This window comes from Asterias rubens, chromosome 12 (assembly GCF_902459465.1).
Source record: "Asterias rubens chromosome 12, eAstRub1.3, whole genome shotgun sequence".
NCBI lineage: Eukaryota > Metazoa > Echinodermata > Asteroidea > Forcipulatida > Asteriidae > Asterias > Asterias rubens.
This window is the reverse complement of record NC_047073.1, coordinates 7166693-7310871: the sequence shown is the minus strand read 5'-3', so window position 1 is coordinate 7310871 and position 144179 is coordinate 7166693. Positions and strand designations below refer to the sequence as shown.

The window sequence follows — 144179 nt, the reverse complement described above, 5'->3', positions numbered from 1 at the left end:
ATAAGCCTCCGAGCAGCTTACTGAATCTTCTTGAGTATCAAAACAAAGTCTGTCAATTTTAGGGATTTATGGCAGCAAGCTTTATTGTCATCGATACTGACCATTTTGGATGTATCTTGGATAAAATAATAACAAACTCACTGCCCATTCTCAAAAATTCATCTCTGCAAAGACATTGTTTTTGTGTGTCAATTTCCCCTGTACTTGACATCTTCCCATTGTATATGAAGTTTCTTTTGGAGCAACCCAGTCTTTAGAATTTCCATAATGGAGACATACTGTTTTCCCTTGTTTGTTTCAAGTTATTGCCTTCGGTCCCCAGAAGGTATTGAATGTGATCACAACAAAACAAGTTTTAGGTTCATTCCGTCTTTAAAGTTGACTAGCGGGATGCCGCGCTTCGCGCGGCAACCCCGCTAGAAAGCTCGACGTAAAAATGCTGCAATTGTAGCGTTGTGTACATATACAGGGGAGGGCTAAAGTGGCTGGGCAGGGTCACAATACAAATCACTGTGGCAAACAACCCATCCTAAGTTAAGACGAACCTTAGTGCTTTGTGAAATCGTACACTTGTCCATATTTTTTCCGTTTCGGCATTGTCGATCCCATCCATATTTTCCAGTTTCCAGCGGATCCCGATAGTGGTTCTTTCCCAGCGTTTATATCCCGTTTCGTTTATTTTGTTCCAGTTCAGTTGATTATTTTTTGTCCTGTATAGTTTTCAAACCCCTTTGATTTTTTCCCCCCGCCAGCCTCGTTCATTTTTCCCCCGTGTGTCCCTTCCCTATCCCTTCCCATCTAACCCACGCCTCCGTGCCTCTCCCGTCCCCACGATATTGCAGTGTTCTTTGCTTGCCAATGTTTGCCCATAACTCATATTTTCCAGTTTCGCGCGGGTCCCGTCTTGTCGACGTGCCTCCCCCCATGCATTGTTCTGTACTGTATGTACGCGCGAAGTTACTGGACGCTCGCGCCGTGACTGTGACATCACAAATGACGCCTGCACTCAATCACAAAGTTACTACACGCTCGCGCTTGACTGTGACGTCACAAACAACACATGTCCCAACACGGGTACCCCGAAATTTACCCCAGGACGCATCATTTTAGCAGGGTGCGGGCACAACTTGCCAAACAACAATGGCGGCGCCCATGCGATTTAAGCGCTTTTATAATATAGATTCTTATCATCAGTTCTTGGATATTTTCCAGAAAGAAACAAGTATTGTATTTCAATTACGCATCAAATAACTTGGACTTGAACCGACCTACTTGACAGACTGTACCAGTTTTGCGTTTTTCATCTTCTGAGGCAAAAAGCCAGTTTAAGATTGCAAAGGGAAATCTTTTTTAAATCTAAAGATACCTACCAAAATTACTTTGTCCTTCGGATGGGACATTATAAAGGAGTAGGCTACGTCCCATACTAGGACTGGTAGTGCTCATAAAATAACCCGTACACTTAAAGACACTGGACATAATACATAAAATAACAAACCTGTGAAAATTTGAGCTTAATCGGTCGTTGAAGTTGCGACATAATAATGAACGAAAAAAACACCCTCGTTACACGAAGTTGTGTGCTGTCAGATGCTTGATTTCGAGACCTCAAAATCTAATTCTCTGGTTTCGAAATCAAATTTGTCGAAAAATACTTCTTTCTCGAAAACTACGTTACTTCAAAGGGAGCGGTTTCTCACAATGTTTTATACTATCAACCTCTCCCCATTATTCGTTACCAAGTAAGGTTTTATGCTAGTAATTATTTTGAGTAATTACCAATAGGGTCACTGCCTTTAACATGGAAGAGTAGGGGTTAACCCCGGTGTTTCTGGTTCACACATCAAGCACCCTAGTTTACAAGTTTCCTCATGCTGACGAGCTGCAGTGATTCCGATCACTTTGTGAGACTTCCTTAGTTTCTATACCAGATACATATATAATCATAAAACGAAATTTGTCACACAACGATATCCTATACTTAGGGTTAAAATATCCTCAAAGAGACATGAGTGTTCCGATAAGTTCCGAGAAGTTATAAAAGTCCGTGTCCCAAATGGATTGATTAGCCTTTAGGTTCCTTGATAACATTGGCATGTGTTAATACGAGGTGCATAATAGTGTACTATTTTGTTCACACTTACTCAATATAATAAAACAAATTCATGTTGATTCGTTTAAAGTGTCAAATTTGATCTTCATTAGAAAGAGTCAGTGGTTCATGGCTTTGATAAAGTATTTGCCAGTGGGATTAACCCGACAATAACTGCATAATTCAACACGCAAGCCTTTGTGTTCTTGTCAAATTGAAAGCCTAGAACAACAAAACAAAAATACAACATGGCGGCCTGCAACACATTTCGGCATATTGACGTACCCTCCCCGACCCTTTACTCATCAGCCAGAGTTAAAGGCACTGAACACTATAGTAATTATTCAAAATAATTGTTAGCATTAGAGAAACGGCTCCCTCTAACGTATTAGAAAGAGGTAATTTCCCACTCAATTAACAAATAAAAAACTGGTGTTTGTTCTTTCATTATTCTCTTGCAACTTCGATTACCAATTGAATACAAATTTTCACAGATTTGTTATTTTTTGCATAATTATAATGTGATACACCAAGTGGGAATACTGATCAACGAAAATAACCAAAGGGGTCGAGTGCCTTCAAAAAGAAGGCTACACCAGGCAACACATTCTGCCTATTGGCCGTTATCATGCTGCCTCCATTTTGGTAATGTTCCTCGTATCAAATATCAATAATGAATTCATCTTGCAAATAGGAACCAGATTGATTTTTTTATAACAATGTGAATAGTTCAAGATGGCTGCACCGTGATAAAGTTCTATTGGCATTCCCATTACACACACCAGCCAGACTTAAAGGTGAACTTTCACATCGTGAATTCTTTCGCGGTGATATCGGTGTTTGGTGAGTCACGTATTACCATGGGGGTACCCCTAGAAGGAAGCCAGTCATGTCAAATGGATATGATTCACACTCTATCCAGGTTCGCGAGAAGCTTTTATGGATACAAAGTTTGGCGTACACCACTCACGGGACTGGGGAATAGTCAGCAAATAGGGGATTTGTTGTCAACCCAAAAAAGTTTAGACAACAACAAACGCTCTTTTATTTCCATCCCTTTTTGTGTTGATTGATGCAGACTCTGTCGCGAGAACATTTTCATGTATACTTCTTCTTGTGCTGCATTTTGATCTCCCGCCACATTTGGTGTCGTTCGTGACTGAGAGGTCAAGCGCACACAGCTCGACCTCTGTTTTTTTCTGATCAGCAACGTGGGTTCGAGTCCCAGTCCACTAGACTCGTGTCCTTAAGCAAGATACTGATTGCTGTGTCCTTCGGATGGGACGTAAACCCAATGGTCCCGTGTACTGTTCAATACACGCAAAAAAAGGTTAAGTTACACTTATCGCCGAGAGAAGGGTTTGCCACGATGTTTCTGAATGCCCCACATTACATTGTAAACCACAATGTGTTGCCAAAACCAAGTTGTCGTATAAATGGTAACGAAATTACACTAGTAATTACTTACTTACAATACAATATTTGTAAGTAACATTACAATAATGCCTGCATGTAAAACGGCACCCAAACAAACACGCTGCAAAACAATACTTGAATGATCCCGTTCCTTCCAAGGTCAAGAACATTGTCAAGGCAATCTAAATGGTACATTCCTTCATATCACACTTAGCCAATATCAAGACCAAATCCGACTTCGGTAACCACGTAATTGCCTTTATGTAAGTAATATTGGTTGATTTGTGTGGAGTAAGCAAGCACTTCAGGATATGAGTGTGCACTTCATGGCTGTCAAACAACCCGGCCGACATAATACCCTGGAGACGGTTCATTTCTGCTGTTTATTAAGCGGCATACAAACTGTTGTACACGAAGTAAATCAGCCTTGTCAACATTTGGAACCCAAACTGTAGGTTAAAGGCACTGATTGACACGTTATTGTCAAAGATCGGCATTCTCACTTGGTGTATCTGTGAACAAAAGCAATAAGATAACAAACCTGTGAACATTTGGGCTCAATTATTGTTCATCGAACTTGCAAGAGAATAATATAAAAAACACTCTTGTTGCATTTCTTTGTTTTGTTTCGATCAGATGCACGATTAAAAGGCTTCAGCTGAAGCATTTTATTATTTGAGTGAAAAATTACCTCTTTCTAAAAAAAACCTAGATTATTTCAGAGGGAGCCGTTTCTCAAAATGGTTTAAACTATCAACAGCTCGCCATTGCTCGTTACCAAATAAGTTTTTATTTTTAAACTAGTGTCTGTGCCTTAAATGGCGCATCCTACAGCCTGCTCGACCGCTGAAAAGCCATTTTCCTTTGCATGCAAACCAAACTTGTCTTGCAATATTGGCGCAGAAAGACCCTACTTCGTTGGGCAACAAACAAGTTTGGGAGGAGGACTGCATGCCTACCAGCGCCGAAACTAGGGTGAAATTGTAGGGGTCACAAGGGGGGGGGGGGGGGTTGCACCTCTTCAACTTAGATGGGGAACTTCTGTCAATATTTGGAACCCAATTTTTATGGGAGTTAACTGCGTCTCTTCCAGTCTTTCTGCATGAAACCGCGCAATCTCGCGATATTGATGAAAGACACCACTTTGTAATGTTAGGCACAAAATAATTCTGGAAGGGACTGTTTACCAGAGCCGAAACTAGGGTGAAAATGTAGGGGTCACAGTGGGGGGGGGGGGGGGGGGGGGAGGGGGTGCACCTCTTCCACATAGAGGGGCACTTCTGTCAATATTTGGAACCCAAACTGGGAGTTAATTGCGTCTCTTTCGGTCTCAGTGCCTGGGCGCTGAAAAGCCACATGTCTCCTTGCATGAACCGCGCAGTCTCGCGATATTGATGAAGAAAGACCCCCGTTTGTTGGGCAACAAAAATGTATGGGAGGAGGACTGTCTACCAGCGCCAAAACTAGAGTGAAATTGTAGGGGTCACAGGGGGTGCACCTCTTCCACATACTTTTTTTTATTTTATCTTTAAACATACACAATAGCTACAAGTTGTACAGGGGCTTTCAAGGTTAAAACAAAAGTATAAAAACTGTCATCAAAAGATGTGTACAACCAGACCCCTTTGGAACCCAAACTGGGAGTTAATTGCGTCTCTTTCAGTCTCAGTGCCAGAGCGCTGAAAAGCCACATGTCTGTTTGCACGAACCGCACAGTCTCGCGATGTTGATGAAGGGCAACAACACTGTATGGGATGAGTACTGTTTACCAGTGCCAAAACTAGGGTGAAATTGTAGGGGTCATAAGGGAAGGGGTGCAATTCTCCACAGAGGGAAGGATTAGAAGAAGAAAAAAATACGTTTGAATATTTAGGATTTATTGTTAAATCTTAAAATGGATTTGCCATGGAAATGCCATTTTTAATTCTAATATAATGATACCTGGCGTGAGAGTAAAAACAAAAGAAACTGTCCCTGTGTGAATGGGCAATCTTTAAAGCATAGAAATTATTACATTCAATGGAATGTGTACGTTTGGTGATCATTCTTAAAGTAATGGAAATATAATCACTTGGTTTGAAGCCTACAGCAGCTTTCGATGGTATAAATAAATTTGAAAAACATTTGACCACGGAGTAAAGTGGTTAGGGAAAGACATCGGTTTTTATGCCCCTAAATTTGAATCTGAGTTGTTTTGCTGCCAGTAAAGTTTCTTAGATTGTGAATTGGGGAATGTTCTTCATGTGTTGTCATCATGTTAGCATTTGAAGCCTTTAAAAAAAATAAATATTTTGCTCTAACAGTTAGCATTTTGACAAGCTTGCCTGTTCAATCTACACTGCTAGAACAGGTCATTGTCAAGCCTCAGAAAGTAAAGATTGAAAAAAAAAAAAAAAAAAAAAAATACATCTAAAACCAGACATTAAGTATTAAGAATTAATTTGACAAGCCTGCCTGTTCAATCAATCTACAGTGACTTGTATATTTTTCTAGACAGGTCATTGTTAAGTCTCAAATGTAAAGGTTATAATTTAAAAAAAAGTACTGAAACCAGACAATCTCATCAATCTCTATTCTCTTTGTCCAATATCCCTTTCCGTTTTTAGAAACCTCAATCCAGGACAGCTATAAGTGGATGATGGTGGATTACGTGAGGATTGTCGACGGGTGTTGAATCCAAGGATTACATGATCGATTGTTGTTATAGGTCAGAGGAGACAGAGTAATTGGGGCAAAGTTTAGAACTTTAACTCCCTGGGTCTCCCGGGGACTAGTCGGGTGCCTGGGGACCAGTTTAATATAACCCTTGAGGGAAATGCAATCGCTCGGCCATGACACGCTACCCTATAGTAGGTCTAACCTGTTTATGTTCGTTTTGTTTTGGTTTTATCTGTGGTAATGACATGGCTGGAAACCGATCGGAACCCATTATGTCGTCGTCTACTACTGCATCGGATTCAAGTTACATGTACGATGGCAAAAAGCATCGGAGTGTGGGTTCGATTCCCGGTCATGACACTAAGTGTCCTTGAGTAAAAACCTTTTGACCATAATTGCTTCTCTTAACCCAGGTGTACCGCACACCAATGAGCAGCTTCCCGATCTGATCTTGTCACAGAAGACGAGTGGTTTTCGTATTTTACATTTCCCGTTTTATAAATATCCTACCTACTCATGAATCATAATCACTTGTACTAAATAAAGATGATGAAAAGGCAACAGTTGGTGATTCACAGATGCAAATAGAGGAAAATAAAGTGTCCGACTCCTACCCCCCCCCATCCCCAAATACTACATAGACAGCACTTTCAGCACTTTCCAAGTCCCCAGTGACCATGGGGTGGCGAGAGGGCAACGAGGAGAGTAAAGAGACCCCGACTAGGGGTATACAGCGGTCAGTCATCGCAAGCTTTTTGTGGAAGCCTTTTCGCACTTTGAGAAAACTCGATCAATTAACGTGTTAAATACTCAGGAAACGGATTCGCCCTTCTTGAGCCTTATTTGGTGCATTTAGTAGGCAACCTCGTGACCCCATGACTCTATACAAGCAAGTGGACCTGTGTTTCTACAGCGATCCCCATGAGACCTTCAGAGCTTAAGCAGAAAATCATGCTACATCAACATTTTGTCTGCTTAGTAAAACTGAGTAGAATACCAGTTGCTTGTTGTACATTTTTAGCTAGTTTAATTTTTTTGTTCCATTTTGGTTAAAATCATTCACATCCTCTGCCGTGGTGTTCAATAAATGAACCATACTATAGAGGTAATGAGTGATACCTCAACATGCAATGCCTCAAATCCTATTCACCTCTCTAAAAACTGTTAAAACTTTAGGTGGGTTCGCTTTCTCGTCATCAAAATCATGTTTTATCTCTGTATCTGTGCATTACTATTATTATTATTATTATTATTATTATTATTATTATTATTATGGTTTATTTATTAACTGCACTGGCGGCCAAGCAGGCCGAAAAAGTACATTTACAAGTAAAAATAGTTAGTTTAAAAAAAGATAAATATATAAATATCAATATGTAAAGCACATTTAAAAGCTTGAATCAACACTGGTGGTCAGGCAGTCCAAAAAGAACGTGTAACAAGTAATTACCAGACGTCAAGAGCCAGAACACTGAAGAGTCCATCGTGGCTCAATAATTTTCACGTTTTATGCTTTCTTGTATATAATTTAAACACATTTATTTCCATTCCAAAAGAGAATTAGCAAAATAACACTACAATGAGCAGTAAAAGGAGAACTAGAAATTGGGGCACAACGCAGAAAAGCCAATTCAGCTTGTGGTATAGGACTATAGGTATTTTGACAAAACAAAAATCGTAAATGGACTAACATAAACATAAACAAGTGTATTCAACAAGTATCAGCAGATATGCGTTCATCATGCTCAGTACCCTGCTTTCCAACGAAGATTTTGTTGCTTTTTTTTTTTTTTTTTTTTTTTTTTCAAGTTGTTTAGTCAATATTGCATTTGGTTAATGTGCATTGCGAGATTTTTTTTTACTTTTACGCATAATTGTTTTTTATTTCATGCTTGTTTTCATTCAATAATGTGGATATAGACTACAAAAGGAAGATCGTATAAAGATATAAAGGTAGAATGCATGCCCTCCAAGCCTTGATTTCGACTTACGCAATTGTGTTTTGGAAATGGCTCTAATAATGCAGATATCCGTTTCGCATCACAACCGCGAACGTGATGTATAAACCTCCACCTATTTTTAATCTGTTTGTTTTTCACTGGTTTTCCTGTAATTGATTGACACAATACTTTCATCCCGTGTCACAAATTTGTGCGTACCCGTTCAAAATGGGGTCATCAGAGCGGATGACGTCACGACAAGTCCAGGTGCATTGCGTGGCTGTGGTTTAACACGCTGTGATTTCATAGGGAGTCACTTCTCTCGGCCGGCTGTGTGAAGAACTCATAAGGAAATTTTCACTTTAAATTAATTGGTCGTGAAAGTGAATGAACTTTGTGCGAGGGTTGCTTGAGACAAAGACCATAGCTCTTCAGTTCAAGGTTGGGGAATCGTTGTTGTGTGATAAATGATGTACAAATAATACTTAACGTGAATAATGTTGATGGGATTTGAGGTTCTTCGTGGTAAGGTATCAATGTATATTATTGGTTTGCGGTAATACCATTTGTATGTCTGTTTGCTGGTTAGATTATTTTCGGAATTTCAGAATTCGAGTGAGCAATGTTTTAGAGTGAAAAGTGGCCTGAAGGATCCACTTATTAGTCGATTTACATTTTGTAATAATGTTTCCTTTTAGATAATAAATGTGATCCCTGGCTACGCGACAGTTATATGGTTGTATGGCTTCTGACAGGCACCCCGAACAAATATATCAATATAGGGAGAGACACCAACATTGGGCTCGATGGCTCAGTTGGTAGAGCGCCGGTATGTTTCCAGAGTTTGTTGGTTCAAATCCCACTCTATTTTTTTCTTTTTTTACAACCCCCAAAGCATTTAGAATTTATAAGCACACAATATTGAATACCTCAAAACTCTATAAGGTAGATAAAGTTGTGAGGATTAGACAGAAGGCAGGGCGGGGGGGGGGGGGGGCTGTGCTTCAGATGTTTCAGGAAGACAGATGACGAACCGGTTAAATGTGGCAACGTCTTAATTGAAAGCAAGCGGATAAACAATAATGTAATACTTCCAAAGACTAATTCTATGTAATGCATAATGAGTGATGCGTTTTAGTCAGAACTGGAGGTGGGAACTAAAACGTTCCGGTCATTTTGAGTTCACCGCAAGGTGTCCCTGTCAGGTCTAAATTTCATAGCATTGCTTAAAAGATTTGGGTACCTTTTCAAGTTGTCCATAGATTTACATTAAACTTACAGGGTTTGAAGATAATGATAGTGGAAAGCTTCCCTCCAAATATTACTTACTGAGGTGCTGCAGTTTTTAAGAAATGAGTAAAACAATGTCATGAAAATACGTTTGTAAATGATTAAAATAGTTGTCGTCTTATGAGACGAAAATTATTTTCATTACATTGTTTTACTCATTTCCCCAAAACTACAGCACCTCAGCACGTAATATTTTCAGGGAAGCATTCTACTATCATTATCTTCAAACTGTGTAAGTTTAGTGTAAATCTGTGGACATTGTGTTTTTGTCCTACAAAAGTAACATAGACCCTTTAAAGGAACATTACAGAATTGTTTTTTTTGCAAAACAAACTGGCAGTCTTAGCACTTTATGTAATCCACCACATACATAAACTGACAAACATTTAGTAGTTTGAGATCGATCGGCCATTTGGGTCACGAGAAATTAGTGAAAACCCGATATCACGTTTTGTATGACATCGTTTTAAAAACATTTTTTTTCTTCTCATCAAATATCATGACGTTTCTGGCAGAATTATTTTGAGGATTGTTTCTACCACCATCATCATTAGACCTTGTAAGGTATACATAAAGCTGTGATTTTTCTTCTTCTTCTTACCAACTCTGTAATATTCCTTTAACGGTAAGCGAATGTTCGTGCTTACTGTAGCTAAGGTGTAAGCGCATTTCACAGGTTAGCAAAACAATTAGGCGACCGTATGGATTTGCATTGTGACGTCATTCATTTTCGTGCAGTGATCCCCGGAAAATGATGATAAGGTGTGCAAGCGTATGGTCACATGTTAGCAAGAAAATTAGGCAGCCATCTTACACGTTCACAATGGATTCACATTGTGACGTCATTCATTTCTATGCAGTAATCACCGGAAGGTTAAGCATGCCTTTTCGCGTGCTTACGGTTATAGCAACGCTATGAAATGGAAATCCTATACAGTAAGCGCAAAATCGGCTGTTAAGTAGTTCTATGAAATTGGGCCATGGTGACTATACACCTGGCATCTGATCAGCCAAATAGAACAATAATTAGTGATTTCTTAATCAGGATCGTAAACAAAGGATAACTTAATTACCTCAAAGGACTTCCTGAAGGAAAGTATTAATTTGAGGGAACCATTTTGTGGTCAGAGGTTCAAGGGGGATATTAGGTTCGTTATTCAATCAGAAAGTGTTCTGTATTTTTAATTGCTTTTCATAGTTTAAGGTGTGTGAGGGCTCCTGTGTTATTTTAATGGTCAGAAAAACAGGTTTCCGGGTTTTTATTTAATTTGTACTTAAAAAAACCCTCAATTAACGGTTTGGTTACTTGAAGTGATAACATTCGGGATTAGGATGTCAATTTTCGAGCCAATAAAAACGGATAGTCCAATTTGCTTTGGATATCCTCAGGATTTGTAGAATATTAATTGTAATTACCTTTCAATAAACCATGAAGCAATGCTGATAATAATTGTTTTAAGACTTGGACTGTATTTTTATTTTATGAAAAATGTTTTAGTTTTAGGAGTATCATTGAAGATGTAGGTTCATTGTGCTTCTTTTAAAAGTTGTCTATGATGTTTCTAATACTATTGACTCTGAAATGGGAGATTTTTAAAAGTTTATCCAAAGGATTGTAGTAAGGGACCCACAAATTGTGTTTTGATTTAAATTAAATCTTTTAGGTTTGAATGTTAAATGTTTAGGATATTAGTTTTTAAATCTTAAAATGGACTGTTCGTTACTACAATCCTTTTAGGTTTACTTTTAAACCCCTCCCATAGTAAAAAATATTGCTTCAGGTTGTGAAAAGGGCGACAAAGAAAGAAAAGATCAATACAGTTTATGAATTACCGTTTTGAATCTCTGCTGATGAGGGCACCGCATATTTATTTTATTGGTAAGTAACGCGATTGTGTGATCAATGTTGTGAAAGAAAATTTAACAAGATGGATGTATAGCCTACTTGAAACTTTACGCCAAACCGAACGCAATACATAAGTTAAAGTTACAGGGTACTAGGGGGTTGCAGCCTCATGTTCAGTACTCAGACTCAGTGCTATTTTGATCAAATTAAAACAGATGTTCAATAACATGAGGTCTTATAATTTAATATCTGCTGCGCCCAAAACACACGACTATTCCCAATCTCAATCTCTAATATGGCATTGAGAGTTGTTCCAGTTGGAGCTTATCAATTCTTTAATCAAGATCAACAGATCTTTAATCAAGATCAAGAGATCCGATGAATTATACACGTTATCAATATCAAGTATCTCGTCACGTGCAGTAAAGGAGGAACTAGAGTAGAATAGGAATGAAAAGACGCCCTCCAGCGATGGTCCTACATAATCGAAGATCCACACTCACGAAGCAAGTGGCCTTCTTCTTGTGCACTTTAGCCTTCAGTCTTCATTTACATCACAAAGGAAAAATCTTAATGCAAATAATTTTGTCAACAAATTTGTCGTCCCCCTCTCCAACCCGTGCATCCACGCCCCTGAGCTTTTAATGCCCCTTGACGCACCCCTTAAATCAGACATTTCCGATTTCCAATCGCCAGAGTTAAATTGATATCTTCCGTAGTGAGGGGGTTTGTGGCGTCATGCTTACCCCCGACCCTACCGAGATATTCATCAGAATCACGGTGCTTGCCAAGCGGCATTTCGGGCCCTCTAGCCTTACGTCAGTCGGTTCAATATGGTAAAAGTGGTGTGACTGTATAGCTATTGTACCTATGTATACCTGTTGTAACTAAATAAGCTAGCTTAGCAAAAATGATTTCAACTCGGCTGAGCATCTCTGATTAAGTGGATTTGTGAAGTGTGGCGCCACCGAAAGATACCCGTTAAGCAATCACGTTCACGGGAGGTATTGGTAGCAGAATAAATGCGCACCAAGCGAATTGGTATTGAATCAAACGTGAAGTTTTCCATCTAAAGTTAATTAACAAAAACATTGTTTGCTTAACCCTGATTTCAAGATTGTGTACACCAATTGGCTGTACACAAACGAGAAGTGTTTCACAATCTGATGAATTGTACAGCTAAGTGTATAGTCCCATTTGCTTTTTACGCTTAGTTTAAAATTGCATATGTTCGTTATCACGACAACTTAATAACTAACAATTTTCTTTAACATAATATTTGTATACGACATTTATGTTAATGGAGACAGCTAGTAAAAAAAGGTATTGACGTCTTCAAAACGGCCACTGTAAACAGAGCGCAAAAATTCCGTAGCTGTCTCAAAAAGGGTTGTTTTACTCATTTTCTGCACGAAACTATAGCAGGGAACCATTCTCCAACAATGACATGTCATCTTGGTTTGTAACCCCATTTTGCTGAGCATATTTTTCCTGTTTTTGTCAAAATAATTATGTTTGTGCCGTATGGTTCTCTGAAAATGAAGTTGAGGAATACTCAAATTAGCAAACGTTTTGAAATGTTCTTCAAGGAAGTTTCAAAATTAGGCTGAAAAACAAATCACAGTTGAAAATAAAGCAACCATACAGACAGGATATTGGGTAAAGTGTGAATTAATTAAACGAAATAAGGTATGAAGAAATAAACTCAAAAGATACCTTGCTATATCCGTAGCTATAATTACCAATTTAATCTGTCAGCGTTGACAAACATAGTCTATTTTGCTTTGTATTGCATGCATGGTGTGCTTTCGGAATAGTACCAGGTGAATTAATGATGATTGAATGTATATACAACCAATGATGTATACTTTGAACGTTTCTATATAATTATTGTAGTTCTTATTTCCAGAAACACTCAATGGCAGTGCATGTAGTGGATATTGTTCACCCACGAATTGCTAAATGAAATATTTCGATAAAGCTTTTCTTTGTGTATAGACAAAGAGGTATAGGCCAAACTATAACTATAGTAAGCTATACTTGCGGGTACAACCAGGGTCCACTTTTATAAAGCTGATTAAAGGCAGTGGACACTATTGGTAATTACTCAAAATCATTATTAGAAAAAAAACCGTTGGTACCAGTGCGACAAGGGTGTTTTTTCTTTCACTATTATCTCGCAACTTTGACGACCGATTGAGCTCAAATTTTCACAGGTTTGTTATTTTATGCATGTTGAGGTACACCAACTGTGAAGACTAGTCTTTGACAATTACCAATAGTGTCCGGTGTCTTTAAGCAAAACAAGTATACTATATTAAACAACATTACGCTTACTAGCGTAAGGTTACCAGTCAAAATACCATGTCACAAGTACAATTTGTGCCTGGTCCTTCTCATTATTTTCTGCTTAGCAGAAAACTGTTAAGCAACATTCTCAGCTAGAGTAATGAAACTTGGCCTATGTTTAAAACTCTTTAAGGAGGAGTGTTGGTTTTGAAAAGAGCCGATGTGTGGTCTCGTGTGTATACTCTGCGCGCGTCTGCTGGAGTACGATTGGTTCCCGCGGAGACCGATCATTTCCAATTTAGAAAAATAGGAAGTTTCTCATTTTCATCTGAATAATTATGGAACAATATGGTTTTTTTTACGGAATGAAGAAATCACAAAGATTCAGTACCGACAGGATGAAATATTCAGCCCCCATGAGGGTTGAAGAGGCATCTTGCATCACCCCAGCCCACTACCCTCCAGAGCATGGGAAATGGAGCATTATAACTTCATGCTTTCACGGCTATCCAGGAACCATCCAAGTTAAATGATGGACTTAACCGGATGATCTATCATTTCCGGCCTGGTACTTGTGAAGATTCTCTCCGGGGCATGTTTAGTCACTCTGGTTTAGGCCGAGATTGAGGAAAACAAAAGAGCACATCCTCGATGATTAATAGATAAGTTGAGCAGTTTTAAAGGGACGGGCAACTAGCATGTGTTTAGACAGACAGAAGAAGACGAAATAGAGGGCAGGCCTACTGCAACACACCCTCCCCGCCCTTGTTGGAGATTTGCCGTGCTCCCTTGTGTAAAACATCTACAAACAGTATATAAATAAACAAAAAAAACAAAAACAAAAAAACAAACAAACATACAAACAAACAAACAAACAAACAAACAAACAAACATACAAACGATGAAATCACCAGACACGCCACTGTAACTGTCGAGTTTTCAAGCTTTGGATAAGAGTTACTTGTTTATTACATAAGGCCAAATGTATAATTCTTTCAAGTTTCTTGCAATAATGGGCATCTCAGGAGGTGCTCCGTATATGCAGGTCATGTGTTTAAACCATTAAACTGATATGGGTTGGCACTTGGCAGGTAAACTCATCCCAAACTTCAAGCAATGACGATAGCTTTTTTTTCACAGGACTCGGGAAAATTACTGATACAGTGCTTACACATATCGGAGTATGGGTAAAAAAAAGAAAAAAAAAACTTTATCCCGATGCAAATTTAACATCTATTATAGACTTTAGCTTTCTTATGGTTAACATTTTCCTGGAAATAATACCGTGATTCAGCTCAGAGTCCCTCTAAACTGACACCAGGTGTCAGCTTTGAGATCCAGAATGGTTTCATGGTGACACTCTCTTTACTTCCACAGACAGTATTTAGTACGTCACTCATATTCAAAATAAACACGTGCTAAGCAGGCTTTAGGACACCTGTTTCGTCACAGGCTGTTTCGTCACACGTGGTTTTTAAAAATAGTGGGGACAACCTTTGAGATTGTTTACGACCCAGTTTCGTGGTCAGCAGGGGACGGAATACGGGTTAGTTGTCTGACCCGGGATTTTCAGAGTGTGGTGTTCAAAAAAAACATCGTGTTTTTTATCCTTTTTTTGTTGTTGTTTGCTTTGAATTTGAGGAGAGGTTCTTGTAAGACCCATCAATGCTTCCCATATTCGTTGATAAACACATGTTAATGTTCTTTCAAATGCTAATGTCATTGCGGCAATAATAATATGCAAACATCCACCCCCACAATTTGTGATACAGTGGCAGGGTAAAGTTCTTTCAACTCCCAAGCTGTCATAATTACCACGTGGATTTTGAAACAACTGTCAAAATGTTCAGATGGTTATAATATTGGCAAAATATTTCAAATATCGCGTGCAAGTTATGACAGTAGTTGATAAACCAATCATGCCAGCTGACGAATAGAACACTTTCAACACAGGTGTTTCGTTTTATTATGAGTGCAATGATCCAGACTACCTTTGAGATGTGTTTACAGAAAGTTTTTTTTGCAGAGGATTGCATTGAGTTACTCAAACGAAGTGCAGCTGTTGGTGTTGACCGGTGTCGATGCAAGAATAATTTCAGCATTATCCTATTTCGCCTTGACTTATGTATGTGGGTCTGCGTTCAAATACTAACAATAAATATTGGCAAAGCTTAACAGCCAATGGGCGAAATGACTTTATATCATAATATATTTTTTTTCAAGCAGTGTTTCTGCTTCGAAGTTTTATGAAATTGGACCCTGGTTCGTCGCGTGTATTAAAGGCAGTGACACTATTGGTAATTATTTAAAATAATTATTAGCATAAAACCTTACTTATCAACGAGTAATGGGGAGAGGTTGATAGTATAAGACCTTGTCAGAAACGGCTCCCTCTAAAGTGACGTAGTTTTCGAAAAAGAAGTAATTTTCCACGAATTTGATTTCGAGACCTCAGATTTAGAATTTGAGGTCTCGAAATAAAGCATCTGGAAGCACACGACTTCGTTTGTTATTTTATGCATATGTTAAGATACACCAAGTGAGAAGACTGGTCTTTGACATTTACCAACAGTGTCTAGTGTCTTTAAGGGGTAAATTTATGTGGTTGTGTATCCCACTAAAAACAAAAAGTAATTGCGACACATGAGTGTGAATAGGTGCGAATGACACTAATGCTAGCTTTCCTCTGAACAATGCTTCACTCCATTAAAAACAAAGCATATACACTCAATTGTCAACGAAACAAATGTGACAAGACAGAGGTCTTAATTAATTGACACGTCAGCCCTGCATGGCGAATGACTATTACGAAACAGGTGCGTGTGCTGCGGCTTGTATGCGTGTCGGTGTTCTTATGGCTAAACATAGTCCGGTATATAAAACAACGAGGAGTGATAGAGTGTCAGTCAGTTATTGCCACGGCATCGAGCAGTGAGCACGGCACGATCGAGGAGGTTGCTTATATGATGGGTCCTTTGCGGTCAAGGTTTTGAGCTTGAGATGAAAAACCACAACTTTCTTTTTCTTATAGATATGGAAGTGCATTGGAAACTCATGTTCTAACTATAACCACAAATTGAAACATTTGTTTTTCATTGTATTAATTTCATCAACAAATAGTTAAAGAATACTATAGAAGAGCGCACGCATCTACAAATATGGTACTCAATGCGCTTAAATAAGTTTAAGTTTTTTAGATTCCTGGAAATAGGTTTACAAGTTTCGCTTCGTAGCATGCACTGCCAAAACCAGAGTGTTGCAATCTGAACACCAATAATTAAAGATACTGGACACTATTGGTACTTGTCAAAGACTAGTCTTCACAGTTAGTGTATCTCAACATATGCATAAAACAACAAACCTGTGAAAATTTGAGCTCAATCGGTCGTCGAAGTTGCCAGATATTATTGAAAGAAAAAACACCCTTGTCGCACCATGGTCACGCAAAGTTGTGCTTTCAGATCCTTTATTTCGAGACCTCAAATTCTAAATCTGAGGTCTCGAAATCAATATTGTGGAAAATTACTTCTTTCTCGAAAACTACGTCACTCCAGAGGGAGCTGTTTCTCACAATGTTTTCCATTATATAACTGACATACAGATCCTTGTCATTTGATTGGTGGAACTTACTTTACGCGACATTCACTATTACTCCCATCCGCCCCGGCGATCAAAAAGACCTATTCGCCCATGCATGGGGAATAGCATTTCCCATTCAACAGTTAGGATCATCCTTGTTCCCAATGTTTTTGAGCAGTACAGCGCCGCCGCTCCTCTGCTAAAACAAAGAAGCACCTGTGCAAAAGGTTGCGATCCGATTTGTGCATTGTTGCCGCGCTCTACGCGGCGCTAAATGATTTTTGGTTGTCAGTTGTTTGTGTGATTTTTCATAATGTTATACTTTTAAAATACATCAAATGACAAGGATTTATATGTCAGTTATATAAAACAAATATTGAGTGGCTTTTATTCGTGGAATGGAAGGAATATTATCGCTCGATAAAGTTTGGACTGTTCCGTTTCACTCGGCTTCGCCTCGTAAAATGGAACAGTCCAAACTTTACCTTGCGATTCCACTCTTTAGCCACTTAATATTTGTATACTATCAACCTCTCCCCATTACTCGTTATTCATAAATACCTCAGACAGTTTCACTATTCCTATTGGTGGATGGAGAGCGCGTCACGTGGGCGTGTATACAACTTTGTTTATGACCAGTAAAAAGTGTTGAAACATGGGCGTGACACGCGAGCTCGCACCTGTGCTTATAAGACAGTTTCTTCATTCCTATTGGTCGAGAGCAACGGCTGAAACAACAGTTGACCCACATCACGCGACGCGCACAGCAATCCCTTATAAGGAGTTCGGGCCGAGGGCCTTACCATTTCATAGCTGGAATGGTGTTGTGTTGAAAGAAATCAGTGAACAATTACAATTTTTTGCATTAATTGAACTTTTTGACCAAAGTGTTGATGTTTTTTGCCCGAACAAGGTATTCATGAATGGGAATCAAGATGTGTTGAATCGGTTTACAACTAGTGGTTTAAACCCGCCGAGGCCTGGTTCTTGATAATTTACCTCGACATCGTCTCTGTAAAATTATCAAGAACCAGGCATCGTTGGGATTAAACCACTAGTCATAAATACCTCAGACAGTTTCGCTATTCCTATTTTGGTGGAGAGCACGTCACGTGGGCGTGTATACACCTTTGTTTATGACCAGTAAAAAGTGTTGAAACATGGGCGTGACACGCGAGTTTGCACCTGTTCTTATATATGACAGTTTCTTCATTCCTTATTGGTCGAGAGCAACGGCTGAAACAGTCGTGCCACATCACACGATACGCGCGACGCGCACAGCATTCCCTTATAAGGAGTTGTTTACCCGAGGGCGGCGGAGGGCTTCACCATTTCATAGCTGGAGGGGTGTTGTGTTGAAAGAAATTATTGAACAATTATAATTTTGCATTTGTTTTACTTTTTGACCAAAAAGTGTTGATGTTTTTGACCGAAAAGGTATTTTTTATGAATGGGAATCAAAGTGTGTTGAATCGGTTTTCAACTAGTGGTTTAACCCATAGATATAGAATATAATACGTAGATCGGCCGCGCGTACATACGCGCCATAAGCCGTACACAAAAATTCCTGGTTCTTCATGGACGCGCCAAAAAGTCACGTGCTGGTTTTAACGCGCTGAATATGAACATTGGAAATAGCCCCTAAACACACGGTGGGCTATATTATTTGACAGGTTTGTCGCACAATTTATAGACCCATATCTATGATAAATGACAACAAGCAAAATTCATAAACTCAGCACATAGGCACAAAAGTGAAAGTATAACACGGGCTACTCATTTATTGTTTCAACGGCACGCAAACCGTGCATAATTTGAATTATTTAAGAAATACAAAGCAATTACGTATTTTATAATCAGTTTGGAGGGTAATTAGGCCTGCACTAAACGCTGCTCTAGAAATGGGTTCATGTAGACGAGTGAAGTAACAAGTCTTGCAGCAGAGTTTTGAATCCATTGAAGAGAGTCGGGTAACATACCATCGCAGTTGTAATGTAAAACCACAGAGAGCTTAAGGTGCTCTACAATTTCCGTTGTTTTGGTTTTTGAAGAACCTTTTAAATAATTAAAACTAACGTAAAGCCTGCCGAAATAAATGCGTCTTGAGCAACGTTTTGAATATAATAGGGTCTACCTGTATCTAACTGGCGATCCTGATGGCGTGGGGGAGAGAAAACCTTTTAGTTCAAAGATTACACAATGAAGGCGCTTGCTCATAATTTTTTGGCCTTTTACACACACAGCAACATTTTATATCTGATTCTAAATCTGACAGGCAGCCAATTCAAATCAAAGCTAGTTTTCAATCCGGCTCATTACAAAGACGTGTATCCATTTTCCGTTATGTTCTGGTTCATAATTGTCTGATCCTTCGTATCTCGTAGAAGCAATAAGAGGAAGCCCGTCAAATAGTATTGATATGTTGTGTCATTGTTAAATGGTCAACTATACCAAGATTTCTAGCACACTGTGATGGCTCATTGAGGTTAACATCACTAAACATAATCGTTTAGAAGTCTCCCCCCAAAAATCCGAAATAATCTTTTACGCGACAGGTTTTGCCCCATCGCACTGAAATACCAGGCATTCTTCAGCAAAAATGACACTGCACAGCCGGTCTTGTGCAGTGGGACGCCATTTTCTACCGTTCAGTAGCATCCTTTTTATCATGAATCCATTCTTGCATCAGTTTTGAGTCTCAGTCACTGGTGGGGAATCTGGAATGATATTTATGTGACGTGTGTACTCAAATATGTTCACCAATGACAAAATTTACTGATGTCCAACCCTTTATTACGATACCATTTGCTTGTAGCAACGTGTGATGATGGTTCGATCTGCAATTAATCAAATGAACCCAATACAATATAAACATTTGATTTACAGCAATTACAATAACGAATTAATCCCAATTTTATGTATTTACAACAATTGATTAAATCCCTATTTACCCACAAAATGTGTGCCAAGTGTGCGTGATTCCCCTTTGCCTCAACTCAAGTGACTTAACTTAATCTCAAAACTTTATCCCAACTTTGACCTTTAACCCGTATCCACACACACTACCGTGTTTTGTATGCCACAATACCCCAACGTACACAATACATGTACATGTACATGCAACCCACGTGAATCTAACCGACGACATGCTTAGAAAATCAACCACTTTTACAATCAAAATTTTTCACTAATTACCCGCTTATTATCAACAATCCCTGAAGCAGAGTATACTCAAACTTATAATCTTAAACTTGATTGAACTAATTTTGTACTCACAACATTGGGCGCATCCAAAATCAACAAAATATTGGCGAAAGTATGACTGACTAGTGACGAATGTTATGATCGATCCTGGCGAAAGATGCAAAACAGCGCCCTCATTTGACCAAGAAAAATCTACGCTTCTGACGTCACACATGCATAAATTACGTTGCCTAGCCCCCAACATCCCGGCCCCTTAAATGGGCATAGTCCTTATGAGCATTTACCTAACACTCAATTTTACAAATCAAATCCCACTTTGGCCAAAACGCAGAAAAATGCAGTACCAGCAAAAAACGCATAACAACAGGTAACAAGAACTGATAATGCAAACTTTAAAAAAAAAACTTGAACTCTAATAAGCTTCAAAACCTTTGGCAAAGCTAGTGTTCTCACAATCCATAAACTGTTCATGAAGATGTGTTCATCTGTGAACTCATATTATCACAAATGCAATGTTTGCCGAGAATGTCCAACGATAAATGTTCACATTCCGCAACGGTCCAAAGAAGTTGCCATGGTAACAAGAGGTCTGGCTAAACTGCTCCATTAAACTGGCACAAGGAGGCGGCGCTTGGCTCACACCTCAAATCATGCCTCGCCCCCAATGCACGATATTGTACCAAATATCAAATAAGCTCAAATAATGAGCACTCCTCAGATTGCAGTCCATAGACTTAACTCCTGTTGTGGTTCACATCCAACTGCTATTTGGTGCTCTCTAGACCTTCCACTGACTCCAGCAGACATAACTTGTGAATTGGTCTAACAAGTGTTGATGATTTAGTCTTCACCTTAGCAGTCCTGACTAAGTTGTCATCACCCGGATAGGTTTCCACGACTCTTCCCATGGTCCACTGGTTCCTGGGGAGGTCTCCAACAATCAACACGATATCTCCTGCTCTGATGTTCCTTGTTGGCTCATTCCACTTTCGACGTTGCTGCAGGGTTGGTAGATATTCCCTGATCCATCTGCGCAAAAATAGGTCAGCCAAATATTGGACTTGTCTCCATCGTTTACGACTATATAGATCACACTTGTCAAACACGTCCGCGGGGAAAGCATTGCTCGTACGCAACAGAAGAAGATGATTTGGAGTCAAGGGTTCTGGATCCCTCACATCATCTGAAACTACAGTAAGTGGACGACCGTTGATCACAGATTCAACCATACACATCATAGTTGAAAGACTTTCATCATAGAGCACTTGTTGTTTCAAAACTGTGTTCAAAATCTTTCTTGTTGTTCTTATCTGTCTCTCCCATGATCCTCCCATGTGTGATGCTGCCGGTGGATTGAATTTCCAGCTAATCCCTTTCTGCAGTAGATATTCCTCAACCTTCTGTTTGTTCCAACAGTTGATTCCTTCCCTCAGCTCGCGCTCAGCACCAACAAAATTTGTGCCGTTGTCACTTCTGATAAGTTCTGGTTGTCCTCGTCTTGCGATAAATCTCTGCAGAGCGTTAATGAAGGAGTCGGTCTCCAGCGAATGGATCACTTCAATGTGAACTGCTCTCAACACTAAGCAGGTGAAGATACACCCGTATCTTTTGACTTGACTTCGGCCTTGCTTGACCAAAAATGGGCCAAAACAATCCACTCCCACGTGACTGAACGGCGGCTTTTCAGGGGTCACCCTGTCCTTTGGTAGATCAGCCATTTTCTGTATGTTAGGAGAAGCAGACAGACGCTTGCAAACGAAACAATTTCGCAACACCTGAGGATGCTTCAGTTGGGCCTGCATTGTAGAATTCCTCAGTCGACTCCCAACACATATTAGTCCATTTTCATTGATTTTGGGGTCTAGTCGATGGAGAGGGCTTGATTTCTTTACTGTGTTGACTGTGACTTGCAGTGCTTTGTACTCATCTGGGTAGGATTGCCCTGGCACATATCTTACTACTGCTTGTTCTGCTTTGTCGAGTTCGTCTACTGTTAGAGGTTTCTTTATGTCGTTTTCCTTATACTGGTCTTTGTTCTGAAGATAGCTCCTCACACGCAAAACCCATGATACAGCTTTCTTTAGCTTATGCCATGATGAATAATGCTTGATCAGCTTCGCTGTGGCACTATTTTCTTCCAACTCTACAGCATATGTCTGTGCAATCTCCTTCGGTTTCTTCAGCTCTGGATCACTTTGTTTCAGGGGCTCCATTACTTTTGGTTCTTTAGGCCAATCTTCTTCAGCCATCAAGATGAACTTTGGCCCTTCCGGCCATCTTGAACTTTTCTTTAGCTCACTGGCTGTCATTCCTCTTGATAGTTCATCGGCTGGGTTTGAACTTGTGTCTACATGGTGCCACTGAGCTGGTTCGGTTACATTGTGGATTTTGGCTACCCTGTTAGCCACAAAGGTATGAAATCTTCCATCTTCATTTCTTATGTACTGAAGCACAATAGTGCTGTCTGTCCAGAACATTGAATCACTTATGGGCAGATCCAACTCACGCCTCAGCATGACATCTAGTTTAGCTGCTAGTGTTGCAGCCCACAGCTCGAGTCGAGGGATTGTCATCATTTTTACTGGTGCAAGATGTGACTTTGCCATTACAATGCTGCTATGTAATTGACCTTCAGTGTTTTTCATGACAAGGTATGACACCGCCCCTTAAGCCAATTCTGAGGCATCTGCGAAGTGGTGCAGCTTTTATTCTGTCACTGTTCCGAAGTCGTGTAGCTTTACACATCTATTTACCTCATATTCCTTCATTCAAGGTAACTCCTCTGTCCAATTTTCCCATTCTTGTTTCTGCACTTCTGGTAACGGCTCGTCCCATCCTAGTTTGAGTCGAGTCAGTTTCTGCAGCAGTAGTCTAGCTCTCAGGATGAATGGATTTGCATATCCCAAGGAGTCGTAGATTGATGACACAATGCTAAGTAGTCCACGCCTTGTTATTGGCTTGTCTTTGATTGCCAATTTGTATCCTAAACTGTCTCTTTCAACATCCCAGCTGACACCCAGTGCTCGGTCAACTGGTAGCTCATCATGGTTTAGGTCAAGATCTTTCAGTTGTTTAGCCCTTTCTTCTATGGGGAAGGACTTCAGAACGCTTGGTCTGTTACTCAACCACTTGGTCAACTTGAACCCTCCTTTTTGCAGTAGAGTTTTGAGCTCGGATGACAATTTCACAGCTTCCTCTTCGGTCTCCACTGAAACTAGGCAATCGTCAACGTAGAAATTGCGCTTCACAATCTCTACAGTTTCAGCGGAGAAGTCATCCTGGTTATCATCGGCTGTCTGGCGCATAGCGAAATTGCAGCAACTTGGACTCCAAGTCCCGCCGAACAGGTGCACACACATCCAATATATCTTGGGCTGTTGTGTCATTTTGCAGTCTGGCCACCATAGAAATCTCATCACATCTCGATCTTCTACAGGCACGCGAACTTGATGGAACATGGCCTCTACATCTGCCATGAAGGCAACTGGTTCCCGTCTAAATCTCAATAAGACTCCTATCAGTCTGTCTGTTAGGTCTGGTCCTTGCAGTACTTCACTATTGAGGGACACGCCGCCACTTATGGCTGCGCAATCGAACACAATGCGCAATTTGTCTGGTTTCATAGGATGAAATACAGGGTGATGAGGCAGATACCACACAGGCTTGTCATCGGGCTTACATTCTTGCCCTTCCACTTCTTCAGCATATCCCTTCTTAAGTAAGTCCTTGATTCCTTCTTGGTACTTACGATGCAGCTTATCATCATTGCCAAGTTTTCTTGCGAGACCTTGCAACCTTTGCTCAGCTAGCCATCGGTTATCTGGCAAACTGGGTGAACATTTCTTAAATGGCACAGGTAACTGGTAATGTCCTCCTTCCATACATACTCCATCTTTCCAAACCTTCAGCGCTCTTTGGTCATTTACTGACAGGCCTCTTTCATCACTTGTGCAATCTGACGCTTCCAGTTTCCAAACTTTATCTAACTGTTCTTCAAAGCAGATGTCTCCTTGGATGAAGCTGGAACTAGCGGTCAAATCTTGTCTTTTTCCGCTCACTTGGTTCACTGAACCATGCAATGACCATCCCAGGGCTGTTCTTAGCGCGTATGGTCCTTCTTTTCCTGCCCTTATTTCGAGCGGCATCAGTGCTTTTGGAACATCTTGTTCTATCAGGAGCTCAACTTCCTTCTCTCCAGCAAATGGCAAATCAATACCTTTCAAGTGAGGCAATCCTGATATTTCGTCCATTTTTGCCATGTGTGTACCATGAACGTTGATCTTTGGTTTCGTGTACACTTTTGTCATCTCTAGTCTTTCTGTAGTCGGACCAGAGTCTACGACTAAGCTCACCAAAGTCGTATCGATTGTACTGTCTATCTTGTCAAGCGTTGTCAGGCTGAGTTTCTGCTTGGTCCCTTTCACTCCAAGACATTGAGCTAACTGCTCGGTGCAGAAAGTGTTTGTAGAGCCTGTGTCCAACAATGCGTAGGTCCGCACAAACGTGTTACCTTGTGCAGCTTGAACCCTCACAGATACGATGGGTAGGACGCTTCTGCTACCGGCCCCTGTGATATTATTACAGCTTGTGTCTTCGGCTGAGTCGATATAGCCATTTCGAACTTGGGCCTCTGGTTGGGTAGTTGACGGAGTTGTTTCTTCTTGCGGCTGCAGGATGTGGAGAAATTTCGTGTGTTTTCTTCCACAGCCAGCGACGGAGCATGTTCTTTTCAGCCTGCATGCCATTGTCATATGGCCCTTGCGGAGACAATTAAAGCATAATCTCTCCTGCTTTGCATAGTTCAGTCTGTCTTGAGGTTTCATTCCTTTAAACTGCTAATAACCAAACAGTGTGTGCTCCTACTTGCACAGAGGACACTTCCTAGTGACGAATTAATTCTTCTTGGTGTCAAATTCTTTGGTTTCCGTGGTAACCGCAAAAGTGCCTTTGGACCTCTGCTTATCACTTTTGTTCTGTGGCACATCTCGGTTGCTCTTCGAGCTGACTGATCCATAAACTGGGTTATTCTCTTCGTCGGCCACATCTTCTATGAAGGAGACTAGGTCTTTCATGTCTGGTATTCTATCGTTCCTCTTCTGAATTTCTCTTACTATCCGGATCCACCTGTAGCGAAGGTAGTTTGGCAGTCGTTCCACGATGCTCTTCAAGAAACTCTGAGGTGCCATCTCACCTTCAAACCCCACAGCGAGTAGGGTTTCATAGCAAACTCTTAATTCGTCTGCCATTTCTCTGAGAGCAGTGCCGTTGTGAGCTGAGATGGTTACACCTTTAGTCACCCTCTGAATCCAGGCATCTGCAACCTTATGCTTGTTTCCAAAACACTCCTTCAGCAGCGTCTTAGCTCTCTTGTAGCCCTGAGTGGAATCCATCACTGAGCATGCTTGAATAACTTTACGTGCATCTCCCTTGCAGTAGTGCAACAGCCTGGTTAACTTTGCAGCATCAGCTATTGACGTGCTGTCCACATTTATCTCAAAGGCTCTCCAAAATTCCCAAAACTTCAGGGGTTCTCCATCGTAGAACATCAACTCTGCCTTTGGTAGTTGCAATGTCTCTATCAGACTTCTCTGCTATCTTTCTGCTTGACGTAACAATTCAATGACGGGCTCAGAGGTGGATTGCTTCTCTTGTGATTCTTGAGAATGTTCGATAGGGCATGTTGTTGATTCTTCATTAGAATGTTCAGCTTGCAGTGGCTGGCTAGCTTGCAGTGAAGGACTATTGCTAATAGCTGACTTCTGATCTTCAAATTGAGCGTATACCTTTTTATCTGCTTCATAACAACAGATTCTGGTGCTGAGTCGGAGCTCCGCCTTCTTCTGCTTGAGCTTTAACTTTTGTAGCTCCAACTCTCGTTGCTCAGTCAGAGCTGCGTACTCTGCAGCAAGTGCAGCCTTTTTTGCCAAGACTTTTATTCTGGCTTTTCTGCTTGCAGACGTGCCGGTGGTACTCACGCTGCACTGACTCACCGAGTCTTCTGGATTGATATCATCTTCTTGATTTTCCATTGCAGATCTCTTCATAGCATTGTTATCAAACTTAATGTGACGTGTGTACTCAAATATTTTCACCAATGACAAAATTTACTGATGTCCAACCCTTTATTACGATACCATTTGCTTGTAGCAACGTGTGATGATGGTTCGATCTGCAATTAATCAAACCCAATACAATATAAACATTTGATTTACAGCAATTACAATAACGAATTAATCCCAATTTTATGTATTTACAACAATTGATTAAATCCCTATTTACCCACAAAATGTGTGCCAAGTGTGCGTGATTCCCCTTTGCCTCAACTCAAGTGACTTAACTTAATCTCAAAACTTTACCCCAACTTTGACCTTTAACCCGTATCCACACACACTACCGTGTTTTGTATGCCACAATACCCCAACGTACACAATACATGTACATGTACATGCAACCCACGTGAATCTAACTGACGACATGCTTAGAAAATCAACCACTTTTACAATCAAAATTTTACACTAATTATCAACAATCCCTGAAGCAGAGTATACTGAAAGTTATAATCTTAAACTTGATTGAACTAATTTTGTACTCACAACATTGGGCGCATCCAAAATCAACATCAACACCAAAACGACTCGCGCAAACGTTTTTTTATCGTTTGAACGATTGGTGCGTATACGCGATGTCAATATGGCGGCGCCCTGAAATGAAGATGGCGCGCACCATACGTAGGTTTTTTTTAAACTTCGTTTTTGCTGCAATAGTCCTCTTTTTGACATCATTACATCAACTAATTAACTTTGTTATTCCAAATCTGCATTATCATCCACCGAAAATACAATGTAATTATGTTTGTAACAAAGAAATAATACCGTATGCTTGTCCGCCATTTTAAAAATCACTCGCCAACACCTCCGAAGTATGTGCCAACGTTCGCCAACGGTGGCGGCGAACAACTCGTTCCACTTGAAATTGTTGGCGAACGTGCGCAACTGTTGGCAACGTTTGCGCGAGTGGAACGCACCCCGTGCAGAAGTGAGAAACAACACCCACTCGGCAAATATTTTATAAATTCCGCCCATTCTTAAAACCAGCGCTGTGGTTGCAGCAAGATTTGTAATAAGGTAGGAGAGGAATAAGAATAAATAAATTGACGAATTAAATTGGCAAAATACATAACTTTGAAGAAATAAACGAAGGAATGGATTTCAATGTTTTCATTCAGCAACTGACTGCTGCGGTATGGCAGTGCATGGATAAGGGTCCTTCAAACAGTATGACAAACAGTTATTGATGAATGATAGGTGCAAGCATGTATTTTTTTTATATATTTTTTTTAAGTGGCCAAATAGTCAATAATGTTAATATTTGTTCTCTTAAAGGCAACGTGGACATATGGTAAAAAACTCAAAATAATTACTAGCATAAAACCTTATACTTGTTAACTAGTAATGGGGAGCTGTTGATAGTATAAAACATTGTGAGAAATGACTCAGCCTGAAGTAACATAGTTTTCGAGAAAGAAGTAATTTTTTTCCACGATTTTGATTTAGAGAACTCAGATTTAGAATTTGAGGTTACAAAATAAAGCATCTGAAAGCACACAACAAAGGTGACAAGGGTCTTTTTTCTTTCCTTATTATCTCACAACTTCGACGACCGATTGAGCTAAAATTTTCACAGGTTTTATGTATATGTAGAGATACACCAAGTCCAGAGTCTTCAATGTTAGATTGATGAAAAACAACCTATCTATAAAATCTTTGGGGTAATATTGACTAGTAAGATTTTTTCTTTGGTATAAAATAGATTACTCAATCCCCATATTATGAATCAAATTTATAGTTACCAAAACTACAAAGGAGAAACTTGACTTTAGATAGCAAAATCATTATATATTGTTAAAGATACTGGCACTATTGGTAATTGTCAAAGACCAGTCTTCTCACGTTTATCTCAATCATGGACGAAACAACAAACCTGTAAAAATGTGAACTCAATTGGTAGTCAAAACGGTGGATCACAACCCAATCAGGGAACCCAGTCAGTGTTTGTTTCTGGAAGTTTTGGGAGTTCATTTGCTGTGTGTAATTCACTTTTGACCATTCAGAATTTTGCTTTTTCATACAGGCTTTTTGAATAATTTGTTTTGATTTGTAAGCATGTCTTTCTGAAAAAAATACAGCTTTGAAAGAAAATTGTTAGAAACTATTTTTTTGTTTACAGGGGTCAAACTTCAAACTAGTATTTTAAATTGTAAATACATTACATTACTAATGTGTCATTTGAGTGCCAGGGTTAACATTCTGATTGATGGGACTTGGTGAAAAGTGTAGGTTTTTTCAAGTGAAATGTTGTCAAATTAGGGGCCTATCTATCATTCAGTAGGAGTTTGCAAGGTTTGCAATTACTGTGTTTAATTTGACATTGGGCAACTAGTTTTTAATTCTTTTTACCAGTTGTCCTTCTTTGTAGGTTGTTGTGGAAACAAGTAGGCCTACACTTGGAATTGATTGTATTGACACTATACACATGTAACTTATATATCCTGTGAGGAGTTTGTCGCAGTATTCAACAGATACAGATACCCTTCGTCTCTTGTATGCCTTTCCTTTGGCCCTGTCACACTCAGTAATATTTCTTCTTTTGTTTGTTATTTCAGTGAGGAGTGAAGACCAGTGATTGGAGTTCTAATGCCTGTTTTGCTGTTTATGTGTCATGCCCACAGCTCAATCTCCTTCTGTTTCCAAGATGAAAGGACCAGAATGAGTCTACTAGTACTGCACAACATGATAAGTCTGCAAGATTAAAATGGAAGCCTGGGCTGATAAAGAGAAAACCCTTTCTCTTTATCAGCCCAGGCTTCCACTAGCCAAAAAAAAAATCAAAAGACAAAGGTGATGTGGATTGCATGATGTTGCAGGGAGAAAGTATTGCCTAATGAACGCCAAAGTCTGCAGCTCCAACAATTGCACTCAATGCTGCATGATGTACACAAAGTGGCTTGGGATACACCTGAGCAGAACTAAAAAGTTTTCTTCATTTCAACATTTTGTCCCTTGATCTCCGCCACATCACAAACTTGAGGAAAACCTGCAAGCAAACACACTCACCAGAGGGCCACAGTACCCTGACTGCTTGGTCCAAGTGTAAGTTTTTATTTTATTTTTGAGAAAGTCTATCATTCACGAGGGGCAAGGTTTGCAATAACTACGCATGTCCATTCTGATATTGGGCAACTGGTTTCGGATTTAATACCAGTTGCCCTTTCTTGTAGAGTTGTTGTGAAACACTTTACAAATGGAATAGATTGCATCGACTGTGTGCCCTTCGTCTTATGTATGTCATTCCTTGTGCGCTGTACCAACAAAACAAATTATCAATTTTTGCTATCAATTTCAGCAAGAACATGATTGATTGCTGAGCTCAACAATTATCTGTTTTGCTGTTTATGTGTCCTGCCCACTTTTCTACTGTTTCTGAAATGTCAGGAACCAAAACCAACAACCCCCTAATTTGAGCAAAATTCTTCATAAATCTAAAACTTTTGCTAATAATTATACCAAGTCAGTCCACCCTGAAAAATCGTCATTTGAAACCATAAAATCTCCTTAAAGCCATTGGAACTTTCGGTAAACAGTATTGTCCAAGGCCCACACTTCGTGTATCACAAAATCTATATAAAATAACAAACCTGTGAAAATTTAGCTCAATCGGTCGTCGGAGTCGGGAGAAAATAACGGCAAAACCCACCCTTGTTTCCGCACGTTTCTTCGTGTCATGACATGTGTTCAAAATAAATTTGTAATTCTCGCTATCGAGAATTGATATTGTTTTAATGTTTTCTCAAAAAGTAGAGCATTTCATGGAATAATATTTCGAGAGAAGTCCTTCTGTACACCCTGTAAGTTATTTGTAAATCTGTGAATTTTTTTTTTTTTATGTACCGAAAATGTATATAATGTATTTAAATATTTTAACCCCAAGTCTGAAAATTTGACCATGTCGTCATTGCAGAATTTTTTTTTTTTTCAACCAGAAACCCAAACTCACAAAACTTTTGCCAATATACCCAGTCTACTCAGATAAAATGTCTTCAGTAGTATGTCTACACCATTTGAAACCTTAAAAGAAATCACCAACATGATTTTGACCCCAAAATCTGAAAATTTGACCACGGCCCATGTTTTTTTTCTTCCAATTTGGACCACAAAGCAAAACTCACAAAATTCACAAAAAATCTCAAACTTTTGCTAATACTCCTAGTCCACACCCTACAAATGTCTTTAGTAGTCTAATCTTTACCATTTCAAACCATAAAAATCACCAACAAATATTTTGACCCCAAATCTAAAAATCTAAACAGATGCTTGGCACATTGCAGATTTCGTTTTGGACTTAAAACCCAAACTCACAAAATTCTTAATACATGTACAACTCAAACTTTTGCTAATAATATATACCCAGTCCGCACTAAAACAAATTCTTCATTCCATGAAGTGTGTTCTACACCATTTGAAACCAGAAAATTACCAATAATATTTTGACCACAAAATAAAAAAAAAAATTTTTACTAGATGATGGCATGGCAGATTTTTGGACCTAAAACCCAAACTCACATTCTCCATAAATCTCAATCTTATGCTAATAAACCCATTCCGCACAGAAAAACTTTCTTCATTAGTTCGTTCTACAGCATTTGAAACCATAAAATCACCAACAATATTTTGACCCCCAATCTGAAAATTTAACAAGTAAATTTGCAGATTTCTTTTGCAAATTTGGACCAAAAAGAATGACTCACAAAATTCTCAATAAATCTCAAACTTTTGCTATTTTATCCATCCACGCTGATACAATGTCGTCATTAATCTTTTCTACACCATTTGAAACCATAAAATCACCAACAATAATTTGACCCCAAATCTGAAAATTTTACCATGACGGATTTTTTTTCTTGAACCAAAATCAAAATTCACAAAATTCTCAATAAATCTCAAAGTTTTGCTAATAATATTATCAGCGTGGACTGGTTATATTATACCCAGTCCACACTGATCAAATGTCTTCAGTAGTCCTTTCTACACCTCTACACCGTTTGAAACCATAAAATCACCAAAAAGATTTTGACCCTAAATCTGAAAATTTGTTAGATTTTGGACCAAAAACCCAAACTCACAAAATTCTCAATAAATCTGAAACTTTTGGTATTTGTGGCAGAAAATGCTTCAGATTTAATTGCTAGTGAGATATTTTTTTTTAGTGTTCTTTGTTGAGGTTGGCAGAGTTTGTCCATGCGGTTGAACATGACTTGTTTTAGTTGCGTTATACTTTCACAGGCATCATCCTCCTGTATGTGTTACTGAACAAAGATTTTATTTACGTGACAGAGAATAAAAATCCACTTCAACGGCCACTGAAAGTCAAATTACCTGCCTCATTTCTGCCACGCCTGAGCCCAACTTTCTAGAGTTGCTTATGCAGACAATTTCGCTTGCACATGTTGTGCTTTAAAAAATTAGCCGGATACCAGTCACAGAGTATATATTTTGTTACGTAGTAGTTGTTGGTAACCTTATTCTGGTTGGTAACCTTATTCTGGTAAGCTTAATTTGTTGTTCTTGGTTACTTTTTGTGCTTAAGCAGCTCTTTGAAACATGGTCCTGGTTGATTTTTCAGTAGTCGTAATTTCCCCACATAATCGTCAGCAATTTCACGAAGGGCCAAAAAGTCCCCTGCAGCCAAATATGTCTGTTTCGAGAAAACCGCGTTTTAAATTTAGCTAATTTTGAAACTACTAGTTGGTAGACTATTCGAAATTTAATCTTGGAATTTTTTACATGTCAGGGAAGAAGAGATCCTAAATCATACAAATCTGTTTCAATTTTGTCCCTAATAGAACTAATGAGTAATTATTTAATTAACAAAATGTTCTCTTCCTGAAAACGTTGCAAAACATGGTCTGCGCGCAGCGCGTCATGTAAAAACTTTTTGGCTGTTCGTGAAAACACAAAAGCCGGAGCACCCACTTTTGGCACCGTGCCAAGGGATAACTCCACGCGGTAGAGCAATACACTTTTATGCACTTCGTGAAAGCGTGATTCCGGGTGGTGCTTAATTTTTGTCCTTTTAAGTTTTTGGCTCTTCGTGAAAACGCAAAAGCCGGCGCGCTCATGTTTGGCACTGTGGCAGCTGTACAATCAACGTGGTATTAAAGGTATAAACAAAAATTACAAAAAGGTTTTTGGCTCTTCGTGAAAACATAATTCCAGGTTCTTGAGGTTTTTGTCATTCATCAAATTAGCGTAATTATGACCTAGACAATTTTGAGACCTATAACTTCCACAAAAAAAATCAAAATCCGTTTTTTATCGATTTTTAAGGTTTTTGGCCCTTCGTGAAATTGCTGACGGTTTGTTTACATTCTTCTGCAGAGTGTTTTCTGAGGGAGCAGCTATATCCATCGCAGATAGGAGCCACCTTACCCCAGCAGCTGCAATGCCAGTTTTGTGAAGGCTGACTAGGAATGCCTGTTCGGGATAGCAGTGCGTCCGTTCTCTCCTTGTTTGAGGTATTTATGTGTACAGTTTTTATCTTGTAAGTGTCAAACCCAGATGTCCTTTTCCACTAAATATGGCATGACAAATACACTGGAGTGGCAATTGTAAGGTTTGGGGACCATCTTGACCTCTAAATCCAATATGGCCGCCGACGCCATCTTGAAAAACATAAATTGTAATAAATGTGTCCGACCAGATGACCTAGACGGACAAAGGAGATGTCATTTTCCACTATATCTAGCATGACAAATACACTGGAGTGGCAATTGTAAGGTTTGGGGACCATCTTGACCTCTAAATCCAATATGGCCACCGACGCCATCTTGAAAAACATAAGTTGTAATAAATGTGTCCGACCAGATGACCTAGACGGACAAAGGAGATGTCATTTTCCACTATATCTAGCATGACAAATACACTGGAGTGGCAATTGTAAGGTTTGAAGACCATTTTGGCCTCTAAATCTAATATGGCCACCGGACGCCAACTTGAAAAGCATAACTTTCATTAGCTCTGGCACCAGATGACCTTGACTGACAAAAGATATATTATTTTTCAATAAGATTGGCGTAAGAGTTATACTGGAATGGTTATTGAAGAGTGTGGGATCATCCTAAATCCCGAATCCAAGATGGCCGCCATCACCATCTTGAAATTTGTGTTGTACATGTATGTAATACCTTGGCCACAAACAGAGGTGTGTAATTTTCCACTATTTCTGGCATTAACTGATAATAACTTATTCGAGCAATCTCGATACAGATGCTCAAAGAAGTCGTGGTTTAATCCACGCATTGGCCAGGGCAAAAGATGACCAAGTGAGACTAAAACCAGAAGAACAGACTGTGCCAGGGTTTTCAGGGTTTTACGCCAACATGTCAAAACCAGACGAGGAGAGTCGAGCAATATATCATATGACATACTCAAACCCACCAAGTAAGACGATTTCTTTGATGTGATGTGTAAACTTGTAAAGTCAATCGAGGAGAAAAAGATGCCTTTCGCAATAATTGTCCATGGCCTGTGTCGACCTCAAGGCTGCTTTAGACTCTGTCGATAGAACCGCACTCTGGAAAGCTCTCCAAGGCATAGGGGTTCCCGACCGTCTCCTCTCCTCATCCTCATTAAGGATCTTCACACCAATACCTCTGCCAAGGTACGCTAAGGAAGGAACACATCTGAATGCTTCCCCACAAGATCAGGTGTAAGACAGGGTTGCATCTTGGCTCCGTCCCTCTTCTGCCGTGCCATTGACTGGATCCTTGACAGAGCATCCACAGACACAGGGATCACCATCGGCCAATCGAGGTTCTCCAGCATGGACCTTTGCAGATGACGTTGCCCTGGTCAGCAATAATGCCGATGATTTGAGCAACGCACTCCAGTCTTTTCAGAGCGAGGCTATAAACCTGGGCCTCAATATTTCCTGGCAGAAAACAAAAGTCCAAGTTCTGAACCACAGTGGCAATGGCACTCCCTCTCACTTCATGGTAAACAGGCAGTCTGTCGACGTTGTGGAGGACTTCACCTCGGAAGTAAACGCTCCAGCTCCGGACGATGCGAACCCGATGTCCTCAGACGGCTTGGACTAGCCTCATCTGCCATAGTCTGCGCAGAATCTGGAAGCTGAAAACTAACTACTAAACTGGCCATATACAGGACTTGTGTCATTACTGTCTTGTTGTATGGCTCAGAAACATGGACCCTCCTCAAATCCAACCTCAATGGACTAGAATCGTTCCACATGAGGTGTCAATGATCAATGCTCGGCATCCAGTGGTTCCACTTCGTCATCAACAACGAGGTCACCTAAAGAACATGCCTGCCCCCATTAACCATTTAATTCAACGTCGCCGCTCTGCCTTCTTTGGTCATGTCGCTCGCCAAGCTGACAACATCCCAGCTAAAAAAAAGCTCTAGGTATCGCCATCAACTCCTGGGGAGGCCTACATGTAGCAGCGGCTCCTGGCTGGAAGAGGCTCAGAGGCCGCCCTCGATCATCCTCGGCCTAAACAACTTGGCCGGCCTAGCGAAATCGATCACATGTGGCGTGAGGCTGTAGGACGTGGACACAGGAGATCGGCACAACAGACCCTTGCTATCTCTGCGGTCGATTGATTGATTGTTGGTGACCAACCTGTGTACGTGCTTTACCTAGAGTTGAAAAGTAGGATTGCAAAACTTTCCACAAAATTGTACCTTTCATTGGACCTTTCCACATCAATATGTCATTCATCTACGCTATATTCTGGAGGTTTAAAGGATCTGGCATCTTAGCTGTTTTGGGTTGCAGCGGGTGTCATTGCAGATGGTTCTGTTGATCAGGCCCTTCGTTGGAAATATGTTAAGCGCGTGGTTTGATGCCTGTGACTCTTCTACGAGACTGGTCCATCATGCCAGGCCAAAAACACACCACTTGAAGCGTATTCGCTATCTGAAGAAGTTGAGAATTTCAGACAGTTCTCAAGAACTTTCAGATTCACATGATGAATGAAGTATGTTGCTGATCTAAATGACCTAGTTGACACTCTCTTCATGACTTTGAGGGTTCCCAACAAGCACAATACTGGATTTCCTTCATGGAAATGGTGGAGGTTTGACTCAAAACACCCATGTCATCAGAGTTCAAGTCTTCAATCAACCTCATGCTTTCGTGGATGCGAATCGACGACAATGACATCTTCCCGATGTTACAGTAGTAGGCTACTTGATACCCTTCTCATGTGTCGCCCCTGCCATTGGGATAGAGCCAACAATGGATAAGGGCTCTGGCAATTCCCAACAATGAAAAGCAACTCCTTTAAAACACTCGGAATTTGAATTGTGTGAGAGCACTTCGATACCTACAGTCAGGATTCCCAGCCTTTGAAGTTCTTGTTGCCGATTTGTTATCGGCAAAGGAGGATGGCAAAAGCGAAGTGAACATGTTCTTGAATGAGAGATTGTATTCACAGAACAAGTCTTTAAGTGACATAATTCCTCATAGCAAGCATAGATAGCATAGAATTATTTGCGTCAATGACAAAGAGTCATAATATGATCAGAACTTATCGATAAAAGACAGCGAGCACAGATTGCGGCAAAAAAAACTGCCAATCAGTAATGTTTTCATGAAATCAGAAGATAAATGTCCTTCATGTAAAGACTTCCGTTCTATCCGCCTCAAGCCTTCCTTCAAGAAGCATTCCTGGGAACAGCAGAGTCAACCAGTATTGAGATCATCTACTGTAGTAGGCAGCACTGCTAAGAATCTCACCACAGGCAGTCTGATGCCAAAGCTTAATTTTGCCCATGAGGCAGACACGGCCATATTCACCATCTACAGTGTGCTTTGTTCTGAAGGCTACTCAGAAGCAGTCATTCTTGATACTGAGGACCCTGGCAACTAAGTACAAGTGGCATATGTTTCTCAGACTATAACGCGGCTGTGTGTGAAATGCAAATACCAGCTAATAAGTGCCCGGTATTAGTGCGATGAGGCAATGGACACTTCCATCATACCAGTACGTGTTCTAACTCTGGGTTCTATGGACCAGTCGTGTGGAAAAGTCCAAAGAGGCACAAGGCCTGCTAGCAGTAGGTGTGGTGAACAGCTCCCAGTGACAAATGGGATAATCAGCAATTTGGAGCAATTAAAAGCAAGACCCTGGGCGAAGTCCGAGCTGGCAAGTGGAGAGCTCAGAAAAATATACCACTTTCGGCTTGTGCCTGACCTGGACAGTCTCCGCCCACACTTGGAACGTGCAAACTATCTTGCATATGTGCAACAACATTACCAGTTAAGAAGTCACCCCTCACCAGTAGGCCATGGATGGCATCTAGAAAATGACCTGTGTCTGACAATCCGTTATACCATCCCAAATCCATATCTCTACCAACAAACCCGCAGACAGATGACAGCAGTGATAGTGGCAGCGAAAGTGTTGAAAGTGAGTCTGAAAGCTACAGGTCATACAGTGAGCAGCCAGAGCCAGAGCTTTCACATTTCATATTTTCAAGATGGCGGCAGCGGCCATCTTGAATTTGGAGGTCAGATGATCCCAACACTCTACAATTGCCATTCCAGTGGAATTGAAATGTCATGAATATAGTGAAAATCTACACCCTACTCTTCCTTATAGCTCTTTTGATGCCTAATAAGCTATACAACTCATCATTTTCAAGATGGCGACGGCGGCCATATTGGATTTAGAGGTCAAGATGGTCCCAAAACTTTACAATTGCCACTCAAGTGTATTTGTCATGCCAGATATAGTGGAAAAGGACATCTCTTTTGTCCGTCTAGGACATCTGGTGCCAGAGCTATTACAATTTATGTTTTTCAAGATGGCGTCGGAGGCCATATTGGATTTAGAGGTCAAGATGGTCCCCAAACCTTACAATTACCACTCAAGTGTATTTGTCATGCCAGATATAGTGGAAAAGGACATCTCTTTTGTCCGTCTAGGTCATCTGGTGCCAGAGCTATTACAATGTATGTTTTTCAAGATGGCGTTGGCGGCCATTTTGAATAATGCGCTATAAAAAAAGTTCCTATCACATTTCAGAGGTTCATAGGAGCTAATTTTCATTTTAAATGGTTCCTGAAGTCAAATCCATCCAGAAAAAAAGGTAGCAAAAAAATGGTCACGGAATCCAAAGATATGACCCTACTAATAGGTGAATAAACTGGCCAAGTCCTGTCACTTGCCCCGCCTTCATCCAACATTACGTTTTCAAGAGAGGGCCTCATACAAAAGGACAAGCCGAAAATTGTCAGCGCGTTCGTGTGCATGGCATATAGCTCTGTGTGCAACGGAGAGCAAAACAACCGTTTTACAAGACTTCAAGGTGATCTTATTAAGTGGTGATTGGTGCAGTTTCATGTCAGAATTCAAAAGCACTTTCATATGAAGAAGGAAATTATATACTTCAAATACTGCCAAGTGCCCCAAGTTCCAAAGTTATTTCGTTTTGCTATAGTGGAAGCACCAAAGGAAAAAAAGAGCGTTTATGCTTTATGCTTTTTGTGTGTTATTATGAAGGCGGGCATCATTGACAAGCAAAAGAGAAGACGTTTCCATAGTGGTGATTTTGTGGTGCATTTTTGAGCAAGAAGATTTGATACAAATGCATGGCTAACCCCTTGATGTTTTGGCTTGCTTTCTAGAGCATAGTCATAATTTCCCCACATTTATTCACATCTTTCGGCAGGGTGTTTTCTGAAGGAGCAGCTGTGTCCAAAGGAGCATTGTGCATTGTGTGCATTTTACAGCAAAATTTGAAAAAAAATGCAAGCGTTCAAGACACTGGACACTATTGGTATTTGTCAAAGACCAGTCTTCTCACTCAGGTTTGTTATTATATGCATATGCATATAATAACAAACCTGTGAAAATTTTAGCTCAATCGGTCGTCGAAGTTGCGAGATAATAATGAAAGAAAATACACCCTTGTCACACGAAGTTGTGTGCGTGTACTTTCAGATGCTTGATTTCGAGACCTCAAATTCTTAATCTGAGGTCCCAAAATCAAATTCGTGGAAAATTACTTCTTTCTTGAAAACTACGTTACTTCAGAGGGAGCCGTTTTTCACAATGATTTATACTATCAACAGCTCCCCATTACTTGTTACCAATTAAGGTTTTATGCTAATAATTATTTTGAGTAATAACCAATATTGTCCAGTGCCTTTAAAACAAATGCAAGGCTAACCCCTTGTGACTTTTGTTGTGCATTTTAGAGCAAAACTTGTTGGAAAAATGCAAATGCAATGTGATTTTTGCTGGCATTTTAGAGCAAAGTTTGGGAAACCAATATGACATGTATGATTTTAGTGTGCATTTTAGAGCAAATTATGATAAAAATGAAAGGCTAACGCATTGTCACTTTGTTGTGCATTCTAGGTTAAAATTAGATAAAAATGCAAGGCTTAGTTCTTATAATCTGTTGCGCATTTTAGAGCAAAATTTGATTAAAAATGCAAGACTTACACCTTTTGATTTGTTGTGCATTTTAGGGCAGGTTTGGAAAGTGCATTTAAGAATGTATAGTCATAATTTTCCCACATTTGTTTTTATTTTTTCTGCAGGGTGTTTTCTGAAGGAGCAGCTGTATCCGTCGCAGATAGGAGCCGCCTTGCACTAGCAACTTCAGAGCCAGTATTGTGCATCGCCTGTTCGGGACAGCAGTCGTTTTCTCCTTTTCTAAGGTATTTCTGGGTACAGTTTTTTTTTCTTGTATAGCCTGGTTCATACTTCATGCAAATGCGAATGCGAAGCGAGTGATGGTGATGCAACAATCCGTACGCGCTCCCCTTCCAATTGGGTGCAAGAAAATTTGCTCGCACGAAGCATTCGCAGGAAGTATAAGCCGGGCATAAGTGTGGATCTCACACTTTCAGCATGACATCATCTCAGCCAAGGCATGACTTGGACATATGCACCAGCGATGAATTGGGGATGATCAGTGCATTCAAGATTTCCTTGTTGGTGATCTAGCACAGGATCCACTCAAGAGTTCATAGCTGAAATGACTTCAACAAACCTGTACCCACCTCCTTCCTGGTGATCATCCTCACTCTTGAGATGGAGGTTGTTAGGAAGTCCAACTCCACTCTTGGGTTGGATTTTATCAACAGGGGTTGTGTCAGCAAATTTGGTTTAAGTAACTTGACTGGTGTTTTGGGCAACTCTGCATTGGTGAAAAAAGACCTGCTCATCTCTGGTGAAAGTCAAATCAAGGTGATTGCATTGCATTTTAGGACAAAATTTGTTGCTTTTTTTTAAGCAAATTTGTTGCATGTTCAGGCAAAAGTATACAATGCATTATAGGGCAAAATGTGATTTCTACACAATACAATTTGATATGTACACAAGGCCTTGTGTGCAACATTGTGCAAAATTGGCAAAATTGGCATTTTCAGAAAAAAAGTACAAACGGCCTTGTTGCACTTTAGGGCTAAGTACACAAGGCCTTGTACACATTTTCAGGAAAAATTCGAAATTTTCAGACAAAATTTGACTAGTATAGAAGGCACACATATTCAGGCAAAATTTTGGAACAAATCTTAATAAGTATACAAGGCTATAGTGTCGTGGTCCAGAGTAAATGGTCCAGAGTAAATATCCGGTTTTGTAAATAAGCGTTGGGATTAAAGTAGCAATGGTAATGTTTCTTTATTTAAGTATTTAATACTATACGTGTAGAATGTTATAGATTTCCTTAGTGGGGCGAGCACACATACTTTAAGTTTGGGGTGAGCAGTCACGCGTGTGTTAAACTCGTTAATCGTTTGGAACTTTTCTTCGTACGCCACACAAACACCTGTTTTGCAGACATGAACAGAATATTGGAATTCGCAGAGTTTGGAGAATGCTGAGAATTCAGGATTCACTACATAAGGAAGGATTGCGGCCATCCTCGTCCCTCACATTTTTAATTCTTCAGTTTCGGGGCGGAGGTCTGCAGAGTAGCAGAGTTGAGTGGGCGGAGAATTCCCTCTGAGTATGCCCACGTTGGAGCGGCATTTTTAATTGCCGAACTGTGATGTTCGACATGTGTTAGTTTCGCCGTTCCTGCACGGATCAATCCGTGAAGCCTCCAGTAAAGTTCGTCGCTGCCGAAACCATGCAGTAGGCTGCGGTGGCTCTTCAATGACGGGGAGTTTGCACGTCGACGAGGCGGAGCTGTGAATTCCCGAGAGCGTCGAACTTTACGACACACAGACTCGTGACTTGGGTACTGTGTGAGTTTTCTTTTCCTCCGAGCTGCGGTCGTCGGACTTTGTTGTACCGGTTGCGTGAAGCAACGACGGTACGAAAGCAGAGAGCACCGAGGGGGCCGACCATTTTTCCACACCGGGCTTCATCACATCGCGTACCTTGGAAGGACAACAATTAACGGGGACATTTTCATCAGAATAGGCGAACACTGGTCTTCAGCTCTCTCCGAGAGAGTCGAGACCTGTAAATCAGAGGCTGTTGGGTCTTCAACCCTATTTTGCCTGGGCTGCTCGCCCCCCGTTTATATTCAACTCATGTCACAACTGGTTAACTGCCTTTGTGTATTGCCTTATTTTTGTTTACGTAATGGTTTATATTAAATTTAATTGAACATACTTGCTGTTTCATATTATGCTGGTCTGTTTGACTACTTTTGTTACCCTTATTTTTTTAGGGCGGGGTTATTTTTCGAAGTCTCTGGCCTTCAGGAATTTGGATCGTAACAAATTGGAGGCTTGTCCGGGAATTGAACCCGGGACCTCTTGCACCCCATCGCGTACCTTGGAAGGACAACAATCTACGGGGACATTTTCATTTAGAATAGGCGAACACTGGTCTTCAGCTCTCTCCGAGAGAGTCGAGGTATATCAGAGGCTGTTGGGTCTTCAACCCTATTTTGCCTGGGCTGCTCGCCCCCCGTTTATATTCAACTCATGTCACAACTGGTTAACTGCCTTTTTGTATTGCCTTTGTTTTGTTTACGTAATGGTTTATATTAAATTTAATTGAACATACTTGCTGTTTCATATTTTGCTGGTCTGTTTCACTACTTTTGTTACCCTTAATTTTTTAGGGCGGGGTTATTTTTCGAAGTCTCTGGCCTTTAGGAATTTGGATCGTAACAATAGTGTTGTACACATTTTCAGGCAAAATCAGAAATTTTCAGACAACATTTGAAAAGTAAACAAGCAAACATTTTGAAGCAAAAGTTCATAGGTATACAAGACGACACATTTTCAGACAAAGTTTGACATTCTCAGGCAAAATTTGATAAGTATACAAGGCTTGTAGCCTTTTTCAGGAAAAACTCGACATTTTTCAGAAAATGTCTGATCAGTATACAAGGCTATACACATGTTCAGACAAAATTTGATGAGTATACATTTTCAGGAAAAATCTGACATTTTCAGACAACATTTGAAAAGTATACAAGGCTATAGTCTACTTCACATTTTCAGAAAAAAATTTGATAAGTATACAAGGATATAGTCTTGTAATTTTTTTCAGGAAAAATGTTACATTTTCAGGAAAATTTTGAGAAGTATACAAGACAATAAATAGTCTTGTAACTTTTTCAAGGCTTTGTTTGAAAATTATACACCAGGCTATATAGCCTTGTGAAAAATGTTACCAAGGCTATAATAGCCTTGTGAACTTTTCATATTTTTTCAGAAAATGTTCACAAGGCTATAATAGCCTTGTGAACTTTCATATTTTTTCAGAAAATGTTTACATATGAATTATGAATGTATCATATTCTTCTTGTAAATGTTCACAAGCCTTGTGTTAACTTATCATATTTTTCCTGAAAATGTTATCAAACTTATTATATTTTTCCTGGGGGAAAATGTTCACAAGGCTGAACTTATCAAACTTTTCCTGAAAAGTTCACAAGGCATGTGAACTTATTATATTCTTCTTGAAAATGAAGGCTTGTGAACTTAACAATTTATTCCTGAAATGTTCTTATAGCCTTGTGAACTTATCAATTTTTTTCTTGAAAATGTTCACAAGGCTATACTTGTTAACTTACCAATTTTTTTCTTGAAAATGTTCACAAGACTGTATTATAGCCTTGTGAACTTATCAAAATTTTTCTTTAAAATGTTCATAAGGCCTTGTGAACTTTTCATATTTATTCAGAAAATGTTTACAAGGCAAACTTACCTATTTCTTTCTTGAAAATGTTCACGTAAGGCCTTGTGAACTTATCAACATTTTTCTTGAAAATGTTGTGAACTTATCAATTTTTTTCTTGAAAATGTTCACAAGGAACTTATCAACCAAATCAACTCTCTTAACATCGACTACTTTGACGACATCTCTCTCGTTTCCTTTGATTTTGAAAGCCTATACATTTTTTCATGAAACATATTAAACCCGGAAGTTACAGACCCGACAAGGCTGTCGGCCTGACGGCCTCCGCATGCGGTTAGTGGTACGAGTGCGGATGGCTTGTGTGCACAGTAGTCGTACGATGTGACAGTGTGTATACGGGTTGGTCATGCGGTGTGATCGCACGCACCACGCACAGGGTATACGGGTGGGTTTACAGCGGCGTCTTTTCGGAGCGAATAATGCGACTGCCTTGAGCAAGGCTATTCCCTTCTTTCTTTTCTAGGGTCATTTGAAGATTGGTAGGGCAGAATTCTGAGTGAGAAATAATTTGCGTTGGCGGAGAAGAACAGAATGGAAGGGTTGGGAGTATTTTTTGATAAATGATTTGGGATAACAACATTTAAGTAGTCTGGCTTTGAATAAATTAAAAATGTGATGGTATTCTGATGCACGAGCACAGTGAGTTTTTCCTGGGGGAAAATGTTCACAAGGCTGAACTTATCAAACTTTTCCTGAAAAGTTCACAAGGCATGTGAACTTATTATATTCTTCTTGAAAATGAAGGCTTGTGAACTTAACAATTTATTCCTGAAATGTTCTTATAGCCTTGTGAACTTATCAATTTTTTTCTTGAAAATGTTCACAAGGCTATACTTGTTAACTTACCAATTTTTTTCTTGAAAATGTTCACAAGACTGTATTATAGCCTTGTGAACTTATCAAAATTTTTCTTTAAAATGTTCATAAGGCCTTGTGAACTTTTCATATTTATTCAGAAAATGTTTACAAGGCAAACTTACCTATTTCTTTCTTGAAAATGTTCACGTAAGGCCTTGTGAACTTATCAACATTTTTCTTGAAAATGTTGTGAACTTATCAATTTTTTTCTTGAAAATGTTCACAAGGAACTTATCAACCAAATCAACTCTCTTAACATCGACTACTTTGACGACATCTCTCTCGTTTCCTTTGATTTTGAAAGCCTATACATTTTTTCATGAAACATATTAAACCCGGAAGTTACAGACCCGACAAGGCTGTCGGCCTGACGGCCTCCGCATGCGGTTAGTGGTACGAGTGCGGATGGCTTGTGTGCACAGTAGTCGTACGATGTGACAGTGTGTATACGGGTTGGTCATGCGGTGTGATCGCACGCACCACGCACAGGGTATACGGGTGGGTTTACAGCGGCGTCTTTTCGGAGCGAATAATGCGACTGCCTTGAGCAAGGCTATTCCCTTCTTTCTTTTCTAGGGTCATTTGAAGATTGGTAGGGCAGAATTCTGAGTGAGAAATAATTTGCGTTGGCGGAGAAGAACAGAATGGAAGGGTTGGGAGTATTTTTTGATAAATGATTTGGGATAACAACATTTAAGTAGTCTGGCTTTGAATAAATTAAAAATGTGATGGTATTCTGATGCACGAGCACAGTGAGTTTTATAACGGTTGCATTCGCCGAGAATGACACAATCGCCCTGGTGGTCCCGCCTTGTGAACTTTTTTTCTTGAAAATGGTCACAAACTTATCAATTTTTTTCTTGAAAATGTTCATAAGGCCTTGTGAACTTTTCATATTTATTCAGAAAATGTTCACAAGGCTATAGCCTTGTGAACACATTCAAAATTTGACGAGATGTTCAGGCAAAATCTGAACAAGTTCAGGCAAAATTTGACAAGTTCACAAGGCATGTTCAGGAAAAATTTGACAAATTCACAAGGCTTATAACCTTGTGAACATGTTCAGGCAAAATTTGACAAGTTCACAAGACTATAGCCTTGTGAACTTATCAATTGTTTTCTTGAAAATGTTCAAATTTATTCAAAAAATGTTCACAAGGCTATATTATAAATTTTTTTCAAATTTATTTAGAAAATGTTATAGCCTTGTGAACATGTTCAGGCAAAATTTGACAAGTTCACAAGGCTATATAAACCTTGTGAACACATTCAAAATTTGACAAGTTCACAAGGCTATATATATACCCTTGTGAACATGTTCAGGCAAAATTTGTAGCCTTGTGAATATTTTCAGGCAAACTTTGACAAGTTAACTCTCATTCAACATGTATTAACTCTCATTTATGCATGTATTGCAATCTTTGCCTGGTTTCCCACTGTAAGAGTTAAGACCAGCTAACTCTCACTCAACATGTGAAAAATCTTAGGCTGGTTTCCCGCTGTAATAGTAGAGACCAGCTAACTCTCATTCAACATGTATTGCAATCTTCGGCTTGTTTCCCGTTGTAAGAGTAGAGACCAGCTAACTCTCATTAAACATGTATTGCAATCTTTGCCTGGTTTCCCGCTGTAAGAGTAGAGACCAGCTAACTCTCATTCAACATGTATTAAAATCTTAGGCTGGTTTCCCGCTGTAATAGTAGAGACCAGCTAACTCTCATTCAACTAGTGTTGCAATCTTCGGCTGATTTACCGCTGTAAGGGTAGAGACCAGTTAACCCTGATTCAACATTAGGCCTTGTTCACATTGTCAACCAAAATTTGATCATACAGTGTATGTTCAGGCAGTTTGTTAAGTACATGTAGGATACAAGGCTGGTGTCCCCCGTAAGAGTAGAGACCAGCTAACTCTCATTAAACAGGTATTGCAATCCTTAGCTGGTTTCCCGCTATAATAGTAGAGACCAGCTAACTCTCATTCAACAGGTATTGCAATCCTTGGCTGGTTTCCCGCTATAAGAGTAGTGACCAGCTAACTCTCATTCAACATGTATTGCAATCCTTGGCTGGTTTCCCGCTGTAAGAGTAGAGACCAGCTTACTCTCATTCAACATGTCTTGCAATCCTTGGCTGGTTTCCCGCTGTAAGAGTAGAGACCAGCTTACTCTCATTCAACATGTCTTGCAATCCTTGGCTGGTTTCCCGTTGTAAGAGTATAGTATTTACTGTACTAAGGGGAGACCAGCTTACTCTCATTCAACATGTATTGCAATCTTTGGCTGGTTTCCCTTTATAAGAGTAGAGACCAGTTAACTCTCATTCACCATGTATTGCAGTCTTTGGCTGGTTTCCCGCTGTAAGAGTAGAGACCAGCTAACTCTCATTCAATAAGTATTGTAAGGCTGGTTTCCTGCTGTAAGAGTAGAGACCAGCTAACCCTCGTCCAACACCAGCCTTGTACACATTTTCAGGCAAAGTTTTTTTAAGTATACAAAGCTAAGACCTTGGCAAAGTTTGATGTTTTCAGGCAAAATTTGATAAGATGCATACAATGGCTATCTGGTACACATTTTCAGGCAAAGTTTGTAATTTTCAGCCAAAATCCAACGGTATACCAGGCTGGTACACATTTTTAGGCAAAAAAAAAAAAAAAAAAAGGAAAAATTTGACATTTTCAGGCAAAATTTGATAAGTACATGTATTAACCCTTTGCACGCTATCGGCGACCACAGTCGCCGAGCGTGTTTATTCCCTGCGCGCTGTCGGCGACTCCAGTCGCCCAGCAGTACTGCAAGTAAATAGATGATGAATTCTGGGAAACTATTGACCCCTGACCCTCATCCAGCTGCATGTATCTAGCTGTACATGTATGCAACGATATTTCGTCTGGAAAAAAACGATCTTTTGTCCCAAATTTTCTCACAATTTCTGATCAATAAGCTGTACGCTTTCAGGACTCAGACTCCAGAGAATCAGACTTTGAAGAGCTTTTTTCGAGAGATTCTGATGTGTTGAGAATGCTGTACGTGTACTATTTACGTGTACTGTGTATGTGTCAACGATAACGATGTACATGAACACGACAATGGGTCGGATGGCAGCAGCGAGGGGTCTGGATCGGACGATGGCCCCGAAAAAAATCAACAGCAACTAGGCTTGTCGGCCGGTGATAGAATAGTGGTAATGAAACAAGCGTATCTCGGTTATTCTTTATCCAAAAAACATTATGTTTACTGCATTAGATGGGAAATAAAATACTGAGTATAAAACTTATTTTGCAATTTAGCCCAAAACACTTCCTTCACAGAGTAAAGGTCTCGAGGAAAAATGTATGTGCATTTTAGTAGCCCCACACAGGAAATTCAGCACCAGGGGAATACTGTGTGTACAGCTTTGAAGCGTACTAAGGGTTAAGGGCTTTAGCCTTGTACACTTTTTAAGGCAAAATTTGATAAGTATACAAGTGTCTTGTGCACATTTTTCAGGCACTAAGGTCAAACCTTGTTAGCGCTGATCGCCAAAATCCTCCAACAACACAGAGAAAATGAAGATTTAACTACCAACTTGTTTCAAGTCTTGTTCTCTTTTATAACAAACTACTCTGCTGATCTTCCTTTTACAGGTTGTAAAATTATCACATTGCTCGTACAAAAAATACAAATTTGCGTTAAACATGATGTCATCAATATAAATAACTTCTTAAGCCGGAAATCCATGTATCAGTCGTCCTTCGTGCCTAACGCATAGTGTACAATCCTTTAAAGGAACACTTTGCCTTGGATCGGTCGAGCTTGTCTTTGAAAAGCGTTTTTAACCATTTGTTATAAAATGCATATGGTTAGAAAGATGTTTTAAAAGTAGAATAAAATGATCCACACAAGTATCACACAAAATTGCGTGATTTTCCTTTTACCTCGTCGACTAACACGGTCGGCCATTTATGGGAGTAAAGTTTTGACTCCCATAAATGGTCGACCGTGTTAGTTGGCAAAGTAAAAGGAAAACCACGCAATTTCGAGGCAAATTTGTGTGGATCATTGTATTCTACTTTTAAAACACCTTTCTAACCATATGCCTTTTATAACAAACGGTTACGAACACTTTTCAAAGACCAACTCGACTGATCCAAGGCAACGTGTTCCTTTAAAATGAAAATATCAGTACATTTACTTTTTAATGAATAGCACACAGTACACAATTCAATGCTGCTTGGCGTTCTCTGTTGTTTTTACCCATGACTGACTTGTGGATTTCCGGCCTTAGTTTTCCCTGGAAACGTTTTGCCTAAAATAACTAAATTCCAAGTAAAAGAAAAGAAACATACTTACATTCAGGGTAATCATATCATATAAAATAAAAATCTATTAATATTACTCATCCGATGATCATGTACATTTCACATAGAAAAATCCATTTTATAAATTACAAATATTTTAACTTTACAAAATATATATTTTAGAGTATTAATATGATGAGACTTTCTGGACGGAATGTTAAGAATGAACCTTAAGTGATTTTGATCACATGCACAGACATACCTTATAATGAAAACCAGATATGCTTCAGTTCATTTTGCATAGACAACTGTTAGCGTGTTTGAATGTAACAAAAAAAAGAATCTCAGCTAATTAAGCATACAGTAGTTATTTCAATAAAATACAAATACCACTCAAAGGTTATAATACATACACCACATTATGGGTCTGGTTCGTAGAGTTCCTGCTATAATGGTTCTATTATACCCTTTTCTAAAGAGTTTTCTTGTGGGGTCCAGATTAAACAAAGAATTTCCTTGTGGTTCTATTGTTCTATTTTTTCAAAGACTCTGCAAGGCAGCCTCGCTACCATGAGCAGCGTGCCATATCGATACCACTCGTCACAAACCCCTGAGAGTAATGTACTGAGAAACAATGCTGATTGGCTCATGAAATTGGTTATGCATTAGATGTAAAGTGTGCACGCGTGTAGTTTTAGGATATTTTCATATTGATCACGCCCACGCTTTATATGGCACGAACAGAATTTTTAAAAGGAAAAACCAAAACATTCTTTAAGAGGAAAGACATGCGTGCACGCGAAGAAAGGATTGATTATAGGCATTCATTGAATGAACACTTTCTAGGGGTAATGATCGAGCAAGGCATGCTGGGAAAAAATGGGGCGGCGAGATCGATCACCCCTGGGAACGAGGTTGTCTGCAAGGACCCTTCAGAAAGCCCATCCAAGTGTTATGGCCTCCAATCGTGGACCCCTTTGCTTAACTCTTTGTCTTGACAAATAGGGACACCATGGTTTTCCTTTGTGATAGCAATCTTGAACCTTTTGTCCCTTTTGTTATCAGTCCTCAGTTTGAATGACACTACAAGTACACACACTTCTGTTATCAGTCCTCAGTTTGAATGACACTACAAGTACACACACTTCTGTTATCAGTCCTCAGTTTGAATGACACTACAAGTACACACACTTCTGTTATCAGTCCTCAGTTTGAATGACACTACAAGTACACACACTTCTGTTATCAGTCCTCAGTTTGAATGACACTACAAGTACACACACTTCTGCACTCAGGCCCTCTTATAGTCCCCCTTTTCTGTGTACACTCCTTTTGGCAACAGCTCCCTTTGGTTTTGTAAACTTTTCCAACTGGGGACCTTCGTCCAACCGGGGACTTTTTAGCTACAGCTCCCATTGGTTTTGTACTGACTTTCCAACTGGGGACCATTACTCAACCTGAAACCCTAATTCACTCTTTTGTGTTCGAATGTGTATAACTACCCTGGCTGCCCATGGTGTCACCAAATAACTATCAGAGCGAATATGTCCTCGCAGGAAGATTAATCCCTATTAGGAATACACAATCTGAGAAGCTTTACTCTCAGGTTGAATTTTTGGGGCATAAAAACTTCTTTATTACTATACTATTTCAAAGTGGATATTTCTCAAAATGCTTATACTATCGAAAGCTGCTCTATGCTTCTAACCAAGAGTTCGTATTGGAAGATTAATCCCTGATAGGAATACACACTTTGGGAAGTGTTACTGTGGTTATGCTTCTCAGATTGAAATTTTGGGGCATAAAAACTTGTTCATTAATATACTATTTCAAAGTAAATATTTCTCAAAATGTTTTATAATATCGAAAACTGCTGTAGGCTTCTAACCAAGAGTTCTTTTTGCAATTAATTTTAAGAGTGACTACCAAACCTTTACTTCAACCTCTGAGCAGTTTGTTCTAGAACTGCTCTGTCTGCAACATCATTGAGTCACCATGCCTCAAGAAGTCCCCGGCAAAGGTGAGGATCTCCGTTTTGGTGACGACCCTCGGTGAGTGAGCTGGAGCTAGAGTGAAGTGTTCTCCTGAGGGGAACATGGCAGCGTGCCGATGGTCATCTTGTCTTACGATACACAGCCGAGGGTAGACGTTAAGGGAAGGAAGGAAATCTTGAGTTATCTGATCGCTGTGATCTGAAAGGAAAACGGTGGTCAATCAATTAACGAAATTACTGCAAAAAGCATGTTCATTTAACTTTAAAGGGTTTGGGTACCTTTTGAAGATTAAGTTTTGGGCCATTATAACATGAATCCCTACTCACTGTGAATGAAGATGTATGTAATATAATTTACCTGCAGCTTCATTGGCCATCAAGTGTTTGAGAACAAAAAGTGAAAATCACAGAGCAATGATTTCAGGAGAGTTGTGTAAATCTGTTGTACATGTTTAACAAAATTATTTTTGTGAAACTGTTTTGTTACTGTGAGACTTGCAGGCATGCACTTTTGCAGCTAAACAGCTGATTTTATTTTTTTTTACTGTTAAACAGTGCCGTAGAAAACTGAAAAACACAGTACAAAAGTTAAATGTTATCAGTCATTTCCATTTTTTTTTGCGATTAGAAAGTTGCATGTCTGGACTGAAATAAATTGGCACTCTTTACAATGTAAAGCATCATGCACACATCTGTCTTTGGAATTATACCCAAAACCTTGCCCTAATCACAAGCCTTACACCTGTACTAAATGGCCAATAATTGTTGGCTTAATTTACAATCTATGACCCTGACTTGAAGATCCAATTCAAGACACACACCATCATAGAGACAAACAGGTTTTTTAGTTGTTGTGAGACTTGCATGCATGTACTTTTTCAGCTGATCAGCTGATCATCTTTTTATTTTTAAAACAGTGCGAAAAAAAACCCTGAAAACCACTGTACAGAAGTTAAATGTGGTCGGCCATTTCCTCCTTTTTTGCAATTAGAAAGTTGCATGTCTGGACTGCAATGAATTGACTATCTTTACAAACTGAAGCACGATGCACACATCAGTCTTGGAATTATTTGCAGAACCTTCCCCTTATCACGAGCCTTACACCTGTACGCAATAGCCTATAATTGTTGGCGTAACAACCAATCTACATGTATGACCTTACATTTAGGTCCAACTCATGACACAAACATCATAAAGACACACAGGTTTTTATTTAAAAGGGACTGGAATAAATTGACACTCTTTACAAAGTGAAGCACGAGGCTCACATCAGTCTTTTGGAATAATCCCCAGAACCTTGCCCTAATCAAGAGCCTATTACACCTGTACGAAAAACCACACAGGTATTTTTAGCATGCAAGGACCCCTCCCTGTATCCATCAAGTGCTTAACAGCAAGCAGTAACTCACTACCAAGCCGGTTAACTCTGATGGAACAGGTACGTCCGTTGTTTTAAGCTGGCCATTAGCGGTTTCGCTAAGGTAGGGCCAGTCAGTCAAAGTTCTTGATGTGATGAACTACAGGTGTGCACTGTATACCTTGTGTGGGCAAGCAGTCTAGTGCAATGAACTCTAGTTTTGGTGGTAAAGGGTTTGGGTTTGAATCCCCAAGCAAGATGTGTAACTTACCCCGGTGTAAATGGGTACCTGAGAGGACAAGTTCTTGATTTGATAAGGTATTGTAAAGTGTTAACACTGTTATATTTTTTATTTGTTTTGTTTTGTGGCGTGTCATTAGCGAGCAGTGTAGTGCTTGAACTCTAGTTCTGGTGGTTTAAGGTGTGCAGGTTGGAATCCCCAAGCAAGACACGTAACTGTAATTGCTTCTCTATATACCCAGGTATTAATGGGTACCTAAGAGGGCAGAGATGGTCTTGATGTGATGAACTACAGGTGTAAAGTGTTAACACTGTGTACACTGTTCACTTTGTCAGGTGTCGTGGAAAGCAGTGTACTGCATTGAACTCTTTTTTTGGTGGTTAAGGGTGTGGGTTTGAATCCCCAAGCAAGATGCGCAACTGTAGCTTCTCCATACCCAAGTGTAAATGGGTACCTGAGAGGGCACAGATTAAGCTTGGGCGATATCACGATATTATCGAATATCGCGATATTAATTTGGAAACGATTTCGATATCGGATGGATTTGGTTTTAATCGAAATATCGATATCGATATATCGCAATATATCGCGATAATCGCGATATATTGCGATATCGATTAAATATCGCGATGTATTTGCTAGCTTAGACATCTTGCACCCCATGGGTTTGGAGTAAAACCAGAAGAATAGGTCATTAGAACACCTCTCTTACGCTATGACTGTCTCTTCTACAACTTTCACTTGAAGACTGATGATGTCAAATTTAATTAATCGCGAATATATCGAATATCGCGATATATTGTCGGCGATATATCGTGAATAAAATAAATCGATATCGCCCAAGCTTAGCACAGATGTCCTTGATGTGATGGACTATACAGTTGTAAAGGGTTAATGTTGTTCATACTGTTTGCCTTGTGGGGTGTAATTGGCTAGCAGTGTCGTGTAGTGTAGCAAGTTTTGGTGGTTGGGCAATCAGGGTGTGAGTTCGCATCCCCAAGCGAGACGGGTAACTGTAAATGCCTAGCCTATGGACGATGTGACCTGTGACATCACATGTTTACAAAAGAGCCAAAGACCTGGACTTCCTGCAGGCACGATTTGTACACATGCTTATTGGAAGAAAACTTAAAATCTTATATTTTACGGAGATTGCACTGTCTAATTCTTATCAACTTTTGATATAATGAAAGGGGGCACATCTCAAAACTTGGCCAGCTTTTACTTTCATAACTCTTGGATTTATGTGGAAATTATGACACCCTGCCAGAATACTCAAAGAATGCACAAGGTCACACTTTATTGTTAACAAAGTTCACATGGTCTATACCCAGGTTTTAATGGGTATCAAACAGGGCATGGTCTTGAGGTGTAAAGTGTTAAAGACAATTACCAAAGGTGTGAAGTGCCTTTAAAAGTAACAAGATACACATGTATCTGTATAAGCATGGGCACAGCAGTTGTGGTCACACATGGATATCATTGACTGAATAGAACATGATATATGTATTTAGCAAAGCCAGAAACACCTTTCGGTTATTTCTGTTTAGTTCCCGAAGCCCAAACACCTTGAGCTTCCAGTCCCTGGGGGCCATATATTCAAAATATTTTGAAGGAACTGTGACTCAGAAAAAGAAGAAAAAGTCTTCCCCTTTAACATTTGCAGACTATTTTTGGACATGAGTTGCAATGCAAACTATAATCAGGACCACACTTACCAAACACCCAAACCAGTGAATAATTCATTTCGGTCCAAACATAAAACTTGTATTCTATCTTTTTGTCCATGGTACCCACTCAACTAAGTACCAAGTTGGCTTGATACCAGTGGACAAAAGTATTGATCATATTGTTGAATACCCACGTAGCTACGTACCCGGGTACCCAGGAAAATGGGTACCAGTGGACAAGTATTTGTCATATTATTGCAAACTCACTCAACAAGGTACCCAGTAAACTTGTTACTGGTGGACTAAAGATCAAGGGTATCGATCATGTTATTGGAAAGATTGAATAACCCCTTAGCTGCTATGAAAGTTGCCATCTTGTATGCGTTCTTGACACGTATATCAAAGAAACACGCAGCACGCAGCGTTCCCAATTTGATTTCTATGACACAAGCACGCACACACAAGCAAACCCGCGCAGACACCATCTTGTAGAGCAAATTTCTGAACGGTGACGTCATATTCAATACGATCTATCCGCTCAACTACATGTCAACTGGGTACCCACAACTCAGTACCCAGTGCCAGTGGACAAAAGATCAGTATGTATCATATTGAATACCCCACTCGACTAGGTACCAAGTCGACCAGGTGCCAGTGGACAAAAAAATAAGTTGAAATGATTATTGAATATCAGAGTTGTGATCATAGCTCTGAAATTCAGTAGTCATGATCGATACTTAGTATAGTACTGTTCTAACCAGAGTAAAAAGTCCAGTGTACATGAGCAACGTTCCCCTCTCATAAATTTTACACCCCTGCCCTCTACCCACCCACCTCAATGATCCTACTCCCTCTGGAGGGGGGTGTCCCTAGTCATGACCGAGGTAAAACAAGCCAGGTAAAACAAGGTCAGCGCACTCGGGACACACAAGGATGCATTGAGAGACTCAATGCAATCAAACACACCTGGGGGAACCTGCAGGAAAACGATATATCAGCACTCCCGAATGAGTAGACAAGAAGCGCCAAAATAGAAACCTGATATCCTGATGAAAAAGCCTGGACTTCTACTAGTCTCACGCCGTTTTGATGTATGGACCAATCAGGGTTGAGAGCTGATAAGGTTTCAGAACTCTCGATCAACTGAGTTGAAGGGCCAATGAGTTCAGTGACTTGATCAATGATCAGTTAGTGGTCATGGGTGCTTACTGTGATCCTTCATAGTAAATGGGACAATTGCAGGTGGGTGGGGCAATTGCAGGTGGGTGGGGCAAGTAAGTTATGAAATGTTGAGATATCGCCAAAAATCCAGAGTGGTTTTGTCCACGCAGGAAGAACAATCAAGAATTGGGATACACAATCTGAGAAACGGATCTGAAGGTATTCTTTCTCAGATTGAAGTTTGGGGGGTTTAAAAACTGATGTCTGTTTCCATATTTATCACAATACTTCAAAGTGAGTGGTTCTCAAAATGCTTTTCTATATTGAAAACACATAACTTTTTATTGCTATTAATTTTAAGAGTTATTACTAAACGAACACCTTCCCTTCGAGGATTACAACTAATGCCAATAACAGAAGCTCACTCAAAACAATTCTACACTTACATAATCCAATAATCTCATTGCACTGTATCTCATTAAGGGGATTATAAACATTGTTATTTTAACCCTACAGCTCTAGAATAAACTTAACTTGAGGATCACAGAAGAGTCGAGCAAATTACGACTACTGTCTACTGCATGGTTAAGGCCAAAAATCCTTCAGGACTCTTGTGTACTCTCAGGAGTTAATTTGACTTCCTTTCAAATAGATGTCTTCATAAAGATCTATTAGAAGACAAACAGAACATCTTAAATCAAACCACAAGTTGATGTGTGTGCCCCACCCCACCTAGACTTTTGAGTTTAAAAATTACCAGAGTAAATTTGAACATTATTTTCATAAGCTGGTACATGTACTGATTGGTTTTGCATTAAGTGCCCCACCCCATAAAAAAAACTTGGAGTTTAAAAATTGCCAGAGTAAAGTTTTACATTTTTAAAAACTTGCCCATGTATTCATTTGTTTTGGGTTCTAAAAAAAACGTTATTTGAATCTAATTGAATTGGGGGGGGGGGGGGGTTAATGTGATAGTTTCATTGTTTAAACCTAAATTCATGAAAAACCTCAGACAGTTTCGCTATGCCTATTGGTGGAGAGGGCGTCACGTGGGAGTGTTTAAACGGTTGATAATGACCAGCTGGACTCTGTTTATAACAGGTTAGTACAAGGCGTTTCTTGTAACAGACGATGCAGGTGCTGTTGGTGAGTTGGCCGCGCTGTGTGTGAAAGGAAAACGAGAACGTCTTGCACCAAGACTACACGCGCACGAACGAATCCGGAGACTGTCGTAAATAGGCGTCTCAGTCATAACCATGCAACACACAGATGTACAGAGCTCTTGGAAAGCATGTCGGAAACAGATAAGTTTTACACAGTTTCTAACTTTATCACGCCTTTAAACCAAAAAGGCATTTATGAATGGGAATAAAAGAGTAGTGAATCGTTCTTAAATGGCCGTTTAAAACCTTGCAGCGTCGTTGCCGTGCCATAAAGGCCCGAGCCGAAGCCTTCGGCTCGTGCCTTTACCACACGGCAACGACCCTGCCTTATTTAAATGGCCCAGCAAGAACTTGTCGCTACCCTTTTATTCCCTTATTTATTTCATTTACATGCCGACAATGTATTTTACGTATTTGTATACTCAAATGGAAACAACAGTTTTAGTTGGCAGCAGGATGGTGCACCCCTTGTTCCCAATCAAACTTTTGACCCTCATTGTTGAAGTTCCTTTGAACATACTTATGAGTACCAGTGCTAAATAAATTATTATTTTGATTGATTGATTGATTGGTACTGACTCTACCTCAGGGACCAATAAAGAACACTTTATGAGCATTCATCCGTTCATTGCTCTTCAGCAGTACATAGTACATGTATGTACATGTATGTACATGTATGTACATGTAGGCCCACAAGTAGGCCTATAATAAAACTGTTTTTCTTGAACTTTTTTTTTCAACAAAAGCAATCTATGAAATTTGAAGAAGGGCTTTGAAGTTGAAGCTTAAAGCACTGTATTAAAGGGACACAGGTTTCATGACTGGGACTTGCTCGAACCAACACTCTGCTGATCAGAAACACAAGAGCTTGAGTCCAGTTCACTTGACTGCTAGGTTTCATGACTGGGACTTGCTCGAACCAACACTCTGCTGATCAGAAACACAAGAGCTTGAGTCCAGTTCACTTGACTGCTAGGTTTCATGACTGGGACTTGCTCGAACCAACACTCTGCTGATCAGAAACACAAGAGCTTGAGTCCAGTTCACTTGACTGCTAGGTTTCATGACTGGGACTTGCTCGAACCAACACTCTGCTGATCAGAAACACAAGAGCTTGAGTCCAGTTCACTTGACTGCTAGGCCACGACATGCCATACTAAAAAACGTATCAAATTGCTCAGTATTCTCAATTTTGGAATGGGGGTGCGATAAAGTGTGTTTAATAAACCACAGTAGTGAGAGTCATTACTAACGAAAAAGTCTGAAACTTGGATACAAATTCAAGGGTACGTTGAAATAATGTTATTTGTACAGTTTGGTAACCCCTGGGGTTATCGATTTCAAGGAGCTTTTTGGAAACAGTATCCAAAGCACTAGAGAAGTAGACCAATGAGCAGGATTTCTTTATTTTTGGAGAAAAATAATGTCTGATTCCCTCACCAGGCCAACATAAAAAGTCTGAATTCAGCCAAAAGTCTGAACAATCTCATCCTTGAACCCAGTATTAACTTTCTTGAGTTGTAACTAATAGTGAATGAACCCAGGCCATTACATCATCAAGTCCTTTCAATAGGACAACAACTATGCATCCAAAATCTGACTTTTTTCTAAAGTGATTTATTACACGACCAGCATCCAAATAATGTCTTCTCCACCTTACTGATGACCTCTGAATTTTTAAAAAGGAAAGCATCATTGCATAACGTCCCATTTTTTGGAGACAGATTACCAGAATGACCTCATTGGACATGCATCAATTAAACCAGGCTGTCATCGCCAAGGTAATTTCCTTTTTCAAAAAAATTTACGACAATCTGAGGAAAATTGTAAAAAACCCTGAGGGTAAATCGAGGTTGGGATTATAGGAGGAACTCTGACGTCTCCACAAAGGATAAAAAATGACAAGTTTCATGATGAAGTCCAGACCACCATGGTTCTTCTTAGGAAGTGAGCTGGAAATGGTCAGTGCAGGATGGGGGGGGGGGGGGGGCTCGGGGGGGGGGGGGGGCTTGGTAAACACTCCTAAAGAGGGGGCTCCACAGTCCATTACAGTTCTCTTAACAGATAAATCCTTATGAAAATGGGGGGGGGGGTACAGAATATTCAAAGTACAGAATATTCAATTTATAAACACTCCTAATAGAGAGGGGCTCCATGGTCAAGTTTAGTTTTTTCCCACAAATACACATGTAGATCAAGTCCTTATACAAAATAGGGTGGACCTAGAAGTCTCTAAACCACATTAGCTCAAGTACAGAATCTTGATGCTTCATGGTCATATACAGTTTTTGTGATCAACTTATTTTCCAATAGATGAAGTCAACATGACAATTTGGGAACAAACAGTATACATTGCCACTGTGTGTTTGATACCTTTCAAGCGCCATTTTTGTCAAAAGCTAATTTGGACACAGGCTGAACAGCGCCACTCTCACATCAACCAATGTTGGACAAGATTTTACAAGGGGCCTTGGACACTACAAAAATAGTTGGCCTTTCACACAAGGTACACACAATTGTACAACCTTGTTCCAATTTATCAAGGAACCCATGCTAAACTGCCTTGTGTGAAGGTTTTCAAATCAAGCACCCCAAGTGTATCAAGTCTATCTTCAATTATTCTTCATTAAATCTAATATTGGACTTGGTATTGGTATTGAAATCTAGGTAAACAGTAATCATGTCACACAGCTTGGCCAAGTCTATTAAGCGGCTGTTCTTCTCAAATAACAAGACAAAAGTGACACGTCATTTCTCTGAATGTCTTTTTTTGTGGTTAACATGAAGTCACAGGCACAGATGGTCAGTGTTAAATATTCGCTGGTTTAGACTCAAGCAATGAAGATTATCTCTTTCTACACTTGGTATTTTTTTCTCCATCAGCGACAAGTAGCCTCATATGAAACACATTTTCTAATGTCCAATTGGATATAAAGGCGCTAATCCATTTAAAGAGAAAAATGGTTTCTGTTTACATCACTTTCTTTTTAACAAAATCCTGAATTAAGGGGAAATACTTGAGAAACTACATGCCTACATCAAAATGGCACAAAAGTTACAAATGAAGGTCGATACAAATGGCTTTAAATTCGAAAACAAAAAGACTGCAGTTTTGATACTGAAGGGAGAACAACATTCCAGCGTAAAGCATTTTCGTTTGCACCATTTTCACTGAACTGAGGTTGGATGTACATTCATTTGTGTAAATGATAAACAATATGGGTGAAATGACACAGCCCTGAGGTGAACCAGTGTTACAAACTATAGGGTCTGAAAGAATGTTGTTGACTTTAACCTTTTGGACTCTTGCTGAGAGAAAGTCCCTTATCCAGAGAATTAAAGATGGTTTTACGCCTAAGTGTTTGAGTTTCTCCAGTAACAAAGTTGGTTGTATCGTGTTGAAAGCCGTTGAGAAGTCAATAAACAGAGCCCTTGCATAGCACTGCTGTTTGTCCAAATGTTGGTAAATTTCGTGCGTGAAACTCAGAACAGCATCCTGGACTGATTTATTGGGCTGGTATGCAAACTGGTAGATGTCGAGTTTCTCCTGAATAGGCTGGATTATGGAAACATCCTGAAAAATCACACGCCTACGTACATGTACATGTAGGCCTACATCTAAACGGCACATGTAGGCAAAATAAAAAAATGGCTTTCAACTCACAAACAACAAATACTACAAATTTTATTCTTAAGGAAGAAAAAAAAGTCTCAGTGTATCCCCCATCCACCTTAATAACAGGTTGAAGTTGAGTCCGATAAAAGAGGTAATTTCCCCTAAATACAAATATCAGTCAACAGTGTGAGGATGACAGCTACTTTAGCAGCTCCAGACACCTGCAGGCTAAACAGTTTCTCACTCGGAAGAACACTCATACCTGTCCCGCAGACATCTAATAAAATGGCCGGCTGCTTTTTGTTATTTGTTTTTTTGTTGTCGTTGAGAGATCCAATGCTGGTCCCGGTGACACAAAAGGAAAACTTGTGTTCATTGTAAAAAAGTTGACGCTTTTGCAAACTTTTCTGGAATGGAAAGTTTCCGCATAATGTTGGAAGCGTTTGTCAACATACATTGTGAGTGAACATTTTATACTTGGTTGTAAACACTAAGCGGCTTTAGAGTTCACGCTAAAATCTTAAACAGCTGCTTGCAAACATTTTTGAAAGAAGACTTGGCTTGAAAACTTGGAAAGGATTCAGGAAGTTTGATTCAACAACTTTCCAAAGATACAAAGTATTAACCATATAATAGGTCTGAAATGTGGCATCAGCTCACCACTAGTGTACAGATGTTCCCTACTGCAGTACCACAGGGCAACAACTCTTCAAAATAGGGTTTCTTGAAGCACTACAGTCAGCCAAAAAACAAGGGTGTCATTTTAGGGGGACACGAGGGGTGCACCATTTATTTCTAAGGGTGCACTTCTGACAAATGGGAGACTTTCCAATGCTAGGTGGTAGCAGACTTACCGGGTAAATTTCAACTGTTTGCATAGTTTGAACATGCGCATATTCTGAGAACAATGGCTTTACCGGTAAGTCTGCTGCCACCTATCATCCCAGAAAGTCTCCTATTATTTAGTTTTCGTTTGCATTTCTCTTCAACAAGCCCCTCTTAATATGCCATTTCAAAATTGATGCAATTGCAATGGACAAACTTGCAATGGCCCTATTAAGCCAAATTGCTTTCTCATGACAACTCTGACTGTGTGACAAATTTCTGTGCTCAAAACATCAAAGACACAATTAAATGCCATACTACATGTATGTTGTACTTGTTAACTGTTTTATTTATTTATGCAAGTTAGAAGCCACTCTTGGTGTGGGGCTACAAGAACCAAAAATATTTAAGATAAAAATAAGTCTGGGGAACTGATTAGTCTAGAATGTAGGACGGAGGGAAACATGCACCAGGCAATGCAGTATGTAAAAAAAGCTGTTGGAATAACGCTTTGCTACACCTCAGAACAGAAATAGTATATGAGTGAGAAGATGCAGAAAGCCCGGTTTTATGTTCAATCATCCTGATGCATATATGATAGGAGGAACCAGGTCGGATACACTGGTGGAAAATTTACCATGAAAATATCTGTAGAAAAGAGAGAGCACGTCTACAGACCGACATTGTACAGTGGGAGAGGTTGGATCTTGCTCCCTAACATAATTAAGATCATAGTACATGAATGCTGTGTTCAGATGATCTTTCCATCAAGAGAACTTGGCTAACTCCTACAGGGGATATGAACGCCAAGATGGCAACAGCCTATCTCTCTCATTACAAACTTGGTTCAACGTCTATAATTATGAATTACACAAATCAAAAGAGTGAGATTCAGTACCTACATGTAGACAACACTTATTCTAGTCATTGTGAAATCAGCCGTTAGCTTAGTAGGATTCGAACCCACAACCTTGTGATTGCAAGTCTTGCAGTCTAATCACTGGGACCACAGTGACCTAGGTACATCACACAAACACACATGGATAAACACCGATGTGTATCGATTCCCACAGTAAATTCATCATACACAATAACTTGGGAGCAGTTTCTCCACATGTTTTATACCATCAACCTCTCCCCATTACTAGAAATCAAGAAAGGTTTAATGCTAATAATTATTTTGAGTAATTACCAATAGTGTCCACTGCCTTTAAGTCCTGCAGTCTAACCACTAGACCAGAGTGACCTGTGACTATGTACAGTACATGTACAGTATCTATGATTGTGTATGCAATTCTCACACAATTTTCTAATACAAAAAGATTTCACTAGTACAGTAGTCAATGATTGGTCATTACCCCGACAGCCCTGGGATGAGAGTCATTGCTGACAAAAAAAAGTCTGAAACTGGTATTAGGAGGTAGGCATATACATCGGATTGATGGCATTTCCACTTTCAATAACCCCTTGAGCTTACAGATTCCAAGGACCTTTATGAACAGTATCCTCAGTGCTAGAGAAGTAGATGAAACAGCATGACTTATTTAGTTGGAGAAAAATACAATATTTTTTGTTTTACCAGGCAGACTTTACAAAGTTCGAATTCAGACAAAAGTCAGAATTTTCTCATCTAGTCAAAAATCAAAGTGTCATCCCTACCCATGATAGAAAAAAGATGGACTCGGCACCTGTTGTCCCCATATTAACTGCTTGATCATCTGACTTGCCTTTGCTGGTTGATAAGGACGTCCGTCAAAATAATCATTTTTGATGTTGGGGAGCACCGTTCCTGAAACAGGATACTCACAGGTAGAAATTTCATCGGAAAAACAGGAACGACTGAAGAGCTGGAAATGAGTCATTATAGAAGTGACTTTTCTCATTCCGCCAGAAAATTAATCCAAAAAGCTTTAGGGGATATTAAGAACATGTAATGCTTGTCATCACCATGTGGCACTTGCTGTTTTTATCGATAAAGTTATTTGTACCTCTGGGGGTATGCACAAACTTTTGAGATGTGATGAGGGGTCATACATGTACCTCCTTCATTGCTACATATCCCCCCCCCCCCTCATCAACCCGCCCACCAAACCCAACAACTGTAAAATAACATTAATTGCAATTGTTTTCCTTTTTTTGACAGCATTAAAGGACCCATTGTCCCTTTTTGTTATGTCTTCGGTTTGAATGACACATTCCAATGGCACACAATGTGAACCCAGGGGTTATTAATGTACATCCCCCAAAAAACTGCGGTGTTAGCCCCCCCCCCCCCCCCCCCAGAGTATCACTTCGGAAAACGTGGATGGATTGGACAGTCTTGATGGCAATACCGTTACAGTTTCTTTGCTGTTTTCTCAACTATTATTGAAATTTTTGAAATTGAGCAAAAAGAGAGGTGTAGAGGTGCACACAAAAGTCTACAATTGTCAATTACACCTTGTATAACTGTTTAACTTTTACTTTTAATGGTCAGGAACCATCACAAAAATTTAAAACGTTTCTTATAAAACATGTAAGAATTGGTCACGTGATATATTGTCGGGATCCCGACAAAAACTAAATTAGAGCACTTTGTTTCACTGCTACAAATAATTAGCGACTTTTTCGAGCAATGGCTCAAATGAAAGCTTGTAACTTTCTCAACCCCCATCAAAATACCTATTGAATTTTAAATCAAGATTTTTGGGTCAAATCGGCCAAAAAATCTGACATAGCATCTTTATATTGTAAATTTTGCATTGTGGATAAAGAACATAATTCGTGTTAACCCTTAGACCAACATATATTATGCATTGTAAACTCAGTACTTTCCAGAGTTCTGCAATAAAAAACTTTGTAGGTTAATCACTCGGTGGGATTCGAAACACCAACCTTTGCATTGCTAGAGCAGTTGTCTTAACACCACACCACGAAGCTAGCCCTAGGCAGTTTGAATCCTATACTATTTTAGCAGCGGGTATAATGACTTATTCATTACTTTAGACTGTAACAGTCACTACTCAATGAACCACCAACCTTTGCATTGCTAGTCTTACCACTAGACAACAGAGCTAGGCCGGTGGCTAGAGGCAGTTCGAATCCTATGTGTTAGCAGCGGGTATAATTACTTTATACAGCGGGTATACATTATTTAAAACTGTAACAGTATCGCTACCCAATGAATAAGCAATGTAGTCACAACTTGGGCCTCCCCAATATTCTTTATCAGTATCAAACACTGGAGTTTCGTAGAGAGAGGAAATTGTGAACGGCTGTGTTCTACTTCACCTGAACCCACGTGGCTCTGTAAGAGTTCCTGGCATGGTTGCAAAGGATTATACAGGGGGAACATTACAGGTGTATGATCTCATTGGAAATTATGTGGAATGATGCAAGAGGGGTTTTTCTACCACGCAACTTCAAACAGCAGAAAATACTGCTCAGCAAACTTCTTTACAATGCAAAAAACAAAGTGGGCACATATTGCAACAATGCAAACTTTGATAAAATTTAGGCTGGTAACCAGTTTCTATTAATCACAATTTAACTGTGCTTATAAATAGCAAGTTTTTATGCTCACAAGCTATCCAGTCGACTTGGATTCTACTGACAGTTTAGTGCATCAAATATGGAATAATAGTTGAAAAACTGATTGAATAGATCTAGTATTAGCTTACACCTTGGATTATGGTTTGACCAATTTTACTATACCGTTGTGTAATAAGCACTGTACATAATACCCCATCTGACATGTCTGAGAAAAAAATCCACAGAAATATTCTTGGAATGGATTACATTACATGTATATTACCCCGAGAGCAGATGTTATACTTGGTTATTATCCTACTAACCTACGTAGCTACAACAAGCTGCTTCAGCACATTATTACCCTTCATCATACTTAGACCCCGGTCATACTTAGACCATTCATCTAACTTTCTCATCTCCCTGTGGAGCATACAACCAAAGTTGTTTAAATTAGCACTGAGGGGTTATTCCAACACTGTGTCATGGCCTCTCAGATCATATTTATACACCTGGGTCAAGAGAAACAATTATGCTTAATCACGTTAATTGCCTTGCTCTGGAATACAAGTGTTTTGGTTGGGAATCGAACACACACTCCCATGGTTTAACCATCTGAACTTGAGTCCAATGCAGTATAGCTCATGGCCACAACACTCAACACCATTACACTATCGATTTATCGAGCATGCCATTAGAAAAAAACTTGTTATTAATCACAGAATTACAGCATACGTAGTATTTCCAATATATTTTGATTAGCAGACTTCAATCTCAAAAGGCTTGGATGAAACATGTATTATACTTGTTTCTACCTTTGGTGACTGTTTTACTTCTTTTAAGAAAATTTGAGAACAAACATATTTTGAAATACATGAAATCAGGAAAAATGCTGAGAAATCACACACCTGAAAGAAGAAGAGGGTTGAAGGGGCAACCAACATGTTTGTAAGTTGTAACCTACATAAAGTCATGCAGCCTACCTGTACATGTGCAGACCATGTAATGCAGAGTCATGTTTACCATCTTAGATCTACATGGCTGCAAGAACAACCCCAGAGCAGGGGATATGGCTGTTGGGCATATATGCCAAGTCACTACCCCTCCGTAACTAAATTCAGGAAATTGGGAGCATAAACACTTTACACAAGCAGATCAACCGCAAACATGCTCCATTAAAAAAAAGGCAGTCCTGACATGAAACTACTTTTAAAGTTCATTTCCACGTCTGGGAACGTTGGGAAGTACAAGATAGAGGCCACTTTAAAGGCACTGGATAACCATTGGTACGTAATTACTCAAAATCATTGTAACCATAAAAAACTTGGTAGGAGAGCTGTTGATGGTATAAAACATTGTGAGAAGCGGCTCTCTCTGAAATAGCGTAGTTTTTGAGAAAGAAGTAATTTCTCACTCAAATATTAAAAAACTTCAGGCCTGAAGCCTTTTATTATGCATCTGAAAGCACACAAATTTGTGCAACAAGGGCGTTTTTCTTCTATTATTCTCTCGCAACTTCAACGACCAATTGAGTCCAAATATTCACAGACTATTATTTCATGCATGTGTTGGGATACACCAATTGAGAATACTGGTCTTTGACAGTTACCAAATGTGTCCAGTGCCTTTAAGTAGCAAGGGGGTCTTGAAGACAGGAGAGCTGAGTTGATTCTGAACTATTGGCTTCCTGTGAGAGATGAGGAATGCCACTTGTCATAATAGTGATGACACGGTGATGGCCTGCCAAGGCAAATAATGCAGGAGACATACATGTACATTGAGCGAATCCCAACTATGGGGTTGTGTTTCAACTGTTCAGTTTTGTGATTGACTCATACATGTATTCCAAATACACAGAGTTCTTTTGACGCTGAAAAATAAAATCACAATTCTCAAACCTTAAAGGGGATGTAAACAATAGACCGTTTTGAATATGACGTCACCGTTCAATTATCTGCCTTATAACGTGATGCGTGGTTGTGTAAGGCATGTGTGGTAGAAATCAAAACAGGAATGCTGCGTGTTGTGTGCTCCATTGATGTGCGCGTTTAGACGCGCGTACATATGGTTTGACCTACAAGATGGCGACTTTCATAGCAAAAAGGGGTTAATCCATACGGTACATTGGTAATTAGAACCAATTGTTTGTTTCAACCCTACAGTTAATTTTACTTTAGAGAAGCGTTTCTGTCTAAGTAACGCTTCTCAGATTCCAATTTTGGGGCATAAAAACTAATATTTATTTCCATAACTGCATTACTTTGAAGTGAAAGGTTTCTCAATAAACTTTTTTCTAACTAAAGCTGCTGCAGGCTGATAACCAAAACCTTTTATTAGAATAATTACTGAACGTATAGGCCCTACATTCCCTTTTAGTTAAAATGTTTTAAACTGCCACTGTGTTTGATTATTTTCAAATGCAACTTTTGTGAAAATCCATCACATTTCAAAACAAATGGTTTTACATTTTTGTTAAGAGAATTTCTAGATGTTTCCTGAATTTTAATGATATTCAATAAAAAATGGTATTGAATTTGACCTTTTGACAGGCACAACAGTTTTAAGAGTTATTGTACTCGTCCTAACTTACATGTAGGACTTAAAGATACAGGACAATATCGGTTATTGTCAAAGACCAGTCTTCTCACTTTGTGTATCTAAACATATATGCATAAAATAACAAACCTGTGAAAATGTTGACCTCATTTGGTAGTCAAAGTTGCGAGATAACTATGAAAGAAAAAACACCCTTGTCACACAAAGTTGTGTGCTTTCAGATGGTCGATTTCGAGACCACAAAATCTAATTCTGAGGTCTCAAAATCAAATTCGTGGAAAATTACTTATTTCTCAAACTAGGTCACTTCAGATTGTTTTATACTATCAATCTCTCCCCATTACTCATTACCAAATAAGGTTTTATGCTTATAATTATTTTGAGTAATTGCCAATAGTGTCCCGTGCCTTTAAGTTTTCAATAGCTCCTAAAGAATATTAGTACTAGTCCTAAGTTAGGACTATCTTTGTGAAAAGAGGGCTATTTTACATGCATTACACACCACACAGGACCAGCAGCTTTACATCTCATCCAAAAGACGAAGCAATAATGGTTTAAAACATCTTGGTTAATGAGACAAGTGTTCAGACCTGGACTCGAACCTACACCCTGTTGATCAGAAACACAAGAGCTTGAGTCCAGTGCACTTGACCATTGCTTTCATCCAGCTCTGTGTGCTGGATATAAGGCATTTCAACATCCTATGTAACAGTCTATACAAGCCCGCTACAACAAGTGTAAAAATACAAGTGTCACAACCAGCAAGCGTAATGAGCGTCAAACCAGCACCTATAAACAAATGTCAACTATTATTACTACAGTAAATTAATCAGTCTCATAATCCAGTTCTTACAACTGATGCACAGTTACACCATTGATGTCCGTACGTTCCCCCTGTTGGCATTCTAACCCGACCTTTACCATTTCAACCAAAGCGTCACATCTCAAATCCACCCTCTCGACAAAATAGCGCTTCATGACATATCATATCCTTAAACTTAATCTATGACCCCCTCTGCAAATCCCAACAACTTCTTGTTTAATTACAGGGGTAGGCACCTCCTAACCCTCCCCACCGTCCTGGCTACAAATAAACTAACATCAATCCCGAATCATTCACCCCTTAGAAACACTTGGCTTGACAATTAAATTTCCTAGAATGCCAATCTGCAGAACAGGGAGCTGCCGGTTGAAATATCAAGTTGCTAAAGTCAGAGCTGAGAAGGTAATCCGTGTTTTTTAAGTAGCGAGCTAATGAATTTAAAAACATGGCTCAAAAGCTGGATGGAATGTAATTTGGTTTTAACACATGTATTGTACTTTCCCGATCCCTGTGCTTGGTACTTGTTACTTGGTGTAGGAGGAGGTCAGGAGAACGTTGTCTAATTCACTTTTTGGTTGTTTCTGTTTAGGCCTATATTATGAATGCAATTGCTTTTGAAGATTTGGTGGTATTGGGAATCTATGAGGGATTGTTGTATTGCAGATTATTCCATAATTTCAGAGTTCTTGGTAAAAAAGATTGTTCGTAAATGGTAGATGAGATGCTGGGTATTTTGAACTGATTGGCATTGCCTTTTCTTGCCGTCTGCGGTTTTTATTCTAAAATGTGGCTTTGGTCGGCTTTGATTAAACCATTGATCATCTTATCAAGTGTTGTTAGCTGGTGAATTTGTCGTTGACTCTGAAGTGTGTCCCAACCCAAGGATACGAGCATGCTGGAAACATTGCTTGTGAAAAACAAAATCCACAGCCATGTTTCCTCGGGTAGGATTCAAAGCCAGGACCTACATAGCTGTGCCATTCAAGAGCTGATATATTACCGATAAATTACAGAGATTGCCTGGTAGCTAGAGGCAGTTCCAATCCTGCGTACATTGTCACAGCTGGTAACACCAATAAAACATTCTGGGTTAAAGGATCTATGTAACTTTTGTAGAACAAAAAGCGCATTGTCCACAGATTTACACTAAACTTACACGGTTTGAAGATAATGATAGCAGAAAGCTTCCCTGAAAATATTACGTGCTGAGGTGCTGTAGTTTTGGGGAAATGAGTAAAACAATGTCATGAAAATAATTTTCTTCTCATGAGACGAAAATTATTTTAATCATTTACAAACGTATATTCATGACATTGTTTTACTCATTTCTCAAAAACTACCGCACCTCAGTAAGTAATATTTTCAGGGAAGTTTTCCACTATCATTATCTTCAAACCCTGTAAGTTTAATGTAAATCTATGGACATTTTGAAAAGGTACCCAAATCCTTTAAACTTTTAATGCTACTTAGCATGGAATTTGGCACACAGTCAGAGTATTTCATGAGAAAGATATTTGGCTACATTGTATACATGTATAGGGTCATTGCAAATCTTGTCCTTTGAAAAAATAAAAGCTCAAGTAAGTATTTGCAGTAATTTTAAACTTTTGAAAATTCAAACCAGCAAAGGGCTTGGAACTTAAAGGCAGTGGACACTATTGGTAATTACACAAAATAATTATTAGCATCAAACCTTATTTAGTAACGAGTAATGGGGAGAGGTTGATGGTCTAAAACATTGTGAGAAACGGCTCCCTCTGAAGTGACGTAGCTTTTGAGAAAGAAGTAATTTTCCACGAATTTGATTTTGAGACCTCAAGTTTAGATTTTGAGGTCTCGAAATCAAGCATCTGAAAGCACACAACTTCGTGTGATAAGGGTGTTTTTTTTTTCATTATTATCTAACAACTTCGACGACCGATTGGGCTCAAATTTTCACTGGTTGGTTATTTTATGTATATGTTGAGATACACGTACACCAAGTGAGAAGACTGGTCTTTGACAATTACCAAAAGTGTCCACTGTCTTTAACAATAATGTACCTGACAACGAGAACCAGAAATGGTTACTTTTATTTGACTCACTTCTCTGCAACTATTGTTTACATTTAGTTAGGTCATGTTTTTTGTCACATTAATGGTCACTAGTGCAGTGCCCTCATGAGTTCTTATTTCACTCAGTTTGTTTAGATTACCTAATTGTCAAATAATCCAAGTGCGGACACTGGTATGTTTTACTCATTAGAATGTATTACCCCTAGTCTTGGTTGTATATTAATCTAATGTGAAGGTGACTTTAATGAACACACCCTTGCCCTAGTCTCTTAATAAGAAGCAGCCTGTACAGGGACCCAAATGCTGGCAAACCACTATTAATTCTTTTCATTATCAATGGGAGTCCCTCAGGGATCCATCCTTGGCCCACTGGCCAAAGTAGCTCACTGGACAATGTCCCAATACTGCTTGGACCTTCTCATTGGTAATTACGCATAATTTAACTTGATGTCCGATGACCACTGTTTACATTATCGCAACACATTTCTTAATAAAATCTAAGTGGTGAGGTCATAATAAAACACTTAATTTTTCTCTCAAAGCTCGCAAAATTATTAAGCTTGACAGACCGCATGTTCCCTGGTTGACACTGTTTCATATTTGCAGATACATATTTTGTCGAACAAGGGGAAATATGAATTAATAATGACAGCTTGGGGGAGAATATTTACACTGACCATGTGCACACCATAATTTTTCCGTCATCTACTGGGAATTAGTTATGAAAAACAATGTTGAAATATCCAGTTAGGTTGAAATATTACAGAAAACTTACATTAAAACATCAAATGAGTTTTCCTGTCTTGGGTCATTCCTCCCAAGGGTTTAACAGAGGCAAGGACTTCTTCATTATGATGTACAGATGGGTGGTGTAAGTTTTTTACTTGAAAAAAATCCCAAAGATCCCAGGGTCAAAGTGAGTTTAGTGACGCACTTATGGTCCTATAGATAGGGACCTTGTGAAAGCAGGGACAAAAAAGGATTGATCTCTAACGTCAAAGTAAAAGGATGCACAATGCCATTTTATTTGATACTCTTTCAGAGCCAAATTTTAAAGGCAGTGGACACTATTGGTAACTACTCCAAATAGTTACACACATATAGTATAATAAAACCTTTCTCGATTTTACGAGGAATGGGGAGAGGTTGATAGTAAAACATTGTGAGAAACAGCTCCCTCTAAAGTGACGTAGTTTTCGAGAAAGAAGTAATTTCCACCATCTTGATTTCGAAACCTCAGATTTAGAATTTGAGGTCTCGAAATCAAGCATCTGAAAGCACACAACTTCATGTGACCATGGTGCGACAAGGGTGTTTTTTTCTTTCATTAACATCTCGCAACTTTGACGACCGATTGAGCTCAAATTTTCACAGGTTTGTTATTTTATGCATATGTTGAGATACACCAACTGTGAAGACTAGTCTTTGACAATTACCAATACAATAGTGTCCAGTGTCTTTAAACATGACTTCATCCAACATCTCAAAAGCTTGGGTCTATGCATCCCAAAGAGGAATTGTTGTGCCAGTCTAAAGGTCAAATTCAATGCTGTTTTGATGAATGTCATCAAAAATGAAAAAGTTACCTCAAAATTCTCTGTGCAAAAATGTACAAACCATCTCGAAAAGTGATGTCATCAAACATATTAGATTTTGACAAAAGTTGCATTATAAGCTCTAAAATAGTAGCATTTCTTTTTAGCATCTTAACGGTTTAAGACTTATAATGTTTTTTTCCAAAATTGATTATCTAATGGCAAAATGGTTAGGTAAAAAAACGAATTTGATCGTGGAGTTGGAGCCCCTCTTTAAACTTGATATAGAAAAAATCTTTCTGTGCTCTTTTTTTTAATTTTAACTTTAACAAAACTAAACCTAACACAAATAAGAAACGGATTACTTGACTTCATTTCCTTCCTCCTTTAATATGGTTGTCCACTTTTCTGAGAATTTTTAATTCTCTTCTTCAAACAGTTCTCTGGTAAGTTAACGTTGCATCAACAGCTGATTTTACAAACAAAAGAAAGACCCCTTCTTAAATGTGAGACCAGGGTCAAATTTAAGTAGGTTGGCAACCGTGCCAGGAAAGGTTGCAAGTAAAAAGATAAAAAGTTCTGTTAACTTAATAGAGATTTTCCTGTAGGCAACAATGATAAAGAGTGTTGATTCTTATTCAGCAGTCAAGACTCTACTGTTGGACTAGTTTGCCTTTAAAGGAACATTACAGAACTGGTTTTTGATAACAAAACAGTTGCTGGCAGTGTAAGCACTTTCTGGTATCCACCATATACATAAACTGACAAACCAGTAGAAATTTGAGATCGATCGGCCATCTGGGTCACGAGAAAATAGTGAAAAACAGATTGCACATTTTGCATTGCATCGATGCCCCCCCCCCCAAAAAAAATGAATAAAACGCTCACTGAGCGATAAACTCCTCATGCGGAGTTACATTATTTATTTCTCACTCAATATGACACTTCGGACAGAAAAATTTCAAGGGATGTTTCCAACTATCATCATCATTAGACCGTGTAAGTTGTATGTAAATCTGTGATCTTCATGATTTTTGTTTCTTACCAATTCTGTAACGCTCCTTTAAGTTGAGGATAGCGTCTCTACGTTCATGGTAATGTGGATATCTTAACTCTACAGGATAAATTTTTTAGTTTTGCGCAAGAGGGCCAGCTGGGAACTGAAAGATATATATAACCAAACTTTCAGGTATTACTATACACCCTTTGCACAACGCGCAATGCTCCTACACACGCCTATCCTGCCCACTACTTTGGGAGAAAATTTGGAAGTCAAAATGTAAAAAGGAATTGACCCTCAAAAAGGCAGAAATGGCAGAATTTGTCATGTTGGTAAGGATAAAGAAATCATTGTTTAATTTTGGTCTGATAGCTTACTTGTTATGAAGAAAAAATATTTTCTTTTCTGTGAAATATTTTTTTCTCTGAAATGAAGTTATACTCAAGAAAACTATAACTGAAACCTATAACAAAAGCTGTAATAAGCTGATTGCAGTTGTTACAACCAAAATTAAAGACAATGTGTTTACATGCTGAAAATTTTGCATATTTGTGTCCCGACTCCCACGTATCAGATTAAGCTAGACATTTTTAGAAACAATTGTTAAACCCATAGCTGATTTTGAATATTTAACAAAAATTAGGGACATTTAATGCTATAAATGTGCATAGTTTTCCACTATTTTCTCCTTACTCACACAACAGATCGAGCCAAATTTCACAAGTTTGTTATTTCATGTATGGTTGAGCGCAAAAATGAACGTCAGCTCGAGCAATCCTGTACAAACCTTTTTTTTAAAACAAACTCCTCATCACAGACACGCAAACATTGAAAAGGTCCTGTTTATAAGATTTGTGACATTGCATGCATGAGGTATCAAAGAATATTTGGTTTGCGGTAACACCATGTGTGTATCTAAATGCCAGGTAGAGTTTGTTCTTAAGATAATTGTCTCTCTATATTCTACTGCTGCGGAGTAGATTTATCTAATGTTCGGGAGACTTCTCATTTCTGAACAGAACTGTCCTGCTTTTTAACTACTACCCGGGCGGAAGGTATAGAAAATTGGCTGGGACTATTACTTTAGCTCATAGGATCGTACTTAACGGCACTACCAGTACTTAACGGCACTACCACGGAGTTACACGTACATGTAGTTCTTGAATTGGTCTCAACGTTTCGTCTAATTTGCTCTAGTCATCATCAGGAGACTGTACAGGTAGCAATCTTCGTGCAGACGGATCATTAAACTACAGATGGCAGCAGCACAGGAACAACAAATGCCAACTCCACAAGATGGGGCATGGAGTACATTAGATTAGCCAAGGGTGTACACCTTGTATCCTCTAAATCACCAACCCCCCTTCAACGCGACAACACATAAGAAACCTGGCTATTGCAACCCTCATGGCCAGGCCCAGAACACCCCCTATCTACACTGTCAAGCTGGAATCCTTCAAACAAATTCGACAAGTCCAAATTGACTTTTCTTTCCTGGTTTGGAATTGAAGGCAGGGGATATTAACCAGGCCAAAGAGTCCCCCCCCCCCCCCAACCCTCCTACGTATCATCCTGAAATGTGGGAACAAATTTGGTTCTTCCCCCCTAAACCATGTAAACTTGCGTGTGGCACAAACTCTTCAGGAGGCGTGTGGCACCGCCAAATAATTAATGAACGGAAACTAAAGAAGGGGAACAAACCGACTTACCCCTCGGGCTAAGGCAGGAAACAAATATATGTCTGGCTCCGGTTGGAAGCCTTTAACTGGTTAATCATACCAAATTTTATAATTATTATATTTGTCCCCCACTCCCCCCTATAATGTATATATCTCAACAAGAAAGTGACTGATAAATTTCAAATGTACATAAAATATGTAAAAACATAGGCCTATGTAGAAAAACAAGCAAGAAAGAAAACCAAAACAGTGACAACAACAATGAAAAGAATATCATTCGGTATTACCCTTACACTGATGTGTAATTTTAAGCTTGTATTTTTATGATACTTTCAAAATTCCTGTTATAGGAACTAGACACTTCTATGGCAATTGTCAAAGACCAGTACATGTATTCTCACTTGGTGTATCTCAATATGCATAAAATAACAAACCTGTGAAAATTTGGACTTACATGGTCGTCAAAGTTGCGAGAGAGTAATGGAAGAAAAAACACCCTTATCGCACAAGTTGTGTGCTTTCAAACGCCTTGAATTCGAGACCTCAGCTGAGAAATGACTTTTTTCTAAAAAAAAACTACCTGAACAGTACGATACTAAAGAGAGCAGTTTCTCACAATGTTTTATACCATCAACAGCTCTCCATTGCTCGTTACCAAGTAAGTTTTTATGCTAACAATTATTTTGAGTAATTACCAATAGTGTCCAGTGCCTTTAAACAAAATCCAATGGCATACTACTTGAGTGGGATTCAAACCAACCACCTTTGCCAATTCAAGAGCATCTAAACTTACCACTAGACCACCAAGATTACCCAGAAGTTAAAGGCAGTGCGAAAAGAAAATTTACAAAAGGAACTTGGTTAAATCTTTGTTGCTGCCTTTGGGTGTAGAAGGAGTGGTTATAGCACAGCACGTATCCGACATGTATTCGGATATATCTAAATATGTCTGGATGAAGCAAACAATATATAGATGATTCATGAAACTGATAATACTGTTAAAGGCAGTGGACACTATTGGTAATTACGCAAAACAATTATTAGCAGAAAACCTTACTTGGTAACGAGTATTGGGGAGTTGTTGATAGTATAAAAGATTGTGAGAAACGGCTCCCTCTGAAGTGAAGTAGTTTTCGAGAAAGAAGTAATTTCCTGCAAATTTGATTTTGATACCTCAAAATTTGAATTTGAGGTCCCGAAATCAAACATCTGAAAGCACACAACTTCAGGTGACAAGGGTGTTTTTTCTTCTATTATTATCTCGCAACTTCGACAACCAATTAAGTTCAAATTCTCACAGGTTTATTATTTTGTGTATATGTTGAGATGCACCAAGTGAGAAGACTGGTCTTTGACAGTTACCAATAGTGTCAAGTGTCTTTAAATGTAATTTGCTCAGTCAAATAGGCCTAATACTTGGGAGGGAGTTTTGGATGAAAGGGGAGGGAGATTGCTTAAAACGATTGCTTTTCTTAAAATCTTATTTGGACATTTACACTTGTAAGGAATACAAGGTGAACAGGGGTTGTCAAGGTGAACAGGGGTTGTCAAGGTGAACAGGGGTTGTCAAGGTGAACAGGGGTTGTCAAGGTGAACAGGGGTTGTCAAGGTGAACAGGGGTTGTCAAGGTGAACAGGGGTTGTCAAGGTGAACAGGGGTTGTCAAGGTGAACAGGGGTTGTCAAGGTGAACAGGGGTTGTCAAGGTGAACAGGGGTTGTCAAGGTGAACAGGGGTTGTCAAGCTGAACAGGGGTTGTCAAGGTTTTTAAAACCTTAACAACTTTCATCAAAAGATGTATACAACCAGCCCCCTGCCAATGACAAAAAATATAATACAGTAGAACATTCAAACAAATTCAAAACCTGACAGAAACAACACCAACAAAACACCCTTGAAACAAGACAAGAACAAAATTTAAATAAAATAACAATTTAAAAACCCAAACAAGACTGAGATCACAAATGATCCTCCAAAGCCTGACACAAATTGACCTTTTAAAGCCCTCAAAGGCCCCAGATTGACTGGTATCCACAGTCAGTTCTGGGAAAAACTAAAACAAAACTGTCTGTCTGTCAGTGCCAAAAGGTTTGGAGGAAGGGGAAAGGGTTAGCAAAAACTTGTGTCAGTGCCAAAAGTTGTCCCCTACTGTCAAGACGTGAGCCAAGTATCAGAGTACATTAGGAGAAGGTGTTCCTGTCTGAATCATCACTGAGATTACGACAAGATATACCGGTACTGCAGCTTCAGTACTCTTAATATTCAATGTCTCACGTATCATTACAGTTTTGGCATGTCGTGGCCAGGCATGTTTAGTAGAGCGACATTGTCCCAAAAGACATTTTCCCTAAAGACATTGGGGGCTTTTCCAAGGTTTTGTTTTTTATCCATTTTCTTTAATCTAGCGATTAAATCTCTAGTAGATAAGAATTTATAGATGATGAAACTAAAACAAATTTCAGATTTCAATACAGAAAACCCCAAATAAAATAAGATTTGACCCCAAATAAAATAAGAATTTTGCCTAACTTTAGTTCATGATATCATTAAACCTATGTAATGGTTGCACAAATTCAGGCATGGTCATGATTGGCTAATGGGGTTTCTAAAAAAAAAAGCATCCTGGAGTCCTACTAAGTTTTTAATTTGTTTTAATGTTAACTTTAATAAATTGTTTGTATTTTATAAAAACTGAAACTGTTTATATACAACAAATTGCTATTAAGGTATTTATATTCTCAACAATTTTGTACAAATAGAATTTTTAAAAGAATATTTGATTTCATATACAATTAGTTCAACCCTTTGGGTTGTTTCCAACACGCTTGAGAACTACATTTCAATCTTCCACTTCAACAAAAGCAGCTTTTCATTTTCACAATTTTTTAATATATTTTATTTCATAGACAATTAATTCTTTCCTCTTAGTTGTTTTCCCATTTTCGATCTCCTCACAACTCGCACAGTCTGCTGAGGATTACATTTAAGTCTAACTTATCCACTTCCAACCAAAGAAGCTTTTTATTTTTCACAATTCATGAATATTTTATTTATAATTGAGGCAGGGGAGGGGGCCTTGTGGAACTACATCACCCTGATCAATGGGTCTGCTCAGTGCAATTGATGGCATAAGATGTGGCAAGACCATCCAATGCAATCAGAACCAACATGACCCATGATGTGTGTCATGGACATGGTTTCTATCACGCTAAAGCTGACGTGAAGGGTATCCCTGGCGGAGCTTGTCACAAACTTAAAGTCCCTGCAGCCGATTTCACGAAACACTAAAAAGAAGGATGGGTAACTCGTCCTAGCTTAGGATGGGTTCAATGTGTCGTAACATCGATGGATACGGAACTTAACTCGTCCTAAATCTTAAGATTAATCCTAAGTTAGGACGAGTTTGGTGAAAACAACACTATTTGTAAATACTCAAAATAATTGCTAGCATAAAAACTTACTTATTTACGAGAAATGGAGAGCTGCTGATAATGTAAAACATTGTGAGAAACGGCTCCCTCAGAAGTACATAGTTTTGAGAAAGAGGTAGTTTCTCATCTCAAATAATAAAAGACCTCAGCCCTGAAGTCTTTTGTTATGCATCTGAAAGCCCACAAGTTATTGTGCATCAAGGCTGTTTTTTCTTTCATTATTCTCTTGGAACTTCAATGACCAATTGAGTCCAAATGTTCATAGATTTGTAATTTTATGCTCAAATGTTGGGATACACTAACCAAAGGTGTCTAGTGCCTTGAAGTCATTTACTTCTGACTAGAAAGTTATTTTAAAGTCCCCAGTAACCTTTCCATTTGGCTTATCAGATGGACCCCATCGAGAAAAAAAAATGTTACAAATGTCAGTGCAGTTTGCCCCTGTGGGGTACTTATCTTGTCTCTCCATAGGAGATGGTTTATTAAAATCAGCGCATCCATGTACTGAGTGCCGACCTTACCCACTGATGTCAACAGATGTAACGGCTTGATCAAATACTGGTTAAATTAAGGTAATTAGAGATAATGAAACATCATGAGTAACAACCTAAGGTCAGCTCATTGACAAATAGGTGAACCAAAAGCTCACTAATTACATGTAAGGTGTAAAGATGGCACAGGGAATTTGTGATGTATTTTTATCGAAGTGTCTTTCGGATATGAATCAAACAAATTACTCTAATTGTATATGACCTTAGAGAAGGAAAGCATACTTTTAGCTAGCCACTGAAAATGTTAAGGGCAGAACCTGACTTGGAGTATTATTACATACAGCACTGATTGACAGTGCTCAAGTTGCTTGAACAAAGAAAAATTCTTTTTGAGACAAGTTTATGAGTTTGATCGTAGAAGAGGTTGATCGTTGCTGCTTCTGAATTAAAAATGCCCACTGAAGTGTGTTCGTTTAAACAAAATTGGTAGCACCCTTTATTGAAAAATTAACAACTGCGGCGTCTTTTTTGTAATAAACTAGGCACTGAAGACACCGCAGCAAATGGCGCGCGGTGCTCAACACTTGCGCACCCGGTGCGCGTCGGATTGGTCTATAGACTGATAGATTGGTAAATACTCCAAAACCATAAAAACTTACTTGGTGAGAAGCACCGCAGCTGTTGATAGTATAAACTATTTTGAGAAAGGATTCCCAAAACTTTTGACTCATGCATGAAGCGTTTCTCACGATTTATGGGGGTTAATGTCCATTCACAAATGCAGCGGCACAAAATAAGGTTGGTACCCGCGGTCACCAGACTAAACATGGATGTGGAAATACCATAGCATTTTTTTGCTGTTTTCTCAACAAGTAGACTTTGAATTCATCTGAAAGATTCAATTTGACTTTTAGTGAGTTTTACTGGATCTTTATTGAAACACTGTGGCGTTAAGTCAGCATTACATACACATTGTATACAAAAACCAATCAATTAAGTTGCCATCCACCTTTAATGTCCCACCAGCATCAATAACACTACAAAAGCAATGTTCACAACTGATCGGACACGCAACTAGGGGAGACACTCCTCTGTCAATACTCATGGACAAGAAGACCCAACCTACAAAACCCTATCATAGAGGTCGAGCACTCATGCCAACCTAACCAACAGCAACTCTCTCATGACCAGGGGATGGTTGGTATTGGAACAAAGCAACTTCAACGAGTCACTCAACATGCCGAACAATGGAAACAAACAATTAAAAGCACTGGACACTATTGGTTATTGTCGAAGACCAGAATTCTCACTTGGTGTATTTCAACGTACATGTATGCACAAAATAACAAACATGTGAAAATTTGAACTCAATTGGTTGTCGAAGTGGCGAGATAATAATGGAAGAAAAAATACCGAAAAACTACTTTACTTCAGAGGGAGCCGTTTCTCACAATGTTTTATACCATTAACAGCTCCCCATTACACGTTACCAAGTAAAGTTTTTATGCAAACAAATATTTTGAGTAACTACCAATAGTGTCCACTGCCTTTAACAAAACAAACAATCCACTGAGCAACGTCTGTGACGACGTCCTCTAAAGAACTTCTGATATTTCAAGAACACAAATGAAACATACGTGTTATGGAATACAAAAGAGAAGTAAGCCAGTGCATGTAGAGCCTCTGTGGAACTAAAGACCAGCTTTTGCTGAACTGCACTCCGATAATCATTTAAGTCTATTTAGGAAATGCTATCTTTGTTGCCATAATAATATAATCTTAAATCATAATTAGCTTATGGGTTACGTTATCACTGACGACACCGTGCCAAGTTGAAAAGGGCTTACATGTAAATGTTTGTTTCCAGAATTAGAAGAGAATTATTGCATCTCTGGGTAAGGGTAAGTATGACTTTGCTAAAACTATCTAATCAATCACAGGATCCAATCTAAATATGTGAGATAGGTTTGGTAAGTTGAGCACTCCTCGAAATAGCCACATTCGACATACGTAGTGTTGTTTATTTGTTTTTCGCATCAAGTGTTGTTTGACAAGAAGTCTACAATTGATATTAATGAGCAAGAGAAAGCACATTATTATCACTAAATATTTCTCAATAGTTGTGGCTCTGGTCAAGCTCCAAATACTATTTATTTGGGAGGGATACTCTTTTTGAGGGGTACTCTTGTTGAGTATTATTTTGTCTGTAAAACTATTTTTTTTATTAAAGTTGTATTGTAAGTGTTAGTTGAATCAATCACTTTATATTTACGATCATATGGATTTTGCTCTTTTATTGCATTTTGGTGAATGCTTGTCCTTCTCAATAAGAGGGCTGGCCACCTCACTGTGCCTCTCTCGACATTCAAGAAACACTTTATACTTCCTCTTTCTCAAAACCTGTTTCAAATATTTTGATTAATACCTGATGATTGGATGTGCTTTTTATGATACAGAGAAATACTTTTTTTTTTTTTTTTTTTAAAGGGAACTACATGAAGATGTGTCAATTTCCCTGACAGGACAGCATGGCATGATGATTTAGAACATACATGTACTTAATAAACATTTTCACCTTAGAGTAACTACTGAAAATCTGACCAAAAAACCCTTGCTGATGTAACATACATGTACATGTAGTTTTACTTCTTGCGTAAGAAGGTTGAAAGGGAAGGGGACTAGGAGAGGGGACATAGAGGGACAACAATTCACCAAAATTAATTTGCAGCTGATATAGCCTGCTCATCGGATGTCACATTTTGAGGCTTGTGAATAATGCCATATACCGGCCATGAGCAACTAGCAGGATTCTGCCAGTTGCTTCGCATCCATTCACAATGCAGAGATTAGTAGTGTACATGCCAGGTACACACATTACAACATTGCATACGTTGTACACATGCGCATCAGTAGACGATAACAAAAGTTCCTGCTGATTGTGTAGCTAACAAACAAGTCACTTCGGAGGGGACCAATCATAACACAGAAAAGGAAAGCTTACGTCACTGCACGTTATCGAATAAAATCATTGTGTCCAGCAAAATCATCAAGTCTGTAACAACTGTGCCAGCGGATAAAGACAGGGGACCAGGCAACTAGCCTGAACATCTGAGGTCACACTTCGAGGCTCGTGAATAACGCCAGGGACCGGCCTCCAGTCGGCGTGTACATGCACCTATGACCAACATTCATTTCACTTAGAGATACGCAGTCAAATTCCATGGCGGACGAAAAAGGAGTGTACTGTTTGGGCATCTATGGAAAGCTCATGTCACTGTGAAGGTATATCCAATGATATAATTGTATCCAATGGAATCACTGGATCTGAATAGCAGGTACCTGTCTTTATCCTTGCGGATAAAGACAGGGGCCAAGTCTACCAGTCAACAGTCAAAGAAGAAATGGGAGATGTTTGGGAACTCTAGGTAGCAGCAGACTTACCAGGTCAATTAATCCTTGGAAATGTGAGCATGATCAAAACGACATGAACCTATACAATGGAAATTTACCTAGTAAGTCTGCTGCCACCTAGCATTCAAAAGTCTCCCATTACAAAAATTAAGTTGAAGTGAGAGCAAGGGAGGAGCTTACCAAGAACTTTTTGGCGGTAACCGAGAGGCACAAAACGAGACGCCCACTTGGGGAACTCATCCGTGTTGATGGACACAAACACCATCTTATTGTATAACTCGTAGGCAGCTGATGTCAGGGCCTGCAACATGGAGTCGAAGTGACAATTAAATATGTTTCTTTATTCTTCAACTTAGTGCTGTTTATCCTGTTTTGTTTTGTATTGTTGTAACGGGCACATCCACCACAAGCCTTGGCTTTTAGGATGATGCCTACATGTGCAAATGTGGAAATAAATGTTCTATTGAATTGAAACCAATTGTGTCTAGCTACCATATTGGCAACTCAAACCTTGCAGAAGTTAAACATCACCCATACCTAGGAATTGATCTCAGCCACGATCTGAAATGGTCAACACATATTAGTCAAATAAGCTCCAAGGCCAACAGGATGTTAGGGCTCCTAAAGAGGAACATCTACTACTGTAATAGTAATGTGAAATCCATAGCATACAAAACGCTAGTCAGACCACTGCTCGAGTATGGCTCTACTATCTGGGATCCCCACTTCGACACAGAACAAAGAAACTTGAACAGGTCCAAAATCGGGCTGCCAGATTCACAGTTCAGATTTTACAACCGTGAGTCCAGCATTACTGCAATCCTAGGAAACCTCAACTGGGAATCACTCCGGGACAGAAGGACTAAGTCTCGTTTAACATCCATCTACAAAGAAACACATGGTTTAACACCTAACAATATAAAGGAATATATCAACTCATGCACCGGTACAACCACAAAATCATCTATAGTAGCCAGTATACATATAAACAAATCCGTGCCCACAAAGACTGTTACCAGTTCTCGTTATACCCCAGGACCTTGCCAGAGTGGAATCTACTTCCCCGAGACATCCGTAGAGCACCTGACCTTAAGTCATTTAAGGCTGCACTAGACTCTATCAACATCCACCAAGCGACAGAAAAAGCGCATTACAACAACTAATGGTTTGTCAAGCTGCGTTGCGTTTAGACCCTTACCCGACGTACGACGACAACCTCATCAGGTGTTTGTACGGAGACCAATACAGATACAGATTGAAAAGTCCATTTTGGAATGTCAAGGTGACGCATACATTGTACCGTATGCAGTCGGCTTAGGACTATAAGGTCATTAGTGCAGTTTGTATGGATTTCATCAAATAGCTTATTGCATATTTTTTAGCTCCTGGAGTTAATTGATCTGGAGTTAATTGATCTCCAAAGTGTTTTCTATCTTCCGGGAAAACAAATTAAGTTTGTGTTATTTGTTTTCCTTCAAATTTACACACATGAAATTGCAAGTGACAACCTTATAGCACTGAGCCAATGGTATTACTTTAATACATTTTTGGTAATGAAACCAGGGATGCCTCATAAGGGACCTTACAGGCAGTGGACACTGCTTGTAATTACTCAAAATTATTATTAGCATAAAACCACACTTGGTAACGAGTAACCTAGTATAAAACTTTGTGAGAAACGGCTCCCTCTGAAGCAACGTAGTTTTCGAGAAAGAAGTAAATTTCCATGAATTTTATTTCAAGACATCAGAATTAGATTTTGAGGTCTCAAAATCAAGCATCTGAAACCACACAGCTTCGGTTGACAAGGGTGTTTTTTCTTTCATTATTATCTTGCAACTTCGACGACCAATTGAGCTCAAATTTTCACAGGTTTATTTTATGCATGTGTTGAGATACACCAAGTGGGAAGACTGGTCTTTGACAGTTACCAATAGTGTCCAGTGTCTTTAGTCACTGTATATAGCTCACAAGCCTGAGGAAACCTGTAAACAAATCACCAGTTCTACTTGTAGTTTTAGTCAACTTGCATGCTCATATTGGGGATCTGTAGCGTACTGGCAAAAATTCTTCTACGATTTTCTGCCGAGTATGTTTCCTCCAACTTTCCCTACCCTCCCCCTCCCATGTTGGGAGACAATCAACCATTAATAACATCAGGCCTGATAATTTACGGTGGCAATGAAGGCGATTGCTCCCATGCCCCATGGTTGTTGCCTTGGAGCCCCTGAATTGCTCCAGTAGAAATTTACAATTTCCGGATAGGGTGCCCTTGTGAATTCATCACTGCATTACCATATCTTTCTGAAAGTTTGTATTATACTCGGCGCCTTGAGTACCTTGTTTGGTAGATACGTGCGGTATATAAGACTTTGATATTACCAAGGAGAAAATGCCTTGGTGACCTTGCACTTTCAAAAATGAAGCATACAGGCCTGTAACTTACTTCAATGAACTGTGCTCCATCCATCAAATGTCCTTTGTTCGCTAAAGCTATCAGCACAGGTAGATCATGCTCAAAGATTGAGTTCTCGTGGTGCTCACCAAACTTAGCTCTGGTGGGAAAAAGAAGAAGAAAATAGACGTTAAATTTGCATCGGGAAAAAGAATATTATATTCATTTTGGTTTTTACCCTAACACACTGACGTGTGTTAGCACTGTATACTCAGTACTTCCCCCGAGTTCTATGAACAAATCACAGGCATATTACTCGGGTGGGATTCAAACCCAGTGGGATTCGAACCCACTGGGATTCTACCATGGTCTTGTACAAACTCCACAATGAGATCAGTGCAACCCTAATCCCATAACACCCAGGCACCTTTATCTACTCACCCACTATGGGTATGGAACCCAGTCAATGTGAGATGTGTTACTGGGTGTTTACCATGGTCTTGTACAAACTCCACAATGAGATCAGTGCAACCCTAATCCCATGACACCCAGGCACCTTTATCTACTTACCCACTATGGGTATGGAACCCAGTCAATGTGAGATTGTTACTGGGTGTTTACCATGGTCTTGTACAAACTCCACAATGAGATCAGTGCAACCCTAATCCCATGACACCCAGGCACCTTTATCTACTCACCCACTATGGGTATGGAACCCAGTCAATGTAAGATGTGTTACTGGGAGTCTACTATGGTCCTGTACAAACTCCACAATGAGATCAGTGCAACCCTAATCCCATGACACCCAGGCACCTTTATCTACTTACCCACTATGGGTATGGAACCCAGTCAATGTGAGATGTGTTACTGGGAGTCTACCATGGTCTTGTACAAACTCCACAATGAGATCAGTGCAACCCTAATCCCATAACACCCAGGCACCTATATCTACTCACCCACTATGGGTATGGAACCCAGTCAATGTGAGATGTGTTACTGGGAGTCTACCATGGTCTTGTACAAACTCCACAATGAGATCAGTGCAACTAGCAACATCATCCTCACAATGTTGACCCTCTTTCAAATTATACCTACATGTAGAAAAGAGAAGCGAATTAAAAAAAAAAACTTTCTTGTTAACCTTCTTACTGCATTGTTTTGAAATAAACAACCATGGGTGACCGAATAGTTTGACCATTCAAACATTGAAGCAAACATTCTTATACAACAGAAAGCTTTATTCAAAGCAATTAATATTGTCTCGCTTAATAAATTCCCTTTCACATTATCAAAACAATCATTGACATTGGCTGACAAATGTCTTAGTTTTTTGTCTTTCTTTTCACAATGTGATCTGTATTAACTCAAACACTTTTGGTTTTTCGGATCTTTCCACTCCATTTTAAAGAGATTGCAAACAGCAACCTCATTACAGTTTACCATCATTGGAAAGATCCCATCTTTCACTTCCAAGTGATGGTAAGCTTGGGTATGGAGGGTGAATAAGATGGACAAGCCTACAGCTTTATTTCAAATGGCCTTTGCACTTAGGCTTGAATGCCTATTATTGTGCCTAAATCTTGGTCAACTAAAGTTGCCAATGATAAAGAAGAGGGGTTATGATTGCAGTCGACTTTAGTCACCAACGGTAGAGGAGTGAGTAAACTCTCCACGGTGTTTATGAATGATAGTTAATATTTTGATGACTAACCTATGTGGTGAGTGGAAAGCGTGTATCTGTGAGTGGGACTCGTCTTGTAATGTGGCCATTAGATTTCTACCCAGGCTAAAGACTACAGACTGGATCCCATCTTTACGAAACATTTCAATCTAAACGAATAAAGAGAAAAAATATCAACAAAGTCATAAAATGAAAAATAAAAATCAAGTCAGGGAGAGCTTGAAACATCATCTCTCTACATGCATTTTACATGTTTAGTAAAATGCATATTTTTGTCCAGCAATAGTACTAATTTCAGAGAAATACTTGCTGTCTGACAATATTAATGAAACAATTTGACAGATTGGAAAAAAAGTCATCATTGAAGGCTTATCTGCATATCCAACTGCAATATTGGGGATAACTCAATATAATAACAAAGTCTTATATAGCGCATGTATCTACCAAACAAGGTACTCAAGGCTCTGAGTATATAAAAGAAAGATTATTTCAGTGATGAATTCTGAGACCAAATTATTTAGCACCCTATAAGGGTTTACAAGGTGCTACGGCACATACAGCAGCCCCAGCCAGGAACACCGAAGGGGCGAACCCCTTCTCTTTTCGATAAGTACACTGGGTTCTTTTACATGCGTTACACAACACATGGGACCAACGGCTTTACTTCCCATCCGAAGGACGAAGCAGTGGTTAAGTGTCTTGCTTAAGGACACAAGTGTCACGGCCGGGGATTTGAAACCCACACTCTGCTGATCAGAAACACCAGAGTTTGAATTCTCTGCTCTTAACCGCTCGGCCCTGACACTTCCACATAAATATAAAAGCAAATGACACCTTGTATGCCACTGTGTTTGATACCTTTCAAGTGCAACTTTTGTCAAAATCAGAAAACACCCTCAGAAATCTGAGAAACAATTCATGCATGATTTTTCAATTTCGAGTGCATATGGCATGTTTGGGTGAAAAATTCTCCAAGCCACGTTACCTCAAAAGGGAATACTTTCTAAAAATAGTTTCTTCTAACAACAGCTACAGTGCTTTTTACCAAGTAAGTTTGTTATAGTCATTACCTTTTTATAGTCATTACAGGAGCATCATCTTCCTTTTTGGTAAATTGTCAAAGACCAATATTCTCACTTGGTGTATCACATATGCATAAAATAACAAATCTGTGACAATTTAGACTCAATTGGTCATCAAGGTAGCAAGAGAAAATGGAAAAAAAATCACAAACTTGTGTGCTTTCAGATGCCTAAAAAGTTTTAAGGCTGAGGTCTATTAATACTTGAGCTAGAACTGACCTATTTCTTAATAAGTACATAACTTATGCTAACAATTATTTCAATAACCAGTAATAATAGTGTCCAGTGCCTTTCAACCACCTATTTGGAAAGAAAACAAACAAAACTGTTACCTGGGTAACCACCATTTGCAATTGCTGTCTACTTTTCTCAACATCTCTACGTTCCAGATTCTCAGTAAGGACGGCCAGACAGTTCGCTCGTCCATACAGACGCTCACAGGCTACCTGGTAACACTCTAACGGGTACCAGTGACTGGTGCTAGACAGGGTAGGTAGGTATTTACCAGCTAGAGACAGAGGATACATGGTGGCCAGAAGAACTACGTCATCTTTCTGCGAGGAATAAAACAAAAAATACTTTTTAATAATAATAAGTGGTTCTTATATAGCGCACATACCCTCATGACCCTAGCAGCAAGATCAAGGCGCTTTACAATATCTCATTAAATCGTTGCGGTACCCCCTGCTAAAATATAGAATTTGAACTGCCTCTAGCTACTGGGCAATCTCGGTGGTCTCGTTGGTAAAACACTGCTCTAAATTTACAAAAGTCCTGGGTTTGAATCCCAACCAAGTAATATGCCTGTGATTTTTTTTTCACAGAGCTTGGGAAAGTACTGAGTATACATAGATGGGTTGCAATACGCGTCATTGACCGCCATCTTTGATGTATTTTACACGTGAAAATGGCACAACAGTTACGCGCACAGCCTACACGCGTGCACTTTTCACGTGTAAAATACATCAAAGATGGCGGCCAATGACAGGTATTGCAACCCATCTATACAGTGCTAACCCACATCAGTGTATAGACGGGTTGCAATACGTGTCATTGACCGCCATCTTTGATGTATTTTACATGTGAAAAGTGCACGTGTGTACGCGCTGCGCGTGACTGTCGCATGCACTCCGCGTGTAAAATAGATCAAAGATAACGGTCAATAACACGTATTGCAACCCATCTATACAGTGCTAACCCACATCAGTGTATATGGGTAAAACAAAAAAGAATATTACTATCTCATGAGAAATACTTTTAGACCCCTCCTCTAACTTTCTCAACTCCATGGGGAAGCATATAATGGGTTTATCCCAACACAATACTGTCTCAGCTCTGTCAGGTTCCCATCGATATACACCCTGGTAAAGAGATAGTTAACACCTATCACATTATGCTCAAGGACACCAAAATTATAACCACGATTTGAATCCACACTCTCTTGAATCAACCATCACGATTTGAGGCCAATGGAGTACACCGTTCAGCCATGACACACCACAATGGATAGATATGATATAGTCAAGGTTTCGAAACTCAATGAGATATCACAGGGTTCCATTAAGGTATTTCTAGGCTCCACATACTTTTTCCTATAACATTAAGCAAAACTGACATGGTCAATTTTGGTTGAGAAAATTTACATGAGGTGAATTTGAACCTTCAACCTTCGTATTAACGTGCCAGCACTCTACCCACTAAACCATCAAGCCCTATCGTTGGCAGTCTCCATATTTTGTCAATATCTTTGTCTTTTTTCACTAGCTTTGTATATTGGCACCCCCTGAAAATGTTGATAATTTTCTAGTTTCAAAAAGAAACAATCATGTTTAGAATTAGACTCACAACAATAAGGGAATAAAAGTGTAGCAACGAGTTCTTACACGGCTTTTAAGGGTCGAGTTGCCGTGTGATAAGGGCCCGAGCCGAAGGCGCAGGTTTTGAGCGCATGGCAAAGACTCTGCAAGGTTTTAACCGGATGTTTAAGAATGAGTCACTACTTTTTTATTCCCATTCATAAATGCCCTTTTGTTAAAAAACGTTACAAAAATACAATTACAGACACTTTGACAGTTAAAAATTCGAGGTTTGAAATATTTTTTTCAAAAACTTTGTGAAGAGTCTGTTGCGTGTGTGTACGCGCGCGCCCTTAGAAATAGATTACGAGCCGGCGCTTAGAAGTAGGTTACGCGCTGTTACTAATAGCTATGAGTTGCGTTCCGTGTGATAATCTTGCACGCCTGACACGCGGAAGCCAGCCGGTTATAAACATTGGTCATTATCAACACCCCCACATGACGCGCTCTCCACCAATAGGAGTAGAGAAACTGTCTGAGGTATTTATGAATTATGAATAATTACCTGGTATTCGGATTGTCTGAACGTTTGTCTGTTTGGTAACCGAGTCACAGCTGGTACTGAGATTTCTGAGAACCACTCCATTATCAACTTCTCCTGAAAATGAATAAATTAAGCTCATTACCCAATCAACAAAGTTCACTCCATCACATGTGTGCTCATTGTTTGTGCTGAATTTTCACAACGTCTTGCACTCAGCACTCTCAAACATGTCAAACCCAGCATCAAAGCACAGTGTTGTATGTACACTGCAGTTTACCACTGCAACGTAGTTACAGTTTATGTGTACATATGTTGGATTGTCAGATGGTTAAACATGAGATGTTCGAAATTGACAATGGACTGCCGACCAGAGGCCAGTGATTTTATTGTCACTGGGACAGTAAACTGACAACAAGACAAGTCCGGCAATCTTGTGATTCTCAATTGAACTGCATAATAACTGTGGAATATCTTTAATATTAATTGTGGCTTCTTACATGTATATAGCTCACATGTAACATGGCGCTGTAACATACAGTATTTCCTGCAGATGTGGGACTATGTTTTGAAATGAGACCTAATTCTGAAAGCAACATGTTATTACATTTTGCTGCCGACTGAACCAGGCAAATCCCTTTCTCTTTTCGATAAGTGCACTGGGTTCTTTACATGCCTTACATAACACATGGGACCAACAGCTTAACGTCCCATCCGAAGGATGAAGCAATGGTGAAGTGTCTTGCTTAAGGAAACAAGTGTCATGCCTGGGAATTCAAAACCACACTCTGCTGATCAGAAACACCCGAGTTTGAATTCGGTGCTCTTAACCGCTCGGCCACGACACTTCCGTTGATAAGATAAAAGTGCGTTCAAATGTTGACTTTGAGTTATATAAATGTATGAATCCTTTCCAATTCTGTCATTTGTTGAGTTTTGAAGCATGTACTTCTCAGTACTTGTTTAAAGTAGTATTGTGGATTTACCCTTCAGACTATAGTCCTGAATGACACTGCTTGATTTTCTAATAAAAGCATGCAATACAAACTTAGTTTTTCTAGCAACAACCATACAGACACTAATCCTTGTCTTTCAAACTAAAAATATTTACATGTCAGACTTCAGTGCATATCACAGTTTCCCCTACCCAACCAATGAAATCCATTGAATACTACACCAAGAGACTGTTTATTCTGGGTCAGTTCGATTAGCTTCCCTGGGTCGACCCCGATCAGCCCCTGGTTCATTCGAATAGCTTTGATGTCATTCTAGGGGCTCACCCAGGTCAGCCCCAAGTGCCCTGCTTGTGGAACGGATCACTTTGGCTGGACCGAGGTGCACGACTTCACCACGAGAGGGTGAGTGATCGTTCGATTAGTTCTTGTCAGGGGCTCGAATGAGCACCGCGGGGTCGACACACGAAAGCTAATCTAACGCACCCACAGATTAAGCTGACATGGATATACAAGTAGGTAGGGCACCAATCTAACCTTACCTCTAGAACTCCATGATAGTCCATACGTATCAGCTGAGTAGCCTGGCCTGGTGTCACGCAGTGCTCACTCCCTATCTCACCATACCCTCTGAAGGCTATCAAGGTGGGGAAGCCAATAACGTGTAGTTGAGAACAGATTGTGGGGTCCGACGTACAGTTCATGATGTACATTGATCCGCCATCTAGTAATTAATGCCGGAAAAACATGTCAGTCGGGTATCCTTTAACATCGTGCACAATATACTTACCAATTTAAACAAATTACACTTGTTTAAGTTTGAAAGTTCAAGTTCCAAAAAATTAACCTTTCTTTTAAGATTCCTAGAATGACATGTGGGTCACAATAATACAGTCATGACAGTTATTCAAGAATTAAATATGCCTTAGGCGCGCGGTCCATTTAGGGCCGGTTCGGCAACCATCACACGATTGCCGCAAACGATTATTTTACAGAGGGTCAATCGGTTGAGTTTCGGGATGCAATGTTTCCAGAGAATATAGAAAGACTTACTCAGGTGAAACACAAAAGAGTTGGCACTTGACTGTGGTTTACAACTAACAAAAGAGTTCGCCAACACCAGGCTATCACTGACACTTCCACCGCTAATCCCTCGCTAATCCAACTAATCCTCCACTGCCAGGAGTACTGGTAACAATGGTTTGGTTTTGGACTGGTGTGGTGTGCAGCCAGGTAGTAGCTTTTTCTTAGCATCATGAATGAACGTATTTTTGGGGGCAAAACACGGCTTTGAACATCGTGTTGTGTAATTCAAGTCGAAAAAATCGGGATTCTTGATTTTGAGAGGTAGACCCGAACGGAAATCATAAAAATATTTATTAAATAAACAAGGCTGTTTCAATTGATAATTGGTAACGGATCGCGGTGAACGATTTTCTACCGCGATCCGCTGGGAAAATTGGGGGAAATGGAAATTTCCCATTTTGTTTGTTTTGACGAACGTTTGGTCACATATTATCTAGACTATATAATCTTATTCAATTGGATGTTTGTTATCTGATGTGTACCTCGGGTTCATTACATTATTTTTGAGCAGTTCTTGTACCAGTAGTCATGCCCGCCCTGATTGTTGGTTGGGAGGGTTATTAGTCGGATCGTAAGTTAAACCAGTTATTTCAATAAATTAACTCAGTCAGTTCTTTAACTTTTCATTCAATTAGTTGTTCTTAATAGTTACACCTTGCAAATATTTATGGTTTGCAAACCTATGGTTTCAAGTCAACAGTCTCAAAATGTCACTGAATTGGACAGCGCCATCATTTATTTACCAACAAAATGTTCTGATAATAAGATCCGTTAATTTATTCCAATTAAGCATAAAACAAACAAGTACACACACATACATTAGGTATTTTTTATTGCAGTCTTTTTATTACTGCAATGGTATTTCTTCTTCAATGCCAACAGTTTGTTTAAAATTAAAATTCTTCAAAATTAAACCTTCTGATGACGACGTACTGATTACAATCCTATTTACAGATCACACCCAAATTCAACAACCTGTCATACGTTTATTAAAAACATACACATTAGTTGGGAAACATTCTTAGTTGGTCACAACCAACCAAAAATTGAGTTCGTCTCGAACGCTCCAATGCATGTATACATGTACATGATGTACCCATGTGAGGTATATTGACGTTGCAAGCGCTAGGCAAAGCCAACCAGCAAATACATGACAACAAGAGGTAAAGTAGAATGTCAGGTTATACTTCATTGTTTTTCACGATTAAAAAAAGTATGTGTGGTATCTTTTGACGAGTATTTTAGAAATGGAAAAAAACACAGCGCAAAAATAAAGCGTTAGAACATTTTAGTTTTTAAATTCATATTCATAGTCCACAACCCAACAGTCAATGCTATAATCCCAACACAATGGACAATAATCCAATTATAGCCCCTTTGTTCGGACTCCGGACGACCAGACAAGCTCAGCGCACTGAAGCGTTTGAAGAACCTATCCCCCAATCGTCTCACAACCGCTGCTGAACCGTTTGCTACTGTAATCGTTTGACAATCGTGTGATGGTTGCCGAACCGGCCCTAAATGGACCGTGCACCTTAGAGCCATTGGACCCTTTCGGTAAACACTGTTGTCCAAGGCCCACACTTTGTGTACCACAACTTCTATATCAAATAACAAACCTGTGAAAATTTAGGCTCAATCGGTCATCGGAGTCGGGAGAAAACAACGGAAAAACCCACCCTTGTTTCTGCGAGTTTCGCCGTGTCATGACATGTGTTTAAAATAAATCCGTAATTCTCGTTAACAAGAATTTATATTGTTTTACTGTTTTCTCAAAAAGTAAAGCATTTCATGGAATAATATTTCAAGAGAAGTCTTTCACCATTGCCTTCTGTGAACCCTGTAAGTAATTTGTAAATCTGTGAACTTTTTTTTGTTGTTCTGAACCGAAAGGGTCCAATGGCTTTAAAGCCATTATTCACTTTCGGAATAGAAACAAAAATAAAAGTTCACAGATTGACAAATAACTTACAGGGTTTACAGAAGGTAATGGTGAAAGACTTCTCTTGAAATATTATTCCATGAAATGCTTTACTTTTAGAGAAAACATTAAAACAATTATCGATTCTCGATGACAAAATTACTTTAAACACATGTCATGATACGGCGAAACAGGCGGAAACAAGGTTGGGTTTCCCGTTATTTTCTCCCGACTAGGATGACTGATTGAGCCTAAATTTTCACAGGTTTGTTATTTGATATATAAGTTGTGATATACGAAGTGTGGGCCGTTGGACAATACTGTTTACATAAAGTGTCCAATGGCTTTAAGCCTGATTCACATTTCATGCAAAAGCGATTGCAAAGCAATTTACGTGACACATACAATCTGGTACGCGATATTTAACATTTGTGGCATGAGAAATTTTGCAATTATAAACCATGTTTTACGATCAATTTCTACTGCATATCAACTGCCTTCTTAGTAAAAGAAGGGGTTTCGTGGTCGAGCGGATAAGAGCACCGAATTCAAACTCAGCTGATTCTGTTGAGCAAACCCCGGTCGTGTCACTTGTGTCCTTGAGCAAGACACTTAACTATAATTGCTTCTCTCCACCCAGAGGTAAATGGGTACCTGTGAGGGCAAAGATGGTTCTTGTGATTAGTTTAGCCGAGTAGCGCATTTGTTGCACTAAGCTGTGTACTCCCCAGGGAGCTGAGATGGTTTAAGGAATTATTTAAGGCCCAGTGACCAGGGGTAATAATTTGAAGCGCTTTGGGACGCCCTTTGGGAGTGAACAAGCGCTATATAAAAACTTAATATAACCTTTGAACGGTTAAAACTGTTGGCAGTTACTTTTCAACAACTTTAACATACAAGCCTTAACCTACCAATCATCTTGACAGACTTTGCCAGTATGCCAAACATGGCCATCTTCCGAAGACAGTTGCTACAATCGTTCTGGATGAAAACCACCAACGTTGTGGAAGCGACATCTTGTCTCCAGGGAGCATTGAGACGCAGAGGAGTTTGTTCTACATCAGAACGCTCGATGATGCTTGACCATTTTGAGTCAGTTACTTTATCAACACCTGCGATATTGGGCTTTGCAGAGGCTGCACTGGAGCTCTAATCAAAACAATAAAGGGAGATCAGGTTGACTCAGTGGTTTCCTTCCCCACTGCCTTTCACCTTTACAGCAAACTCCCAGACATGACGCCAAAGCATTGTCAATTTGATGCGCGCCATCAACGACAGAAGTGTTTTTAGTTTTTGAAAACCTTGAGGTTGGGGCCTGAGTTTTTAATTGATAATTACGAAAAAGTGTATCATTTCAAAGTCCCATCTTTAAAACCTTGGAAAGAATGGCAAGTCTTATCCAAGGTGGTTAGGTTTTATATTGCTCAACACATTTGCTTTTGCTGTAAAGAAAATTTAGCAGGATACTAGTCACAGATTGAACATGTGACATGTTTTATTGGCTAGTAATTTCACACTGTTAAGCATAATTTTGCCATGCTTAAACAGATTTTGTGCTTCTGCAACTCTATGAAAGTGGGTCCTGATACAAAGCCATCACCATACCAATATCACGTTTTTGAATTAAGTTTTGCAGATACCTTTTTAATCCAAGAGGTGTTTCCCTTTAGAGGTTTTCTTGACTTGACGTTGGTGCTTTTACTCTTAGGCAAATTACTTGGACTACAGATGTCTACATCTGTGTCTATATCTGATAGTCCTAGAGACATATTGGCGCTTGTAGTACACGACTGTGGAGTGTAAGAAGTAAAGCCATAGGAAATCTGAAATGAAAAGAATGGTTTATTTAAAAATAATTATAGCATGGTGGAAGCCAACCTCTTTCCCAGTGGTATACAATTTCAAAATGCAGTTTCCTTCAAAGAATGCCTTGCTCGCTTATAAAACCATGGCTGTATGACTTTAAAATATCCAAGTATTGGACATTTAATTAGTCTTGTGTTTGATCCACTCTATGCGCTTACGTGTATATTGTCACAGTTCTCCATCCAAACAAAAACAACAAATCAAGGAGCAGCTGGCCCCTCTCATAGTATACAAATATTGAGTGGCTCAGAGTGGAATGGGAGGAATCTTATCGCAAGGTAAAATTTGGACTGTTCCATTTCACGAGGCTTCGCCTCGTGAAATGGAACAGTCAAAATTTTACCTTGTGATAAGATTCCTTCCATTCCACGAATTAAAGCCACTCAATATTTGTTTTATATAACTGACATATAGATCCATGTCATTTGATGTATTTTAAAAGTATAACATTATGAAAAATCACACAAATTACTGACAACCAAAAATCATATAGCGCCGCGTAGCGGCAACAATGCACAAATCGGATCACAACCTTTTGCACAGGTGCTCCTTTGTTTTAGCAGCGGCGCGGCGGCAGTGTACTGCTCAAAAACATTGGGAACAAAGATAATCTTAACTGTTGAATGGGAAATGCTATTCCCCATGGGCGAATAGGTCTTTTTGATCGTCGGTGCGGGTGGGAGTAACAGTGAATGTCACGTGAAGTAAGTTCCACCAATCAAATGACAAGGATCTGTATGTCAGTTATATAATGTTTAATAGTGTGACATGCCTGACTGTTGGCAGTTTGAAGTGGGCAAGTAAAAACATGATTCATTAAAGGAATATTACAGAATTGGTTTTTGCTAACAAAACAGTTGCTGGCAGTGTAAGCACTTTATGTAATCCACCATACACATAAACTGACAAACCTGAGAAGTTTGAGATCGATCGGTCATCTGAGTCACGACAAAATAGTGAAAAAACGATTACAAATTTTGCATTGCATCGATGCCAAAATAAAAATGAATAAAATGCTCACTGTGCGGTAAACTCCAAACGCAAAGTTGAATTATTTATTTCTCATCAAATATGATATTTCAGACAGAAATATTTCAACGGATGTTTTCAACTATCACCATCATTTGACCATGTAAGTTTTATGTGAATTTGTGATCTTTATGATTTTTTTTTCATACCAATTCTGTAATGTTCCTATAAGTGGATTGCGACAACAAAAACTTGCATTTTGACATGCTCTATACTCACCTCCATTACAATCACCCTGCGATTGCTCAATAGTTTTGAACAAGTGTGTTTAGAGAAGTAAATTTTGGGTTAGTGTTTTTCAGTGCTTCTCTTCCACGGGTTAGGGAGGATACTGAAAGTTTGATTATACTACATTGAATCAGCCAGTCAAACCCCAATGCGCATAGTCAGGTGCATTGGCATGGGGCATGTATTTCGTGCATTAGAGGAACTGTGTGCCTTTCAGGGAGTACAAAAAACAGAAATGCAGTCCGACAGAAACCCTGGAGCAAATTTAACATTAAGTAGGATTTGAAACTTATAATTAAGAGAGCCAGACTACTTAAATGTTGTTATCCCAAATTATTTATCAAAAAATACTCCCAACCCTTCCATTCCGATCTTCTCCGCCAACGCAAATCATTTCTCACTCAGAAATCTGCCCTACCATTCTTCAAATGACCCTACAAAAGAAAGAAGGGAATAGCCTTGCTCAAGGCAGTCGCATTATTCGCTCCGAAAAGACGCCGCTGTAAACCCACCCGTATACCCTGTGCGTGGTGCGTGTAATCACACCGCACGACCAACCCGTATACACACTGTCACATCGTACGACTACTGTGCACACAAGCCATCCGCACTCGTACCACTAACCGCATGCGGAGGCTGTCAGGCCGACAGCCTTGTCGGGTCTGTAACTTCCGGGTTTAATGTGTTTCATGAAAAAATGTCCACTATTGGAAAAAAATGGGGGGCTCTTGGATATGCTGTATGCAGCTCATGAATATGTATATCTTTCGTAAGACCTATCAGACAACACAGGATGTGAAGCAAATGAATTATTCATTTTGACGTCCAATCACGCACTTCCCTTATCACGACCTTTGGACCCTATCATGCTCGCTGAGCGTCCGTGGTGGTGGTGTGATGTAAACATGTCTCGTCTTTCGCGGGCATTATGGTAATGAGTTGACCGTTGGAACTCTTCGCTTATTATAGTAATGAGGTCAGTGGCTTCAACACAGACCCTACAAGGCTGTCGGCCTGACGGCCGACGCATGTGGATAGTGTACGGGGGCATCGTGTCGTGCGATGTGGTTACACACATTTTACGCAACAGTGAATACGGGTGCTTTTTTATACAGCAGCGGTCTTTTTTTGGAGTGAGTAATTCGACTGCCTTGAGCAAGGCTAGTTCTAAAAGGAAATGGTGGTTGACGACTCAAATGAGCCAATTCTTATGTTCTGATCGTCTTCTCTCTGTTACCACAAACCTCTTTTAGTTAGTGTTAACACAGTTATTCAACGACCTTTCCTTGAATTCCTGGATTAAACTTGACAACACCCCTTACCTGATCATGATCATCTTTTCCAGCCCATGGCGAGTACTGAAGCTCCTCCCCATCACCATTGTAAATTGCAACATCGCTTTGCTCCAAGACAGACGCTACAGCCCAGGGCGTTGGGGTGATGTTTGGAAACACTTTCTGTTGTAAAACTAAACCTGAAACAATCAAAGTAACAAAATGAGAAGTAGTGCCTACTTTAAGAGTTTTACAAAAACTTAATGGCAAAACAGAATTAGCTGTTGCAAAAGGACCTATGCAATAAATGCAAAAACAAAAGATAATGGCCTGACGATTCGACTCTAGCAGAATCTTTCTCAAAGGCTAAATGACAACATAGCACAAGATAAGTGTAACATCAGCAGTCATTTACATATATGTATGTACACTACCATGACTACATGTTGATGTGTGTACGTTTTGTTGTCATTTAGCCTTCGAGAAAGATACTGCTAGGGTCAAAACGCCAGTCCATTATTGACTTTTTGAAAAAGTTTGTACTTTTGTCAAAACAAGTTTATAAACAAGAGTTTTTTGGGCAATTTCAATATTAGTTTTTACATGTATCTAGCACATTTTACAATAACGTATAAACACACTTTACATGCACCCTGGTCATTGGACCAATAACATTACTGTAATCTTTCTCAGCTCCCTGGGGAGTATCAAGCCCCAGTCTGCAGGTACCCATCTATCCCTGGGTGAAGAGAAGCTATAACAGTGCAGTGTCTCACTCAAAGACACAAGTGTCATAACGGAGATTCAAACCCATACCCTGATAATTACACCACTAGAATTTGAATATACAGTAATATAATCTGCTTGGCTGTGACACCCTGACATACAAAATCTGGCAGCTAACCCCCAGACCTCTTGCCAAGTCCTGTTAGTGACATAGTTGGAACTACATGTACTGTACAACCAATCTTGCTGTCCAGGAAGGTGTATACAATTTACAAAGTTCACCACAGGGTATTGTGGCTGAGTGGACAAGAGCACCAGACTCAAGCTCTGGTGTTTCTGATCAACAGAGTTCAGGTTCAAGTCCTGGTATTGACACTTGTGTCCTTAAGCAAGACACTAACCACTATTGCCCTGAATCATGTGACATAGCAACTGTCTCAATAGTCTAAGGAATTCAAATTAAAGTTTTAACTTGTGATCAATCACCTCATTGTATCACACACTATTTAAATCTAACACGCAAATGGCTTATTTGGGGGAAAAAAAGAAAAAAAACAAAAGACCCAAACTAACCTTTGACATTAACTTCCTTCCACCAGAACAGCACAGAAAATGGAACACTCTTTGCATATGTAGCATCAACCCATCGTGTCACCACTATACACAAAATCAAGAGAAATTAATTTACAAATGAAAATACACAGTTGGCTTTCAACATGATGCTACCATCTTGATATTTGTTACATTATTGTTTTACATGTAAGACTATAAGTCCAAGAGAAGAAATGTTCTGCAGTAGTGTTAAAGATGATTGGTCTGATTTTTGGACATGAACATTGTGATTTGAATGTTAAATAGTTATTTGTGTATAGATTTAAGAAATGTTATGCTTTCATTTATGCAAACAAAATCTGCCAACAGTGATAGTCAACAATGAAATATTGTTAGAATCATTCCAAAAGAAACTCAGTTTCTGTTATTGTTACTTGTCTCCCACATCTAACATGTCTAAAGCTGACACTTCCTTGTATGTCTTCTCTCGACTGGGTTCTTGGCTGGTACAGTGATTACATTTCTGAGATTCATTGGCTTCACAACCAGAATGAAATACATTAAACGCCAGGTCTTCTGAGATTCCTTGGCTTCACAACCAGAATGAAATACATTAAACGTCAGGTCTTGAACTTCGCTCTTGAAGGGGCACAGCACTTTTTCTCTGGTAAGGGGCACTTCCATGGAGAAAATGTAAGTTTGTATTTGAAGCATGCAGAGAGCACCACAGCAAAAGCACACTTGCTGTAGGTACGGTGGGTTATGGCACCACAGCAAAAGCACACTTGCTGTAGGTACGGTGGGTTATGGCACCACAGCAAAAGCACACTTGCTGTAGGTACGGTGGGTTATGGCACCACAGCAAAAGCACACTTGCTGTAGGTACGGTGGGTTATGGCACCACAGCAAAAGCACACTTGCTGTAGGTACGGTGGGTTATGGCACCACAGCAAAAGCACACTTGCTGTAGGTACGATGGGTTATGGCACCACAGCAAAAGCACACTTGCTGTAGGTACGATGGGTTATGGCACCACAGCAAAAGCACACTTGCTGTAGGTACGATGGGTTATGGCACCACAGCAAAAGCACACTTGCTGTAGGTACGATGGGTTATGGCACCACAGCAAAAGCACACTTGCTGTAGGTACGATGGGTTATGGCACCACAGCAAAAGCACCCTTGCTGTAGGTACGATGGGTTATGGCACCACAGCAAAAGCACACTTGCTGTAGGTACGGTGGGTTATGGCACCACAGCAAAAGCACACTTGCTGTAGGTACGATGGGTTATGGCACCACAGCAAAAGCACACTTGCTGTAGGTACGGTGGGTTATGGCACCACAGCAAAAGCACACTTGCTGTAGGTACGATGGGTTATGGCACCACAGCAAAAGCACCCTTGCTGTAGGTACGATGGGTTATGGCACCACAGCAAAAGCACACTTGCTGTAGGTACGATGGGTTATGGCACCACAGCAAAAGCACACTTGCTGTAGGTACGATGGGTTATGGCACCACAGCAAAAGCACACTTGCTGTAGGTACGATGGGTTATGGCACCACAGCAAAAGCACACTTGCTGTAGGTACGATGGGTTATGGCACCACAGCAAAGGCACACTTGCTGTAGGTACGATGGATTATGGCACCACAGCAAAAGCACACTTGCTGTAGGTACGGTGGGTTATTTTTGAGACATGAAATGAAATGAGTACCCAGAGTTAATCTATTAAAGTCTAGTTAGTATGACACTGCTCTAGAATTACAAAGGTGGTGGGTTTGAATCCCAACCGAGTAATATACCTGTGATTTTTTTCACAGAACTCAGGAAAGTACTGACTTTTCAGTGTTGACACACATAGGTGTATAGGGGTAAAACCATATATTTTATCCCTTATGCAAATTTAACATCTATTAAAGACACTGGACACTATTTGTAACTGTCAAAGACCAGTCTTCTCACTTGGTGTGTCTCAATATATGCTTAAAATAACAAACCTGTGACAATTTGAGGTCAATTGGTCATCAAAGTTGTGAGATAACTATGAAAGAAAAAACACCCTTGTCACACGAAGTTGTGTGCTTTCAGATGCTTGATTTCGAGACATCAAAATCTAATTCTGAGGTCTCGAAATCAAATTCAAGGAAAATTACTTTGTTCTCGAAAACTACGTCACTGCTGAGAGAGCCGTATCTTATGTTTTATACTATCAACCTCTCCCCAGCCAAGTAAGGTTTTACAACATGTATGCTTAAAATTATTTTGAGTAATAACTAATAGTGTCCACTGCCTTTAAACAGAGTAAATCTATTCACGTACCTTCAGCATGACGATGGATATCAACTAAACCAAAACCTAATCCTGAACCATCTTCCAGGAGAAACTCAGCAGCTGACCTTTTAAAGGCATCCAGATATGAACTTGTGTCGCGACCCCAAGGAGCATGGAAGCACACTAAGGTCGGCGACCTCTTGACTTTTGGCCTGATGATGTCGCTTTCAAAATTGTCCATGGTTAGGATTGATATCGAGGACATTCTGACACTAAGGAACATTTTCAAGTCTTCAATGACGGATTCGGTCCCTTCAAATTTATGGAATTTGGTCTGATCATTCTTTTCTGGGAAAAAAAAAAAAAAAAAGGGTAGCGTCGAGTTCCTGAACTGCCATTTAAATCCCGCCAGGGTTGTGGTCGTGCGATTAAGGCCCTAGCCGAAGGCGAGGCCATTAATTGCACGAGCACAACCCTGCAAGGTTTTAAACGGCAGTTTAAGAATGAGTCACCACTCTTTTATTCCCATTCATAAATGTCTTTTTGGTTAAAAGGCGTAATAAAATAAGAAACTCTGTAAAACTTATTCCCTTTCCGACGTCCTTTGCTCTGTACAGGTGTTGCATTTTTATGACTGAGACAGTTTTCAAATATGCATTCGTGCACGTAGTATGCATCTAAACATATCAGAAAACAACCGGTTATAAACAGCTCTAGTTGGTCATTATCAACTGTTTAAACACATCCACGTGACACGCTCTCCACCAACAGGAATAGCGGAACTGTCTGAGGTATTTATACAATACGACTATTAAAATTACAAACAGCATTTTATAAAAACTATAGCATTTGGCAGTGTCGCTAAATTTGTGTATAAACCATGCCGACTTAACACAAACTGCTACCAATAGTTAAGAAAGGTCTAAGGACCAATCAGAATAATAAATGTTTAAACAATATTTGACATTTTTTTTTCCTCAAAATTATTTTGACCACAGTCACAAATTTTGACTGACAATTTTTACAAACACTGAATAATAGAGTAATGCCTGAATTTTTTTTTAAACAATACTAATTGAAACATATGGAGACCGCCAAAGGCTAGATAACTCAGTTGGTAGAGAATCTGCATCTGATTTCAAGAAACTCTAGGATTAATCCTATCTTGAGTTAGGACGAGTAACCCGTCCTAACTTATGATGGGTTTAATGCGTCCTAACGTCTATGGATACAGAACTTAACTCGTCCTAAGTCCTAAGCTTAATCCTAAGTTAGAAAGAGTTTGGTGAAATTGATGGCAGTACATTAATCCGAAGGTTGAAAGTCAAAGTCCCGCTTGAGTCATATTTTCTTAGTTCAATTGCAAATTATTTAAAACTCACCCGGTCAATTTTCCTATTGGTTTATTTCCAATCAATTTGATGAAAAATTTAATTGTTTTCTGTACTTTTGTCCCTCCTTTCAATAGGATCAGGTTGGCTGAGTGGTTTCTGTCCCTGCCTTTCACCTCTGTTGACCCTGGTTCGAATCCCATCTCAGACTGGAGCCTTGCGTGTGGATTGGGCTTCAGTCCCTACTTGATTGCATTGTTTCCCACATCTTGAGCCATGAACACTTCTTCTCGTTTCCTATTCATCCTTCTAATGGGAGACTTTGGAACTTTAGGTGGCAGCAGACTTACCAGGTAAATTGTCATTGTTTACGTAGTTCTGAACATGCACGCATTACCGAGAACAATGGATTTTACCTGATAAGTCTGCTGCCACCAAGCGACCCAAAAGTCCCCCATTGGTGCCAAGGTTCCATGGCATGAAAATTCAAGATTTCGAATACATACCTTTTCCCTCTATGATGACAAAAAATGGAAGTTTAGCAACTTTGTAGTCTTTCATCAACTTGGCAATATCCTTAGAGCCCGGGTGAACCATCAACACACCAACTCTACCAGAGTAAAGTCTTTTTATCTAAAGTAATTTACAGATAATGAGGAGAAAAACATGATGTTTATTATCATAACACATATCATACCCTTACGGGTTGTGCACATGCACAGCGGTAGTATAGTTACATAGAAATTTTGTAAATCTACAAAATAATTTGTCAGCGTCGGGTAGACAAGTCTGTTCCTGCATTGAAACATAGGTTTGCAACCTTCACTCAAGCTGAAATTATGTGTTCTCCTTGTTTTATTTTCACAGTCTGGGATAATAGTTTTTTATGGTATAATATCAGCCAAACGGGCTATCAGCCACAATAACATTAAGTTTACACTGGTGTGACTGTTGTTCCCCTCAGTTTTTACTGCTTAAAGACACTGAACACTTTTGTTAGTTGTCAAAGACCAGTCCTCGCATTTGGTGTGTGAAAATGTGAACTCAATTGGTTGTTGAAGTTGTGAGATAATAATAATATAATAATGCAAGATAATAATGGAAGAAAAAACACCTTTGTCACACAAAGTTGTGTGCCTTCAGATGATTAATTTTGGGACCTCAAAATCTAATTCTGAGATCTCAAAATCAAATTCGTGAACAATTCCTTCTTTCTCAAAAACTACATTACTTCAGAGGGAGCCATTTCTCACAATGTTTTACACTATCGACAGCTCTTTTAAACTATCGATTGCTTGCTACCAAGTAAGTTTTTATGCTAACAATTTTTTTGAGTAATTACCAATAGTGTCCACTGCCTTCAACAGCTCGATGAAGTAAGGACCTACAAAAAGTACAGAAAATACCTAATTTAAAGCAAGCAAAACGAAAACAAGCTACCGCCAACTTCCAAATTTACCTGAATGACCTGTAATTCCACATCAAAGTGACTCTTGGTATCCACAAGGACAATAAGAACTAACTCTTCCTGCAGGTTCTCAAATGCTGCTTCGCTATATTCTGGCACTTTGGTCTTCAGTTTGGCCACCTGAAAAATAAAATAGAAATAATAATATAAAAGATGTTCAATTTGCATCGGGGATCAAGAATATTATTTTGTTTTTTATTTTTCTAACTGCCTATAGCTACTGGGCAACCTCGGTAGTCTAGTTGGTAAGACACTTCTCAAAATTGCAAAGGTCACCTGAGTAACATGCCTGTGGTATTTTTTCACAGGACTCGGGAAAGAACTGAGTCTAAAGCGCTAACACACATCGGTGTATGGGTTAAAAAACAAAAACTTATAATATTAATACTAATATTGGCTCCAAATAATGATGAATGTGATTCACACATTAATACCCTTGGGGTCAATTTCACAAAGAGTTAGTGTAGGAGATAGCAAAAACTTAAGGCTAGTGCTAATTTAGGACGAGTAACTCATCCTAAATCGAGATAAGACTTGTCTTAACTCTTTGTAAAATCAATCCCTGTGCTATTTATTTCATTCCTGAAACCATCTCAGCTCCCTGCGGGAGTATCTAGCATGTGCTTCCAAAACGCACTTGGCTAAATCATTCACAAGAACCATTTCTGCTCTCATACATGTAGGTACACATTTCACTCCTGGGTGAAGAGAAGCAATTATAGTGAAGTGTCTTACTCAAGGACACAAGTGTCATGACTCGGATTCGAGCTCACACCCTGATGACAAAACCACCAGAACTTGAGTCCGATGCACTTAAACCGCTCGACCAGAGGTAGCCATGTTTGTAGAGGTGGACACTATAACTTACCTGTTTTGCAAACCACTGATGAAGATCCCTTGCTTTGCCTGGTCCGTTATAAGTTGCAGGAACGGCAGTTCCAATGAAGCATTGCAAACAGGGAAGAGTGTCTGGAACCTTGACTCCCCTAGTAGTCTGTGAAATGGACAAGTTAAATGCAAAACAGCGAGGTTTAACATGGTGGAAGATTAACAGCAATGTGTATTGCTTCTTCTAACAGTAAGCCATCTCGCTCAGGTCTCCGGTCTTCCAATCTTTAGCAATCTTGAAATAAAAAAGATCATGGGGTGATCAAGCATTTGCTTCCGCCGCTCCTTACCGGAAACCAACCCCCAGCTATCCAGCTATCAAGTCGTCCGTCAACCCTGCGCTGGTTCAACGTGCTTACACCATTTGTGACCCGGACAGCCTCCACCACGAGTTGCAACACATAACACCTTTTCTATACAACAGAACGGATACAACGCCAAGCAAGTCAAGACAAGCAAGCCCGTCACCCCCGACCAAAGGGTCTCCTATACCCAAGGTCAAACACACACACCCACTAGGACTAACACCCACTGTTAGTTTACCATACCTAGGTCCCCCCTCTCATTGCCTCCAACGCATCTTCAAGCAAGCAGGAATCAAGGTGCATCACTCCGCTCCAAAGAAACTCCATTGCTCTCTTGAATCGCACAAGGACAAGAAGGACCCCTCCACCCGTGCCGGAGTCTACCGCATTCCATGCTAATGTGGCAAGGTTTATGTCAGGGAAACCGGACGTAACCTTCCCACTAGACTTAAGGAACACCGAGCACACGGTAGGAGGGGAGACTTCGACAAATCAGCCATCGTCAAACATTCCCACATCACTGACCACCAAGTTGACTGGGAAGCAGCAGAAATCATCGCTCTAATCCAGGCATGGCACCCAAGGGGCATAAGAGAGGCCATCGAGATTCATAAGCATGACACCGTACCCCAAGACATCAGCTTCCACATTAGTGACATCTGGCTCCCCCTCCTCCCGACCAATGGATCTTCTATATCCACGGTCACCCCCTAGGCCCATACCCCTCAACTTAGTATTAGCCCCCCCACTACTTAGACTGCTTTGGGTCATCTATACCCTCAGTCACCTAAGCCCCCACTCCATGATTGATTTATTTATTTAGACTGCTTTGGGTTTTCTATACCCTCAGTCCCCTAGGCCCCACACCCTCACTACCCCCTGTGCTTGATCCTACTGACACAGTTCAGTGAGCACACACCACCCAAGGCTCCAGAGCAGGTTTCACTACGCTTTACCGAGCTCCATTTCCCACCTCTATTTCCCACCTTAGTGCATCACTAAGCTAATCTGCCTCCACAGTACTTAAGCAACATGCAGCATCAGAGTCCAGCTTTCTCCAGAAGACGATCAGAGCATACTGTTCGAAACGTCGAGTTAAAACCAACGGTTCTTTTCAGATCCTCCCCAACTCATTAGAGATAGTCATTACATGGTGTTACCGCAAACCTTTCTATATCGTATTTCCACCATGCAAAGTTTCAAATCCTACTTTTACAATGGAGAGGTCAGAGCTGTTGGTAGAAACGTAGTTTTTGAGAAAGAAATAAATTTCCACTAAAATATTTGATTTGTTTTTCGAGACCTCAGAATTAGATTTTGCCTCTGAAAACACACAACTTCATCATGTTCATGTGACAAGGGTGTTTTTTCTCCAATTATTATCTCGCAACTTCGAAGACCAATAAACTTTTTACAGGTTTGTTAATTAGTGAATACGGTGAGATAGACTGGTCTTTGACAATTACCAAAGGTATCCAGTACCTTTAAATGAAATGTTATCTTAAAAAAATGTGTTTACCCTTGATTGATTGAGGAATGAACCAAGTCTCCATGATCTATACAAAAATTGGTCATTTCTTTGGGTGTTTGCTCTTTTCCAAAGTCCCTGTATTTGTGTTTCTAGCTGTGAGGTAGATCCTGTATGAAGAGAAAAACAATAGGTTTTTTAGTAATACTGAGTCTTTACAGAAATCCTTCTGAGGCTTTTGAATATCAGGGAAGAAGTTTGATTCTGAGGCATCCTTGCCCTGTTTCCGTTTATGTTATGGGGGCCATACAATCAATTTGGTTGCCATTTTGACTGCATTTAACAAAATGCTTAAGTCTAAGACCTTATCTCACTCTTTCATTCCCACTCTTTTATTGTGATCTCCAATGGCAATCCCTTCATGAAAGGCGTGCCCACAGCAAGGTTACCATGCCATACAGGATCGTCCATCAACTTATCGCCATCCCTGCTGACCCACCCTATCTCATCCCATCATCTAGCAAAGCTACCAGAGGTCACCAATTTTAATACAGACAACAACACTGTAGAATACTTGCTTACCAACACAGTTATTTCCCAAGCGTGATCTGATTATGGAATGCCCTTCCAGCCTCAGTTGTATCAGCCCAGCCCCTGGAAGTTTTCAGGAGCCGACTGATGCCACTACTGCTCCATTAAATATTGCCGTTACCTTTTTTTTTTATGCGTTCCCGTATCGGCACCCTTTGCATCGGAAATAGTACGACACTACTCATGAGTCACCGAACTTCTAAGAGGATCTGTACTTATCAATATAAACCATAAGGGAAACTGTCTGGGTAAATTTTGAAATGATTTTTGGGGTTGAACAAAGAATTGACTAGAGTGGGATTCGAACCAACGACCTCCGAATTAACGTGCCGGCGCTCTACCAACTGAGCTATCTAGCCCTATATCGGCAGTGTCCCTATTTTGTCATTATCTTTGTTCGGGGGCCGGGTGCCAGTCAGGAGCCATACAACCGTTAACTGCCGTGTAGCCAGGGATCACACCAATTACGATATAAGCTGGGAAGCAGCAGCCAGGGGATCACCTTAAGGGGGATGCCACTTTGGAACTGTACTTGAAGGAAGATAGATAGATCTGATAAGATAAAACAGAGGTGTTTACCTGGTTCTTTGAAGAGCACACAAGCTGGGTGATGAATGGACTGCCTTACATAATAACTTAAGATGGCTTCATTGAAGATAGGTAAGACCGCTTGGTGTGAAGTCTCAGCCTGGTTTCCCTCACCATCTTGAGTATTATTAACAGTCTCTCCATCACTTACTGTAACCAGTGAAAAAAAGGCAATAGTATTACAAAAATTAAGCATCTCGTCCATCAAAATGACACAAGTTTGTAGTCTACTTTTTTTAAACAAGTTTCATTGGTATAGAAAGGTTTGCGGTAACACCATTTAATGATATCTAAATGAGTCGGGGTACAACCGACAACAAAAAGTTGGTTTCAACTCGACGTTTCGATCAGTCGAAACCAACGAGTTGAAACCAACGTTATATCATTTGTCCACCATGCAAAGTTTCAAGACCTACATGTACATGTACTTAAGTTTCATTGGGTCACTGGCCTTAAAGACAATGGACACTTTTGGTAATTGTCAAAGACCAGTCTTCTCACTTGGTGTGTATCTCAACATGCACAACATGTGAAAATTTGAACTCAATTAGTCGTTGACATTGCTAAATAATAATGGAAGCAAAAATACACCCCAGTCACACGAAGATAAGTGCTTTCAGATGCTTGATTTCGGGACCTCAAAATCAAATTCCGAGGTCTCAAAATCAAATTCAAATACTCCACTTCTTTCTCATTCTTCCAAATCTAAAGAGGATTAATTTTTTCAGAAAGAAAAAGATTAATAATTCCAAAGACAAAAAGTATATCAGGAAAAAGATGCAGTAAAATTGTGAAAAGTTAAGTTTACTTCTGCGTTTTTTGTACCAGATATTGACGCGTCTAAATTTCTTAACGTCCAATTTGTTGACTGCCACCACAAGAAGTATATTCTCAACAATACTGGAGGGTTCTCTTTCTTTCGAGGTAATGCGAGAAAACCTAAGTACATGGTGTAGAATTTTGCCAGCTTTCTAATTGTACCATTTTGAAATACTTCACAGTAATAAAAATGTAATTTTTTTTAACACACGAAATACGGACATAATATTTTTATTATGTAGATTTTTCTCCTGAGAATGCCTGCAAATGACATATTTATAGGTCATTACAGTTCTTTGACAGCAATTTATTTTAAAGGTAAGACTCTGAACTGGGTGTCTATGTACTATTTGTTGTATTTAAACTATCAAAAACAAGCGTTGCGGCGTGAGTGATGGACAGCAGTCTGTGAAAGATTGCGCAACTCACTGATGATACACAAAAAATAGACCAGAATAAGAAACCTCTAGCGACCTTCACGCGGGGATTTATTGGGTTCAGTTTGGAGAGGGTTAAATTATTTTGTGATGTTTTTTTTTAGCCTCTTTTTTATTGCTGGAGGTTGCATAAATGTTTTAAACTTAACTTTTTTTTTTTATATTGACATATACAATGCATGTTTTCAGTTGCCATGGTAACGGTTAATGATGCAGCACATGTCTTTGGAACTAACTTTCTAAAATCTTCAAGATTTGAGGTACCCATGAACGAAAATTAAAGAAGATATTCATGCTACATTGTACATGTATTTTAATTTGTTTACCTTTTAGTGAATATAGCCTACAATTAGGCTTATATGAAAATATGTAAACAAGACAACATTTTTACCTAGTTTCCAATTGGAAATGAATACCGAAATCTGTCATATTTATTATGTCTGAAATGCTCTTGATTGAGCAGTTTCGGATGCCCTTTTAATTAGTAAGAAATTGACAGTCTCAAAACGTCCATCTGCCAAGTTTCAATGTACATAACTTCCACACTCTGTAACTTTTGTGTTAGAAGAAAATTGAAATGAAATAAACACAATTGGATTATATCCTCTTTCCAATGGTATAAAACTTGTTGGGGTTGAGGTTTTGTGAAAATAATGCAAAAAGTACCAGCCGTCGATTTCACCAAACTCTTCCTAACTTAAGATTAATCTTAGGACCTAGGCCGAGTCCCAACCCTGCACTGTAGCATGCAGACCTTAAGATTAATCCTAAGTTAGGACGGGTTACTCGTCCTAACTCAAGATAGGATTGATCCTAGCGTTTCGTGAAATCGGCCGCAGACTCCCTAGCCCTGTATAGGACTCTTCCTCTGTACACAGATTAGACTTGTGGACAAGTCGTTAAATCGCCCCCACGCGCTGAGATAGTGCTCTCGCGAGATCACTGCTCTCGCGCGAACTGAGTCGAAATCTGGGAGGCATCAGTTCGCGCGAGAGCAGTGATCTCGCGAGAGCACTATCTCAGCACGTGGGGCCGATTTAACGACTTGTCCACAAGTTTATACACAGATACAGAGTCCTAACAATTGAGGCCCGTTTCTGGGGCGGAAAATTTTCAAAGCTTCATAACTCAAATCTTACCTGCAACAAGCCACGAATCCATGATGCAAGACACATGAATTATTGGTCACCATTATTTTGACTGCACAGCGTTAACACGCATAGGCAACGCAATATTTGCGCGCCCGTGTGTCTTGCGTACACACGGCAGACTGTGAGAGTACGAACAAAAATTTGAATTTCTTAACGTTGGGAGCTGCATTATTTCATGAAAATGACGGATTTGTGAGGAATATATGGCGATCAAAACCCACCGCAGAAAAATATATGCTGCCATGGAGTGTGAATCTGTTGAAATTAGTGGCTTGTTGCAGGTAAGATTTGAATTATGAAGCTGTGAAAATTTTCCGCCCCAGAAATGTACCCTGGTGTCCAGGATGTCACTATAGTACAATACGAAAGTGCAAGGCCACCAGGGCTACAGACTCCCTAGATTTGATCACTGAGGACAGTAGCCCTTTACACCATTTTATAACAGAAAGTTCAAAGTTGACGGATAACTTTCCGTATGGCGCCACCACTTTTTCACTCATCTTTACAAAGGTATATCTCATTGAGGTAAATTAGATACCATATTATTTCAAATCGAATGAAAAAGTGGTGGCGCCATACAGAAATCTTTCCAAGTTGACAACACTAAAAGTTTGAATATTTTTTTAAATAAGCCAGGGGGGCCAGCGACCGGCCCTGCGTGAAAAAAATGAAGAGGTACACAAAACAATGTAATAATGTTATTGTGTTTACGATCTTACCAAAAAGACGAAGTTCAAGGGGATATAAACGCCAATCTCGTTACATTCAATTAAACCTCTTGGGTACAAAAATTATAACCAGAGAGAGGTGGCGAAGTGGTACTAGATAGAATTTGTGATTCAATTAACTCCATAGACACTGATAATGTTATACTTCTTGGTGATTTCAACTTCAGAGAAATTGACTGGGACACAAACGAAGGCCACTCTCCTTTATCTAGGAAGTTTTTATCGTGTTTGGAGGAAAACATGTTATTTCAACTAGTCAAGGAACCTACCAGGGGACCTAACATTTTCGATCTAATTTTGACAGGAAACCCAGACATTGTACATTCTGTTGTTGTCGACGAGAAGCTAGGAAGAAGTGACCACAGGATTGTTATAGCTGAGCTACGTATCCCAGTACTTAGGATCACTGATGCTGATAGGAAGATTTACCTTTACTCAAAAGGAGAGTACGATTCAACATCTGTAGCTGTAAAAGAAACTGACTGGAACAAAGAATTTGCTTAAAAAAATGTGGAAGAGAGATGGTCAGTTCTGAAAGAAAAGTACAGCATGTGGATCGATGAGTATGTGCCAACTAAAACGGTAAAATCTGGGCAGCATCACAAACCGCCTTGGACAAATTACAAGTCGGTCAAGAAAGCCAAGCAGTTAAAGAGAGTAGCCAAAGTGAGAGCGAGAAAGTCCGATCTCAACATCCATCAACTCCAGTTTGAACAAGCAAAGCAAGACGCGGAGAAAACTCTACATAAAGCCAAACTGGATTATGAGAATACTCTTGTAAAGCAAATCAAAACGGAACCCAAAAAGTTCTACAACTATGCAAGACATTTTACCAGGTCTACATCTACGGTGGAAGTTTTGGAACAAGATGGTAAAAAAGTGACAGAAGACTGCGAAAAGGCAGAAATCTTAAACGACTTTTTTGCTAGCGTCCTGAAAGACGAACCAGAAAATGATCACGTAAACTTCCCTCTTCATGACAGAGTAAACACTGCCAACTTGTATGATATCTCCATCACTCCAGATTTAGTACGTGAGAAACTACAGAAGCTCCACCTAAATAAAGCGAGTGGACCCGACGGACTTCACGTCAATGTCATGAAAAGTGTTCTCGATTTGGATGTCCCACCGAGTCTTATGTTCACAAAGTCACTGCAGACGGGTGTAGTTCCACAGGATTGAAGGGATGCCAACATTACGCCTCTGTTCAAGAAAGGTTCTAGACTTAGTCCCAACTACAGGCCACTTTCACTCATAAGTCAGGTGGTGAAAATTTTGGAGAAGATTGTTTATGACCAACTTATGAAATTCATTGTTGACAACGATATTATCTCTTGTGAGCAACATGGCTTCCAGAAAAAAATTTCCTGTGTAACGCAGCTTCTCGAATGCCTCTTTGATTGGACTGCAGCATACGATAAAGGAACTGGTGTAGATGTAATCTACTTATATTTTCGAAAGGCCTTCGACACAGTGCCACACAAACGTCTGCTGTACAAACTTCATCATCTTGGTATCAGAGGCCATGCTTTAGCTTGGATTGAAGGGTTCCTGAGCCGCCGTAGACAGAGAGTGGTACTCAGAAATGGAGTCTCGAACTGGAAACCTGTGACAAGCGGAGTTCCACAAGGATCCATCCTAGGACCCATCTTGTTCTTGTTATACGTGAATGACATTCCGGATTATGTGTCTACCACCGCGAAAATGTTTGCTGATGATACTAAAGTCTACAGCAAAATTAACACCCTGCAGGATGACTTAAATTCTCTTACCGTATGGTTTAAATTATGGCTGTTAGAATTTAATGCAGAGAAATGTGTTGTGCTTCGCATCAAGAAATCCCTTGATTACCACTCCTCACTGAATGGAGTCTATCTACAGGAGGTTGAGGAACAGAAAGACTTAGGTATCAAAGTTTGCAACATCCTATCACCTACGAAACACATCCAAGATATTGCGAAAAAGGCTCGGCAGAAGATTGCCATGCTTAGAAGATTCTTCACCGGTTTTGACGCGAAGAAAGTCTCAATCTTATACAAGTCTCTCATCCGACCGGCTCTGGAGTATGCTTCAGCTGCCTGGAGCCCATTAACCAAAGGAAACATGAAAGTACTAGAGAAGGCGAGTTGTCGGCTTTTAGTAGGACCCCCGGAAACTAGATCAAAACAAAATCGTCTAACTCTAAACTTCGACTCGTAACGGCAGAGCGGTAAACAAACAAAAATGAAGGACTTCAAAGCTCTATGTACCTTGGATTGAGAGGAGAAGGAGAATAAAACACAAGCTGGACAAATGCTTCATCCTCAGCATTCAAGTGAACGAAAGGCAAAAGATACTAGTAGATGTTATTTGTTCCGCTTCCCGCCGCTGCTCTCCTAACCCTCTCATCTCAACACGGGTCCTACTACTTGCCGTCAACTCGCCGTCAACTCACTTGCGCCGTCAACTCGCCGTCAACTCCTCCAATACATTTAAAACCCACAAAAGAAGCATAGAACTGTAAAGTATCAGCTCAAAGAGAATTCGCGAAAGTTTTAGGTCATATTTCGGAATAAAAATTGAGTTTTTCTCTCGTGAAAAAATTATCTCGAAACAGCAAAACCGTCGGCCGCCATCTTGCTTTTTCACATTGATTAGTCTTGGCCCAAGATGTCAATGATTGGTACTTTATTTCTATCAACACAAAGTCGTTTTTGTGAATGAATTTTTACCGAAAACCATGAGAAAAATGTAGTTTAGCCCAAACTTAACACTTCCGTGTCCCATTTATAAATTTTTCATGTAAATTTAATGAGTTGACGGCACGAAAATGAGTTGACGGCGAGTTGACGGCAAGTCGGCGAGTTGACGGCAAGTAGTAGGACCGTCTCAGAACACACATCAATCAAACAACAAACATTTACCATGGACTTGATGATCCTCTAGGGGGCGCTCTAAATAGAACGATTTTGCTCATCGCAGATCGCTGCCCCCAACACCATTTTTTTGTTTGTTTGTTTGTTTAGATGATCTTCCCATCAAGGGAACTCGGCAAACTCCCACAAGGGGATATAAACACCAAGCTGGCAACAACCAATCTCTCTCACAAACATTGGTTTAACGTCTATGATTATGAGTTGCACAAATCAAGAAATTGTGATTCAGTAACTAGACGACAATAATTATTCTAGTCATTGTGAAATCAGCAGTTAGCTGGGGGATTCGAACCCACAACCTTGTGATTGCAAGTCCTACAGTCTAACCACTTGACCACGGTGACGGCATGCCCAACACCACCACAAACCTAAGCAGTTCTGGTTTACCCAGAGAGTGGTCAACTGCTGGAACATTCTCCCTCAAAAAGCAATTGAAGCTTCAAGTGTGAACATTTTCAAGGGACATTTTCAAGGGACATGTGGATAAATTCCTAAAGAACGTCGGGGGGCTCTACATAAGCTTATCTAAGCTGTCTGCCCCAGTAACCAGAACCACCGTCTCCTCCCCAGTTGTGTGATGGCGTCGGTGGATTCAAGTAAGTTCAAGTAAGTTATTTAGCTTTAAACAAATCATAGCAACCGAATTCTGTTATAGGCCTATAATATGTTAACTCGATCATTTAAAAAGTACCTTTTTCAACCTCTAAAGTTAATTTCACTCAAATTTTAGTGTACTTTTTGATAACTACATTAAAGCCAACAAGAGCAACTTTAATCGCCTATAAAGTCTCTCATATTACGAGGCGATCGAACCCCAAAGCTTTGTGTCACCTTGGGGGGGGGGGGGGGGGTGTAGCCTTTAGTCAAGGCGCACGCGGCACACCGGATGGCACGCACAACCCCAAAAATGTAACGCACGAAAAAAGACTATCACCGCGAGCGGCGGTCGCCGCTGAAAACAGAAAGTCTAAATTTTGCGCAGCTTGTTCTACATTTTAAATACTCCCAAGTTAGAATAATACCTGCGATTATCTTGATCATAATCTGCAACGGCTCGCCTGAAATCTGACGTCACACTTCGAAGCCCGTAATAACGCCAGAGGGTGGCCTTTCGCGTAGGTCAATCCTCGTATACTCTTCAACTTTCACCTAGATTCAAATGCAGACACGACCGCAAAAGTGCAGCTGCCAAACAAAATGTCATCTCGATCAAAACACAGCTACAGAATGCTTAGGCCTACGTCATTGCACGTTTATCCAATGAAGTTGATGTATCATGAAAGCAGATACCTGTCTACAGTCTATAAATCTAAAGACAGGGGACCAGTCTACCACTCGCCTATAGCCCAGCAATGCTTGCATGACTAAATGATGCGTAATATTGGCAGCGGACACTATTTGACACAGTGTCCGGTGTCCACGGCTCTCAGCAGACTTTGGCAGGGAAAAAGCGTTTGTGACGCTGGTTCTTTCTGGCCCATTTTTATGACCTGGAAAAAAATGTCTTAAAATTACACAGAACTTACGTGCAATATGACACAAAGTCCAGTTTGAAAAATCTTGTTTTTAGAAACTAGTTTCCGGGTAAGCCTTAAGCTCAAAGGGTCGCAATCTGTAGCAGGGTCCGGGTTGAAATCCCATTTATATTAAACCACCCTGCCATGGATCGCAGGAATCCGCAGATTAAAACCCGACCGTGAACTTCCAGAGTGCGAATTACATTTTGGTGTCAAGGAAAAGAACTTCCGGGAAATAATAGCCACTAGTTAGGTTTCCCGAAAGGAAGTAATGTTGGTAGCTGAGTCTAGTATTAAAAAACCTCTATCTAAATCTAGCAAAATATAATCATTTATTTAAAAGATAGCCGCTCATTTTTTATATCAAGGTGGCTTCATTTCATTAAAACGCCCACCACATTGCCACCACGAGTACATGTTGCAGCTGTCCGCACGCTCACCCAACGAAGGTCAAGCTACTGCAATACAGTTAAAGTATGCCTTATTCACTAATTATTTGCAAAATGATTTCGATGGTTTCAGTTTTGAGCGAACTGAACATTTTGTTAATGATACCTTTTAATGACGGTAGGCTATTAACGAATTAGATGTTTAAAAAAGACAGTAAAACACACATCAAACGGCTGTAGACAAAATATATTTGACGTGCACATCCCATGATAACACATACTGGATACTACACCGTGAGCTCAAGATTAGCAAAGTTAATGCAATTAGTTTCAAGCTCCTGTGGGCTTTTATCAACTAGAATATTCAACGATCCGGAACCATCATTTGGGCAAGGCACGTCTGAGTGGTTTGTTAAAAAAAAGGTCAACAAATAATTCTGGTGGTTTACCGTTTGCATTGCCGAGGAAACAGATACTATTGAGATATACATCATTTACATGTATGTATTATTATCTTTTTAAACCCATAGTTTATTTGTTGTTTGTGTTGTTGTTGCTGCAGCAGGTCGGCATGCTGCTGCTGCTACGTACTAGTGTTGGTGTTGTTGTTGTTTATTTAATTAGTGTGTTGTCGTTGCTGTTCCATGGTTGGGAAGAACCTCACTTGAGTACAGTCAGGACACCGACATTATAGTTGATATTCCCCATGGGTCTAGAGTCTAAATCCCAGAGGTTCATTGATTTATACACTCGTGATGTTGTTACAATTACATGCAGCGTTGAATATACACAATATGAGCATATGGACAGGTTGGGCAAACAGTGGAGGCAGCGAAATATATACACCTGCACTATGCTGACTGAGCACCCATAACAAAAAATCAAATGAGAGTTTCTAATTTTATGTGAAATATTCAAGTAAAAAGATTTAAATTCTGATCTTAAACCATTATCAGGCATGATTTTCCCTAATTCAGTCTTGTATCAGATTTTTTGTCCCTTGGACAAATTAATCAATTATTTTTGTTGTGATAAAAATAGCCTGAAAAGTATCTCAAGGCCTCCATGTGTTCATGTAGGTCAGCCCTTGTACTCAATGACATTTTCAATTGTTTTTTCACTGATCAAATCTATACTATTAAAAGCGTAACCCGCGCCATCTTGGATTGAAATTAGAAGGTCCAGTGGCATGGCATCCTTTTGGAAATCAATACGGTTGTGTGTGTGGAATTCAACACGTTTGTGTCTTTTCAGACGTCGGGTTGCAAGTCTACAAAACCCTGACCCAAACTCCCACTTACGAGTCATCTGATTGGAGGAAGTTTGGGCGGCGACCGTGTGTCAACCACTGGTCGATGTTGTTACCAGACTTCCTAGAAATCTTTCTGACAGGTGACTCATTGGACAGTGTGTCGCAGATGGTTCTCCGGATTGGTTCACCCATTGCCCCTACCCTTGCCCGCCCACCTGCCCTTCGATCCGCCCTTTTTGATCGGGTTATTTTCGTGTTGTACTAAGCATGGTTCTCCGGATTGGTTCATTCATTGCCGCACAGGGTCGGAGAGGCTGGGTGCCAGGACAAAACCGAAACAAATCTCACGAATTTGCATTGAATGAATGAAGTAACTCACAGATTAATGTCTCGCAGGCGACCATGTGTCAACCACTGGTCGATGTTGTTACCAGGCTTTCTAGAAATCCTTCTGACAGGTGACTCATTTGTTGAAAAGATTAAATTGAGAATATTTATATATAAAAAAACATTCACTTCCAAACGGCATGAGAATTATGGACAAGGATGGGATCAAACGGAAGCTTTATAATTTGGAAACATTGGGTAGGGCTATAGGTGGTCGGAGCCTGTAAGGTGTCTAAGGGAACTTTACAATTAATAACATTTTGGGGTTGGGAGGGGGGGGGGGCTTACACAAATAAAGTAAGCATGTGAAATCGAGCCCAACCTCTCCTTACATTCTGGTCAGTGTATTGTGAGTGGTGTGTTGTCTGGTTTTGAGACAGGCCACCTGTTGCTTGGTGAAGTAGGTCGCCGTGTGACCACTTTAGGTTGAAAGTGGGTGGCGACCTCGGACTTGCAATTAATAGATCTCCATACAGAAATTGCACTATTGATGCAAAACGTATCTTGCTATGGATACTATCTTTATAGAACAAGGTATTTACAAGAAGAGAGTGTAAACATTCTGATTCTTTTCGTATAAGTTTTGCCAGTAAACTCAAATGAGTACACGAATACCGTTTTAGAACACGGTCTGTTCATGGAGGTATAGTGTTGCAGTTTCAGAGTTCCCCCTCACGGAAGTTTGTGAAACTTATACACGTACACGTCAAAGGCTGTTTTGAAGCTGTAAAAAAAGAACTTTGCATTTGGTCAAAGTTTTGAAGCAAAACGACATTAAGTTTCCTTTTGAATAAGTCCATTCACAAAATTGGTCAGAGCAGTGTGTCGGTCAGGTCTCAGAATGTACATTTTGCCAAATCCATTTTGTAGCCTACTTTAGCAATCGACCCGTCGGATTGGTTACTGGAAATAATGTTAACAAAAGAGCCCTCATGCGGCTGAATGGGGTACATTTTTAGGAGTTTGTCTATTACAAAATTGACCCAAACTGGACGTAACAAACCCAAAAAATAACTTGACATGCTTTCTGAAAGTGAAATAAATGAGAGAAAATTAAGGAGTGAGGGCGAATTTACCGTTTTTGTTTAGTTTGTACGATATAGGGTTCCAGAGATATGGGATGTGTGGAGGTTTGTTCCTTGAGCAGCGTGAACATGAACGATCAGAAATTGTGTCGTTACAATTTCGAGAGATGCAATAAGCCCAAAGTGACAATACACTTTTTTGACGTTCACGTTCACGTTTAGTGCTCCCGTAACGTGCAGCCTATTGACCAGAAAGTTTTCCGGACAAATTCAGATGAGAATAAACTAAAAAGAGGCCTACGCTCTTACCACCCCCCCCCCCCGAAAAAAAGAACAAAAAACAAAAACAGCGGTGGTAAAAAACAGTAGATAGATTAGATTTGTGGCACACAGCATTTTGCGAAGACTCGCTAAATTTAGTGTTGTAACAACGCTATACATCGTGGGACGTGACGCTCCATAAATCGCGATGATTAAGTAAAGGGCCCAAGATAGACTGGGTAAATTGGTCAACAAAAATCAACCCTCAAGGCAAATTGTGTTAATTTAGGGGTATTGAGGGGTGCTGAGCTCGAATTTGCTGTATGCTAAGCTCAAAAAGTCCCATAATGCCTCAAAATCCCAAATCCAAAATGGCCGCCACAGAGCGTGCAAGCTTTATGTGTGAACTGCGGGTATTGTAAACGGACAGTACCCACGCACTGCTGCACTTCCTTGTAACACCCCTTTCACATAATACTTTAGTCCGACTCGGCTGCGGCTCGGCAGTAGTAGGCTGGTGCGATGCGGCAGAAAAACAACAGTGAGTACCAAGCAGAAAATGTATTTTTTTGACGATGTTTTTTAATTTCACTCAACAAAAAGGAAATGCAAGCATTATGAATGTATATTGAGTGTGTGGGGAAAGATTTGGTAGTGTAGTACAAAATAAACTTTAGTTATTGCTGGCTTACAGTTGTAAAACTTTCACCTATCAACGCTAATTTGTAAAACGTATAGCGTTAAGAAGGCCCAAAATATTAGACCCCTATGGCTCACGGGGGAGCCTTATAGTTTCTAGAAGTATGCATAAGGTACGTCGCCTAACCCAAAACGAGGTGTGCGCAGCCACTGCTAGTGGCGGACGTGCGCAATAGCTTCATTTGGGGTTAGAATTATGACGCCATGCATAAATATTAAGAGAGGCGTATAACACTCTCACCCACTTTACATTTCGAAGTGTAAAGGATTTTCATCATCTAGCGGGGTGCCGCGCCATGCGCGGCATCCCGCTAATTAATATTATCGCTGCATAATGGACTGATGTGTTACAGTAGTATTATGATCTCTGTGGTCGTGTCAAGGCCAATATGGCGATACCACACGGCCAAACAGTAGTCCTCTATACACGGAGGTTTTACTGACAATTTTAGAGAATGCTGTCTTGAGCAATGTTTGTTCTCCTGTAACGAACTATGTGTGATGTTTGCGACAAAACCCACAAAACAATGCAATCATTTTAAATTGCATGCATTATTAGCTTTTGCATGTATTTTGTCCACGTAATGTCGGAGTCCGTAAGAAACTCATAATCTATAGGTTTAAAACACTAAAAACAAAACAAACAAAAACGTGTGTTTTTTTCGTGCACTACCTAAAAATTATATAACGTGCATTTCATAATGAAAAATGTATACCTATTGACACAAGCTGTAACGAGAGATATATGGAGTGCATCTGTCCATGATGAACTTAACGTCTGTTGTTGAATCGTTTGATGTTTTGAGCAGTAAAGCCAGCCACCACCACTAAGTATGGCTCTTCTCACCCTTCGTTCAATATTTGGACATAAACAAGAAGGACGGTTGCAAAATCTTATGATATATTTTGTTATATAACACCCAAGCAGATCCTTGCCATTTGATTGGAGGATTGTCCGTCACTTGATAGCAAATAAAAGTACCATTGCACGCTGAGTCACTCACCGTGCTTTTTCGTTCCATCCATTCAACTCGGCTCCGCCTCGTTGAATAGAACATTCCATCTTTCAACTCATGAACATATTCGCACCATTGCACTCATAAACATTCATTATGTGTATAATAGAGAACAATATTTTAAATCAAAATCCGTTTACGATGCTGGAATGGAACATCAGTATCATTCCATTTGTCTGTCAGTATTTATAAATACTGACACGAAGGAAATAATAAGTTGAATCAGTACATTTTATCACAAATTTTCTCCAAGGACAATCAGTTGTTTATAATAACAGCGAACCTAGTAACACAAGAAACGTTAAATAAAAGCTAATGAGAACTCTATCACTGGCTGTGGTTTTAAGTGTCCATGTAAATGATTGTATCACTCGACATCACATTACGTCAGCATGAACAGACCTGCTGTGTTAATGTTCGTGAGGATCTTAATTCATCAATGCAATTTCCTTCATCAGTACTACACCAGCAGATAATAATCGATGACAATACTCCACGATCGTGTGCACGTCATAATGAATGCACGCATGGCTGCGCGCACCGGTACGCATAGTATTATTATGCATTGTATGTTTTGCTTGGTTGTGTTATGTTGTACATCATCACAATAGAAACACCTTGTTTGGTAAATGCAATCAAGTTAATGCTGTGGTGTCTATGCTTTTCAATATAAACAGAGTCAACGCGGCTACTGAAATCTTACAAACCAGAAGGCAGAACCCGGTCCTTATTTGAGAGGGGCATCGCATCTTCATCAGCAACATTTTTGATCTCTTCAAATCTTCTTGATCATAATCAAATCATCCCATTGCGTTGAGAGAGGATGCCCAACAACGATACTCACAATGCGTCCACCAGCAGCAGCCGGGTAGATCCCCAGCCATTACCGGATAACAATGATGGTTCGTACACACAAATACTTTAAAATACACACCTTTTAATTTTAGAGGAAATTCTAACTGAGGGCCGGCAAAGGGAGGGCGATAGGTGAGGGAGCAATGGGTGGCTTGGCTTGGTCAGATATTGGAGCCCAGAATGAAGGGTCGAAGGTGTTTACATTTGTTGGGGGAACTTATAAGGGGGGAGGGGGTATTAAATGTTTGGAGTTCGGAGAGGGGGGGGGGGGGCTAATGTGTTCGTGGAGGATGTCCATGGTGTGTTCAAGATTTGAAGTCCGGGAAGGGGGGGGGGTGGGAATGACGTGTTCAGGATTTAGAGTTCGGAAGGGATTCAAGGTTTATGGCGGTAGGGTGTTCAAGACCTGGAGCTAGGGAGGGGAGAGGGCATTAAGATTTAGGTATGGGGTGTTTCCAAGATTTTTAGTCCGGTAAGGGGGGACGGGTGTGTCTGATGTAGCATGGAAGGGAGAGTGGCGTGTTCAAGATACGATGGAGTCTGGGTCACTCGTTTAAAGGGAATCGGTACATCTGAAAGATTATCAAAACGGTAATTTATTAATTTTCAAATCTTTTCTAATTTTTTGAGCACTCATTCAATATCACAGGGAAGGCACAGCCGTGCAGAACCTTTACAACATCAGCCAAAAGTACGTCAAATCTACCCGCAGCTATGTTATCACCCGTGAGGATGGAGTTTGGTGTTATGTGCTCAGACGTGGCGATCTTATCGATTTCTCCTGATGACAAACATACTAAAACAACCTACAAGATTTGTAAGTTATCTTTAAATTGTGTTTAATCTAGTATTGGACAGACAGGAATTAGACGTTGACTTTTAATGAATTTTTGAAGATGGGCAGAGAGCACAAGTGCGCCCCATCAATCGACGGGTGCAGTGTAACTTTTTTACTTCAAAAAGGTTTTTACTATAACTGCTCCTTTCACACAAAAACCCAAATAATCCAAACAGCACTGTGTTGCAGTCACTGTGTGAATATTACTTTTGTTCTTTACACTGAAAATCCAATTCTTCAACCAGTAAGTTTAATATCACTGTGTGGACGTGTACAAGTCCACTTCGTGTTCTAAGTCCGTACTTTATGTTATGTTGAGTTGTTCGCAGGTCCAGACTTCCATTTAAACATCATTACGGTTCTGTGGGTTTCAAAAGTCATTATTTAATATCATGAGACTGCCAAAGTTCGTCATTAAAATTAACTAAACATGCTTAATCCGTTTGTTGATAAAACTCATTATCGTTATACGACCATTTTCGTTTTGTAGAGGGCACTTCCAATGGCAAATCTTAAAGTCTAGGGTGAAACTGTAGTATATATGGCACCAACATGACTTCGGGACAACAGATTCAGTGATCTCAGCTCAATGATATTAATTCCAGACCAACATTCCTCAACAGTTGATTATAAGAATTTGTTTCGTTATCGCTAATTATTCTACAGATTTGCGGCCGGACTCTGCATCCATCTACAAGCCCGTGAACGACACCCGCGCGGCCTGGGTACCCGTTGTTAATAAACGTGGCTTCAACTTCTCCGATGGGTCAACAATAGCGATAACTTACCACAATGGTCGCTTTGATATCGGTATCAGGGGGACGAACGCATCGACATTCACCCATGACTTTGGGCATTCGGGTCCACCGGGCAACTGGTTTGTTGGTTTGTCGAGTAAATCCAAAGCCAAATGGGTGTTCTACCAGTGAAGCGGCCCTGCTTCTCATAGACTTGGTTCAATTCCCGTTCTCGTGCTTTCGTGCCCTTTAAGCACAACCACCGTAGCGCGGAACAGGTTTGGAAATGCAGAGCATCACAAAACAACAGTTTTCTGGCGATGGCACGAGATTGGGATTTGGGTAAAGTCTATGCTTCTAAGCGAACATCGTTTCAGAGTTAAACTAAATTGGTAGCGATTGATTTGTAATTAATGTCTTTAATTATACAGAGTTTTAAAGCTGACAAAATAGTTGCAGGCAGTGTTCATGTTTTATGTGATCAACCATACCTGAAACAACAAACCAGTGAAAACTTGGGCTTACCCGTGTCTGGGTCAGTAGGAAAAAGGAGTGAAAAAAATGCACAATATTTTCAGCATGTTATGTAAAACTGTCCTTAATTTTTACTGTCACAAGAAACTAGCTTTTGCGTTTTTTGTTGTTTACATTGCATCACTTCAGGTGGAAATGTTGAAAAGAAAAATGGTTCTTAAGCATGACCTTTTATAGACCAATCTGACGAAATAAAATTGGTAGCGCCCTGTCACATTCACACATGCATACATACAGGACTAGCGCCCTCTAGAGTCTAACCCCTACTCATGTACCCTTTCCATCAAGATGGCAGCCAAGTGTTAACGTGATTAAAACTACCAAAGTTTATGATACAAGCTGAGTCCCTCTCTCTCTCTAAATGCCAGCAGGAGGCATTACACGCCCTCTATTGAAAAATTACAAACTGCGGTGTCTTTTTGTGCACAATCTGGGCATTGAAGACACCGCAGCAGTGGCGCGCGATGCTTAACACTTGTGCGCCCGGTGCGCGCCTGGATTTGTCTATAGTTACTTAGCTATTGGACAAAAAGTGATGTCTTTTATCTATTTATTCTGTATAAATAATAAATAAAAAAATACGACATTTTGTTCACTGGAGTTTGACAGTGATGAGGCAAATATGAATTAAAAAGGTACATGTACAGGTGTGATTTGTATCAGTTGTGTATCCACCGACTTAAAAATATTCGTACATCTTGTGATTTGCGGGATCCTCCGAGTGCAGAGAGTAAGAAGGCAGGACTCAAAATGAACATTAAGAAGACCAAAGTAACGATGAGCAACAATCTACAAGACAATTAACAGTAACAACGGATGACACGACAATCGAGAAGGTGAATAGTTACATATACCTTGGTAAAAACATCACCCTCGACCATGAAACGGCAGGAGAAGTCCAAAAAAGAACACAGTTAGCTTTGGTGAAATTTGGGAAACTCAGCATCATATTCAGAGACAAGGCTCTCCCACTCTCACTTTAAAAGTCGGATCTTCAATCAATGCATCATTCCAGTGCTATCCCACGGGGCAGAAACATGGACAACAATTAAGAAATTGGAAAAGAAACTGAGAGTCTCAGAAAGAGCAATGGAAAGGATCATGGTAGGAGTTACAAGAAAGGACAGGATCAGAAATGAGGACAAACGAAAGAAAACAAATACCAGGGACATCATACAGGAAATAAAAACAAAGAAATGGAGGTGGGCAGGCCACCTTGCAAGACGCCATGACAAAAGATGGACACATTGCATTACGGAATGGACCCCAAGAACACATACGAGACGTACAGGCAGACCAAGCAGGCGTTGGATGGACGACATCACAGAGTTTGAACCGTCACATGGATGCGACGCGCACAGGAAAGATCGAGATGGAACAATGATGAAGAGGCCTTCCTCCTGCAGTGGAGCGACATAGGCTGAATAGAATAGAATATCGAATTTAAAATCATGGTAAAATATTTGCTTGATAATAAGATGCAAATGCTATATGGCAAACAGTGTCCGAAACAATGCATTAAAAATAGTTTAACTTCAACCGTGGTTTTCTCAAATTTTTATGAAAGTTTGGCGGCAGGGCCAAAAGAGTCTAATTTAGAAATTGTGACGACTTGATAAATTTTCTACGCAGTGACGCTAGGAACGCAGACTTCGTTGTTTTTCTATTATTTGTTATCATAATTGGCAGCCAAAGGGGTAAAAAATAAAAACCCGAAGCAACCGTACACACCAAAACATAATGAGACACCTATGTAGTTGGAAACCACATCATGGGATAAAGCGGCCCATCAGCATCATTACTATTAGTACAATGTTGACGATTCCAAGCCCGACGAAGGCTAGGTCGTAACTCTGAGTCAGGTCGTAAAACAACCCTGCAAAGAAATGAAAGACATAAAACAATTCAGTCCTGGTGTTTGTTTGATTCGGGAAAAAAAAAACTTTTGTTCTGAAATGAATTGGCTACGATGTGTGACTATCCTTAAGCCTGATATAAAAGTAGAAAGTAAATGTTTCCCGGCCAGCGTACCCCCTTTTCTGAATTTATTAGCACATGACTTCCTGAGATGAAAGCAAAAACATAAGCCCCTTTCGGAACCACGGCTGCGGCTTTGGATTCGGCTTCAGGCTCCGTCCTCCCGTCTAAAGCCCTGAGTGCCTATTATGCGACGCGCAATTATTGTCAAGACAACCGCAGGGCAAAGCTAGCCTGAGCCGAAACTGGAGCCGAAGCCTTGTATTCGAAAAGGGAGATAGTTTCAAAATATCAGTCAAAAACCAGAGATGTAGTTAGATGTCAAGATCTATCTGCGTAAGCCTACTTGGAATCACTAAAGCCCGGTTCATACTTAATGCGAATGCGAAGTGAATTTGACGTGAATTGAACGTCACAACCCTCCTTTCGCAGCATTATTCGCAAGTGAGTTGAGCAAAGTTGCCATGCTGCGAATAATTTGTTGCGAATTTGTGACGTCAACATTCGTATCGCATTCGCATTCGCAGGAAGTATGAACCGGGCTTAAAGCACCGCATCCACTTAAAGTCACCTGGAAATATATCTATTTTTTTTTCAAACATTAGAGTTTATGTTTATGAACAATAACATATTTTTTGAGTAATTGTTTGTAACGACTTATATGTTAAAAAAAATAGATAAAGTTGTTTGGGGATGACTCCGCCTTTCCTCTTTTGTGACGTCAACCGAGGCAGACTTTGCCTCAATCGAACATCGAACACACGTACGTGCAAGTACATGCAAGTCCAAGTCGTGAGTTTGTACGCTTCAAAACAGTCTTTTTCTGGCATTGTCAACCAGGTGTGTTGCTGCTGGATGCATCAAAACAAATAAAGATGGGGTCAGTTTGCAAAGTGGTCCGGTATGACGTCTTTTCAAGGGCTGTGCAGTAAACACTTCGAGCCGTCGTGCTTCGAGAATCCGGAATATCCCATCAATTTTTCAAATTAGTGGCAAGTCAAAGAAGGTGCCTTAAAGACGTGACGAACCTAAAGGAGCATTTGCCTAACAAATCGGATATTGTTTCAACTTTGAGGGCATGTTTTTAGCTTGGGGACTGCACCAAGCGTCACTTGTTGGCACCGCATGCGATTCACCGTGCTGGGTAATCCGAGTGGACCATCCGCACAGCAGCCATACAGAGCGTGCAGTCTGTTCCGTGACCGTAGTTCTGTACGTAGGCATATTGCCGATCAGGTACCTAGACGTAGTGTACGGGGCCAGACTACACATTTTCTCTTTAAATTTCGCGCCCCGATTGACGTCACGAACAGCGCCCTCTTGTGTCGGGCCTATTTTTTTAATTTGTAAATAAAATGGAAACTAATTTTTAAGAACCTTAGTTAACTGTTTATTCATATTCCACTCATCAAAACACATATTTAAATGAAAAAAGCTTTATGTTAACAACTTAAAAATACCACTTCCAGGTGACTTTAAGAATTACCTTCACAATTGTAAACAACTCACCTGCTGCAAAACTTCCGATGCTTTCTCCAAGCCCGAAGAGACAAGAAGCAACAATATAATAATCTGCTAGAATACTTTCGTCGTACATTTCTTTCACCACTAACGTCATTGGAATGTTAAGAAGTCCCATGGCGCCACCACTGACACAAGCCAAAGACATCAGGACCTGCCGTATATAAAAACAGCTTGTTTCAAACGCAGTTTTCAAATAACATAAAATGTGCAGACAAGCTGAGTGGGTGTAGTACTTCGAGCAAGGGAAGAACTGAAGAAGATCTGATGTAAAAACTAAATTTAACTTGTTATGTGTAGGCTCATGAGTTTGTTTGTTCATTTGTTTTAGTTGTGTATTGTTGGTGATGGAGACCAAGAATGAGACGGATAATTGAGAGTTGCTAACCAGTGGGGGAGATGGGAAACGAAATCTTACCACATAGTTATCCTGAGCAAGTGAATCCATGAACATTGCAGCTGAGTTTATAACACACAGTGTAGGGACCGCCCCCTTGTAAGATAAAAATATAAGTAGTTTATCTTCACCCCCCTAAAAATTTAAGAGCCTTCACACTAACCCACCAGTTTATAAACAGCCTAATGCTGGACCCCCCAGTGAGGAACAGCAGGTAGGGGAGTGATGTGGTTTTGTGTGTGGCCCACAGACAGTCATATTCTGGATGACTGTGAGTGAGGAAACACAATAAAATTACGATCACTCCATAACTGGCTGTTTCATCCTTATTTTCAGGTATGTGGATTTCTGTTATACTTTAATTAAAAGTTCACATTACATAGCTCAGCTAAGCATCATTTTAGTTATTTTAATCTAATAGTAAAAGAGATATTTCTATTCAAAGTTGTTCCAAGACTTTCACTTAGGTCCATTGTTTTAAGCCCTATAGGTTTTGCTAAAAAGGTGGTCTAGAAAGTTCCATTGAGTAATAGTTTTTTAAAGTTAATGTTCCCTATTGATATTTTGATTAATTGATTTGGGTATGTGAAACCCCATAGATGATTGATTTAGGCTAAATTTGTGTTCATTGACTTTTCCATGTACTTGCAATTGGTGAGGAAAATACATGATAGTTTTGTAGATAAATACACTTTGGTAGTACCCATTGACTATAGCCTACATATGGGTATAGCTAGGGCACACTTTGAGTCCACCGCATTGGGTAATGCACCAGGCTGGACAAGGGCTAGATATAGTCTGAGTGGCACCACAACAGATGGTTTGGTAATCAGTGCTATGCCCTAAGGCTATGGTCAGGGTAGGCCAGAGAGGTTTCCATAGGAACAGGCTGGCCAAGGACAAGTGGGTTTTCTTATGTTTTTCTTAATCTATCCAATTCTTTGTTTTTCTTTAGTCAAACCACCTTGTGTTTTTCTTTGTGTCGGTTTATGACCAACGGTAGCAAAACTGAGAGTGTTTACATGATATGTACTGCAGAGCTTGTGTGAATGATTGTTTATCACAACAAGTGGAGTCAAGTTGTTTTGACTTACATAAAGGTGTTTCCCCAAACTGTCTTGTAGATTAGAGTTTAAAGTTGTATTGGGTTTAAGTTGTTATAATGTAGTTATAAGTCATATTCTGGATGACTGTGAGTGAGGAAACACAATAAAATTACGATCACTCCATAACTGGCTGTTTCATCCTTATTTTCAGAACCCTCCCGCCCCCTTCGCCTGGGCCCGGGGTCTACAACAGCAACACAAACAACCAAAATGCACTGATGACATTGTAGCCCTGCAGAGGAATATGAATAAGTCTGCCAACAAGGTTTCCAACACCACCTCCAGTAGATAACAGAGCTGCTGCAGAGAGAGTTATACCTCTTGACACTGCATGAGGTACTAGAAATATCATCCAAGCAGCAGAAGACACGCCTTGAAGGAAATAAACAAACATTTCAAGAAGTATCCTGGGTTTCTCTATAGGATGACGTTCAAGGAAAACCAGGAAGCAGCTTCCTTCAGCCGATTACGAAAGCCTGGGACATTCTTGTCATATTCTTGGTCCGTGTCTGCTGTGTTTAACTTAGTCTTGGTGCAAGACGTTTCTCGTTCCCTTTTCACGCACACCGCGGGAGCACTATCTCAGCGCGTGGGGCCGATTTAACGACTTGTCCACAAGTCTACCCCAGAGAAACGTCTTGGTCCGTGTGCATGTTTGAGTTATGTGACCTCACATACATATTCAACGTGTGGGTCAACAAAATACTACGCACGCGCACAACTGGAAACAGACAAGCGGGCCAGCCTGGTAACTTGCATGCACCCGACGTGTCGAGTAAAAGCCTCGCTGCATCATGCTACGGCGGGAACCCGGGGAAATACATGTACACACCATGTTCGTTTTGTTGCGCATGCAAAGGCGATCACTGCTCTTTATGTTATTATTAATTAGAGATCAGCGGTTGCGATCGATTGTTAGAGGGAAAGAAATTGTCAGTCAATGAAAAAATACTATAACAATATTGCTGACCGCATCGGCAAGATTCGAGGAGTCGAGTGTTTTATTTGCAGATGAGAGAACTTGTAACTTGTATGGGTATATTTGCACATTATTTCGAAAATAAAGAAAGATATCCTGCATGGCTATCGGCACTTAACTATAAAGCACAGTTGATCACAATCGTTCGCCAAAATTTTCCTCCATTACATGTCACGTCTAATCATCTAATTGTGGCCAAGTGCGTGGAGCCGTTGACAAAGGATATGTCTGACATGTACATGTACCTTCTTGTACACATGCACACATTACACAACCGAATGCCAACGTGGTGTTGTGTCTGGGCTTCTTATCTTCGCGAAGACGTGTCAAATTACTCATAGGCTTAGATATTTAATGGTGGTCGACCACCGGTTGATTTTGACCAAGCTGTGTGGGTATGATACGGAAGTTTCGGATGTAGTGTTTAGTTTTTTATGCATAAAAGTACTTTCAGGCACTGTGACCCTATAATTATTTTTACCTACAAAGTTACCCTTTGGACTAAGACTACAAATGCCAGAAAATCCCATGTTTGTGTACATCGATCTATTTCTGTTAGCTCTGTTGCTAAACATCCTCGTTCTTAACATTTTAAGATTCCATTCCCCTCAATTAATTGCACTTACAAAAATTCTCAAAATGTTCCCCACAAACGTATTTTAGGGCAAACTAAAATTCGCACATCGTTCTACAGCAATCATGTTTACAAAAATTAAAAGACGAACGTAAATGTACAAGCCCTACACACCAATTAACATACGAGGAAGCCTGGCTGTTTCTGGTTGCGTTGCACCGAAGACGTACAGATACCAGACTGTGGGAAATTATGCTGATACTGCTACGTCAGAGTTATGCAGGCCTAGCGCAGCACGGAATGATTGGAATGTGCTCGGAATTTCCCGAGCGATATGCACACGGACCAAGACGTTTCTCCGGGGCGGTGAGTGGACTATAAGTCAGGTGAGTCGGTGCGCGCGCTGTCGGTGAATTGGCCGCGGTATGCGTGAACAGGGAACGAGAAACGTCTTGCACCAACACTATGTTTAACTTTGAATACTTCTGGACGTGTTGATCATTCAGTGCACCAAACACAGTAACGTGGAACATAACAACAGACATGATCATCAAGGTTCCACGCCAGCCATAGACTCCGAGAAGAAAATCGACTACAGGAGGGCAAGCCATAACACCAAATGACCCACCAAGAAATGATATGGCGTACATGACTGGGAAATGCTCTGATTGTGACGATACTAGTGCACCTGTCTGTGGTATGTAGGAAAGACCCATACCAACACCTGTCGAATATGATTAAAAAGACATACAATCGAACAATGGTAATGTTTTTGTTTTTTTGCGGGAAACGCCGGGTCAAATTTGAAGACAAGAGTTAAGACTTAAGAAAATATGCTCTTCACAAGTAAAGCAGTTTTATATGTCTTCCACTTTGATCCATCGATCATTGGTTGTTGCCATTTATAGTTGCCAATACCACAACAGTCCAATTCATCCTTCTATCGATGTCAGAATCTTGAGCTTGGTCATATATCTGCCGTACCTAAAAGCTGCGTCTGTTAACACAGAACGGATGATATTTTCTATCGACCACAACAGTTGCAGGGTTTCTACTCGGCAAAGTCCCATGATGGGATATCACGCCAAGACTACCCACGCGTTTGACCGATGATGCAACTATAGTAGATTAGTGGATTTGAACTGGGAGAGCGGTAGGCCATGGGCCCAAGCCATTTATTCTGTCAAAATGCTGCAGGGTCAGGGGTGAAGAAGGTTTGAGGTCATAATATCACAGAGAAGGTATTCATAATGAATAATTTACAATGTTCAAGTTCAAAGTGTGGTTTGGTTCTTTAAAAAAAGCGATTTTCTAAGCCCCATTTTAAGGCAAATTATTGGAGTTACAACATTGTTCCCAAATATCACGAAAATGTTGCTTTGGGACTTTAGTACACATAACTCACTACCCATGGGAACGAGTGTGAGATTGTTTGTTTGTTTGTTTGTTTGTTTGTGCAACAACACAGATGTCAGACAGTGCATGCAATGGAGGGGTTGCAGTGGGGTTGTTCTAAAACCCCCTCGACCCCCACGACCCACGACCCACGACCCCCTCGACCATCGACTTTTGTGCGATCTTTTTTTCTGTACACCGAAATTGCCACAGTTCACAACCTCAGCCAATCACGCACACAATGTTGTTTGCTGACATCGACTACCATGCCTTGCAGATCACAACAACACAGCATACGAGACACGTAGTATGCACGAAGCAAACTTCGCGTGATTGGCTGCCGAGATCGGGCCTGTGGCAATTACGATGTACAGATAAAAAACCGCGGCATTTCCACGTGTATCTCTTGGCCGATCCGAGATTATTGACCCAACTGGTAACCTGCATTTACCGCCCGAGTACGATTACGGCCAACTCATTACGTGATGATCAGACGGACCCATTTCCGGCCGATCGCTCCCGTCCTGTGTACTATGGTACTACAAGTTGCTCTAAGCGGAGCTCAAGGTTGTAGACCCGACCGACCGAATGGCCACACGGACGTGTTTGGGGTCCCCAATCGGTGTGCACTTGTCTCGTGCGGAAGCGGAGAGTAAATACTCCCAATTCTGTGTGGCTGATGCAGATAAATATAACCGCAGTCTCAGACTTGAAGTCAAGCCTAGTCGTGGAAGGAAGTTGCGTCACGGATCACACACTGTGAATCGGGGACTTAATTCTTACTCTGCCGTAAAGCGACATTTTATGAATTTGGAATTGGGACATTCTTCGAACTTCGAACACAGGGCGGACGTCGGAAGGTCGTGGGTCGTGGGTCGAGGGGGTTTTAGAACAACCCGTTGCAGTGGGTGTTTGTCGTGTAACTAAAGAAGAATTTGAACCTGTTATCGCATTTAAAGAGTCTTCTTGGGATACAGTTATTGAATGTGTAAGTACATGGGAAAGAGTTAGATGGTTTATAGAAGAAAGCTGCCATGGAATTTGACCTAGAAAAGAAACATTTGTACGGGTATGACATACATACATCATGTATGTATTACAATTACATAGTCGGAGTAGCCTACTACCAAACCAACGTTTTACTGGAGGCGTATTGGATATGATGGGTTTCAGTTGAAGGAAGATGTTATATCTATCCTCTCCAGAAACATTTATACATTTATTATTTACCAATTAGAGAATGGAGAGGTTAGATATTCTTAAGCAAAAAGCAAAAAAAAAGGCAGCAATTTGTAAAAAATCTGTCAGACACACATTATTTTTACAGATATTGAGCTAATCGCATTTTTGCGTGGTTTGAACTTCATTCCCAAACGGTCTACCATCCTACGCCATTCGAAACTGCTTTTCAGAAAAATGAGACTACGCGTTTTAATGGCCGGGAAACGAAGGCAGAGCCTAATACACCCCTTCCGAATGCCATCAATACGGAATCTTCAAGTCACCTTTAACACATACCTAGAATCGTACATTGAAGGTACAATGGAGGAGTTGTCCAAAACAAAAATTTAAAATGTGCGACAAATTGACTAAAGCAGACTTCAAAGTCAAATAAAACAAAAATTGTCATAAAATCATTTGACAAAGACTATAATATACACGAGGGGACTAGGCAACTATCCGGGCCGCACTTTGAGTTGGTTGACGAGGTTTTAACAAGTGAAATCACAGCTGCGGTCTACCAGGCCGTAACTAATATGTTTAAAGAATGGATAATATCCAAGGAAATATTCAAGTTTCTTGACCCCGGCCCCACAACCACCAGATGATTAAAACACCCAGCCTATCCTACTGCTGAAGATCCATCAGTGGTTGCGGGCCCCAACTCAACACATTTCAAAATACATGGATTTTTCCTTGCTTCCAATTGTCAAGCAACAAAGCACATACACACGAGACTCTTTACAGGTTCTCCAAAAACTTGACACTTTGACATTGGACAAAGACTATCTCCTAATCAACTTGGATATTGTTTCAATGTACACAAACTGTCCACAAAAAGAGGCTACTCAGTTTGTGATGCTTTAGACGAGGAAACCCAGGGCTATACGCTATGCAAAAAAACAAAAAACAACAAGCACGTTGTCTTTTGGAACTAGTCAATGGCGCAAACGTCTTTGAGTTTAATAACAGATTTTATAACACCCCTTACAAATATTCTGCCAACTCATTGGCTTAGAGCACGTCACATGACATGTCTTAGTTTTGCTAGACGACGGCCGTGTGATAGTGCATCGGTTTGCCGTGCGCTAGTCCGAAGACTATCACATGGCGTGCAGTACCCAGACGTCCGTTGCGTGTACGATGATGATAAAATTAATAGTCTGTAATCATTTCGGATTGCACGACACTACATGCAGCACAGTAAAAGTGTTTGTAATCTGTGTTCGCGTTGCCGTGGACTGTAGCATTCAGGTCTGTAACTAAATAATACAGTATTTTAGAAATGTTTGGGGTGTTATAAAACAGATATTGACTGCTTTTACTCGTGCAATGGTTAAAACTATGACTCCCTAGGTGATCCCCGTAGCGTACTACTTTCCCTCGGCTTCGCCTCGGGAATTAAGAACGCTCCGAGATCACCTCGGGAGTCATAGTTTTAACCATAGCACTCGAAGCAGTCAATATTTGTATACTATAGACAAACGATAGGCGTGGCAATGGGTAGCGAATGCAGTCCAGAAATATGTGATATCACTCTGTTCAAATACGAAAAAGAAACAATTCTCGCGAACATCCCCGAAATAGTGTCCTACATGAGATATAGAGATGATGTTCTAATCATTTACAATGGCAACCGCAGCAGGGCAGAGGATTTCGTTAGGACGCTAAACAACTTGCATCCAACATTACCTCATCTCGGAGATATCTCAACAACAAGTTGCCTTTTTAGACCTTGTCCTTTACAAAGGAGAACGTTCTTAAAAAGAAGGGAAACTGGATACTCGAGTAGCTACACATGAAGCAGACACATTCCAATATCTTGCTCGAGATTCAGCACACCCTAAATCAGCATTTGGCAACGTTATTAAGGGTGAAACGACAAGATACAAATGTTATATGTACACACTCAAAAGACTATGAGGAAAAGGTTAATTTCTTCAAGACTAAACTGTCAGAACTGTCTACAACACGGAGAATTAACCCGCTTCACACTTGCATGTAAAGCAAATGAAGACCACCGGAACTCAATGTTGGCTGCCTCACCTAATTTAAAACAACCTACTAAATCTAATCCCCCACTCGTGTTCATCCTGCCATACTTTGCACAGATCCCTCATTCCACCCTTAAACGGGCTCTCCTTAAACACTGGCACCTCTTTGAAGGGAATGCTTATAAATCTCAAAAAAACTCTTCCCAGCCCCACCACTGCTGGCCTACAAATGACATAAAACAAATAATACGATCTAGATTGCCAGACCCTACAGAAAAAGACTGGCTCAAGAAGTTAGCAATACTTGGCTGAATAAACACAAAGAGAAACAAGACTCAAGTGAAAGGGTGAAGACATTAACCCAACATATAACCACGAATGTTCATCACCTTTCACTTAGAGTCCAACACATAAGGAAGAATGGGAAAACCTTCAAATTTCCTGCACACAAGTCTACACAATGTTAATTGATTGGAGACTATTTGAGCAAACCTGTGGCTTGCCCCCCCCCTCAACCCACACCCCCTCCATTAAACTCAACCATCTGACCTCCCAAGTCATATAAATGAAGCGTTGTGTAAGAACTGCAGTAAGAACTGATGCCTTGCTCTCATCAAACATATATAACATGCCGGCATTAAATTTTACGTAATAATAATTATTATTAAATACAGATATGACATTTCACAAGTTATGAGAAACTACAACATCTTACTTGGAATGTTTCTAGGCATACCATACATATGGGAAACTTCATGGAAGATGTATGCTGTTCCTCACCACACCTTTCTCTCCCCCCCCCCCCCCCCCCCCCCCACCACTTATCCAACGCCCTTCCCTCTCCAGTCCAAATGTTCGTTTATAACAAAAACAAGCCTCCAGTAGTTTCAGAATAGCCTGTCCCATAAAAGTGCTCTTCATTTTACAATGATTGCGCCTTAACTATTACAGATATCTGAAACACTGTGAGTATGTACCGGTTGTACTTTTTCTGTTTGTCTTAAGGCCTTTACATACACTAACAAAGTTGTTTGACGCACCTGTGTCTTGTGAAAATTACAAATAGAACTGTCTATGTGACTTCACTGTGTTCCCTATAATTCACAGTATGATTTCACTCTTCTTTTCCAAACACAGTAGGTGGCTTAGAGAATAAACTTGCCATTTAAAATTGTGCTGGGCTAGTCAGGGCGCTAATTCAGGTTTGCTTTCTTGTCAGCCATGGCTTCTATGTGACCTTCCCTTTAATAGCTAAATCATTAAAGTAAGAAACGTCACTTTATTCCAATATTCCATATTGATGCCAGCGGTTCCTTCTAAAAAGTCTCTGTCAGGGAGGGGGGACACAGAAACTGGAGCCAATTCCATGATCTACATTTACCTGTATACACACTGTAAAAATTATGCAATTCAAAAAATATTTACCCCCTCATAATATTTCAGGAAACTTGTACATTTGTAATTGTGATGTTTGAAATTCTGGAGATTTTTTGTGGGCGTGGCTAACCAGGGCTAAATGTGGGCACATTACCCCCCCCCCCCAGTTTCTGGTTTTCTGGTTTTTCAAAGCATATAAAACTAGTTCATGTATGCCAGTTGGGGAAAACTAACAACTTTATACTCGGCTCAACAAAATTTCAATACTGCATGCAAAAGTTGTGCATGTATTTATAGTACATTGTTGACTTTTTGCTAAAAATGTGCTATTTAACTAAAAAATGGCAGCCATTTTGTAAACGGGCACTTTCCATGTTTTGTGAAATCCTTCCAAATCATAATTTTTAGGCAACAGGACAACATTTTTGTATGATAGCTGTTCTTTTTAGGGTGTTTCTTAAAATTTCTACAAATAAATAGCCGCCATCTTGAATTTTAGCCGCCATCTTGGATTTCTCGCTTGCGAACCAATATTTTTATTAGAACATTGTTTTTTTTCTTGGAGAGGGCACCATTCCCTACATTTTGATGTATAGATCTCCCCTTCACCCCTGGGGCTGCAGCATTCTTCTATTTCTAGAGGACTTTTTGCCCTTCGGCCCATGGCCTACGGGGCAGTGACAATAGGCAGAGGAAGTCGATTGTTCAATGCAGGGGTAATTCGGAGTTTTTGTAGAAGCCGCTTATTCACATACTTTGCTGACACTCACCTGTTGTTATTCCCAATGTGATTGTTAACTGGAAGATGTTCCAAGTGAACGCACTGGCAAGGTATCCAACAAAAAGCAAGGCCCCTCCGGTCATTACACACACTCGGCTGCCATATCGCTTTGCAAGATTCCCTGCGATTGGTGCTGTTATCAAAGAGAAAAGATAATACTAAATGTCTGAACAAGAATTCCATTAAACAAAAACGTTAATGGGCAATCACGATACAGAGGCGAAGTTTGACCTAAAAACCATTTGTCGATATGTTATCAAAAGACTTTGTATTGCCCAAGGCACTGGACACCTTTGGTGTAAAGAAAAACAACCAAGTATTCTCACTTTGTGAATATCTAAATAGGCGCTATGCATGCAATACAAATCTGTGAGTTTGGGCACATTGGTCACCGAAGATACTAGAGCGTAATGAAGAAAAACACTTGCAGAAATGTGTGTGCTTGCAGATGCCTGAAATGCTTCAGGTTATGTTGCCCCGGCCCTGCATATCAAACACATATAATTATTTATGGAATAATTGCGTTGCGGTCTTTTTTGAGCCGACTCGCAAATATTTACGTAAATAGCCAATTTAGTTATTGAATGGGCGGCCATGCAGCATGTTTTGGGGGTAGTAGCAAGACACATCTGAGAATAAGAAAAAAAAAAAAAAAAAAAGTATACTAACACGAGAATTGGGTAATCCTGACGATCCATGACGTAAAAAGGCTATCCTCAGTGCTTCAGATGCAATATTGTTCATAATTACACACCTTCCTCACCTATAAAACTGACAGTTCACTGTTCACTGATCAGAATAACTTTACCTGTGGAATCACACGTTTCAGCCCACTTGTCTTAAAGAACAAAGGCCGACCCCTTCGGTCAACAATGCACCGGACCAGAGAAACAAATTTTTGGTTACTAAGTTTTCTAAACACAAGCTTGAATCGATCATTGATCCTTGCTACCTTTAGAAGCAAAACAAAAGCAATCAAAAATATCTGTAAATGACTTTTAGGGGAAGGCCGTGACCTGGCAGCACAACGTACTCCGTTTGCTGTATGACACCTTGACCAAACGTGATTGACCATGACATTTGAACTCACAATTCCATTCTAACAAAATATTACAAAAATCCCACACTCGAAAACAAGTAAAAACTATATTACTAGTCTAGTCTACTGCGTCACGCCATTTGCCAACTGGCCAAGTCCGTGTTTTTTTTTCACTTACAACTTTTTTGAGTAGTTACCAAAAGTGTCCACTGCCTTTATAAAAGCACGATATTTCCACACAATGTTTAGGGGAACTAAAAATAAGCCCAGGTTGGACTCCTATTGAAACTGTGCCTTTGATACAAAGAAGATTGTTACTGTCAAAACAAACATTAACAACAACACATCTAATATACTTATATTCCTAAATGTGACATTGGTAGCAACGAAATAGGCTAGTAACCTAAAGCACAATCCTGCAGCCGATTTCACGAAACTTAAAGGAACACACTGCCTTGGATCGGACGAGTTGGTCTATAAAAAACGTTTGTAACCGTTTTTTATAAAATGCATATGGTTGGAAAGATGTTTTACAAGTAGAATACAATGATTCACACAAATTTGCCTCAAAATTGCGTGGTTTTCCTTTTACTGTGCGAACTAACACGGTCGGCCATTTATGGCCGTGTTCGTCGACGAGGTAAAAGGAAAACCGTGCAATTTAGAGGCATGTTTGTGTGGATCATTGTATTTGTATTTGCTTTGCTGCCCTACATTTAAACTTACAAATTTTACAATTTTTTATAAATATATTCAAATTATGAGTAGTTTACAGTATTACTTATCTTAGGATATGACAGTTTACAATGATTTAGATATTTATATATTAGGAAGCTTTTAAAGTAGGACAATAATTAGGTTAGGGTGAAGCAGATGCTTTTGTGCCTTAACCTATGGACAGACAAACAACATAAAACACTATACATAAGAAAGAAAACACAAGACAGACTAGACAAACAGAATACACGACAGAGGCTAATATATGATGGTGAGTAAGTTAACAATATACTTAAATAAACCTACGAATAAGCATCAAGAAGTTTTTTTTTCTTTTTTTCTTGTGAATGCAGGAAGAGTGGTTGAGTAACTCAAATTATTCCAAAACATAACGCCACGTTGAACAAGACTTTTGGTATAATGTTGTTCTCTGGCGGGAAACGAACAGGTTTTTCTTGGCAGTGCTACGAGTATAGTGTGAATGGATGTTGGACGTTAGTGTGAAAAGTGAATTCTCTTCTAAGACTTAAAATAAAAATCCTAACCCCAGATGGCAAGTCTGAAAACACAAGCGTGTTTATTTTGTTGTGGAATAAGATTAGTAGTCCCATAAATCATAGTTACATCGCCTCTTCCGTTTCCTAGATACTACAAATTACTCACTGGCATGAACACGTGCAAAAATGGCCTGATGGTCACTGGGAGCGCAGTCTACCCGCAGGTCACTAATTTCCTTTGTGATTTTATCTGCAGAGTATGCATCGTTTTTCGTGCGTGACCCCTGTGTGAATATTAATTAGTCAAAAGGGCTTCTGGAATTCGGTGATTTTCGGCCTTATCTGAAAAGTATTGACAGAAACAATGTACCAGTAAATTGAAACAAAGAGCATAGGCTTATCTGTCGTTATGTATTAAAAAAAATCGGGGCAACTCAAATTTTAAAAAGAGAAATTTGTACGTAAAAAATCGCTTCAAAAAAAGAACACTGCAAGTTTTCCCGTTATGAATGTCAGCAACAGTCCTCAATTAGTATATATACTATATTTGAATATAAATTGAAGAACAGTTTAAAGAAAAAAGACTGGTAAATCGCATGCTTGGTCAAATAATTGTTAATAATAAAACAGTATTTATATAGCGCAATATTTATTAAACTTTTCTCAAAGCGCTAAACAGCAAAATCATAAAGCATTAAGAAAACAAACTTGAAGTTTATGTCCCAACTTAAGCCCACTGACAAATTTATACGAAATTAGGACTGACGAGCTGTTCACCTGAATGAAACCATTAACAATACCACAAACAAATAAAATGATCTGAAAAAAACCGACTGTAAAACTAAGGGAATCAATGTGTGGTGAAGAGGTTTTCAACTAGTGGTTTAAAAATCCCTACGAGGCCTGGTCGAGGTAAATTATCAAGAACCAGGCCTCGGCGTTTAAACCACTAGTTGAAAACCGATTCAACACACTTTGATTCCCATTCATAAACATCTTTTTGGTTAAAAGGCGTAATAAAGTAAGAAACTCTGTAAACCTTATCCGTTTCCGAGTGCTTGAGCTCTGTATGTTTCCACCTCCATGGTATGTTCAGTATACGTGTTGAATGTACATGTACGATGTCCGTACGGACGTGTGTGTTTTTCGGTTCCGTTCGTGCGCATGCGCGTATAGTCTTGGTGCATATTATTCGCTGGTTTTCCTTTTATATACAGCGCAGCCAACTCACCGATAGCGCCTGCATCGCCCGTAACAAAAAAACGTCTTGCATTAAGACTAGCGCGGACAACCGGTTATACACACTGGTCATTAGCAACGGTTTAAACACCCCCAACGTGACGCGCTCTTGACCAATAGGAATAGCGAAACTGTCTGAGGTATTTCTGAATAGTTATTAAAAATTACAAAATTAAAGGACAAAATGATTTAAATACCTATAAATGCTGAAAACTGCACAGAAACTATAACAGTCTAGGAAAAGGATTTAATTACAGATATAAAACAGATGGGTCTTCAGCAACTTCTTAAAAATATGTATTGACTTAGCACATACTTTATGGACATTGGAAGCTCATTCCAAAGTTTGGGAGCAGCAGCTGATAATGCACTATTGCCATACGACGGTGATGTACCGTTCAAGGCGATTGGGATTGCGGCTATCCACCAAAGCCAAGAAGACCTCGACAATGAAATACGTCTGTTCCGCCAACAGACACTAAAAGTTACTCCTTAAAAATTTGCTATACTCAGTGACGTTATAGGAACACGAACATCATTAGCTGTTCCGATCCAGTCGGAACAGCTATTGTTTTCGTCGAGATTTTTATTATTTTTATTATTAGCTGTTCCGATCCAGTCGGAACAGCTATTGTTTTCATCAAGATTTTTATTATTTTTATTAGCTGTTCCGACCGTCCGTCGGAACAGGTATTGTTTTCGTCTAGATTTTTATTAGCTGTTCCGATCCAGTCGGAACAGCTATTGTTTTCGTCGAGATTTTTATTAGCTGTTCCGACCGTCCGTCGGAACAGGTATTGTTTTCGTCTAGATTTTTATTGTTTTTATTAGCTGTTCCGATCCAGTCGGAACAGCTATTGTTTTCGTCGAGATTTTTATTATTTTTATTATTATTATTATTATTATTATTATTAGCTGTTCCGATCCAGTCGGAACAGCTATTGTTTTCGTCGAGATTTTTATTATTAGCTGTTCCGACTGTCCGTCGGAACAGGTATTGTTTTCGTCGAGATTTTTATTATTTTTATTATTATTATTATTAGCTGTTCCGATCCAGTCGGAACAGCTATTGTTTTCGTCGAGATTTTTATTATTTTTATTATTATTATTAGCTGTTCCGATCCAGTCGGAACAGCTATTGTTTTCGTCGAGATTTTTATTATTAGCTGTTCCGACTTAGTCGGAACAGGTATTGTTTTTGTCTAGATTTTTATTATTTTTATTATTAGCTGTTCCGATCCAGTCGGAACAGCTATTGTTTTCGTCGAGATTTTTATTAGCTGTTCCGATCCAGTCGGAACAGCTATTGTTTTCGTCGAGATTTTTATTATTTTTATTAGCTGTTCCGATCCAGTCGGAACAGCTATTGTTTTCGTCGAGATTTTTATTAGCTGTTCCGATCCAGTCGGAACAGCTATTGTTTTCGTCGAGATTTTTATTATTTTTATTATTATTATTATTAGCTGTTCCGATCCAGTCGGAACAGCTATTGTTTTCGTCGAGATTTTTATTATTTTTATTATTATTATTAGCTGTTCCGACCGTCCGTCGGAACAGGTATTGTTTTCGTCTAGATTTTTATTGTTTTTTAGCTGTTCCGATCCAGTCGGAACAGCTATTGTTTTCGTCGAGATTTTTATTATTTTTATTATTATTAGCTGTTCCGATCCAGTCGGAACAGCTATTGTTTTCGTCGAGATTTTTATTATTTTTATTAGCTGTTCCGATCCAGTCGGAACAGCTATTGTTTTCGTCGAGATTTTTATTATTTTTATTATTATTAGCTGTTCCGACCGTCCGTCGGAACAGGTATTGTTTTCGTCTAGATTTTTATTGTTTTTATTATTATTCTTTGTTTCTCCCTAAATCCCATAGTGTTTGTACACGTTTTTGTGGCAGCCTAATCTCCTAAACCATAATACGAAAGAGTGAGTTTATTATACCAAATTGAAGCTTAGAACATAAGCTTAATTCTTATCGTAAAAAAAAAATGAAAATTGTTAATTAATAAGCCTTAATTAAGCTTATGAATATCTAATTAGCAAACCTAGTTAACACCATATCTCAAAAAGTAGACCGCCGATCCTGAAACTTTTTTCAGCTATACACTAGTCAGGTCCTGTTAAGGTGATTTCTGACATAAAATTTCGGACGACGTCACCATGACGTCATTTAATGCACGTTTTGTGTCTGTGCACAAACACAATGGCTCTTCAAATCTATACTTTAAACTGGTCAAAAACACAATAACTTCGAAATAATTTATCTGTTAGTTTCCTAAATATCATATTATGTGTAGAAAAACACACTGATTCTAATAAGATTTGTTTCAGTCCATAAAAGCAATCAATGTTCGTCTATTAATTAATTAATCAATTAGAATCTTGGCATCATGGGTACAACGTAGTACTTCATAAATTGGGTGCAGTCACTTCCGTTGCAATGTTTAAACATCTCTATGGCTCTTGCAACACACTGCGGACCTGTATGGGTTGAGGACTCTCGGGGAGAGTCTGAAAAGACGATGTCGTGATGTTTGCATCTTTAATTTGTTTTTAAAAAATGGCAACTAGTAACTAATTAACCACATGACCTTCATTTGCATATTAAATTAGAAAATCTTTGCAGCACCATATCTCAAGAAGTATACAGCCGATTTTAAGACTGTTTGTTGCTAAAGACTCTTTGGGGATTGGAGATTAATTTTGAAAAATCGTGACCTCAAGTTGACCCCTACTTCCGGGTCGACCGGAAGTGGGACCATATCTCAAGAACTATACAACAGATTATAAAACTTTTTTCAGTTATAAACTCCTTGGACATTCAAGATTAGTTTGAAACACATTTGACCCCATGTTGACCTTTACTTCCGGGTCGGCCGGAAGTGGGCCAATATCTCAAGAAGTACAAAGCCAATGTTCAAACTTCAGTTATAGACTCTAAGGCAATAAATATTAACTTTGGAAAACTGTGACCCTATGTTGACCTCTACTTCTGGGTCAACCGGAAGTGGGACTATATATCAAGATCTTCACAACCGATTGCTTTAACTTTTTCAGTTATAGACTCCTTGGCATTGCAGATTAGTCTTTGCTAGCTGTGGGCCCATTTTGACCTTTACTTGCGGGTCAACCGGGAAGTGTGACCTAATACCAAGAGCTACACAACTTTTTTGAAACCTTTTTTTCAGTTATATATTCCTTGGGCAATGAAGCACATAATCCAAGCAAAACAACAAGGAACAGCTTCGTGTTTGTTCACAAACACTTAATGTCTAGTTATTATTATTCTTTGTTTCTCCCTAAATCCCATAGTGTTTGTACACGTTTTTGTGGCAGCCTAATCTCCTAAACCATAATACGAAAGAGTGAGTTTATTATACCAAATTGAAGCTTAGAACATAAGCTTAATTCTTATCGTAAAACATGTAAAAAAAAATTAATTTATAGCCTTAATTAAGCTTGTGAATATTTAATTAGCAAACCTAGTTAACACCATATCTCAAAAATTAGACCGCCGATCCTGAAACTTTTTTCAGCTATACACTAGTCAGGTCCTGTTAATTTGATTTCCGACATAAAATTCTGGACGACGTCACCATGACGTCATGTAATGCACGTTTTGTGTCTGTGCACAAACACAATGGCTCTTCAAATCTATACTTTAAACTGGTCAAAAACACAATAACTTCTACATAATTTATTTGTTAGTTTCCTAAATATTATATTATGTGTAGAAAAATACACTGATTCTAATAAGAATTGTTTCAGTCCATAAAAGCAATCAATGTTCGTCTAGTAATTAATTAATCAATTAGAATCTTGGCATCATGGATACAACGTAGTACTTCATAAATTGGGTGCAGTCACTTTCATTGCAACATTTAGACATTTCTATGGTTCTTGTAACACACTGCGAACCTGTATGGGTTGAGGACTCTCGGGGAGAGTCTGAGAAGACGATGTCGTGATGTTTGCATCTTTAATTTGTTTTTGAAAAATGGCAACTAGTAACTATTTAACCACATGACCCTCATTTGCATATTCAATCAGAAAATCTTTGCAGCACCATATCTCAAGAAGTATACAGCCGATTTTAAGACTGTTTGTTGCTAAAGACTCTTTGGGGATTGGAGATTAATTTTGAAAAATCGTGACCTCAAGTTGACCCCTACTTCCGGGTCGACCGGAAGTGGGACCATATCTCAAGAACTATACAACAGATTATAAAACTTTTTTCAGTTATAAACTCCTTGGACATTCAAGATTAGTTTGAAACACATTTGACCCCATGTTGACCTTTACTTCCGGGTCGACCGGAAGTGGGCCCATATCTCAAGAAGTACAAAGCCAATGTTCAAACTTCAGTTATAGACTCTAAGGCAATAAATATTAACTTTGGAAAACTGTGACCCTATGTTGACCTCTACTTCTGGGTCTACCGGAAGTGGGACTATATATCAAGATCTTCGCAACCGATTGCTTTAACTTTTTCAGTTATAGACTCCTTGGCATTGCAGATTAGTCTTTGGTAGCTGTGGGCCCATTTTGACCTTTACTTGCGGGTCAACCGGGAAGTGTGACCTAATACCAAGACCTACACAACTTTTTTGAAACTTTTTTTTCCAGTTTCATATTCCTTGGGCAATGAAGCACATAATCCAAGTAAAACAACACGGAACAGCTTCGTGTTTGTTCACAAACACTTAATGTCTAGTTATTCTTTGTTTCTCCCTAAATCCCATAGTGTTTGTACACGTTTTTGTGGCAGCCTAATCTCCTAAACCATAATACGAAAGAGTGAGTTTATTATACCAAATTGAAACTTAGAACATAAGCTTAATTCTTATCGTAAAAAATGTTAAAATTTTTAATTAATAAGCCTTAATTAAGCTTATGAATATTTAATTAGCAAACCTTGTTAACACCATATCTCAAAAAGTAGACCGCCGATCCTGAAACTTTTTTCAGCTATACACTAGTCAGGTCCTGTTAATGTGATTTCCGACATAAAATTCTGGACGACGTCACCATGACGTCATGTAATGCACGTTTTGTGTCTGTGCACAAACACAATGGCTCTTGAAGTGTAAACAAACCCAGCTTTCCAAAACATAATTTATTCGATTAAAATTAAATTACATGTTGTACACTTCCCAAAATTGCTTTAGATTAAGATATATTTTATTGATTGTCATTTTAAAAGCATCAGAACTTATAGAAACAGTGTAATTATTTTAAAAAACCTGTATTTCCGGGGAAGTTTTTTCAAAGATCATGGGTACGGCGTAAAACTTGATTTGAATAGTCAAAATTGTAAAACTGTTAACTTGACCAAGTGCTTATACCATTTTCGACCGGTGTTATAGTGTTATTTTGTTCAATATACATAGATTTCTTATGGTAACCGACTAGCACAAGTCTAAACTTGTTCCCAAAATTTGACAAGCCTGAGCATGGTGCGTCGTGGACCGGGTTCATTTCAGCCGACGAGCGTGGACGACGAAAATAGACCGCCCGGGATTTGGAATTATTTACGGGTAAAGTCACCTTGTTCGCGCCGGGGAACATTTGCCTAAACTAATTCCAGTATTTCGCGTTACGT

General features: G+C 39.7%; 5 protein-coding genes across 7 annotated transcripts; 1 reads left to right on the top strand and 4 right to left on the bottom strand.

Moving 5' to 3' along the window:
- Positions 1 to 21078: 21078 nt before the first annotated feature.
- On the bottom strand, positions 21079 to 22890 carry LOC117297721. The gene has a single exon (XM_033780869.1). It carries the CDS (start codon positions 22888 to 22890, stop codon positions 21079 to 21081), a length of 1812 nt encoding a protein of 603 aa, XP_033636760.1.
- Positions 22891 to 23082: 192 nt separating this feature from the next.
- LOC117297720 lies at positions 23083 to 25059 on the bottom strand. The gene has a single exon (XM_033780868.1). It carries the CDS (start codon positions 25057 to 25059, stop codon positions 23083 to 23085), a length of 1977 nt encoding a protein of 658 aa, XP_033636759.1.
- A 147-nt stretch (positions 25060 to 25206) lies between these two features.
- LOC117297719 lies at positions 25207 to 25860 on the bottom strand. The gene has a single exon (XM_033780866.1). It carries the CDS (start codon positions 25858 to 25860, stop codon positions 25207 to 25209), a length of 654 nt encoding a protein of 217 aa, XP_033636757.1.
- Positions 25861 to 47460: 21600 nt separating this feature from the next.
- On the bottom strand, positions 47461 to 111790 carry LOC117297450. 3 transcript variants are annotated; one of them, XM_033780492.1, is made up of 20 exons: positions 111586 to 111790; positions 106193 to 106351; positions 105074 to 105192; positions 103230 to 103355; positions 102353 to 102481; positions 101400 to 101526; positions 99611 to 99910; positions 97312 to 97395; positions 96061 to 96212; positions 93256 to 93438; positions 92527 to 92764; positions 89151 to 89332; positions 87680 to 87772; positions 85651 to 85872; positions 84267 to 84385; positions 83564 to 83646; positions 83383 to 83434; positions 82607 to 82715; positions 80341 to 80461; positions 47461 to 49841 (listed from the first exon to the last, which is right to left on the bottom strand). In XM_033780492.1, the coding sequence occupies exons 1-20, from the start codon at positions 111644 to 111646 to the stop codon at positions 49609 to 49611; spliced, it is 2892 nt and encodes a 963-aa protein (XP_033636383.1). In that variant the 5' UTR covers positions 111647 to 111790; the 3' UTR covers positions 47461 to 49608. The 3 variants fall into 3 exon arrangements, with proteins under 3 accessions (XP_033636383.1, XP_033636382.1, XP_033636384.1); XM_033780491.1 differs by lacking the exon at positions 83383 to 83434 and having other exon boundaries at positions 83512 to 83646; XM_033780493.1 differs by lacking the exons at positions 47461 to 49841; positions 83383 to 83434 and adding an exon at positions 54676 to 54739 and having other exon boundaries at positions 83512 to 83646.
- Positions 111791 to 114607: 2817 nt separating this feature from the next.
- Positions 114608 to 122149, top strand: LOC117297369. Its single transcript, XM_033780355.1, has 4 exons — positions 114608 to 114657; positions 119475 to 119699; positions 120302 to 120469; positions 121157 to 122149. The coding sequence occupies exons 2-4, from the start codon at positions 119621 to 119623 to the stop codon at positions 121417 to 121419; spliced, it is 510 nt and encodes a 169-aa protein (XP_033636246.1). The 5' UTR covers positions 114608 to 114657; positions 119475 to 119620; the 3' UTR covers positions 121420 to 122149.
- The last annotated feature ends 22030 nt before the right edge of the window (positions 122150 to 144179 follow it).

Bases quoted from the DNA above. Each gene is read 5' to 3' on its own strand.
- LOC117297369 (XM_033780355.1), top strand. From the start codon at position 119,621: ATGCCCAACAACGATACTCACAATGCGTCCACCAGCAGCAGCCGGGTA. The intron at 119,700-120,301 runs GTTCGTACACAC...TCAATATCACAG, and splicing joins ATTACCGGATAACAATGATG to GGAAGGCACAGCCGTGCAGA. The intron at 120,470-121,156 runs GTAAGTTATCTT...ATTATTCTACAG, and splicing joins TAAAACAACCTACAAGATTT to ATTTGCGGCCGGACTCTGCA.
- LOC117297450 (XM_033780491.1), bottom strand. From the start codon at position 111,646: ATGCTGAGGATGAAGCATTTGTCCAGCTTGTGTTTTATTCTCCTTCTC. The intron at 84,386-85,650 runs GTAACAGTTTTG...TTATTCGTTTAG, and splicing joins TGCAAATGGTGGTTACCCAG to ATTGAAATGTTTCGTAAAGA. The intron at 82,716-83,511 runs GTGAGTAGATAT...TTTTCCCACCAG, and splicing joins GGGTTCCATACCCATAGTGG to AGCTAAGTTTGGTGAGCACC.
- LOC117297719 (XM_033780866.1), bottom strand. From the start codon at position 25,860: ATGTTCTACGATGGAGAACCCCTGAAGTTTTGGGAATTTTGGAGAGCC.
- LOC117297721 (XM_033780869.1), bottom strand. From the start codon at position 22,890: ATGATGACAATCCCTCGACTCGAGCTGTGGGCTGCAACACTAGCAGCT.
- LOC117297720 (XM_033780868.1), bottom strand. From the start codon at position 25,059: ATGGCATGCAGGCTGAAAAGAACATGCTCCGTCGCTGGCTGTGGAAGA.